At 41.8% G+C, this 144,179-nt stretch overlaps 4 protein-coding genes and 1 long non-coding RNA gene across 7 annotated transcripts; 2 read left to right on the top strand and 3 right to left on the bottom strand.

Annotated features, from left to right (window-relative positions):
- Positions 1-34,310: 34,310 nt before the first annotated feature.
- LOC130678866 (uncharacterized) lies at positions 34,311-86,606 on the top strand. Its single transcript, XM_057490438.1, has 4 exons — positions 34,311-34,580; positions 34,724-34,876; positions 35,675-35,780; positions 85,313-86,606. The coding sequence occupies exons 1-4, from the start codon at positions 34,311-34,313 to the stop codon at positions 85,525-85,527; spliced, it is 744 nt and encodes a 247-aa protein (XP_057346421.1). The 3' UTR covers positions 85,528-86,606.
- Positions 47,700-59,679, bottom strand: LOC118921059 (anthrax toxin receptor-like). Its single transcript, XM_057490891.1, has 11 exons — positions 59,440-59,679; positions 59,288-59,356; positions 58,869-58,946; positions 58,711-58,771; positions 56,433-56,522; positions 55,624-55,693; positions 54,984-55,062; positions 53,071-53,604; positions 50,672-50,737; positions 50,245-50,322; positions 47,700-48,713 (listed from the first exon to the last, which is right to left on the bottom strand). Exons 1-11 carry the CDS (start codon positions 59,653-59,655, stop codon positions 48,510-48,512), a joined length of 1,545 nt encoding a protein of 514 aa, XP_057346874.1. The 5' UTR covers positions 59,656-59,679; the 3' UTR covers positions 47,700-48,509.
- Positions 86,607-92,362: 5,756 nt separating the features above from the next.
- Positions 92,363-96,074, bottom strand: LOC130680417 (alkylated DNA repair protein alkB homolog 8-like). The gene is made up of 4 exons (XM_057490894.1): positions 95,856-96,074; positions 95,116-95,211; positions 93,643-93,747; positions 92,363-92,529 (listed from the first exon to the last, which is right to left on the bottom strand). Exons 1-4 carry the CDS (start codon positions 95,914-95,916, stop codon positions 92,435-92,437), a joined length of 357 nt encoding a protein of 118 aa, XP_057346877.1. The 5' UTR covers positions 95,917-96,074; the 3' UTR covers positions 92,363-92,434.
- A 1,183-nt stretch (positions 96,075-97,257) lies between these two features.
- Positions 97,258-106,695, bottom strand: LOC118921071 (alkylated DNA repair protein alkB homolog 8-like). The gene is made up of 3 exons (XM_057490893.1): positions 106,354-106,695; positions 101,960-102,092; positions 97,258-98,575 (listed from the first exon to the last, which is right to left on the bottom strand). Exons 1-3 carry the CDS (start codon positions 106,407-106,409, stop codon positions 98,276-98,278), a joined length of 489 nt encoding a protein of 162 aa, XP_057346876.1. The 5' UTR covers positions 106,410-106,695; the 3' UTR covers positions 97,258-98,275.
- A 59-nt stretch (positions 106,696-106,754) lies between these two features.
- Positions 106,755-138,436, top strand: LOC118921127 (uncharacterized). 3 transcript variants are annotated; one of them, XR_008993417.1, is made up of 4 exons: positions 106,755-107,326; positions 109,262-109,338; positions 134,766-137,770; positions 138,098-138,436. It is a non-coding gene; the product is annotated as an uncharacterized LOC118921127 (long non-coding RNA). The 3 variants fall into 3 exon arrangements; XR_008993416.1 differs by having other exon boundaries at positions 109,259-109,338; XR_005028207.2 differs by lacking the exon at positions 106,755-107,326 and having other exon boundaries at positions 107,437-109,338.
- Positions 138,437-144,179: the final 5,743 nt, after the last annotated feature.

Below are 144,179 nucleotides of genomic sequence, written 5' to 3'. Positions count from 1 at the left end.
TAAGTTCCTTTTTTTTCATCCCACTACTCAGAGGAACAATATGGTTTGAGACTAACTGCTTATGAATGTTAAGAAGAAAGAAAGTCAAAAATAATATGTCACACAACTTGGGAAATTGAAAGAAGTGGTTGGCAAGCATGATGAAACTGTTTAGTCGTGTATCCTCTGGGTCTGAAATCAAGGGATTTGACCATGCAGACATTTTTAGTAGTGAGCAGGAAATTCAGGCTCCAAGCAGAGGGAAGAGGTCAGAACTTAGATGATATAGGTATCAACATGAAAGAGAAGAATAAAACGATGAGAAAAGCTATGTTCTTCAAAGAGAAAGGAATGAAAGGAAATAAGGAAAGAACAAAGATTGGGCCTCAGGCAATGCCTAGAGTTAGCAGTTGATAGCAGAAAGAGAAAAAACAATGACACAGAAGAAGCCTAAGTACTGCAGACATTGGAAGAGAATCAAAAGAACTAAAACAATGTGTTATCTCAAATGTTATAGCAAGAAAACTTCACTTTAGAGCAGTCTGTAGTATCAGAAGGCCCAGGCAGGTTAAAGATAATTGTCCTAAAAGGTCTGCAAAAGCGTTTGAATTTCTTACCACTTTAGTTTTGCAGTGTTTTGGGAATAAATTCAAGTTTCAAGGTGGTAATAGTGGCAGTAATAGCTTTTCCTAACATTTTTGAGCAGGTAACTAGAAACTCATCTAAATTTGAACTTCAGGTAAATAATGTATAAGTTCTAGTGTATGTTTCATTTCTAATCAATAGTAACTTTTTAAAGTATGCACAATTTCAGGTAAAAAGTCTGAAATACAAATTTAACTGGGTGCCCTGTATTTTTATTTGTTAAATCTAGCAACCCTAGATATATGAGGCACGGTGCCAAGCACTTTACATATGTAACTCAGTCAACCCATGTAACATTCAACTCATTCAGGGGGCATGCTGTGTTCTCTTCCTCTCTTCCACAAGAGAGTCTTGTAGGATCTGTGCTGTTAGGGTTCGGGACTCCGGGGCTTCTCCAGAGAACAAGCCACGCAGGCACGGAGATGTAAATCCAAGCAAAGTCTTTATTCAGCCAGCTAGCTGGGGCCAACAGCACCTCCCCTGACACGCAGGTCGAGTCCGAGCTGTCGACCCCCAAGCAACTTTAGGTATAGATTATATAGGATTTCCACAGCCATTACACCAATGCCCATACATCACCACAACCAATGAAGTTAAAACACACCCCATGCTTTAACCAATAAAGTCGAAACGGGGACCCGCCGCTTGCCTGACCTTTGCACGAGCATCCCTTAACGTCTTGTCACGAGTTTCGTCCCCACGAGTTTCATCCCCCTTAGGGTATGGAAACTGGGTGGCTCTCTCTCTAGGGTGTTTCCTGCATTCCTTTACACTGACAATATGGAATAACTATAATTTTATATATTTACATTGATGACTATAGCTATTTATTAAGGTGTATTGTACTGGGGATGCAACAGGGAACAAAACAAACACTATTTCTTCACTAATGGAGCTTACAATGTAGTCATCCTCTCTGCCCCTCATTAAAAAGAAGCCAATATGGTCACTAAACTCATATGTGTGTCTGAGTATACATGTGTGTATGGGTGTGTGTGTATTGGTGCAGTGATAGCTGAGTTGTCTCCCTGACTAATGAAGCTAAACATCTTTATCCATTGATTTGTCATCCATATATCCTCCATGGTGAAGTGTCTTTTCAAGTCTTTGCCCATTTTCTTTAATAGTGTGTTTATGTTATTATTGAATTTTGAACATTCTTTATATAGTCTAGATACAAGTTGCTTTCACATGTGTGATTCACAAATATTTTATCCCAGTTTGTAACTTGCTTTTTCATCTTCTTAAAAATGTCTTTCCTAGAGCAAAAGTTTCAAATTTGGGTAAAGTTCAATTTGACAATATTTTCTCTCTTATGGATTGTGCTTTTGATTTCATGTGTAAGAATTTTTTTTTTGCAGTCCTAGGTTACAAAGACTTTCTCTTATATTTGTTTCTAAAACTGTTATAGTTCTACATTTTATGTTTAGAGCTATAGTCCATTTAAAGTTCATTTCCTTTTTGGTCAAAGGATTTTTGTTTTTGTTTTTTCTGTTTTTGCTTATGAATTTCCAATTATTCTGATACCATAAGTTGAAAAAAAATCCTTTTGCTCATTGAGCTACTTTTGTACCACTGTCAGAAAAAAACCAATGTCATATTTTTGTGGATCTGTTTATGGGCTTTCTTATGTATTCCACTGATCTATATTTCTATCCCTATGTCAGTACCACACTGTCTTAATTACTGTAGCTTTCTATTAAGATTTAACTTCGCGTACAGTGATTTCCCCAACTCTTCTTTTTAAAAAATAGAATTCACTATTCTAGTTCCATTTCTTTTTTATACAAATGTTGGAGTAAATTTATCTATATCTATGAGATGATTCTAATAATGAAAGATCAGTTTAGGGAGATATGACATCTAAAATACATTGAAACTATCCATTAATATGGTATGTCTCCTCAGTTATTTATGTCTTATTTCTTTCATCAGTGTTTTGTAGTTTTCAGCATATATAGATCCTTCATCTTTTTTTATACCTATTATAAATGGCATAATGTGTAAATTCTTTGTTCAAGGTCTCCACTGCTTTTTTTTTTTTCAGAGAAATGTTAACTGGTTTTTATGTATTGACCTTCTACCTTGCAATATAACTAAACTCACTTGTTAGTTCTAGGAGCATTTTTGTAGATTCAAGATATTCTACATAAACAACCATGCTGTCTGTAAACAGGAACGGTTTTATTTATTTATTTTCCAAACTGGTTTGGTTTTATTTGTTAGTTTGCCTGTTTCTTTGCTTTTTTTTGCTGGCTAGGACTTCTAGCACAATATTGAAAGAGTAGTGAGAGTTAACATCCCTGCTTAATCTGAGTTTTAGGGGGAAAGAATTTAGTCTATCAGCATTAAGTATGATGTCAGCTGTAGGTTTTTGTTAGATGCTCTTCATCAAGCTGAGAAACCTCCCTTCAATTCCTAATATGTTGAGAGTTATTATCAGGAAGCCATGTTAAATTTTGCCAAATTACATTTCTTCATCAACATGATCACGTGGCTTTTCTTCTTTAGATGGTTAACAGAGTGGGTTACACTAACTGAATTATTTCATTAATTCCCTGTAGTGAAAGTTTAGATCATGGAATTTAAAAAATGTTTTTACTAAGGTATTATTGATATACATTTGTCTGAAGGTTTCACATGAAAAGACAATGTGGTTACTACATTTACCTATATTATCAAGTCCCCACCCATTCCCCATTGCAGTCACTGTCCATCAGTGTAGTAAGATGGCACAGATTCACTATTTGCCTTCTCTGTGCTACACTGTTTTCCCTGTGACCCCTCACACCATGTGTACTAAACATAATACCCCTCAATCCTCATCTCCCTCCTGACTGCCCTCCCACACCCCTCCCCTTTGGTAACCACTAGTCCCTTCTTGGAGTCTGTGAGTCTGCTGCTGTTTTGTTCCTTCAGTTTTGCTTCATTGTTATACTCCACAAATGAGGAAGATCATTTGGCACTTGTCTTTCTCCACCTGGCTTACTTAACTGAGCATAATAACCTCCAGCTCCATCCATGTTTTTGCAAATGGTAGGATTTGTTTCTTTCTTATGGCTGAATAGTATTCCACTGTGTATGTTTACCACCTCTTCTTTATCCATTCATCTACTGATGGACACTTAGGTTGCTTCCATTTCTTGGCTGTTGTAAATAGTGCTGCAATAAACATAGGGGTGCATATGTCTTTTTGAATCTGAGAATTTGTATTTTTTGGGTAAATTCCAAGCAACGGGATTACCAGGTCAAATGGTATTTCTATTTTTTGTTTTTTGAGGAACCTCCATATTGCTTTCCTCAATGGTTGAACTAGCTTACATTCCCACCAGCAGTATAGGAGGGTTCCCCTTTCTCCACATCCTCACCAGCATTTTGTTTAGTCTTTTCAATGCTGGCCATCCTAGCTGGTGTGAGGTGATATCTCATTGTGGTTTTAATTTGCATTTCCCTGATGATTAGTGTGATGTGGAGCATCTTTTCATGTCTGCTGGCCATCTGAATTTCTTCTTTGGAGAAGTGTCTGTTCATATCCTCCACCCATTTTTTAATAGGGTTATTTGCTTTTTGGGTGTTGAGGCATGTGAGTTCTTTATATATTTTTGGATGTTAACCCCTTGTCAGATATGTCATTTACAAATATATTCTCCCATACTGTAGGATGCCTTTTTGTTCTGTTGATGATATCCTTTACTGTACAGAAGCTTTTTAGTTTGATGTAGTCCCATGTGTTCAATTTTGCTTCTGTTTCCCTTGCTCGAGGAGATGCGTTCAGGAAGAAGTTACTCATGTTTATATTCAGAAGATTTTTGTCTATGTTGTCTTCTAAGAGTTTTATGGTTTCATTACTTACATTCAGGTCTTTGATCCATTTCAAGTTTACTTTTGTGTATGGGGTTAAGCAATAATCCAGTTTCATTCTCCTGCCTGTAGGTCTCCAGTTTTCAGATCATGGATTTTTGACCCTTATTTCTAATATAAACATTTGAGGACATGCATTTTCACACAGCACAATTTTAGCTGCATCTTAGGAATTTTTGATATATTGTGTTTTCATTTTCATTCCGTGTGAAATATTTTCTGATTTCACTTGTGATTTCTTTTGTGACCTATGGGTTATTTAGCTGGGTATTGTTTAATTTCCAAATATGTGGTGTTATGCAGTTATTTTGCTTTTATGTAATAATTTGTTTTAAGGTAGTCAAGAATATAATCTGTCTGATTTAAGTCTTTTTAAATTTAATGTGTCTTGCTTAATCATCCAGTGTATGTTATATCCTGGTAAATGCTCCATTTGGACTTCAAAAGACTGCAATGCATAGCTTTTGGTTATAGCATTCTACATAATTGTCACTTAGGTTAAGTTGGTTGACTGTGTTGTTCAAGTCTTCTATGTCCCTGCTGGTTGTCTGTATATTTTTTATATCAATTATTAAAAAGGATTATAGAATTTTTCAACTATAATCATCAATTTGTCTGTTTTTCTTTCAATTTTATCAGTTTTTCTTCAGATATTGTAAAATCTGTAGTTTAGTGTTGTTATTTTTTCATAAATTGAACCTTTTTATCATTATAAAATATATCTTTATCTCTGGTAACATGCCTTATTCTGAAGTCTACACAGAATTCTAACATAGCCACCCTACCTGTTCTTATGGTTAAAATTTGCATAGTATATACTTTTCAAACATTTTACTTTTATTTTTAAATGTAAGTTGGGTTGTTTTTTATTCAATCTGATAATCTCTGCCTTTTAATTGAAATATGTAGCCATTTACATTTAAAATCAGATTGAATTGATATTTGCAGATGATATGATATTATACAGAGAAAACCCTAAAGACTCCACCAAAAAATATTGGATCTAATAACTGAATTCAGCAAAGTTGCAACATACAAAATTAATACACAAAAATATGTTACATTCCTATATGCTAACAACAAACTAGCAGAGAGAGAGATCAGGAAATAATTCCATTTACAATTGCATCGAAAAGAATAAAAGACTTAGGCATAAACCTAACCAAGGAGGTAAAAGACCTATACTCTAAAAATTATAAGACACTCATGAGGGAAGTTAAAGAAGACATGGATAAATGGAAATCTATCCCATGCTCATAGAAAGGCAGAATTAATATTGTCAAAATGGTCATTCTGCCCAAAGCAAGTTACAGATTCAATGCAATCCCTATCAAAATAACAACAGCATTCTTCAATGAACTAGAACAATAGTTCTAAAATTCTTAAGGAACCACAAAAGACCCCAAACAGCCAAAGCAAGCCTGAGAAGGAAGAACAAGGCTGGGAAGATTACAGCCCCTGACTTCAAGCTCTATTACAAAGCTACAGTAATCAAAACAATTTGGTACTGGCACAGGAACAGGCCCATAGATCAAAGGAATAGAATAAGAGTCCAGATACAAACCCACAAGTATGGCCAATGAATATACGATAAATGAGCCAGGAATATACAGTGGGGAAAAGACAGCCTCTTCAACAACTGGTATTGCCAAAACTGGACAGCTACATGTAAGAGAATGAAACTGGATTATTGTCTAACCCCATACACAAAAGTAAATTCAAAATGGGTCAAAGACCTGAACATAAGTCATGAAACCATAAAACTCTTAGAAGAAAATATAGGCAAAAATCACTTGAATAGAAGCACAAGGAATTTTTTCCTGGACACATTTCAGGCAAGGGAAACAAAATGAAAAATGAACAAACTAAGAAGCTTCTGTACAGCAAAGGACACCATCAGCTGAACAAAAAGGCAAACTACAGTGTGGGAGAATATATTGGTAAATGGTTTATCCAATAAGGGGTTAACATTCAAAATATATAAAGAACTCATATGATTCAACTTTAAAAAAACAAATAACCCAACTTAAAAAAATGGGCAGAGGACCTAAACAGACATTTTTCTAAAGAAGAAATAAAGATGGCCAACAGGCACATGAAAAGATCCTACACATCACTAATCATCTGGAAAACGCAGATTAAAACCACAATGGGATATGCTCTCACACCAGGTAAGATGGCCACTATCCAAAAGAGAAGAAATAAAAAATGTTGGTGAGGAAGCAGAGTAATTGTATCCCTCTTACACTGTTGGTGGGAATGTAAATAGGTGCAACCATTGTGGAAAGCAATATGGAGGTTCCTCAAAAAACTGAAACCAGAAGTATGATTTGACCCAGTAATTCCACTCATAGAAATTTACCTGAAGAAAACAAAATGCCTGATTCAAAAAGACATGCATCACTGTGTTTATCACTGCACTATTTACAATAGCCAAGATATGGAAGCAACTGAATTGGTCTATCAATAGATGAATGGATAAATAAAATGTGGTATATATGCACAATGGAATATTATTCAGCCATAAAAAGAAAAGAAATTGTCCCATATACAACAACATAGATGGACATAGAGGGTATTATACTCAGTGAAATAAGGTAGAGAAAGACAAATACCATGTGATTTCATTTATTTGTGGAATATAAAATCAAAGAAAAACAGAAAGGACAAAATAGCAGTACACTCATAGACACCAACAACTGACTAGTGGTTATCAAGGGGGAGGAGTTGGGGCGGACAAGGGATAAAGGGTAAAGGGGATAAAGGACACAATAATTCACAATCACAATATAAGTTTGTCTTGGGGATGGTAGTATAGCATGGAGAATATAGTCAATGATTCTGTAACAACTTACTACGTTGATAAATAGTAACCACACTAGAAGGAATGAGGATTTAATAAGGGTAACTGCTGAACCACTGTGCTATATATTTGAAACCAACATAAGATTGTATATCAATCATACTTTAATTAAAAAATTAGATTGAGTTGAAATCTACCATTATATTATTTGGTTTATATTTGTACTGCTATTTTTTATTCCAATTTCTTCTGTTCTGCATTTTATTGGAGTATTTTTATGATTTTATCCTATACCCAATGTGAATTAAACCCTTTGTTTTGATTTTTATTGGTTACTATTAGATTTACAATATGCATCTTTATGTTATAGTCTGCAGTTAAATAATATACCACTTCACACATAATGTATCAACATTAAACACTACTTTCATTTCTCCTCTCCAATTCTTTGTTATTGTTATCAAAAAGTTTCTTCCTACATGCATTGTAGAAGATATTGTCAATATCCCTTTGTCACTTTACTTTGTCTTGATTGCTGTAGCTTTCTGTTAAGACTTAATATTGAGCCCTGTGATTTCTCAGTGTAAGTTGCTAACATGTAACAATGTTAGTGTGCTCTCTGAATAAATATAATATCAATGCACTGTAAATTTCAAAGCTTTTTTATATAATATCTGTTGTGATTGTTCTCTTTGTGTTTTTGTATGTAATGTGTCTTCTTTTCCTCTATTTTTAAGATTTTCTTTCTTGGTGGTTTTTGGAAATGTGTCTACCTGTGATTTGATTTGTGTTTATCCTTCTTGAAGTTTGCTGAGCTTATTAGATCTACGAGTATATAGTTTTCACCAAATTTGGAAGTTTTTATTGTTTCTTCAAATGCTTTTTCTTTCCTGTCTCTTGTATCATTCATGGAGTCCAGTTACATATATTTTTAGACTTCTCATCTTTATGTTTTCCTTTAGATTATTGAAAAGTGTTAGGCTGGAGAAAGGAAAAACAAGGACATGCAAACAGAACAGAGAGATGCCATAGAGGGAGAACAGACCAGACCCCAAAGTCCGTGCTGTATATGGAAAGGGGACAGCTCTCCCTGAATTCCATCCTGATGTGCCAACTAAGACCCAGATGTCAGCCTCCTCCCTCTTGGAAAGAAAAAAGTTTCTAGTTAACTATTATTTCACCTTTAGCCAATCATACCTCTCAACACCCCCTAGGATAGCTTGCCCACTCCTCCCCCTCCTAATCCCTTATAAGCGCCCCACCTCCCTAACCGGGTATGACTTCTCTGGCCTCTGGCAATAAGGCTACAGAACCTCACCTGGGGGTATTTAAATAAATTACCTGGCCCTTTGTTGCCTCTCTTTGCCTGCTTATTTCAGCTAGAATTTATCTTACAAAAAGGTTTATAATTGCTGTTTTAATAGGTTTGTCTAATCATCTCATTGTCTTTATTATTTCTGGGTCTATTTCTAGTAGCTGACTTTTCTCCTGGTTGATCATTTTTTCCCAATATTTTAATATGTCTAATATGTGATTTTTTTATTAGATGTTGGACTAGTAAATTTTGTTACTAGTGCATGGATTGTGTTGTTTTAACTTAAAGAGTTTTGAACTTTTGTGATAATCAATAAAGTTATTGGCAATTTAGCCTGATGTGTTCTAGGAATTTTTAAAGTTTTGTTAGTGGGGTCCTAGAGCATGCTTTACTTTAGGAATACATTATCTCCACTACTGAAGCAGGATTCTCCTGGGGTCTTTATTGAATGCCTGAAAATAATCAACAAAGACTTTTTGATGGAAAATCAAATGATTTCCATTCCTGAATGAGCTCTGGGTATCATTTAGCTCACAATTTCGTCGTCATTCTATTTTTTGAACTTCATGGAGTTTCATCTGATGTATTCATGTCTTCATATTTGGCAAATTTCATAGAAATCCATTTGCAGATTTATGGAGCTCTTTGCCTGTGGAATTGTAACTCTGCGAAGGTTCCTGTGTAACTCCACTCTGAAACTTCCAGCTGCTTTCAACTCTGAACTCTGTATTCCTATTCATCTCAACACTTAAGATGACTGTGATATACTTTGCATGTCCTTTTCTGCTACATGTTCAAGATGCCTCTAGGCAAATAGCCAGTGTATTCATCAGGCTCAACTTATTTGTTTTCCTTCTCTCACGATCCTATGACTCCTATTGTTTAGTGTCTGAAATCAGTTGATTCATATATTTTCTCAAGTTTTCTAATTGTTTAAGACAGTAAATTGAATCCAGACCTTTATTCCTTCATAGACTGTTTATGGACAATTCCACTCTTAGTCAAAGTGTCATGTATTTTTTTAATCTGGAATAATTATCCTGTCTTTCCTTGTTTTACATTACACTGTCATTTTTGAAGAGTACAGGCCAACTGTTTTTAGATCGTTGCTCAGTTTGGTTTGCCTAATAATTTCCCTGCTACTAGATAAATATTATGCACTTTTGTCAGGGAAATGACGAAATGATTCTGTGATTTCTCAGTATATGTATCAGAAGGCATTAAAAAATATGATGAAATGATCATTTTGCAAAATAATTTGAATTTTTTTCATACCATGAAATTATTCATGCCCTCAGGTACAGCTCAGATAATTTTTTTAATAATAAAATCTCATTTTTCCAAAGTGGTTAGACTTTTTCTGGTATCAACACATCTCTACTTAATATAGTAGAGGAAATATAAATATACATGTTTGTTAGATACTTACTGAACAAAAGAAGTAGATACTTATATATTTCTACATAAAACATGATCCTGAAGATAGCATTTTATGTAATATATATACAACATTTTATTAATATTTATTTTATTAGAAAGTGATTTTTTTCTTTTTTTGTGTTTTCCCTCATTAAACAAGAAATATGGCTTTATATCTTTATTTGACATAAGTTGATTTATTTCCCCTGTGGACAAAATGGCAATATTTCCTGAATCTCTTACCTGGCCTTAGTGTATCTCCATACTAATAGGTGTTTCCAAGGGGTGAAGCAATCCATCTCCATATCAATAGGTCATTACAAGGGTGATGAGGGCATATCTGGACCGCAGAGGTTGGGTGAGTCCCTTTTTGCAGCTGGGTCACCAAAGACATGGGCAAGCAGAAGTGGATGACTATTTTTAGGCAGTAAATGGGTTTCTCCCATTTTATTTCTCCCTTTGACTGATATCAGTTTCAAAGGTATTTTGCCACAGGTGGACAGTAAATGGGTTTCTTCCACTTTATTTCTCCCTTTGACAGTTTTCAGTTTCAGAGGTATTTTGCCGTGGGCTGGGAAAGTATTTCCCCCCTCAGAGTTTCAACCCTTCTCTGAATCATAGCACTTAATAGATAAGAGGTTCTTAATAGTTGGTGTACATATTTTCCCATTTACCATGGAAGTTTGCATTAAAAATTATAAATGATGATACAGAGTCTCTTAAAAGCATCACTAAATAATAGAATCAGATAAATTGTTAAGAGATCTGCTGCTACTCTTTTTAAACTATGTAACTCAGAAGGAAAATCCTGGAGCAAAATACCTTTAAAACTGAAATCAGTCAAAAGAAGAAATAAAATGGGAGGAACCCCTTTATTGCTTACAAGCAGTCATCTACTTCTGCTCTCCCATGTCTCTCATGAACAGAAATAGGGTACCCCACCCAACCTCTCTGGATCAGATATGCCCTCACTCGCTCTTGTAAATACCTATTGATCTGGAGATGGTCTACTTCTCTCTACCCCTTAGAAACACTTATTGATATGGAGATTCACTAAGGTCAGGCAAGACATTCTGGAAATATTGCAATTTTACCCACAGCCCACCCCTCCAGAAATCTCCTGTCACAATTTATATGTTCCCCATCTTCTGAATGGCCCCTGGGCAAGAAAACTGGAGTACTGTAACTAAACTAATAACATACAGTAGGAACACCAATAAAACCATAATAATCCTCAAGGTGTAGGATTCAGCTAGGTTTAAAGTCCTATGGAGATAGGGATTCAGGATGGTGGTGTGAGAGGTGAGACAGAGAACTCCTCTCAAAACCACAGACAGTGTGAAAATTTAGTTAATACAACTAACCCTAAAACAGCAACAGGAAAGAAGGCTGCACCAGACTGCACACAGACCTCACAAAAAGAGCAGACCTCACAAAAGAGGGTAACATACAAAAGCCTAGATCCAGCGGGACCCGAGCCCTTCCCCAGCCCCAACTCATCAGCGGGAGGAAGAGAAATAGAGCCAAGGAGGGGGTGAAATCCTGGGCCTGGGCCTGGAGATGTGCTTTGCAAGAAGAAACCTACATTGTGTGGTGCTCTGGAGGATGGGGAGCTGGGACAGGCATGCTTGAGAGACAGATTCCAGCCATTTGTGGAGGACAGGATCCACATCCGGCCGATTTTGGACAAGGGAAAGGCAGGCGGTCTGAGAGGCTCCCTAGCAGCTAGAGGGCTGCTGAAGGGGCAGGGTTTGCACAGAGCTTTGTGCACGGGAGAAGGGACAGAAAGACAAGGCTGTCTGGGTGTGCTGGGCCCAGCTGGTTGGGAACTTTGAGGAGCTTCAGACACTCCATCCCACTGGCTGGCTACTCAGCTCCAAGGCCGCCCCACTGTGACACGCAGCCTGCGATGCCTTCCTCCTGGCATGCTGGCACATGCTTGCAAACCGGCAGTCACTGCTCTAGTGTCAGGCCAGCCAGAGGGAGGCCCCCACCTACAACAGCTAGAGACGCCAAGCACAGAGGTTTCCACCTGTGCACTCAGCCCACTAGCTCTGGTACAGGAGACAGGCAGGGCAGATGGGAAGCAGGAAACAACTCTTTCCTCCACCCAGGCATCAGCTCCACTCCCCTACAACTCCCAACCTCTCTTTAGGGGCTGAGCAGCTCCAGAGACTGGAGCGTCTGGGCAACAGAGAGCACCACACAGAAATATGAAATGTCAAAAGAACATGGTTCAGACCAAAATCTCACAAACCACAGAAAAAGAGCCAAATGAAATGGAACTCACAAGTCTTCCTGGAAGAGAGTTTGGAAAAATCATAAACATGCTCATGGAAGTAGAGAAAAATATTCAAGAACTCAGGAACGAATTTAAGATGGAGATTGAATCATTAAGAAATACCGTATCTGAAATGAAACATACAATGGAGATATTTAAAAGCAAATTAGGTGAAGTAGAAGAGACGGTAAAAGAAATAGAAATTAGAGAAGAGGAATACATAGAAGTTGAGGCACAGAGAGAAAAAAGAATCTCTAAGAATGAAAGAATATTGAGAGAACTGTGTGACCAATCCAAACGGAACAATATTCGCATAATAGGGGTAACAGAAGAAGAAAAAAGAGAAAAGGGATAAAAAGTGTTATTGAGTAAGTAATCGCTGAAAACTTCCCCAATCTGGGGAAGGAGATAGTCTCACAGACCATGGAGGAGCACAGACCACCAAAGACAAGGGACCCAAGGAGGACAACACCAAGACATATAACAATTAAATGCAAGAATGGTACAATTTTCAAAAATCCAACACATCAACAAAAAGAACAAAAATCACATGATCATCTCCATAGATGCTGAAAAAGCATTCGACAAAATTCAACATCCATTCATGATAAAAACTCTCAACAAAATGGGTATAGAGGGCAAGTACCTCAACATAATAAAGGCCATATATGATAAACCCACAGCTAACATCATATGAACAGCGAGAAGCTGAAAGCTTTTCCTCTGAGACTGGGAACAAGACAGGGATGCCCACTCTCCCCACTGTTATTTAACATAGTACTGGAGGTCCTAGCCATGGCAATTAGACAAAAAAAAGAAATAAAAGGAATCCAGATTGGTAAAGAAGAAGTTAAACTGTCACTATTTGCAGATGACATGATATTGCACATAAAAAACCCTAAAGACTCCACTCCAAAACTACTAGAACTGATATCAGAATACAGCAAAGTTGCAGGATACAAAATTAACACACAGAAATCTGTGGCTTTCCTATACACTAACAATGAACCAATAGAAAGAGAAATCAGGAAAACAACTCCATTCACAATTGCATCAAAAAAGAATAAAATACCTAGGAATAAACCTAACCAAAGAAGTGAACGAACTATACCCTGAAAACTGTAAGACACTCTTAAGAGAAATTAAAGAGGAGACTAACAAATGGAAACTCATCTCATGCTCTTGGCTAGAAAGAATTAATATCGTCAAAATGGCCATCCTGCCCAAAGCAATATACAGACTTGATGCAATCCCTATCAAATTACCAACAACATTCTTCAACGAACTGGAACAAATAGTTCAAAAATTCATATGGAAACACCAAAGACCCCGAATAGCCAAAGCAATCCTGAGAAGGAAGAATGAAGGAGGGGGGATCTCACTCCCCAACTTCAAGCTCTACTACAAAGCCATAGTAATCAAGACAATTTGGTACTGGCACAAGAACAGAGCCACAGACCAGTGGAACAGAATAGAGACTCCAGACATTAACCCAAACATATATGGTCCTTTAATATACAATAAAGGAGCCATGGACATACAATGGGGAAATGACAGTCTCTTCAACAGATGGTGATGGCAAAACTGGACAGCTACATGTAAGAGAATGAAACTGGGTGACTGTCTAACCCCATACACAAAAGTAAATTAGAAATGGATCAAAGACCTGAATGTAAGTCATGAAATCATAAAACTCTTAGGAAAAAAAACATAGGCAAAAATCTCTTGGACATAAACATGAGCGACTTCTTCATGAACATATCTCCCCGGGTAACAAAAACAAAAGCAAAAATGAACAAGTGAGACTATATCAAGCTGAAAAGCTTCTGTACAGCAAAGGACACCATCAATAGAACAAAAAGGTACCCTACAGTATGGGAGATATATTCGTAAATGACAGATCCGATAAAGGCTTGACATCCAAAATATATAAAGAGCTCATGCACCTCAACAAGTGAAAAGCAAAGAATCCAATTTAAAAATGGGCAGAGGAGATGAGCAGACAGTTCTTCAAAGAAGAAATTCAGATGGCCAACAGACACATGAAAAGATGCTCCACACTGCTAGTTATCAGAGAAATGCAAATTAAAACCACAATGAGATATCACCTCACACCAGTAAGGATCGCCACCATCCAAAAGACAAACAACAACAAATGTTGGCGAGGTTGTGGAGAAAGGGGAACCCTCCTACACTGCTGGTGGGAATGTAAATTAGTTCAACCATTGTGGAAAGCAGTACGGAGGTTCCTCAAAATGCTCAAAATAGACATACCATTTGACCCAGGAATTCCACTTCTAGGAATTTACCCTAAGAATGCAGCAGCCCAGTTTGAAAAAGACAAAATGCACCCCTGTGTTTATCACAGCACTATTTACAATAGCCAAGAAATGGAAGCAAGCTAAGTGTCCATCAATAGATGAATGGATAAAGAAGACGTGGTACATATACACAATGGAATATTATTCAGCCATAAGAAGAAAACAAATCCTACCATTTGCAACAACATGGATGGAGCTAGAGGGTATTATGCTCAGTGAAATAAGCCAAGCGGAGAAAGACAAGTAACAAATGATTTCACTCATATGTGGAGTATAAGGACAAAGAAAAACTGAAGGAACAAAACAGCAGCAGAATCATAGAACTTAAGAAGGGACTAACAGTTACCAAAGGGAAAGGGACTGGGAAGGATGGGAGGGAAGGGCGGGGAAAAAAAAAGGGGGCATTACAATTAGCATGTATAGTGTGGGGGGCACGGGGAGGACTGTGCAACACAGAGAAGACAAGTAGTGATTCTACATCTTACTATGCTGATGAACAGTGACTGTAATGGGGTTTGTGGGGGGGACTTGGTGAAGGGGGGACCTTAGTAAACATAATGTTCTTCATGTAATTGTAGATTAATGATAACAAAATTTAAAAAAAATAAACAATAAAAATAAGGGCGTTATTGATGCACATTACTTAGAAGTATGACAGGCAGGCAGGCAGGCCTCAGTTTCTGTGTGATCACAGTTCCAGCTCCTGCACTCTGCTCATGTCTTGCCTCTGTCCTCTGGGCCAGTCTCACCTTCAGGCTGGCTTTCCTCATGGTAGCACGACACCTGCAGCAGTTCCAAGCATCACACTTACATACAGCACCACCCCAACCATCACTCCGCCCTTCTGAGCCTCCCCCCGTTTGGATCATCTCTGATCATGTGGCCATCCCAGAACAGGCCCCGTGGCCAGGAGGATGGGTCTGTATCACCACAGCTGGGCTGCTCTTCCACAGCAGGGTGCAGGAAATGAGACTGAGGCAGCACTCTGCCCATCCACCACAAAGAGAAGATGGGAGGTAAAAAAGTAGAAATAATAGGAATAGGTACAGACAATTCTCAGTGAAGTTGGGCTGGGAAGGAAGTAAAGCATTTTTTTTTTGTACTGGAAGACCTGACTCATAGTTTTTATGCATGTCTTTGCTCGTTTGGGAAAAGAAGCTAAACAAGTTTTTATTTATTGAATACTAGTTTTTTGCCTAATCCTCAATGATTTGGTGGCTTACTGGAGAAATACCAACTTTGCAATAGTCATGTAGCAAACAGCACAGTCAGGATTTCATTTCATACCTTCCTGGTTTCAAAGATCATGTTCTTATTTTGTCTAGGGTAACAGATAATAAATCAGCCTGGATGGCCTTATTAGTTTTGACTCTGTTCTGAAGTAGACATTCTACTATGTCATATTGCACCACTGCAAAGGGAGGGGACTAATCTTCCTTAACCCTGAAATTTAAAATCTCCACAGCTCAAGAGCTAGGGTTTTTCTATTTGCATCTGACATCTGGCCTCTCTAAATCCCCCTGTGCTTTCCCAAATTATAATGGGTGATGAGGAATCTCACACCTGCTACTGTTTCCCTCTGTAAATTTCCCTGAGCAATCTCATTCCAGGACTGGAGTGTGTTTGTGTACTGTCAAACCATTCACCCATTTCTTCACACCAACCAGAGGCTAAGCCAGAGACCAGACCTGTAGCCCATGTCAGTGCTACTCCAGCCCTAATGGTGATGTGATGCTGAATCCCAGAATGATGTTCAAGAACAGTTCAGTTCCTCTTTCCTTGGAAGTGTGGAGTATGTTTGTCTTTACAGGGAGTGATCCAGGACACAAGACTGGGTGGGGGCAGGGGGAGAAGGAAAGCAGAACCCGGGATCAGACTGCAACTTGGCAATAAACCAATGGAATGGTGGATTTAACTCAGATGAGAAATAAAAAATAAAGAAGTAATTGAACAGATACATTATAATCCTGGAAGTATTTAAGAAGTTCATCTCCCAAAATCAAGCAACATAGAGATTTGTGATCCCATTGGAAAGAGAAACAGTAGGAAAAGCATCTGAATCTGTTGGGAGCCACACAAAGACAACAAGATGGCCACAGTTCATGAGGTTCCTGCTTCACTTCCTGGAGATTAGCTGCGAGCCCGCGCGCGCCAACAAGAAAGCCCGCGCGCGCCAAGAGATACTCTTCTCCCCCTCCTTCCCCATTATCATATACCAATCAGAATGTAACTCGCTGCGCCATCCCTGCTATGCAGCCAATCCCCTGCTTACAAGTATCCTATGGCCCACTCTGCCCCTGAACACTGGTGTATATCTACCCCCGTCTTACAATAAAATTTGAAGGCTTGATCAGAATACTGTCTTGCCTTCGCTCTTCTCTCGCCCCCATTTTCTTTCAGGTCGGATCCCCCTCGTCCCCGCAAATAACTAGGTCCCGCTGGACGGGACAAGTGGCGCCCAACGTGGGGCTCGAGGCGCGGATCCTTCGCAGGCGGACCCCCGAGTAAGATATCGTCTGGCCAGACCCCTTCTTGATGAAACAATAGGAGACGCCTTTCGCCGCTCACGGAGGTCGTCGTCCCTGGTGAGTACCGGCCGCCTTACAAGAAAATGGGAACTAAATTAAGTAAAGAAGCGGTCTTCATAAGAGACCTAAAAAGTTCACTTAGGGAGAGAGGAGTTCGAGTTAAAAAGAAAGACTTGGTAAAGTTTTTTATTTTTGTTGATGAAGTCTGTCCGTGGTTTATCATTAATGGCCCCGAAATTCATCCTAAAAAATGGCAGAAAGTAGGTAGAGATTTAAATGATTATCTTATCAAAAACGGCCCTGACTCTGTTCCTGTTTTAGTATTTTCCTATTGGGGTCTTATCAGAGATATTGTTGAAAATACTGACCCTGATAAACGTCAACTCTTGTCAGTGGCAGAATATTGCCTCCGCCCCCTATCTCGGGCGGCCTCAAAATCGTCTCTTTCGAGTGATCCCCCTGCCCCAAAATCGGCTAAATCCCCCTCCCCTAGCCCGACACCATCTTTGCTCGGTGCCCTCCATGATACCCCTCCCAAATGTTGCATTTATCCGCCTCTCCCTCGAGATTCGGACTTTGTCGATACACAAAAGGTTTTTCCAGTCGTGACTAAGAGCCAAAATGGCGAGCCTTTAGATCCGGGAGACGCGGCTGAACTAGAAGACGAAGCGGCCAAGTATCACAACCCAGATTGGCCCCTTGCCGCCCCGTCGCTTAACCCCCCTTCTTACACACCCCCAGTTTTGAAAAGAGCCTCTTACACTCCCTCTATTCAGCCTCCCAATGTTTGCGCCCCGGCCTTTTTGCCCCCGTCGGCCCCTCCGCTACCCCCTCCGGCTCCCGGTCCTGTTAGCCCCCCTACCAGCACTGAAGACCTAATAGCACAGATAGTAGAACAAAGAATAACTTGCCATCTCCAAAAATTAGTTGTCTCCCAACCAGTTCGTCCCGCATTATATTCGCAAAGGGGCCTCTCTAAGAAACCGCTTACAGCCACAAAACCTAAAAAACAACCTAAAAAACTGCTCTTTCCTGTTCTTACCCGGGCCTCCGCCCGCTCTGGCCCCACCTCCACAACACATAGCCCGGAAGAGGGCGATCTTGAAAGCGACGGCGAAGACGCCCCTGCTGCTCAGGAAATAGAAAGTGAGGGAGAGGAGCAGGCTGAGCCAGAGCCGGCCGAGCCTGCCGATGGCCCTAGAGAATTTCACAAAATCCATTTCAAAAGCTTAAAAGAGCTGAACGCGGCCGTTAAAGCTTATGGCCCCAATGCCCCTTTTACCCTTTCTGTTCTTGATTCGCTGTCTCGAGGAGGACATTTACTCCCAGGTGAATGGCTGCGTATAGTCCAGGCTGTGCTTACCCGTGGTCAGTTTTTAACTTGGAAGGCAGATTTTGCTGACCGCTGTCAGACCATCGCTGCTGCCAATGTAAAAGACCCTCATTCCCCAACAGCGTCCTGGACTTTTGATAAGCTTACGGGACAGGGCAGATATATCTCTGAAACCAGGCAGCAGCGCCTTCCCCTTGGTCTTTTATCTCAAGTGAAAGATGCCGCTTTAGGCGCTTGGATATCACTCCCTGCTTCCGGGACTGCTAACACTCCTCTAACTAAGATCACTCAAAGCTCGCAAGAAGACTATAGCGAATTTGTTAGCAGACTGTTAGAGGCCGCCGAAAGGACCCTTGGTTCCGCGGCTGCCAATGATAAGATTGTAAAACAGCTAGCCTATGAAAACGCCAATTCGGCATGTCGAGCCGTCCTCCGCGGTAAGACTCGAGACAAAACTCTTGATGAAATGCTGAGAATGTGTAGAGATGTCGATCCTTTTACATCCAAAGTCCAAGCCCTTTTAGCTGTAGGTGCCGCTGTTCAAACTCCCCCGGCTTCTTATCCTCCTTCCTTCCCCAGGGGCGCACCGCCTATGCGTAACTGCTTTAAATGTGGACAGCCAGGCCATTTCGCTCGCCAATGCCCTACCACAGCTCCTCCTCCTAGAGTTGGGTCAGTCCCCGGTATTTGCCCTCGCTGCCATAAGGGGCGGCACTGGGCCAAAGAGTGCCGTAACAATCCAACAAATCCTTTTTACAGTACCACAAATCCTTTCACCCCCCCTTTTCAGGGAAACGGGCTGAGGGGCCAGCCCCGGGCCCCCCAGCCAATTCCATTTCAGCCGGCCTCGGGGAACAGCCTAGCTGTAGCACTCCCGCCCTCTATCGGGCCACACCCGGGAGTGCAGGACTTGACCTCTGTGCCTCCTCCTCAACAATATTAACGCCTGAAGAGGGAATTACAATTATTTCCACAGGAATTTATGGCCCACCTCCCAAAGATACTTATTTTCTAATTTTAGGGCGAGCTTCCACCACAATAAACGGCCTTATTGTCCACCCTTCCTTAGTTGACAATGACTATACTGGAGAAATAAAAATTCTTGCTAGTGCCCCCCAGTGCCCTGTCAGCATTATGAAAGGTCAGCGCCTTGCGCAGGCGCTCCCCCTCCCTTTAAGTACATCTCACCCTGCTATTCATAAGCAGCGAGGCTCCTCTACCCCAGGTTCTTCAGACTTATATTGGATCCAAGCTATTACTAAAGAACGCCCCACTCTTAAACTTAAGATCCAAGGAAAAGTATTTGAAGGAATTTTAGATTCGGGGGCCGACTCTACGGTCATATCTCAGGCTTCATGGCCCTCCAGCTGGCCCTTACACGCTTCCTTGACCCATCTACAAGGAATTGGGCAGTCAAGAAACACCTTACAGAGCTCACAGTTATTAAACTGGGAAGATGAAGAAGGAAATACCGGATTCATTCAACCCTTCGTAGTTCCTGGGTTGCCGGTAAATCTTTGGGGAAGAGATATCCTTTCTCAAATGAAGGTCATCATGTGTAGCCCTAATGAAGTTGTAACACAGCAGATGCTTTCACAGGGTTACCTCCCTGGTCAGGGGTTGGGCAAACTAAAACAGGGGGATCCCAACCCGATACTGGCCACGCCTAAGATAGACCGCTCAGGTTTAGGGTTTGAAAAACATTTTTCGTAAGGGCCGTTGCTCCTCCTGCACTCCAGGCAGACAAGATTACTTGGAAAAGTGATGTTCCTGTCTGGATCGATCAATGGCCCCTTACCACTACAAAATTAAATGCAGCCATAGAGTTAGTGCAGGAACAGCTGGCTGCTGGACATATTGAACCTTCTACATCCCCTTGGAACACCCCAATCTTTGTAATCCAAAAGAAATCAGGCAAGTGGAGGCTCCTACAAGACCTCAGGGCGGTTAATAAGACTATGGTCTCTATGGGCGCATTACAACCGGGAATTCCCTCTCCAATAGCCATCCCTAAAGGGTATGTCAAATTAGTAATTGATCTAAAAGATTGCTTTTTCTCCATACCTTTGCATCCAGATGATTGCAAACGTTTTGCCTTTAGTATACCCATTACCAATTGTGTAGGGCCTTCTCCCCGGTTTCAGTGGAGAGTTCTCCCACAAGGAATGGCCAACAGCCCTACTCTTTGCCAAAAGTTTGTAGCCCAGACTATAGACCCCTTTAGGTTGCTCTTCCCCACTTTGTATATTATCCATTATATGGATGATATTCTTCTTGCCGGTCCTGACCAGCAACAGCTCTATGCGGCCAGTCAACAGCTAGTCACTGCCCTCCGAGATCGAGGACTACAAATTTCCCCAGAAAAGGTCCAGGTCCACCCCCCCCAACTATTTTTAGGCTTTGAATTATTTTCTAATAAAATCCTCACTCAAAAAATTCAGTTAAAGAGAAGCTCCTTAAACACTCTTAATGATTTTCAGCGTCTGCTAGGAGACATCAACTGGCTCAGGCCTTATTTAAAGCTGACCACCGGAGAGTTAAAGCCCTTGTTTGATGTCCTACGTGGAGACCCTGATCCTTCCTCCCCCCGCTCGCTTTCATCAGAAGCACAAAGGGCATTAACCATTGTAGAGCGGGCTATTTCTGAACAGACCATTAGCTACTTCTCTCCACATCTAAGTTTGTGGCTGCTCATTTTCCCTACCCCCTTCTCCCCTACAGGAGTCCTTTGGCAAAACCATCCACTATTTTGGGTTCATTTGCCAGCCTCCCCCCCTAGAGTCTTAGCTACCTATCCTCAATTAGTTGCTGCCCTCTTACGTTTGGGCCGAGAGGCAGCTCTCAAGTTGTTTGGGAGAGACCCTGAAGTTATAACCCTCCCATACAATACATCTCAATTACAATGGCTTATTCAACATGATGATGATTGGGCAATTAGCTGCACCTCCTTCCATGGGACAATAGATAATCATTACCCTGCAGACAGATTAGTCCAGTTCCTTCAAAAGACCCCGGTTGTCTTTCCCAAGAGGACTAAAACCACGCCAATTGCTGGGGCCGTAATGGTGTTCTCTGATGGGTCCTCCTCCGGTATAGCCGCTTTCAGTATTAATGGGCAAGTTACTCGAATACAGACAGACCTCTCTTCTGCACAACTTGTTGAACTAACTGCAATAATCAAAGTTTTTGAGCTTTTAATAGATGCCCCCTTTAACCTTTACACTGACAGTGCCTATGTAGCAACCTCTGTTCCCCTATTAGAGACAGTGCCTTACATACGTCCCTCTACAAATGCTTCCCCCCTATTCGCAAGATTGCAAAAATTAATTCTAAACCGCGATGCCCCTTTTTTCATCGGGCACATACGCGCTCACACTGGCCTTCCAGGGCCGCTTGCCAAAGGCAATGACAGAGTTGATCTGGCGACTCAATTAGTAGCCTCTGTCACGTCAGACTCACCCTTGGCTGCAGCCCAACGGGCTCATGAACTACATCATCTCAATGCTCATACTCTTAGACTCAAATTTTCAATCACCCGAGAACAGGCCCGCCAAATAGTTCGGCAATGTCAAGGATGTCTAACTCTCCTCCCAGAGCCTCATAACGGAATCAACCCCCGGGGGTTAGTTCCAGGAGAGATATGGCAAATGGATGTCACTCATTACCCTCCCTTTGGTAAATTAAAATATATCCATGTGTCTATTGACACATGTAGTGGTTTCCTATGTGCATCCTTGCAAACGGGAGAGGCAACTAAAAATGTTATTACCCATGTTCTCTCATGCCTGGCATATCTACCACCACCTAAAATCTTAAAAACTGACAATGGGCCTGGATACGCCAGCTCTAGCTTTAAACAGTTCTGTGCGCAGTTAGGTATTAAGCACATAACAGGAATTCCCTATAATCCCCAAGGCCAAGGCATTGTTGAAAGAGCCCACTTAACCCTTAAAAACATGTTATTCAAACTTCAGTCGGGGGGAGAAGTACTCTATCCGAAAACAGGTAATGCAAAGACACTCCTAAATCATGCACTGTTTGTTCTTAATTTCCTTACTTATGACTCCGCGGGTAAAACCGCTGCTGATCGCCTTTGGCATCCCTCCACGGCAGATAATTATGCACAGGCTATGTGGAGAGATCCGATGACCAACACATGGCACGGGCCTGACCCTGTGCTCATATGGGGGAAAGGACATGCTTGTATATATGATGCTAAGGCACAAAATGCCCGATGGCTCCCAGATAGGCTCATTAAACTCCTAGACACAAATAGAGGCAAAAACAATAATAATTCCAGTCCAGGGCATATTAACCCCTGAGAAGCCTTCCCTTTCTGTTTATTTTCAGGAGGCAAAAATGAAGATTTCTACACTATTGACCCTCGTCATGACCTTTCGCCCCGTTTGGACCCATCAGATTTTCAATTTCACCTGGACAGTCACCAGTGAAGCAGGAGACGTCGTTTTCAGTTCTTCTACCTTAGCAAGTTCCCCCCCATGGCCTGTTCTTGCCCCTGACCTCTGTGACTTGGCCGCTGGAGCTTCTGCAGCCTGGGGGACCCCAGACATTTACTTTCCTTTTTCCACCTCCCCTGAGACCTACCCTGAGGGACAATCTACCACCTCTCCTGGGTGTAACAACACCCCTAGGAGAACCTACCTCAGAGAAACAGAATTTTATGTTTGCCCGGGAGCTCATAGAGATCGAGCCCTTAACTATAAATGTGGATATAGAGACTCCTATTTCTGTGACTCCTGGGGGTGTGAGACTACAGGAGATGCTAGTTGGAAGCCTAGCTCCACCTGGGATTATATAACTGTAAGTAGGGCTTGGAATCCCAAGCCTAACTCAACTGTTACCCCAGAATGTCAAAGCACCCAATCCACAAGGGGGCGATGTACACCGCTCTCCATTGCCTTTACTGACAAGGGAAAAAGGGCCCCTATTGATAGATGGCTCAGGGGACATGAATGGGGGCTAAGGCTTTATGTTTCAGGAAAGGACCCTGGGCTCACTTTTAAAATCAAATTAATTCGATCCATTCCAAACGCCAACAAGCACGTTGTCCTTGGCCCTATTGCCCCTAAGGCAAGAGACCCAAGACCTTCTAACCCTTCTCCCCTGTCTACTAGTACTGTTTTCCAGGCCTTGCTCCCCCCAGTTTTACCCTCTACAGGCGAAATCCTTAAAGGCCTGGCTAATGTGACTGCAGAATCCCTTAACTCCACTGGATATAGCGAGTGCTGGTTATGTTTCTCCCCCGTTCCCCCGTTTTACGAAGGGATAGCAGTTTTAGTAAACACCTCAGCAGACCTCATACTTACCAATGACTCCAGCAAGACTCGCTGGTCAGACCCCTCCCGTTTTTCAGAGACCTCTCCGGGTCTCACATTGACGCAGCTTTCGGGAATAGGCCTCTGTATACATAGCCCCGTCTTGCGTCTACCCCCTCAGCTAATACCCATTTGTAACAGCTCCTTCTCACCCCCGCTGTCCTATGAATTCCTTGTCGCGCCCAACGGTACTTATTTTGCTTGCTCCTTTGGCATAACGCCCTCTGTTAACCCGCGCTTGCTAATATCTAACAATGAATATTGTGTTTTAGTCATGCTCATGCCCAAGATTTCCATACATCCCACCGAAGACCTCCTTCCATATTACTCGGGCTCTACTCGCACTAAGCGTGAGCCAGTAACCGCCATTACCTTATCTGTGATATTAAGATTAAGAGCAGCTGGGGCTGGAACAGGCATTGCCTCCATAATTACTTCTAAACAACAATATTATGCTCTTAGTCAGGCTATTGATAAAGACATACAAAATCTGCAAGAAGGTTTAGACAGCCTGAAAGAATCTGTTGTCTCTCTCTCTGAGGTAGTGCTCCAAAATCGCCGAGGGTTAGACCTCCTTTTCCTGAAAGAAGGAGGCCTCTGCGCTGCTCTTAAAGAAGAATGTTGCTTCTATAAAGACAAAACAGGGTTAGTGCAAGATAGCATTGATAAAGTTAAGAAAAACCTAGAAGCCAGGCAAAAACAAAGAGAAAAGGATGAGGCCTGGTATAAAAACTAGACCTCTGCCACCCCTTGGTTAACTACTCTGATCCCCACCATCCTTGGACCCTTGGCAGGATTCTTCCTTTTAGTGTCTCTTGGCCCTTGGGCCTTAAGAAAACTGACAGTTTTTATTCGAGAGCAGGTTGACCAGCTCGTCAAGCCAGTGGTTGCTGTTCATTATCACAGACTTACAGCCTGTGATGAAGAGTCTTACACCGAACCAACCAATGCTCCCGGTCTCCGGTTCTCAACTTTACAGGCGCCTCAACCATGGTACCATCGATTCTGGCACCGTACTTAATGTGGCCCATATGCTGGTCAGCCAGAACCAGACATACCCCTAACTATGAGGGTATGGGCATCGAGATGAGTGCGAGACAAAGTACCGCAAGGGAGGGTTCTTCCTAGAACCTCTCTGGTCCTCCCTGAGAATACGCCTGGCTTGCATAGAGGTTGGTATCCATATGTACATAAAGCCTTGATATATTAAGATCAATTTGGCTTTCAGCTCTGCCTCTCCTCCCTAAAAGATACCGAGAGCATTTGCGAAATGTTACCCTGCTGGAGGAGCCAGGCCTCTATTCCCTCACTCGATTAAGGCCCACCTTTCTGAAATAAATAGAAAGGGAGGAGATGTTGGGAGCCACACAAAGACAACAAGATGGCCACAGTTCATGAGGTTCCTGCTTCACTTCCTGGAGATTAGCTGCGAGCCCGCGCGCGCCAACAAGAAAGCCCGCGCGCGCCAAGAGATACTCTTCTCCCCCTCCTTCCCCATTATCATATACCAATCAGAATGTAACTCGCTGCGCCATCCCTGCTATGCAGCCAATCCCCTGCTTACAAGTATCCTATGGCCCACTCTGCCCCTGAACACTGGTGTATATCTACCCCCGTCTTACAATAAAATTTGAAGGCTTGATCAGAATACTGTCTTGCCTTCGCTCTTCTCTCGCCCCCATTTTCTTTCAGGTCGGATCCCCCTCGTCCCCGCAAATAACTAGGTCCCGCTGGACGGGACATGAATCTACTCAAATCCATTAGGAAGAAGTTGTAAAACAATTTTCTATACAATTGATTAATTATGAAAAAGTGTTCGGCTTGCTAACCTGGAATTTGAGTAGAATCATTCAGTCTGCTGCCTCCCTAGTCTTAGTGTTGACATGAATTGATCTATAAGTGCCATAAACAGTAAAAGAAAGCAAAGAAAAGATTGGCAGAGGTAACAGAACAAGATACAGGAAAGAGGAGGAAGGGGTTGGCTCTTTGCAGTGGGTTTAATCAAAAGGTGCAAACTGGAGTGACCTAAGAATGGATATAACTCAAAATTCATAACTCAAAATTCCTTTAGTTGCTGCTTTATATTATTTTTCCATTTAGTTTATGAATGTTGAGTCATGTAATAAAATATTTCATGTGCATCTAAGTGCATAGGAATATGGTCTATATTAATAAATAAAGTAGCCATTTCAGAATTCAAGAATATCTGATGACTTGTCAACTGGGATTAATCCATTAAGAAATAACTGCAAAACTAAAATAAACAAAGAAATAACTGCAAAATCTGATACCACCGGGAAGGACATGGGTGACTCATGGAAGAACAGTGTGGAGAACCTCCACACTCCTGGAACAACATGTGATGTGTGAGACCACAGAGAGATCTTGAAAGGCACAGAAGTGTTTTATAGGTGTCACAGAATACCAAATCAATATCCCTGACAAGTCCTACATCTGAAAATGACAATTTAAATTAAATTTTTCTGTACTTACTTAACCTTGTTTTGGATTTCTTTTCCCACAAGACCTCACAGGTTACCATTTGACTCCGAGGCAGATGAAAAAGTCTTTTTCTCTGTGCTCTCAACCTACATCAGACTTGTGATTAATCATATTCAGTTTACCTCCTGAGTGATTGATAAACTTATGACAAGAGTTGCAACCACAAGACTACAGCTTTCAGAAATTTAAGTCAAAATTCCGCTCTGCTAAGAGCCATTGAAAATCTGTGTGTAACTTTTGACTCCCCAAAAACTAATAGCCTGCTGTAAGTTACCAAGAACATAAACCGTTAATGCATATTTTGTATATATATTTTATAATGTATTCTTACAATAAAGCTAGAGAAAAAATATTTTTGTCAAATTGTCACAGATCTATAAAAAAAATTTCCAATATACTTACTGAAAAAAATCCACATGTAAATGGACCCGAGCAGTACAAAGCCCTGTTGATCAAAGGTCAACTGTACTGCTGAAACAGTGACTTAATAAAGAGACTAATGGATATCTCCTACCCCACTGCCCTTGAGGTTTATCTCCATGTCAGAGGTATCATCGCCAAACTGTGAGCTCCGCATGGGCAGGAATGCTGGTGGTAGGACGGCTTGGGGCAGGAATGTGCAAAGCCTGAGAGATGATCCAATGGTGAGCAGATGATGAGCAGAGAAGTGCTTCAGCAGGTTAGGGATGGAAATCACTGAGTAGCAGGTGAAGAAGGGAAAGGGTTAAGATGACAAAACACAGAATCACATTAGGAACATAATCTAGATTGGTCATGCAGGAAGTGGGTAGAGAACAAAGACAAGAGAGGTGCCTGGGGAGAATTCTCATCCAGATTCCCAGGATTGAGACCAGAGAAGCTGCAGGAGGGCTCACAGGTTAGGGGCCAAGAGAGCTCCAGCTGGTCTACCTCAGAGGCAAAACCACACTTAACCTTCAGGCAAGGAAAGAGGTGCTGCTGTCGTCTGACTTACCTCCTCACTTAAACACTCACTGATTCGTTCCTTAGATGTTTATTGGATGTTTAAGATTGCTGAACCCTCTGCTAGTAACAAAGATGCTGAAATTCTAGTGGAAGAGAGAAAAGTGAACAGGTAATCAGAATGCAGAGTGGGATATGGGCACTGCTCAGAGCAATCACACAGAGCCGGGGAAACGCAGCAGCTCACCCAGTTTGGGGAGGTCAGGAGGGGTGGGTATTTCAGAGGAGGTACATCTAAGCCAAAACCCACAGGGCAAACCCACAGTGAGTGAGGGAAAGGAGGGATGGTGCTCCCTCTAGGCAGCAAGTGCGCCGCACGTAAAGGTCTAAAGGGGCCAGAGTTTGGCATTTCATCTCCTTCACTCCTTGGCGTGCATGGCATCAAGGCCCTTCATCATCCCTACGTGTGCTGAACTCTCTACCTCCTCCACCTCTCATGCTCATGCTGTGGAGGACATATTTGGTACACCAGCTCAGATCATTTTCCCGTCACTAGACATAGCCTCCCAAAGTCCCACTGGATGTGGTGGGCCTACGCACTGTATTTTTACCAGCAGTCCCAAAGTTGTGCCCACAGCTTACTGGATCAGAGAAGAGCACGAGAGTAAGACAGGGTCCATCCTCTCTGGAATTAGAAACAACAGACCCAGAAAACACGGTCAAACCATGTGGGGGCCAAGATCTACAAGATCACCTAAGGCTGGAACTGGAATTAAGACCATAGCATGTCAAAGCCCCTCACAAGCCGATTTATGGGGAAGCATCACCCCTGAAGCAAACTAGTTTACAGAAAGAGAAAACAGCAAATATTCAGGCTAAGGCTGAGAACATGAAGGAGACAGAGACACAGAGAGAGCCTATAGTCTTCTCATATCTCAGGAAGGCTGTCCTGAGACTGGATTCCATGAGATCCCCCAAATTCTTCTTTATAAACCCACTTTAATTAACCTCCCAACAAAATGATACTTGGGAGTGGGTTGGCAAGCTACAGGCCTTAGGAGGATATGTGGAACTGGCTGTGGGGTCCCAGCAGGGTAAAGGAAAATGCCATGTCAAGGTGAAGCCAGTAGTCCATGGAGAGAGGAGAAAAAGCAGCTGGTTCAGTTGCTCTCTGTGTTAACCTGTGTCCCAAAACTCAAGCCACCGGCTCCCTGATGGCTAAGTTCTAGGGTCTTGAAAGGAAAAGTAAATGTGTCTAAAGGTGTTTTCTCCTTGTCAGCTACAGTCTACCAGAAGAGGGACATACTACAGTCCAGGTTTCCTTACTGAAAATAAGGGAAAACAGCAAATAACTCTGTTGGCACACACCATTACTGCCTGTTTTTCACATTCAGACTATGAAAATGCTTCCAGAAATTAATCGTGTACCTGGCTGAACTGCAACAGTTCAATGTTGTGCCCTACTCGGTGCTAACAGGAATGGTGATCTTCTGAGTGGTGAGAAACAGGATAGGGGCAGTTGAGAAAAGTTGGTGGAGGAGGTGGTGGAATCTAACTCTACCTGCCCAACGCATCCCTTCAAACCACTTCTCATTATTGGACTCTGTGAGATTCTTCAGTTTCTTTAAAATAAACTTCTCTTTAACTCAATTTGTCATTCTTTCCAATCAAATGGTTCCTAACAAAAGCAAACAGGCCTTTCTCCCAGTTGAATTTGCTCTCGAAGACTGAACATGGGCTACTTCCTCTGGGACACATTCTTTGACCTCTGCACCCTGCCCCTTGGCTGCATTCAACCTCCCTCTTGTGGGCACCCATTAATATGCAACACGCTGTAACTATCCTTGCAAATATGTCCCACATTGGACTGTCCCCAGTGCCCAGCACTGTGTCTGCCACTTAATCATTGATTAAGCTTTTATTGGATGAGTAAATGAATGAATGAATGAATGAATGGATGGTCTGGGAAGGAAGCAATGCCTGATCCTAGAAGTGAAGGACCAGTATGAGTCTAGCAGGCTCAGGACAGAGAGGAGGGAATAGTACATGGAATGGCATGAAAACACAAGAGAATGTATCATATATGGGGAGGCACAAAGAGTTGATTTGACTACAGTGAAGAAAAGATTTTTTTTCTGAGTTCTATTGTGGTGGGAAGATATTAAGTATTCAGTTTGTTAACTCTATAATGAAGAACCTTAACTTTCATTTAATAAATGTAGCAACTGAGGAAACAATCCCCAAGCATATTCATGAATTCAGTTAGTCCATTAGTAACTCAGCAATAATTCATTTTGGAAGTAGGCAGGTTAAAAACAATACATGAAATGATTAACTTACTCAACTAGCAGGCATTACCTGCTGCACACAAATTTCTTAAACATCTCTGAAGTAGATTAAAAGTGCTTCAGAGAGGGGGAAAGAATATAGAGGATCCAGATCTGTTGTTTAATCCCTGTTGGTCAGTAGAAAAAAGCTGCTTTGGAGGAAAATTCCACCTTGATGTATGGTCCTGGTAAATGACAGGCCACAGAATAACAGCTGATTCTTAACATAACAAAATTTATCAATAAAAGCTCCCAGCATGATTAACAGGAAAATGGGTTCCACTTTCCTAAGATAAAACTAAACATGAGTATGTATGACACATGACTTCTTGGCCATAATTTATACAACTAAGAAATTTGCCACCTTCACATTTATTCTTAGAATCACATTTAGCTCGTGGCAATGAAGGTGATGATGATGACACAACACCTCACTGTGTGGCTGCTTTTTGGACCAGTTTCCAAAATTAATAAAGGAGGTAACTCACTTTGTTGATTCATGATGTGCATTTATCCAAAAATTATATTCACATTGATCTGCTTTGCTTCATCACATAATAACAATTTCCTCAAGAATTATACTTAATTTACCTTATAGGTATTATTTACTGTCAGTATTTAGAATATTGATACATTTTCATCGGGACTCATAATTCCAATAGTTCCAAAAAGTTTGCTTCTAATAAAATAACACAAATGAAAATTTACAGGCTTGATTTCCTCATCTCCAATTTAAGAAGGTTAAAGTAGGTGATTTGGGGTCTTTTCACTCCAAGAGGGATTAATACTCATTGAACAGCTTTTAGGAGGCAAACGTGGTGCATATTGTATTTGGGGATTTAACTATCCCCAAAACTGTCATGGCAGATTTTAATATTATTTTTTCCATTTTACATGTGAGAAAATGAAATATCAGAGGGGTGAACATGCGTAACGTTACAGGTCTAAAAAGTTACAAAATCGAGTTTCGAATCAAAATCTGCTTACACAAAAGTTAGGCTTCTTTCACATCAGAATGCAATTTCTGGTTCTATATTCTGTTTCTTTGTACAAATAATAATTCTACTGTTGCAATCAAGCTTCCTGGAGTATCAATTAATGGATGTAGATTAAATTTGCATGCATGTATACTATTTTGGTTAATATTCTAGGGAAAAATTTATCACTTTCAGAAAATACTAAGTATATACCCAAAAAGATGGGTCTCATGTCTATGAACCCTTGCTTATCTTGTATTTTTATGTAGTTATTGATTATGGAGACAGTCTTAAAGGTCAGGAGGTAATGATAATATGTAGTCATTCAGTTTACAAAGTGCCTGTCAGTTCAATTATATCATAAACAAATAGGCTAGACACTATTATTTCCTCTTTGCAGATGATAACATCCAAGAGTGTGATAACATCTGAGATTGCTCAGCTGTGATTCAAACATACGTCATTTAATTCAGAATTATGGACTTTCTACTATTTCCTTTGGAGGGTACTTGAAAGAAAATTCTCCTACACATCCGCTTCCAAAGTACAAGGCAACCATTCTCACTCACAGCCATTAGAAAAGCCACTGTTTGGGGCTTAAATCTCCACTCTGCCATCTACTGGTGTCTTGGAAAAGGTAATGTCTGAGTTTCCATTTTTCCTCGCCTACACTGCAAAAGGATCCAGCCTCCCTAGGCTCACCTCACAGTCACTCCAGGAACTTCCAAGTCGCTGGAAGTGGAGCATGGGTGCATGTCTGGTGGGAACTGCCCAAATGCTCCTCTTCCCAGTTTAAGAAACTGCTCCTCTCTCATGCTTCCCTCAAATCTTCTTCCTTCCCTCTCTTAGTTTAAGGCACCTAGCATAACCTCCTCAGGTGATCTTAGGTTTTCCCAGGGGTTGGGAAGAAATAAAGCCTTCCATCAAGTAGCTATTGAGTGTAGTCCTGGACACAATTCTGAAACCAGGGAACACAGAGTTCTTGGAAATGTCAGGAGAAATTATGGAGCAAAAAACAGTTTTACATCTCAATAATACTATCCTATGACATATACTTTGAATAGAATTGTATATATATTTTCTTTTACAGGCACTATGTTAAGTATATTTATGTAGTATAGTTACATAGATATGTATATTTACAGATATTGAATCATGAGTGTATCTATCTATATAAAAATAATATGCAATAGACACAGGTGCCTTTTTATACAGAGTCTGTGCTAACCCCTCCGCAAAACCCAGTATATAAATTTGTTCTTACACCTTTGAAGGCAGGGCCCTGAGGGAGATGAGAAACAGAGAACTCTGGGGGATTTGAGGCACTTTATGACCTCAAGGTAAGCTCTAGGGAGGAAAACAGCCCAAACTCTAGTTATACAGCTTTTAGGACAGAGCTCTCTAAGAGGTTCTGGCTCTTATCCTTGGAGATTCCTCTCAAAAATCATTATTTCCAATTTATTCCCTGTGTACACATTCCCCTACTTCTTTTGAAAGTTGTTTGGCTTGGGAATCTGGTTTCCTTTCCTAAACCATGGAGGGAAACCAGGCTTATGCCTAGGGGGAGGGCACTGTCTTTTATGAGCTTCTATACGAAACCCATGCCCAGCACAGGCCTCCATGGAATCTGGAGGGATATGATAGGCTATGGCTCTCTCTGTAATTCACCTTACATTGAATTTAGTTGGTAGAAGGCAAACAAAAATAAAAACAATAAAGTTAACTCTTAACACTTACTCTGTGCTAGAAACTGTTCTAATTCCATGTGATTTATTTAGAAAATAATAATACATATAATAATGATAATAACCCCAACTTCAAAGACCACTCATATGAAATAGGGAAAGATAAGTTGGCTTCCTTTTCAACTGATCTTTAAATTATTTCATGAGGCAATTCAAAGACTTGGTAACTTAGCCCCCTTTCTGCAATGGAATGAATCTCCTGAAGTCTCTACACTGTAACGCATGATTCTGAAATGACTAGCTGCATATCCTTACAACCATGCCAAATCCCTACTAATACACATGGTTTGGTGTACAGAATGGTTTGAGAGACCTTCACTTCCATTGGCTCCTACAACCGAACAAAACACTCGCCAAGGGGGGCTTATTGAAGGACTGTCCAAACAATTGTCCACACAGCTCCTCCAGTCCCTCTCCTCTTACCTCCCCAAGGATGCCCAGCTGATGTCACTCATGCCAATATGACAAGATCTGAACCGGAAATAAAAGAGGCATGCTTATATGAATAGCAAAAAGAGACTTTGATTAAATCTGTTTTGGTCATGAGTAGATTGCTGGATAAATTGGCAGAAAAGTACATACTTGTATTTTGAATCTTATTTTTCCTTCTTGTCTTCTATAATAATTTTGGAAATATGTGCCTCTATAAATATTCATTGATATAATATAAATTATGCCTAAGATTTCAACAGCTACCTGAAGAAATGATAATTTATACAAGAATCAGGCAGCATCCATTTCATGAGAGAATCGTCTTTCAAGAGCAAAACTGGTCTGATTATTTTATTTCCTAGCAATTAGACAGATGCTTTATATATCGTACCTGTAAAGTCTGTGGGAATGAGTTAAGTCTACATGCATTCAACTTTTTATACAAAATTTAGGGGACTTAACTAATATGTCCTTGTCCGTATATACTATGGCAACCTGATCATTTTAATTTCTTTGGGAGGTCACTATGATTCCTTGGGTTTCAGGAATTCAGTGCTCATAGTGGCTATGTTTCCTCTTGTGCTTGCCAATTGAAAGAACTTTCTCTAAAAGAAGAAACATTTACCCTAAAAAATGTGCCACTTTCTCTACTCTACTGAATTTAACCTAATATTTTCAGTATCAAGCAAATTTGTACAAAGCTGGTCAGTCCAGGAATATGGACAGCGACACAACACAAATGAAACATCAGCTCTCCTTCCAACAAATACCTTTCATTAGGAGAGTAAAGTCAAGGTAAAGAAAATATGAAAAGTGCTTTAAGAAAGTGTAATGTTCTATGAAAATTCAGAGTAGAACTTTCTCACATATGGAAGAAAGAGAAAAGTTTGTGAATGAAGTAACATTTAAACTGGACCTTGAAGAATGAGTAGAATTGTATTAAGTAGAAACAGAGAGGATTAAAAAGTATGACAAAGTAGGGGAACACGTGCAAGTCATATTTGGGAAATAATGTAATCTTTGTTTGGAAGGGTAGGCAGTGGAACTTGTAAGTCATATTTAGGCCTGATGAGGCAGTTCTTGAGTGCTACAATTAGTTTATATTTGCTCTGGTGGATAATGGAAAGTACTAAAGGATTTTATTCAGAAAGAAAATTAAAAACATTTTTTGTCTATGCTCCCGTCTCCCAGCCCCGCAGCTTACTGTGCCCGCCTCTTTGTGAGGAGGTGCAGGGTCCTAAGGGGTGATGTCCGCGCGGGTAGCCTAGCCACGCATGCTCTTCTCTCCAGCCGCCTCCCCCGTTTCCACTACCCGCTTCTTTGGGGGCGGGTCTGCGCGTAGACGTCGCCGCCCATGCTCATCCAGCCTGCCCCCTCCCCGCTGATGCAAGTGCCCGCCTCTTTGAGGTGAGGGGCAGCGCCCTAAGGGGGCGGTGTTGGCGAACAGCCGAGTCGCATTCCCACCTGCTACCTCTCGCGTTTCCACTGCCTGACTCTTTGGGGAAAGGGCACGCTCCTAAGGGAGCGGGGTCTACGCGTAGCCTATCGCGCATGTTCGTTCAACGGCCGACACCGCCCACTTCGCATGCCGGCCATCTTTACTTCTAACAGTGCTAAGCCAGCTACGGCAGAGGAAGCTCCCGGCCTGCGCCTGCCCGACAGTGCCTCCCACTCACCTGCTGTCAAGGCTTTCCCCAGTGACGCTGCCCTCCCTCGCCAAAGCCCTGCGCCGCCTGCAGGTGTCTTCCGACAGCGTCTGCCCGCAGTCGCCTCCTGCCGACTCCAGGAGCCCCCCTCGCCAGGGAGCGGGCGCCGTCTTCCTCACGCAGGCCTGTCGTCGCAGCCGCAGCTCACGGTAAGCGGCCACCCCCAAGGGGCGGGCAGCGACGGGTCGGGGAGGGATCGGGCGGGGAAGGCATTTGCTGCGGGAAGCTGCAGGCTGGGGCGCCTCGCCGCTGGGGCTGTGGCCGGGGTCGGAGCCCAGCCCGCCGTCTGCAGGTGCGCCCTGAGAGGCGGCGGCGGAAGGCGGGGAGCGGGGTCTGCGGTGTGCCGCAGCATGGACGGGCTGCATCTGTGGTGGGCTGTCGCGTCCGCAGCGGCGGGAGGCGGGTGTCCGTGCGCAGGGCGGACCTCCAAGGCTGCCGTCGGCAGGTGCGCACCCAGAGAGCGAGGGCAAGGCGGCGGCTTTGAGAGTGGGAGGGCAGGGCAGCATCCAAGGCTGGTGATGGCGTTGGTTGGGGGTGGTAACTGCTGGTGAGCGTCAGTTGGCGATGGCTGGCGGTGTCGTTTCGTGTCTGTTGGGGGTGGGGGCAACGTCGTAAGGGAACGAAGTGCGCCCGCAACGGACGCCCAGCACGGCCCTCCACGTCGGGTGTCTGGTCGGTGGGCACGCAGGCATAGGCGCTGTGAGGGTGCATCCGCGGGGGTGGGGGGCCTCCTGTGCTCCCATACGGGTCAGCGTGGAAGGCCGGAGGTGTGTCAAGGTCCCTGGGGCTGCGTTGCGCGGCCTGGTCTCCTGGTGCGTGCGTCGCTGTGGTGTCGGCTCCCCTCCATGTGGCTGTGTGTGGTAGCTCTTGCACGTGTGGTGTTGTGTGTGTGTGTTAGAGCACTGTGCGGCCTGGGACAGTGTGTGTCTGCGTGCCTGTGCACGGGAGAGCTTGAGGAAGGCAGCTGGCTCGCCACAACCGCCTAGGAGGAGTCAGGTGGGAGACTTTAGGGCGCGGGCTGCTGGGGAGATTGACCTCAGCAGGAAGGCTGAATAATCACAGATGAGAGCATCCTTCCCACCCCCTTGCACGAGGCAGGTTGCCTGCAAATCACGACTTCCCCTGTGACCCACCCTCCTTGCCTCCAAAAAGAAACCATCTGCTAGTGGACTGTCCCTTTTTAGTGGAGAAGCCCAGTGGGTCAGGTTCACCCCCTTAATGACATTTTTGTTTTCCCTACAAGGTCTCCACAGGGAACAACTTCGTCTTAAAGTCAACTCATGAAAGTTCTACTTGGTCCATGTCTGCATATATCTGCTGCTTTCTACCTCCAGGGTCACATGAGGCAGGTAGGTAATTCCTTTTAGCATCCTTGGCAAGTCACCATTCAGTGTCCTTCCCAGTGCTCATCCCATAATATTACAGAGAGCACAGCTGTTCTCTGAGAAACCTCCATCCTGCTTTCCATGGTGGCTGCACCAACTTATAATTTCCTCCCAGAGCTGCAGGTAGTTTTAACAGTAGTACTAACTTTTATTTTAGTGTGAATACCAACCTTTTTATTTCTTGCATTCCATGAGCATGAGATGCTTTGCATTAACTTGCGTCACCTTCGGTTTCTTGCATCAGTAATCTTAGCATCTTCAGAGTACAGCTCTTTCACCTCCTTGGTTAAACATCCTCCAGATCTCTTACTACTTTGGCTAGAATTGCAAGTGGGATTGTTTTATTACATTCTCTTTCTGCAAATTTGTTTTTTTATATATTTTTGCATATTCATTTTGTATCCTGCAGTTTTACTGAATTCATTGCTTAGTTTTAGTAATTTTTGTTGGACTTGTTAGAGTTTTCTAGTTAGAGTGCCATGCCATCTGCAAATAATGGCAATTTTACTTACCACCACTTTGGGGAGCTTTCTTTTTCTTTGATTTCTTTTTCTTTCTGATTGCTGTGGCAGGGACTTGTAGTACTGTGTTGAAGAAGTGTTGAGAGCAGACATCCTTGTCTTGTTCCTGATTTTATAGGAAACATTTTCTGCTTTTCCCATTGTTATTTTGGCTGTGGGTTAGTCCTGTATTTCCTTAAAATATTGAGTCATGTTCCCTCTCAACCCGCTTTGTTTTTAGAGATATTTATCATGAATTGATGTTGAATTTTGCCAAATGCTTTTTTCTGCATGTTTCAAGATGAACATAGTGGGTTTTTTTGTATCGTTCATGTACAATTACTTGAACAACATGATGGTTACTAGACTCCCCCTGTTATCAAGTCCCCACCACATACCCCATTACAGTCACTGTCCATCAGTGTAGTAAGATGCTATAGAATCATTACTTGTCTTCTCTGTGTATACTGCCTCCCGTGTCCCTCCCCACTACATTCTGTGTGCTAATCATAATGCCCCCTTTACCCCCTTATCCCTCCCTTCCCACCCATCCTTCCCAGTTCCTTTCCCTTTGGTAACTGTTAGTCCATTCTTGGGTTCTGTGAGTGCTGCTGTGTTGCTCCTTCAGTTTTTTTCTTTTTTCTTATGCTCCACAGATGAGTGAAATCATTTGATACTTGTCTTTCTCCACCTGGCTTATTTCACTGAGCATAACACCCTCTAGCTCCATCCATGTTGTTGCAAATTGTAGGATTTGTTTTCTTCTCACGGCTGAATAATATTCCATTGTGTATATGTACCACTTCTTTACCCATTCATCTACTGACGGACACTTAGGTTGCTTCCATTTCTTGGCTATTGTAAATAGTGCTGAGATGAACATAGGGGTGCTTATGTCTTTTTCAAACTAGGCTCCTGCATTCTTAGGGTAAATTCCTAGGAGTGGAATTCCATGGTCAAATGGTATTCCTATTTTGAGTTTTTTGAGGAACCTCCATACTGCTTTTCACAATGATTGAACTAGTTTACATTCCCACCAGCAGTGTAGGAGGGTTCCCCTTTCTCCATATCCTCACCAACATTTGTTGTTTGTCGTTTGGATGTTGGCCATCCTAACTGGTGTGAGGTGATACCTCATTGTGGTTTTAATTTGCATTTCTCTAATGACAAATGATGTGGAGCATCTTTTCATGTGCTTGTTGGCCATCTGAATTTCTTCTTCAGAGACGTATCTGTTCAGCTCCTCTGCCCATTTTTTAATACAATTATATGCTTTTTGTTTGTGAAGGTGTGTGAGCTCTTTATATAATATGGATGTCAACCCCTTATCGGATATGTCATTTATGAATATATTCTCCCATACCATAGTATGTCTTTTTTGTTGTACTAATAGTGTCCTTTGCTGTACAGAAGCTTTTAAGTTTGATACAGTCCCACTTGTTCATTTTTACTTTTGTTTCCCTTGCCCGGGGAGATATGTTCATGAAGAAGTTGCTCATGTTTATGTCCAAGAGATTTTTGCCTATATTTTCTTCTAAGAGTTTTATGGTTTCATGACTTACATTCAGGTATTTGATCCATTTTGAGTTTACTTTTCTATATGGGGTTAGACAATAATCCAGTTTCATTCTCTTACATGTAGCTGTCCAGTGTTGCCAACAACAGCTTTTGAAAAGGCTTTCATTTCCCCATTGTATATCTATGGTTCGTTTATCATATATTAATTGACCATATATGCTTGGGTTTATATCTGGGCTATCTATTCCATTCCTCAGGTCTGTGGGTCTGTTCTTGTGCCAGTACCAAATTTTCTTGTAAGAGTTTTATGGTTTCATGATTTACATTCAGGTCTTTGATCCATTTCTAATCTACTTTTGTGTTTGGGGTTAGACAATGGTCCAGTTTCATTCTCTTACATGTAGCTGTCCAGTTTTGCCAGCACCATCTGTTGAAGAGACTGTCATTTCCCCATTGTATGTCCATGGCTCCTTTACCAAATATTAATTGACCATATATGTTTGGGTTAATGTCTGGAGTCTCTGGTCTGTGGCTCTGCTCTTGTGCCAGTACCAAATTGTCTTTATTACTATGGCTTTCTGGTAGAACTTGAAGTTGGGGAGTGAGATTCCCCCCACTTTATTCTTCTTTCTCAGGATTGCTTTGGCTATTCAGGGTCTTTGGTATTTCCATATGAATTTTTGAACTATTTGTTCCAGTTCGTTGAAGAATGTTGCTGGTATTTGATAGGGATTGCATCAAATCTGTATATTGCTTTGGGCAGGATGGCCATTTTGACTATATTAATTCTTCCTAGCCACGAGCATGGGATGAGTTTCCATTTGTTAGTGTCCCCTTTAGTTTCTCTTAAGAGTGACTTGTAGTTTTCAGGGTATAGGTCTTTCACTTCTTTGGTTAGATTTATTCCTAGGTATTTTATTCTTTTTTGATGCAATTGTGAATGGAGTTGTTTTCCTGATTTCTCTTTCTATTGGTTCATTGTTAGTGTATAGGAAAGCCACAGATTTCTGTGTGTTAATTTTGTATCCTGCAACTTTGCTGTGTTCTGATATCAGTTCTAGTAGTTTTGGAGTGGAGTCTTTAGGGTTTTTTATGTACAATATCATGTCCTCTGCAAATAGTGACAGTTCAACTTCTTCTTTACCAATCTGCATTCCTTGTATTTCTTTGTTTTCTCTAAGTGCCGTGGCTAGTAACTCCAGTACTATGTTAAATAACAGTGGGGAGAGTGGGCATCCCTTTCTAGTTCCCGATCTCAGAGGAAAAGCTTTCAGCTTCTCGTATTTCAGTGTGATGTTGGCTGTGGGTTTATCATATATGGCCTTTATTATGTTCAGGTATTTGCCCTCTATACCCATTTTGGTGAGAGTTTTTATTGTGAATGGATGTTGAATTTTGTCAAATGCTTTTTCAGCATCTATGGAGATGATCATGTGGTTTTTGTCCTTCTTTTTGTTGATGTGGTGGATGATGTTGATGGATTTTCAAATGTTGTACCATCCTTTCATCCCTGGGATGAATCCCACTTGGTCATGGTGTATGATCCTTTTGATATATTTTTGAATTCGGTTTGCTAATATTTTATTGAGTATTTTTGCATCTACATTCATCAGGGATATTGGTATGTAATTTTCAATTTTGGTGGGGTCTTTGCCTGGTTTTGGTATTAGGGTGATGTTGGCTTCATAGAATGAGTTTGGGAGTATTCCCTCCTCTTCTATTTTTTGGAAAACTTTAGGGAGAATGGGTATTATGTCTTCTCTGTGTGTCTGATAAAAATTCTGAGGTAAATCTGTCTGGCCTGGGGGTTTTGTTCTTGGGTAGTTTTTTGATTACCATTTCAATTTCTTTGCTCATAACTGGTTTGTTTAACTTTTGTGTTTCTTCCTTGGTCAGTCTTGAAAGGTCGTATTTGTCTAGGAAGTTGTCCATTTCTTCTAGGTTTTCCAGCTTGTTAGCATATAGGTTTTCATAGTAGTCTTTAATAATTCTTTGTATTTCTGTGGAGTCTTTCGTGATTTTTTCCGTTCTCATTTCTGATTCTGTTGATTTGTGTTGATTCTCTTTTTCTCCTAATAAGTTTGGCTAGAGGCTTATTTATTTTCTTTATTTTCTCAAAGAACCAGCTCTTGGTTTCATTGATTTTTTTCTATTTTATTCTTCTCAATTTTGTTTATTTCTTCTCTGATCTTTATTATGTCCCTCCTTCTGCTGACTTTAGGCCTCATTTGTTCTTCTTTTTCCAGTTTCGATAATTGTGATGTTAGACTATTCATTTGGGATTGTTCTTCCTTCTTCAAGTGTGCCTGGGTCGCTATATACTTTCATCTTAAGACTGCTTTTGCTGCTTCCCACAGAAGTTGGGGCTTTGTGTTGTTGTTGTCATTTGTTTCCATATATTCCTTGATCCCTATTTTAATTTGTTCATTGATCCACTGATTATTTAGGAGCATGTTGTTAAGCCTCCATGTGTTTGTGAGCGTTTTTGTTTTCTTTGTAGAATTTATTTCTAGCTTTATACCTTTGTGGTCTGAAAAGTTGGTTGGTAGGATTTCAATATTTTGGAATTTACTGATGCTCTTTTTGTGAGCTAGTATGTTCCATGTGCACTTGAGAAGAATGTATATCCTGTTGCTTTTGGATGTAGAGTTCTATAGATGTCTATTAGGTCCATCTGTTCTACTGTGTTGTTCAGTGCCTCCGTGTCCTTACTTATTTTCTGCCCAATGGATCTATTCTTTGGGGTTAGTGGCATTTTGAAGTCTCCTAAAATGAATGCATTGCATTCTATTTCCCCCTTTAGTTCTGTTAGTATTTGTTTCACATATGCTGGTGCTCCTCTGTTGGATGCATATGTATTTAGAATGGTCATATCCTCTTGTTGGACTGAGCCCTTTATCATTATGTAATGTCCTTCTTTATCTCTTGTTACTTTCTTTGATTTGAAGTCTATTTTGTCTGATATTAGTACTGCAACCCCTGCTTTCTTCTGTCTGTTGTTTGCCTGAAATATGTTTTTCCATCCCTTGACTTTTAGTCTGTGCATGTCTTTGGGTTTGAGGTGAGTTTCTTGTAAGCAGTATATAGATGGGTCTTGCTTTTTCATCCATTCTATTACTCTGTGTCTTTTGATTGGTGTATTCAGTCCATTTACATTTAGGGTGACTATTGAAAGATATGTACTTATTGCCATTACAGGCTTTAGATTCGTGGTTACCAAAGGTTCAAGGTTAGCCTCTTTAGTATCTTACTGCCTAACTTAGCTCGCTTATTGAGCTGTTATATACACTGTCTGGAGATTCTTTTCTTCTCTCCCTTCTTATTCCTCCTCCTACATTCTTTATATGTTGGTTGTTTTATTCTGTGCTCTTTCGTGTTTCCTTTAACTGATTTTAGTGGGTAGTTGGTTTTATTTTTTGCCTTTAGTTAGTATTTGGTTCTGCTTTCTTTGCTGTGATTTTATTTTCTCTAGTGACATCTGTTTAGTCTTAGGAGTGCTCCCGTCTAGAACAGTTCCTCTAAAATACCCTGTGGAGGTGGTTTTTGGGAGGCAAATTCTCTCAACTTTTGCTTGTCTGGAAATTGTTTAATCCCTCCTTCATATTTAAATGATAATCGTGCTGGATACAGTATCCTTGGTTCAAGGCCCTTCTGTTTCATTACATTAAATATATCATGCCATTCTCTTCTGGCCTGTAAGGTTTCTGTTGAGAAGTCTGATGATAACCTGATGGATTTTCCTTTATAGGTGACCTTTTTCTCTCTAGCTGCCTTTAAAACTCTTTCCTTGTCCTTGATCTTTGCCATTTTAATTATCATGTGTCTTGGTGTTGTCCTCCTTGGGTCCTTTCTGTTGGGAGTTCTGTGTATTTCCATGGTCTGTTCGATTATTTCCTCCCCCAGTTTGGGGAAGTTTTCAGCAATTATTTCTTCAAAGACACTTTCTGTCCCTTTTTCCTCTCTCTTCTTCTGGTACCCCTATAGTACGGATATTGTTCCTTTTGGATTGGTCACACAGTTCTCTTAATATTGTTTCATTCCTGGAGATCCTTTTATCTCTATGTCAGCTTCTATGCGTTCCTGTTCTCTGGTTTCTATTCCATCAATGGCCTCTTGCATCTTATCCATTCTGCTTATAAATCCTTCCAGAGTTTGTTTCACTTCTGTAATCTCCTTCCGGACGTCTGTAATCTCCCTCCGGACTTCATCCCTTAACTCTTGTATATTTCTCTGCATCTCCGTCAGCATGTTTATGATTTTTATTTTTAATTCTTTTTCAGGAAGACTGGTTAGGTCTGTCTCCTTCTCAGGTGTTGACTCTGTTATCTTGGTCTGCCTGAAATTTTGCCTTTTCATGGTGATACCGATAGTTTGCAGAGCTGGCATGAGTGACGGCTGGAAGGACTTACCTTCTTGTTGGTTTGTGGCCCTCCTCTCCTGGGAGAACAGTGACCTCTAGTGGCTTGTGCTGGGCAGCTGCGTTCAGACAGGGCTTCTGCTTCCTGCCGGAGTGCTATGGAGTTTATCTCCGCTGTTGCTGTGGGTGTGGCCTGCCTAGGGCTGCTGCTCCGATATGGTGGAGCCGCGTTTGAGGGGGCGCGGCCGGGAGGCTATTTATCTCTGTGAGGGGCCTCCGTGCTCCCTGCTACCCAGGGGCAGAGTTTCCCAGATTCCCTGCCTCTGGTCTAAGTGTCCCAGGGTGCTTCTGTCTGGTGGTGGGGTCCCTGTTCCTTTAAGACTTACAAAAAGCCCTCGCCTTTCTTTGTCCCCAGGGTGCCGTCCTCAGGGACCCACTCACAGGTCTTACTGTCCTGTTTCCCTAGTGTCCAAGGCTCCCCTCATGCACTGTGTCTGCACTCTGGTGCGGATGGCTGGGGCTGGGTGTTTAGCAGTCCTGGGCCCCCTCTCCCTCCCCGCTCCAACTCCTCTCCTCCTGCCTGGAGCTGGGGTGTGGGGTGCTCAAGTCCCACTGGGCTGGGGCTTGTATCTTACCCCCTTCACGAGGCGCTAGGTTCTCATGGGTGTGGATGTGGTCTGGATGGTTGTCATGTGTCTTCTGTTCTCTCTTCTAGGAAGAGTTGTCTTTGTTATATTTTCATAAATATATATGGTTTTGGGAGATTTCCGCTGCTCTACCCACGCTGCCATCTTGGCTCCACCCCCCATTGTGTACTATTTTTAAGCTTATCATAGTTTGTGTCTTCGAATGATCAGCTGAAAAAGTACAAATTGGGCATGATGACATATACAGTAGAGGAATAATGGCTTCTGACTTTTTGTGTAAACTGCATAATTTCCTCATGTATAATAACTGTGACCATGAGTATTTTCTGTTTGCATTAACCTTTTATTATTTACTAATAATTACTGCAGGTACACCCTTTCCCTGTTTCTTTCCTTTCAGTGCAGTCGGTACAGCTTCTGTGGTGATGGCAGTGTTCTTATGTGAACATACCTTGTCCTCTGATGTATTCTTGCTGGGCTATTTCTCTTGTGCAATCAGAAGAGTATGAAAAGTATTAGCTCTTTATATTATATTCTCAATTATATTTTCGGTCTAACCTGATTTCTTAGGTGCATTATATATTCCTTTTGAATTGTAAGCACAGGGGAACAGATCAATTTTTATGTTTACCCACATCATTAGCTATAAGGAATTCTATCAACATGTAAGTTACACTAAATTGGGGAGCTTAACAGCATTTTAGCTTTGAATAATTCTGTGTGATCTCTTAGTATCATGTCTGGCACACAACATAGCAACATCTACCATCACTTGCAGTATAGTCAACCACTTTTAATTCTTTGATTTTGTCATTGCTATCACCTGGGAAATGATGTTTGAGTACTTTTTAGACATTTTCTGCTCAGAAAATACCATGACAAAACATTGAATCTCTTCATGGTCATACCTTCTGTTCTCATAGTTGTAATGTGTATATTTGAGTTAGAGATTTTTATTTTGTTCCATTACTGCTGAAATACACAAATATTCTTGGAATAATGTGAGCCAGTCACACTGAGGCATTTTCTATTTTGTTTCTACAGCAGTCTCTTAAATGTGTTCAACCATGAAGTGAAATAGACACCATAGTATCCGAATCTACATACATTTATGATGCACATGCATTATCTACTCAAAATGAAAACTGTAACATAGTTGTTTAGAAATTATGTATCTTCCTGGGTTATTTATTTCTCAGTGTAATAAATACTACCTTAAGAAACAAAACAGTAGAACTAGGTGAGAATCAAAATTAATAGTAATTTCTAGTAGCTTAGAAATACTATGTGTTAAAATATAAAAAGTTACTTAATACATATTTTTTTTTTAATTTTAAGGTATTATTGATACACACTCTTATGAAGGTTTCACGTGAAAAAAACAATGTGGTTACTACATTTACCCATATTATCAAGCTCCCACCCATACCCCAATGCAGTCACTGTCCATCAGTGTAGTAAGATGCCACAGATTCACTGTTTGCCTTCTCTGTGCTACACTGTTTTCCCCATGACCCCCCACACCATGTGTACTAAACATAATACTCCTCAATCCCTTTCTCCCTGCCTCCTAGCCCGCCCTCCCACTCCCCTCCCCTTTGGTAACCACTAGTCTCTTCTTAGAATCTGAGTATGCTGCTGTTTTGTTCCTTTAGTTTTGCTTCATTGTTATACTCCACAGATGAGGGAAATCATCTGGCACTTGTCTTTCTCCACCTGGCTTATTTCACTGAGCATACTGTCCTCCAGCTCCATCCATGTTATTGCAAATGGTAGGATTTGGTTTTTCTTATGACTGAGTAGTATTCCATTGTGTATATGTAGTGCATCTTCTTTATCCATTCATCTACTGATGGACACTTAGGTTGCTTCCATTTCTTGGCTATTGTAAAAAGTGCTGTGATAAACATAGGGGTGCGTATATCTCTTTGAATCTGAAAAGTTGTATTCGTTGGGTAAATTCCAAGGAGTGGGATTCCTGGGTCAAATGGTATTTCTATTTTTAGTTTTTTGAGGAACCTCCATACTGCTTTCCACAATGGTTGAACTAATTTACATTCCCACCAGCAGTGTAGGAGGGTTACCCTTTCTCCGCATCCTTGCCAGCATTTATTGTTTTTAGTCTTTTCGATGCTGGCCATCCTTATTGGTGTGAGGTGATATCTAATTGTGGTTTTAATTTGCATTTCCCTGATGATTAGTGATGTGGAGCATCTTTTCATGTGTCTGTTGGCCATCTGAATTTCTTCTTTGGAGAATTGTCTCTTCATGTCCTCTGCCCACTTTTTAATTGGGTTCTTTTCTTTTTTGGTGTTGAGGCGTGTGAGTTCTTTATATATTTTGGATGTTAACCCCTTGTCAGATATGTCATTTACAAATATATTCTCCCATACTGTAGGATGTCTTTTTGCTCTGTTAATGGTGTCCTTTGCCGTACAGAAACTTTTTAGTTTGATGTAGTCCCATGAGTTCGTTTTTGCTTTTGTTTCCCTTGCTCGAGGAGATGCATTCAGGAAAAAGTTGCTCATGCTTATATTCAAGAGATCTTTGCCTATGTTGTCTTCTAAGAATTTTATGGTTTCATGACTTAATTCAGGTCTTTGATCCATTTTGAGTGTACTTTTGTGTATGGGGTTAAACAATAATCCAGTTTCATTCTCTTGCATGTAGCTGTCGAGTTTTGCCCACACCAGTTGTTGAAGGGGCTGTCCTTTCCCCATTGTATGTCCATGGCTCCTTTATCATGTATTAATTGGCCATATATGGTTGGGTTTATATCTGGGCTCTCTAGTTTGTTCCATTGGTCTATGGGTCTATTATTGTACCAGTACAAAATTGTTTTGATTACTGTGGCTTTGTAGTAGAGCTTGAAGTCCAGGAGTGTAATCCCCCATGCTTTAGTCTTCCTTCTCAGTATTGTTTTAGCTATTCAGGGTCTTTTGTGGTTCCATATGAATTTAAGAATGATTTGCTCTAGTTTGTTGATGAATGCTATTGGCATTTTGACGGGGATTGCATTGAATTTGTAGATTGCTTTAGGCAGGATGGTCTCATTTTGACAATGTTAATTCTTCCTATCCATGAGCACAAGATGTACTTGCATTTATTGCTATCTTCCTTAATTTCTTTTGAGTGTCTTGTAGTTTTCAGAGTATACGTCTTTCATTTCCTTGGTTAGGTTTATTCCTAGGTATTTTATTCTTTTTGATTGAATGGGTTTGTTTTCCTGATTTCTCTTTCTGTTAGCTCATCTTTAGTGTACAGGAATGCAACAGATTTCTGTGTATTAATTTTGTATCCTACAACTTTGCTGAATTCACATATTATATCTAGTAGTTCTGGAGTGCATTCTTTAGGGTTTTCTATGTACAATGTCCTGTCATCTGCAAGTAGGAACAGTTTAACTTCTTCCTTACCAGTCTGGATGCCTTTTATTTCTTTGTTTTGCCTGATTCCATGGCTAGGACCTCCAGAACTATGTTGAATAATAGTGGGGAGAGTGGGCATCCTTGTCTTGTGCCTGATTTTAAAGGAAAAGCTTTCAGCTTCTCACTGTTAAGTATGATGTTGGCTGTGGGTTTGTCATGTATGGCCTTTATTATGTAGAGGTACTTGCCCTCTATACACATTTTGTTGAGAGATTTTATCATGAATGGATGTTGAATTTTGTTGAATACTTTTTCAGCATCTATGGAGATGATGATGTGGTTTTTGTTCATCATTTTGTTAATGTGAATGATGTTGTTGGATTTTTGAATGTTATATCATGCTTGCATCCCTGGAATAAATCTTACTTGGTCATGATGGATGATCTTTTGATGTATTTTTGAATTCGGTTTGCTAATATTTTGTTGAGTATTTTTGCACCCATATTCATCAGGGTTATTGGTCTGTAATTTTCTTTTTTTGTCGTGTCTTTGCCTGATTTTGCCATTAGAGTGATGCTGGCCTCGTAGAATGAGTTTGGGAGTCCCTCCTCTTCTACTTTTTGGAAAACTTTAAGGAGGGTGAGTATTAGGTCTTCACTAAATGTTTGGTAAAATTCAGCAGTGAATCCATCTGGTTCAGGAGGTTTGTTCTTAGGTAGTTTTTTGATTACCAATTCGATTTTGTTGCTGATACTTGGTCCTTTCAGATTTTCTGTTTCTTCCTGGGCCAGCCTTGGAAGGTTGTATTTTTCTAGAAAGTTGTCCGTTTCTTCTAGGTTATCCTGTGATTTTTTGTTTCTCATTTCTGATTCTGTTTATGTGTGTAGACCCTCTTTTTTTCTTGTTAAGTCTAGCTAGGGGTTTATCTATTTTGTTTATTTTCTCAAAGAACCAGCTCCTGCTTTCAATTAATTTTTCTGTTTCATTCTTCTCGATTTTATTTACTTCTGCTCTAATCTTTATTATGTCCATCCTTTTGTTCACTTTGGGCCTCATGAGTTTAGACTGTTCATATGGGTTTGTTCCTTCCTGAGGTAGGCCTGTATTGCAATATATTTCCCACTTAGCACGGCCTTTGCTGCATCCAACAGATTTTTGCGGTGCTGAATTATTGTTCTCATTGGTCTCCATATGTTGCTTGATCTTCTTTTTTATTTGGTCATTGATCCATTGATTATTTAGGGACATGTTATTAAGCCTTCGTGTGTTTGTGGGCTTTTTCATTTTCTTTGTGTAGTTCATTTCTAGTTTCATACCTTTGTCATCTGAGAAGCTGGTTGGTACAATTTCAATCTTTTTGAATTTACTGAGGCTCTTTTTGTGGCCTAGTATATGGTCTAATCTTGAAATGTTCCATGTGCACTTGAGAAGAATGTGTATCCTGCTGCTTTTGGGTGTAGAGTTCTGTAGATGTCTGTTAGGTCCATCTGTTCTCATGTGTTGTTCAGTGCCTCTGTGTCCTTAGTTATTTTGTCTGGTTGATCTGTCCTTTGGAGTGAGTGGTATGTTGAAGTCTCTCAAAAATGAATGCATTGCATTCAATTTTCCCCTTTAATTCTGTATTTGTTTCACACATGTAGGTGATCCTGTATTGGGAGCATAGATATTTATAATAGTTATATCCTCTTTTTGGGCTGACCCCTTTATCATTATGTAATATCCTTTGTCCACCTATCCCTTCTCCTGTGCAGCAAGCTCCATGTAAGCCCCACCCCTTCAGCAGCCCTCTCACTTCTAGGAAGCCTCTCAGACTGCCCGCCTTTCCATTGTCCCAGAGCAGACGGATGTGGATCCCTGTCCTCCACAAATGGCTGGAATCTCAGTGTCTCCAAATATTACACCTGTCTTAGCTTTCCAACCCCACTAATCTCCAGAGCACCATGCAGTGTAGGTTTGTGCTCCCAAAGCAGATCTCCAGGGCTGGGTGTTCAGCAGTCCTAGGCTTCCACCCCCTCCCTGCTCCATTTCTCTTCCTGCTGGTGAGCTGGGGTGATTTTAGGGCTTGGGTCACACTGAATCAAGGCTTTGGTACATTACCCTGTTTCATGAGGTCTGCTTTGTTCTCCAGATGCATGCACTCTGGTGCAGCTTTCTTTCCTGTTGCTCTTTTAGGATTAGTTATGTGTCGTTTTGAGAGTTCTCTTGTCTCACCTCTCATGCCACCATCTTGAATTGTGTGCTTGCTCAATAAAAGGTTCTTAATGATTTGGGGTTCACTGTGCTGTGGTGTGGGGGTGGAAGTGTCAGTCTTGTTCCACACAGTGCTGAGGAGAGGGAGGGTTTGGTGGTAGCATCCAGATGGGAGGCAGGGAGGGTACAGGACATTGGCACCTTGAGCAGCAGCTGTTTAGGAGGTAGCACTTTTGTCTGTATTGAAGGCAGATGTTTGGGCTGCAGTATAACTGCCCACAGAGGGGATCCACTGGAGTGTAGTTGGTGTACCTTTCCTATAGGGAAGAGAATACAGAGAAGTTCACTGAGATGCCACTGGAATTCGGAGCAGAAGGCTTTGGTTTCCTTGGTTCAAAGGAGTCGAGTTCAGGACCCAGCAGGACTGGCAGGGTGGGCCTTTATGGATGCCCTTCTGTCCCTGGATGCTGGCCTCCAGCCTGGGCTCCTCCTTTGAGACTCTGTCCAGGCATCAGAATCTGCCCTACCTTTCCTAGGCAGCCCCTTGTCCTGGCTCTAGACTCCCTTTCCTCTGGTATTGAACTTGTCTTCCCTGCCCTCAAATGGCAGCAAGGGAAGTCATAACAAGGTCTGACTGCGACTGCAGCCCAAGCCTTGTGCAGGGCCTGTCCATGACTGTGCTGCAGGGATGAGCTGCAGGCCGCTAGTGCAAGGGAAGTGGGGCACCTCCAGATGGGTGACAGGCTGTGGAGGCAGCCACTTCCAAGGACCTCTTGGTATAGAAAGAGAATGATAATGCTCACAGCCTCTAAATGCCCACCTGCTCAGCCCCTGAGAGTTGGGGTTCCCTGAATGTGGCCATGTAGCCCTCAGATAGATGTTGGGAGAGTAATGGCCTCTGGGTCCCCTGGCCTGCTCAGTGAAAGGAGTCTGCACATGAGGAATCTCAGACATGCCTCCTGGGTGAGCCAGGACCACTGCTATCCCTGGCCCCAGGATCTGAGTAGGGCAGTTCTCTGTCGGTTTAGGGGTAAAGCCACTGTAAGTAATGAGTGCTGCCCTGAAAGGGGGGCAGGGCAGTGAGAAGGGAGGAGCCAGGCCTCGAGGTTCCAGTCCAGCTCTGCCTCCTCCAGGCCTTATGACCTAGGGCAAGGCATTTGTCCTGTCTGTGTGTCAAGGCTGTCTTGGTAAACCGGGGTCGGTTTTAGTACCTACATGTGTAGTTACTTGGAGGATCGAAACTGGGAAATATGTACATTTCTAAGGCCAGCATCTGTCCCATGAGGGAGAACTCAGTAAAAATTGTCACTATTAACTGAATTCCCAGGTGACAATTGTATATTTGGGCTGCCCCCCATTTTCACAGACAATGATGTGAGGAGAGAATATTTACTACCTGGAAAAACCAGTCATTGTCATCCAGGCAGTACTGAGGGGGCATCGCCATGCTCCCGCCCACTCCTGACTCCTAAGTCTCAGTGGGTGGGGGGGGGGGGACCCAGCACAGCCCCAGGGTGGGGGGCTCAGAGGAGAGGGATGATACCTGGGAGACCAGAGCCTGGCTGGCCTACCTCCGTGTAGTCCTTTTTAGCTCAGTTTTGAAGAGCTGGGTAATGCTCTAGATAAGGAAGTTTCCTGACACCCATGAGTCCACAGTGCAAGGGACTACATGGTTGCCATGCCCAGGGCCAGCTGGGGGGCTCATGAGCACCATGCCTCCATGTCTTGGGCGTCTTCCTTGGCAGATGCCTAGACAGGACTCTCTGACCATCAGTCCCTGAGTAAAATGGACAGGGGCAAAAAGCAAAGGCCCCTAGTGCAGAGGGAGCATCCCTATGCCCGGCTTACCATGTTCCTGCGCTGACAGCACATCAGTGGGCCCTGCGTGCAGCTGTGGGCGAAGTCACCCAAGGTGTCCTGTTTGCCCTGAAAAGCAGACGTGGCTGTCAGGAAGCCTGCAGCTTGGTTGCTGCCTCCAGAGGAGGGGAGAGAGTCCCATCTGGCTCTTTGCTAGACCCACTGGGTGCAGCCCTAGCTCTTCCTTGGGGGCGGGATTCTTTTAGACCCCTCCACACACCCCGTCAACCCTCCTCTCAGTGGGCCTTAGGGGCCCTGCAGCCAGCTCTGGCTCTCAGTCTGCTGAAGGGACTTCTGCCCAGGTTGTGCCATGTGGGCCTGTGTCTGTGGGGCATGAGGCGGCTGCCCCCGTCCTCCCTCAGTCCCGCCCAGCATCTCAGCTTCTCCCTAGGGCCCTTCTCACCTCTATAGCTCTTACCCTGTCTGGGCACCCACAACATGACACAATCACTGTGGGGCATATCCGGTCACCCAACTGTGGGTCCTAGGAGGACAAAACAGTGTCTGCTTCCTGGCAGGGCAGCTCCTGGGGCAGTGATATGGTATCTGTTGCCCTGCACCAGTCATGTACTGGCCACTCAGCAAATGTTTGCTGGGAGAACTCAAGGACAAAGGAGTAGTGCCCTGTACCTTAGGGGAGAGTCCTCCAGGGGAAAAACCAGCAAGCTCCTTTTAGTTTGCGATATGGCTGTTCCCCAAAAGGACAAGAAACTCTACCATGTCCCTTTTATTCCCTGAGGCAACACTCCTTAGAGAAACCTGGTGCTGGGGCTCTGTAACTTGAAGCAGGGCTGTCAGGGATGTGAGCATTTGCAAGCACAGGGCTGTGTTCACTTGACACTGGCAAATTGGTCTCCCCAGGCTGCACTGCACCCAAGCAGGGTATAGCCCTGGGCAGGGAGGCCTGTCTCCCACTAATCCCAGACACTCGTTCCCTGCCTCGGGATGCTGTGCCCCAGCTATGGGCCCTGGTTGGGGCCCCATGGCAGGTGAACCATGCCTGCTTTGCTGGTCCATGGGCTCTGTGCTCACCTGGACTGGGCCTCCCTCACCTGGGCTGGGCCTCCCTCACAGCCTAGTGCCAGGTAAGATGCCCTCCACCCTCCCCAGCCCTGCTGCCCCTAATGGTCAGCCCTAGCCTAGCCCCTGTCTCAGCCGGGATTCAGGGATGAACACCTGTGAAATGGAGCCCAACATACATCAGAGCCCAGAGTGGGGACCAGGTCCTGAAACCTGATGAGCTTTTTTCCAAAAACTCACCTGAGACCTAGAGAAGAGCCTCCTACAACAGTCCTTTGGGGACTGATCAAAAGCCCCTTTGTTTCGGGGGCATCATACCAGGGCTGAAACAGGCCCCCAGGTTGTTTATTCCATGACAGAGAAAACCCTTAGGCTTTGATGGGAGCACGATAAGAGTGTCATCTGGGTGACATTGTGTGAATCCCACCTCCTCTAGGGGGCCCACCCTGCCCCTCTGTCACCCTCTTCTGTCAGCTCTCTCTGCCCAGGTGCTGAGAGCTGGAGGGTGGGAAGAAATATCCCTAGGCTGCAGGAGGCCTCTGGGAAGGTCAGTGTGCCCATCAGGATCTGACACCATGACAACCAAACAGGACTTTGTCTGGTTTCGGTGGTGGCTTTTGGAAAATAGAAGGATAAAGAGATAAACAGTCAGGAAGGGGTGTGGAGGGCTCTGACTTAGCCATGCAGAAAGGGGGGGGACCCTACGTTGCAGCAGAGGGCCCCCCCGAACAGGGCTTTGAATGTCAGTCTGAGTGCCCACCGCCTGTGGGCCTGTGCCCCGTTTGCTCCACCTGCCTGAGCAGAGTTCACACCTCCCTGGGGGTCCACGGGGAGACAGCCAGGCTCAGGCGGCTGCTCCCGGTAGAGACGTCCCACTCAGGGTGTTCACCGACAGCCCTCACGTCGTATGAACCCAGGAGTCACTCCCCCTTCCCTTCCTGCTCTCCCCTCCGCTCGCCAGCTCATGAGCCCCCATCCCCAGTGCCCCACCCTTGGGGAAGGCCACACCACAGCCTGGCTTGCTGCCCTCGCGGCCCCCTTCACCCACCTGGGACCTGCTGGCTTCTTGCTAGAGCCGCCCTCTCCCACCTCTTCTAGGTCCTCCCTCTCCCAGAGCCCCACACACGTCCTTCTGGGGCCGGCTGACCAGTGCCTTTGCACCCGCCCCGCCCCGGGCCAGCCTCTGGCCTTTGCTGTTGCTCTGTTTAGGCACCCCAGGGACCAACAGCAGTGCAGACATGACCTGGAGCTGCTGTGGCAGGAATGCAGCCGCTCTATTTCTGTCCCGTGCGCAGCACAGGTCCCTGCACAACCTGGCCCAGAGTACTGACTGGGAAGGAATGACAAGTCTCTAGGGATGGACAGAGGCCGCATTAGGTTTGAAAGGCACAGCTGCCCCAGAGGACAGGAATCCTGGGGCACCTGCTTCTCCCTTTGCGGCCAGTTTTGCCCCTTCAGGATCCCTTTTCCCCTCCACAGTAGAGATCTCTCCCCAGACTTTGTCCACCTGAGTCCCGCAGAGCACTGGCTCCTGTGAGGCAGCCCCGTCTCAGAGCCTGGGTCACTTCTCCCCAGTGGCCATGGCATCTCATAGGCCACTTCCTTGAGGCAAGCCTGAGGTGTAGAGCCCCTCAGCATCCGGCTGTGTGGGCCCAGGGATTGGGGGGCAGCATCTGTACCTAAGCATTTGGTCAGGTGATGAACTTAGAACAGGGTCCTGGGGCAGGCAGGTGCCAGGGTACCTGAGAGGGTGCTGGAGAACTTGGGCACAAGGCTGTGTGGGTAGGGCTCCCTCACCTTCTTGCAGCACCAGATGCATAAGATCAGCAACAGTAGCACAAAGAGTGTTGGGACAAGGCACGGTATCAGGTAAGGGCTGACAGGTGTTGGGACAGCCTCAGGCACTGTTGGCTCCGTGGGCTCCTCCTGAGTGGTGGCAGGCTCCGTGGGTGGCTCCTGAGTGGTGGCAGGCTCCGTGGGCTCCTCCTCAGTGGTGGCAGGCTCTGTGGTTGGCTCCTGAGTGGTGGCAGGCTCTGTGGTTGGCTCCTGAGTGGTGGCAGGCTCCGTGGGCTCCTCCTGAGTGGTGGCAGTCTCTGTGGTTGGCTCCTGAGTGGTGGCAGGCTCTGTGGTTGGCTCCTGAGTGGTGGCAGGCTCCGTGGGCTCCTCCTCAGTGGTGGAAGGCTCTGTGGTTGGCTCCTGAGTGGTGGCAGGCTCTGTGGTTGGCTCCTGAGTGGTGGTAGGCTCCGTGGTTGGCTCCTGAGTGGTGGCAGGCTCCGTGGTTGGCTCCTGAGTGGTGGCAGGCTCTGTGGGCTCCTCCTCTGGAGGCTTATCCTGCAAAAGCATATCAGGCAGAGACCTGAGGAGGTTTGGGTGGCCTCTTCCAGGGCACCCCCTACAGGCCATTACACACTGGACCTCCCCTTCTGTCCAAGCACCATGTCCTCAGGTGGCTCCATGTTGAGATGCCACACCTGGACGGGGAGGGTGGGGTTGGTACCCAGGGAGGCCCACTGAAGTCCTGGGCCACAGACCCTGCACAGAGGCTCTACCCCAGAGCCCTGTCAGGGAGTCCAGAATCCTCTCTGCTGGGCCACAGGCAGGCCCACTGCACACCTGGGCTGACAGCGCAGGGGCCTGGTGAGGAGCACAGAAGTTAAGGCAAACAGATGGCTGTGGAAGGGGCTGCTGGGGGACAGAGTGAATGGGGGTGGCAGGAACAGCAGCAGGGCCACTGGTCCATCTCCCCATAGCACCACCCATCCCACACCCTTCCACAAAGCTCACTGGGCTCATTCCCTCTGCGCCTCACGTTCCACATCTGTAGGAGCCAATGAGCAGGTCCCTGTGAGGTTTAGAGTGTTCATAGCAAGTCCCAGGCCCATAAGGAATGGGGCAACTGAGTTGATTCTCATAGCCAACAACAAGTGCACTGCCCCTGTGCACCCAGCTGCTGCAAGCCATGCCCCCGACACCAAGTGAAATGCTTCAGACGTGGGAGAGGGACACGAGGGGAGAGATTCAGTGCCCTGGAAACAGGGCAGTTGAAAGGAGAGGCCAGGACAGGGTTGAGGGAGAAGAAACTGCGCTGGGCCTGCAGCCACAGGCAGCTCCTAAGTTCTACTCTGAATGTGCCTGTAGAAGGGCAGCTGCCACCAGTTGGGACACCTGGTGGGCAAATGGGTCAGTTCAGTTTCAGTCTGCTGATCCGTGAGTGGACATCCAGGGACAAGTATAAACAGACACGCACAGCAGCATCAGCACTGTTGATAGTCTCAGAAGCTGGTACTGGCCACAACGGTGGTGGTGGTAGACCCAGGTGTCCCTCCTCCCTGGCACACTTCTTCTGCCACCTGATGCTCTCAGTTGCCCACATCATGCTGCCCTGGGCTAGACATCTGGATGATGTGGAGCTATGAAAAGCAGTCATCTGAAGAGCAGAGGTCCTGCAGGGCCTGGACAGCTGGCTGCACCCGAGATGATCTCGTGGAGACACTCCCAGGGTACTTCCCAAGCCTGAGCAGGGGCACAGCTCCCTGGTGAAGGGCTAAGGGCCTGGAGCTGGCTCTAAGATGCCTCTCAGCTGCCTGTCTGCCCACACTACATCCTGGGCCTGCCTGGGACATTGTTTTCATCTGTTGCCTCTGAGACCCTCTCTCCCTCCAGTACAGGGACTCTAATATGCATGGAGGCGTCCCCACCCCGGTACTCACACAATTCAGGCCTATGACTTTAAGGCTTCCATTGACAAAGGTGATGCCCTTGTCCAGGCTATACTGGATCTCGACCATCCTAAAGCACAGAAATGGCAGATGGTGACTGCTCGCCCGGAGAGACACAGTTCTTGCACCTACTCCACTTGTACTGCATTGCTGTCCTCAATGTAATAACTGAACATCAGGCATGTGGTCTGCCGAGAGCAGATGGCATGGGACAGGAGAGCTCTCCCCAAGCGAGATGAGGTCAACTTCTGCAATGAAGGCTGACTAGGCCGTGAGGAGCCCTGCATGGGCAGATGCCGTGGTGGCTATGGGCTATGTGACCAGGCTGGCTGCTTGGTGTCACCATCCAAACTCTTCCATATGACTATGTTGGCTTAGCTCTGAGAACACTGCCTGGACCATAGGTACCATCCTTGGGGCCCATCATCTCCTGCATCCTGCCCTCCTTGGTAGAGCCTGGGAGACAGGGCATCACTGAGCCCATCGGGACCACAGGCACAGGTTGGTACAGAGGATGTCCTGAGCCCTCCCAGAACAGGCAAGTGCAGCTCCAGCAGAGGTGGCATCCCGCATGCTGGACACATCGTGGTGCATAAATCTAACCATGTGGCTGCCCACCCGGGGTACTTACTCTCCTTCCTTCTTAAATATATGGGCAGGGCAAATTATGAACTCCGAGTTCACCTCGATGGGTTCTTTTTCTAGGAGAAAACCAGAGAGAATCATGTGAGTGGACATGTCCCCACAGCCATGTCTCCCCTCCTGTCTGCCTTTGGCAAGCAGAGCTGCATCTCTGACAGACATCAGCCTCCGGGGATGGATTACTTCCTGGTATTTCTGTTATTTTGCAGGAAGGCGGGAGGTGACACTCAGGACACTTGAGGTTCCATAACTAGTAGCTGCAGCATCGTCTCACCGCTGAGCACCATTTACATCCTGATCTGTGACCACTGGTCAGGGCTGTTCCCTACAGATGGTTCATTTCCATGAGGACCAGCTTTGGCCCTGACTCGGTTGTCAGACTAGCTATGACCTTTCAAACTATGTTACTCTTTTCCTGGCAGAGACTCAGGAGAACTGGGGCTGCCTCTGCTCCCCTCCAGCAGACACTTGGATTTGGGTCCTTGTCTCTCAAGGGAAGTGAGAGCCCAGGAAAGGCAGGGGGATGGCAGCTCTGAGAGCAGACCCCACCGCACACCTAGCTGGGGCTCAGGGAAGGCTGCTTCCAGGTGCATGGTGGTGCTGGGGATGGATTACTTCCTGGTATGCGTGGCAGGTGTCCAGGCTACCAACCTTCCCTCCTTCTACTTGTCCATGTGGCCTCTACCCTACAGGGGCCACAGTGAACGGTCAGCAAGGGCTTTGAAGGTTTGGCTCCCTGAGGGCCAGTAAGCCTGCTGTGGGGCTGCTGTCACTGGATGCACCAAGGGGGCCACTTACCCACGACACCAGTGTCCCCTGTGATTCGACAGATGATGTCATCTTTCTTATCACTTAAACCCGGCCCATAAAAATCAGCAGTGAAGGGGTCTGCAAAGGGAACATGCAAAGGTCTGTGTGAGGAAGGGCTCAGTGCTGTCTTCCCTCAGATCTCAATTATGGCAGGCCACCCCAAGAACAGAATTCCCAAGGGACCCCTATGAGGAAGCAGCTGTATTTGAACTAACGTCTGTATAACCCTCAGGGCCAGCTGTCCACCTGGTGCCACTGAGGGTCTCCTCTCAGGAGCCTGGGCTGGGCCTTGAGCCCTCGAGGGGCCCCTCCTCACTGCCCATGACCCATGGAACCCATTAAAGGCACCCAGCCTCATCCTGTACATGGGGCAAAGCCCACCATGCGTTTCTGACCTGAAAGACCTAAAGGGGGCAGGCCCAGCCTTATAAATGAGAGCGGAGTCAGACACCCAGACTCTGCCTCAGGCCTACGTGAGGACCCTCGCCCGGTGTGTCCCCTGTGGAACTTCCACCGGGGCACCTGTTCCCTCCTCCCCAGGTTTCTCTGTGTCTGTGGCAGACTGGAGACCTGAGAAGCAAGGCCAGATTGGAGTGAGGCCCTCAAGGGGCCCAGGACCCTGCACTGGAGAAGCCCAAATGGGAGGACATGTCCCATCTTAGTGGTAGTTCCAGAAGTCTGCAGCTGACTGCTCTTCCCCCTGACTCTTCCTGACCCTTTGTGGACCGCATCAACTTAGCTAAGATTCACAATACTTCCTTCAGCCAGGGTGGAAGACACTGCTATGCGAAGGTGCAGTTTGGGGCTCTAGCCCTTCCCCAGGGTGTTCGGACCCAAGTGACTCCTGGTCCCTGAGCAGACACCAGAGGATACAGAAAGGACAACTAGTGGCCCAGCCCCAGGGAGTGAGCCAGGATACTATGCAGGCGTTTCCGCTGCAAAATCAAGGGCCTTAGACTCCACCACTCCCTCTCAGCCCAGGCCTGGCCAGTTTCAACCCGATGCCTGATTGCCCAAGGTTAGTTAACTCAAGGAACAATTCCTCAGGTGCCCATGCAACCTTGGACTGGGCAGACCTAATTCTTCCTGCTTTGGGGCTTCCTCACCCAGCCGTCAGATCAAAGTGAAGCTTGCAAATTCTCTGCAAGGCAGAGATATAAACTAATGAGTCATATTAGTATGGACAGGGAAGGGAAGGTTCAGCTGCCTGCACGTGGAGTGATCAGGCTCTGCGTGAGAAACAAAAACAAGTATGTCTTTGCCACCACAGCCGGGAGTCAGAAGGAACCACAAGCCAATTGCTTCAACTCGTGTGTTCATCTAAAAGGACATTTCCCTCTAACAGACCATCTACTCCGTGCCATTCTGTACACTTTCTCACTTAAACCTACAAACACCTGTGAGCTAGGCATTACTACCCCAACATTACAGAGACGGACTATGGGGTCAGGATGGGGCAGGTAGCTTACACCCAACTCCTGGCAGGCATAGGGCCAGGATCTGATCTCAAGTGCCCAATCCATGACCACATAGGATGCCACCTCTGCTCTACACCCATCTGCATAGCTATCATGCAGCTCCTCTGGGGACAAGCCTCTGTGACACTCTGGCCTCTGGTCTTCAGCTCACGGGGCTGTGAGTCCTGAGCTTGAGAGGCCCGAGAGAGGATCTGGCCAGCCTCAGCCTCATGGGGAAGGTTGGAGGGCTTTTATAATACATTCTGGTTTTTTAAAGACTAATTACACTATACTTACTGTCTTACACTTAATGTCTTTTGCAATACATGTGTGTCAAATCATTATGTGGTATACCTCAGTTTATCCAGAGCTGCATGTCGATTATGTCTTAATAGTATTGGGGAAAAAGTCATTACACACACACACACACACCCCCCACAACCCTTGACATATACCCTGCAAACTAACACATGTTAATATACACCCAAAGCACACCCATTTGCCCTACAAACTTCCATGCAAGTACCCCTCCTATCTACACCACACACATAGACTGCACAGTCCACTCATACCACCCCACATGCAGCCCACACCACATACATGCTTGCAGACCATATGCTCATACCACACATGGGAGCATCCCCGCACTAGCCCTAATAACACCCATATACCACCCCAACACAACACACTTGCACACTTCAACACAAACTTGCCCTGCAAACGTAGACGTAACACATACTCATACACCTTCAAAACACACACACACACACACACCCTCTTCTGTCTAGAACAGTGGCTCCAGCCCTTACCTCCCACACAGTACGTGTAAGCCTCCTCACCCGTAATCTCATTACAGGCATTCAGCACGAGCTGGAAGAGAGAGGGATGGCAGGTTCAGGGATAGTGATTGGCAGGGGCATGGATTAAAGACACCCCTTTCCCCTGCTCAGTTTAGGTGCACACTCACTGGGAAAACAATGTCCTGCAGGGATGCATAGCCTTTGGTTCCGTATACTTGGTTCTTCCTCTCCACGATACTATCCAGCTGCAAGGGAGAGAAGATTTCATGGGCCCACAGCCAGGGAATGGTGACTCAGAGGTGGCCATTCCAGGGGACAGTCTCTTGCCTCATGCCATGTTAGGCACCAAGGGCCAGACCCTGGCATCTGCCAGCAGCCCACCCTCAGAAAATGGAAAGTTCTTCCACCGTAACCTCTGTTGTGTGTGTTTTACATAACGCTTTTATTTTTTCTGCAGGACCGTCTGCTGTGCAGACACTTGGGGTGGGTTACAGGCCCATCTTCTGGGCAACCCTGTGAAAGCCACCTTTGAGACCTTTTGCCAGCTAGACTCACAGATGGCACCTGGTTACTTGTTCAGAATTACCTGGTCTTTAGAATAATCTTTCATTCCGACGAGGTATATCTTGGCCCCATAATTCCGAGCCGCCTTAGCCTAAGAGAAAGAAGACCTTGAGTATAAAATACCCAAACACCAAACACAGGGAGCACAGTGCTGGTAGGACAGACTGGACTCACTTCATTTTTAGTCTCCTGAAGGGCCGTTGGTGACAGCTTCCCAGCTGACAAAGCAACAACCAGGCTGATGATGTTGTAATCTGCAGGAGGAAGAGTGGCCACGCTGGTTGAAGGACCGGGGGTCAGCCGCCACAGGCTGCCAGGGTCCCGGCACTGCTCCCCACACTCACCCTCCTGAGGAGCAGATGCCCAGACCCGAACATCTGCCATCCACATCCCTGGAAGGCTGTGTAGCTTATTCCTGGGACAAGAAGGGGCCCTAGCCCAGGACCCACTTTGCAAATGAGGAGACTGAGCCCAGCTCAGGGTTCTTCCTACAGAACTGTCACTTCTACCAGATGATACAATCTTTGCCCTGAAAGGCAACTCCAGCAATTTCACTGGACGAGCATAGCCTTCCAGATGAGCAAAGGCAGGAGCAGGCACACCACACCCACCATGCAAGATTCCCACAGGTCCGTGCAGGCCCGGCCCAGCTCCAGACCTCAGCTGCGGCACTCCTGCGGCCATCTGCAGACCCAGGTTCAGGGCACGAGGTCAGAGGCACTTGAGCAGCAGACTCCCCACCCAGCTCAATGCCTTTCCTTGGGCCCACACATGTTCCTAGAGCCTACAGTCAAGGGGAAGATGGTTCTGGGCTGGGCACAGCCTTTTCCACTGTGGGAAACACTGAGCAGGAGCATCAGTGAAAGGCAAGGAGGTGAAGAGAGGAGGAGTCAGGGTCAGGGCCAGAATGTGTGGGCGGCAAGGGAGAAGATCAAGCTCTCGTCTTAAACCGGAGCCCCTTTGGGTTTTCCCGTTTCCTCTTCATGCAGCCCTACTCCAGGGCCAGCACCTCATATTTCCTATGAGCCAAGAAGGTGCACACATGACCCCATGTTGTGCCAAGAAACATCACTAGGGGTGTTTTTCAGCCTCACTGCTCAGAGCAGGAAGCTGCAGCTCAGGGAAAGCAACTAGCTCCAGGAGTCAGTGCCTGGGTGTGGCCGGAAAGGGCCAGCCCCATACCTCACTGAGGCCCAGGCCTGGCTCTGTCCCCAGACCTGACTGCAAAGAAGTCACCAGGCAGCTTACCTTCCTGGTAGTAGACCCTCCGCATCTCCTCTCTTGCCTGAAACACAAAGAAGGAAAATGGAGGTGTGGGGTGTGTGAGAAGATCCCATGATCCTCTAAGAGCTTGATAAAGCAGAGCCAGTTCTCTGAGCTCTAGAGTTTATACCTTTCGAAATCCCTTGTGAATATTTGGGACTCCTCCAGGCACTGTAGACTCAAGTTGCCTCAAGCCGGTTTGGATTTTATCGCTGAAAAAGATCAGAGCAGGTGGGAGCTGGAATGAGGACTTGCCTTTTACAGAGAGTCCCGGGCTGTCCTGGCCCACCTGCACCTGCAGACCCACCCAGATGGGAGAGGGCCAAGTAGCCCTGTTCCTGCCCTTCTGCCCTGTGTCTCTGGCATTGGCCAACCTAGTTGCCACCTTCCCAGTGCCCCATCTCATGAGCAGGCTGGGAAGGGGACGCTGCTTTGCTGGTCCCAGGGTTATGGCCAGGCTTTCTCTGTGCCCAGCACTGTCTCACTCGTGGAAATGCCTTGACTGTGCATGGTGAGCATGGGGACATCCCAACTGATCCCATCACAGTGTGACTGGCAGCACGGCTCGGCCCCAAGGGCCCCTGGGGAGGACACTGTCCTCCCACGCGCCAGGCTGAGTTTGGGAAGGTCATCCTTCTCATACCACTGGCCTGTCCCACCCTCCTGTGCCTCTGTCCACTGAGGTGACTCAGTCCCCCCAAGGCACTCCCCTTCTGGATGGGTGCTTAGGAGGTAAGAAGCTGTGGAATTATAGGCCTAAGGCTGCTGGACATCAGCTGCTCCCAAAGAGCAGAGCAGAGGCTGGGGAAGTGGCCCTGTGGGCTGTCCATGCACGTGAAGGCATGGAGACCCCCAGACTGAGCCCTGTTAGTGCACACAGCTCAGGTTGGCACTGGGACTTGGGAGGACGTGGGGGCCTACGTCAGGCTGACCCCGTGTTATGAGGTGCGCTGGCACAGCAAGACTAAGGACAACATGGGCCCTGAAGACTGGGTTCACGCCATGGCAGGAGAGTTGCTGCCCAGCGGTGAGATCTGAGGGCCCCAGGTCCAGCACTGCCCTGTCCAGCCCAATGCAAACACTCTCTCCTCCTCTCCCCACAGTTTGGAAGATCCACAGGGAGATCTTCCACTGGCCACCTGCACTCCCCAATGTGCCGCCCCTCTGAGCCCACCCCAGTCCCTGCCCAGGACCCCCCTCCCCTGGCATCTCTTGTCTGAGCTGGCTCTCCCCTGGGAGAGCTGCCCCTCCAGCCCTGTTCCCAGTGTTGTTCATGAAAAGGACACCAGGATCCTGATGCCCTATTAGGACCACCTCCTCTTAAAATAACACTCTCCCAAAGACATGGGGTTTCACATCGTTCCCATTCCTGGGCCCACTCCTGTCCTGAACACTATCCAGGAAGTGCGCTTCAACCTCACGTCCCAGAGAGGGTCATGGAGGTCCTCCATGAGCCTACCCATAGCTTCTCTAGTTTCATGGGGCCTCGGTGGCAGTGTCCTCCTCCCCCTATCTGGTACTTGCTCCTCTGGAAGCCCAGGCCGAGCACCCTTGCCTCTCTCTGTCTCTCTGTTTCTCTCCCCCCTCTGCCAGAGTCCCTCCAATGGAGCGGATTTCTACTACCTCAAACCCACACAGGTCTGTCTCCCCTACCTGCCAACCATGTGTAAGCATGGTCACCCAGCCCACAGAGTGCGCGTGTGCTCCCTGCTCCTCAGGGTCAGACCTGGGAGTGCTGTCCCCATGCCCTGGTGCCACCAGGCTCCTTCCCCCGCAGGCCGGCCATCCCTGCTCATTCTGCTCCTGGCTTCTTCGCAGTGCCACAGGTCCTGGGACTCTCTTTGGTAATCCACCCACTCTCAGGTGGGTTCTAGTCATTTGTCTCCATGAGAATCTTAACCTCCCGGCACTCAGAAGCTCCACACACTTACCACGTCCCACCTGTGACCCACCTGGAATATGGGCCCATCTTGCCTTTTTCCAGCACCCTGTCCCAGCCTGACATTCAAGATCCAGTCCTTCAGATCAACTGACCACTAGGAACATGCTCCCCTCCAATGAAGCACCAACACTTGGACACCACCCATCCCTTCCTCCCTCGTTCTGATTCTGTCTCCCTCTTTACCCAGTGGCGCAGGGCAGAGAATGACACACAACAGATGGTGCCCAGCAGTGAATATAAAGGACCTCACCTCTGTTCCACCCGATCCCGGGAATCCTCACAGCCTGTTCTAGTGAAAGGGTCGAGCGAGGAGGGAAGGACTGAGGGCAGATGGAGGGCTGGGCTGAGAGGAGGAGAGTGTCTAGCAGGACAGGATTCAGCCAGTGTCAGGCCTGGAAGGGTCCCTGGGAGCCAGGGAACTAGGGCTGTCACTGTGGGCGCTGAGTGTAGCCCAGGCAGCCCAGCTGGGCTCCCCACTGCAGCCTCAGGGAGCCCCTCAGTCCTCTGGCTGTCCTGTGGCCTGGCCTGCTGGCGCTGCCTTAGGGGATTGAAGCATCACTTACTTGTCCGAGGTGAGAGGCATGAGGGTGTTGGCATCTGTTCCAAAGGTTATAAAAGATATCCTCAGTTTTGGGCTGGGGAGGAAGCACAGGCTAGTGTGAGGCCATAGTGACAGGCAAAAAGATGCTAAAGAGTAGCTGGAGAGGAGAGGTGTGCATGCCCATTTCCCTGCTCCTCATGAACTCCTCTGTTTGGGGACCTATTTTCCTCCAAGCTCTGGAACTTCCCATAACTTTAGTGAGAAGTTCTGAGCCTTGTAAGATGTGTTTCCTCCCTAGCAAGTAGTACCAGGATCGCATCCTGCTCCATCCCTATCCTGCTCAAAAGTGATACGCACGCACACCATGCATTCACAAGGAAGTGGATACCTACACACCCCTGCATGAGGTTTCCCACGGACCTCTTTTCTACTGCAAAAGTCTTGACACACTCACCACCCTTCCTTTCTCCCCACCTACTTTTTCTCCTCCCTCTCATCTCCAAGAAATCATTCTTCCTCTTGGTGGCCACTCATATCACATCCCTCCATTTGCTCTCCATGGCCACTCTCCTCTAGTACCCTCACCCTCATTATCCCTTACTTAAATTGCTACCATAGATCCCTAGCTGAGCTTCCTAGGGGTCCTGGCTTTTGTCCCTGTACATTTTACCCTCAACTATGGAGATTTTTTTCTTGAAGCACAGGTTTGACCATGTCAGAACTCTGTTCAAGAATCATCCGTAGCTCTCTGATGCTCACAGAAGATATCCAAACCCCTCAGCCGGGCATTATGAGCCTCTATTGCCTTGGACCCAGGCTCACCTGTGGAGCATCACCTCCCAGCCCTCCAGAGTCAACCCTGTGATCTGGATCATTCACTACACAAGAAGTCTCCTTGATGATGCCTGTTACTCTGTCTTCCCCATCCTTCAAGAACTAGTTCAAGTTTCCACATGCTGTGGGAGGCCATCCTTGATTTCTTTCCCTAGGTATTCTTGCTTTGTCCTTTGTTACCATGGCAAGACTGTCCCTTCATTTTTGCCCTCACCACCATTTAACCAAGTGTTGGGTTACTGAGTTACTGGTCAGCCTGACTTGACTTCCTTTCCCACCCTGTAAGGACCTCATGGGCAGACTGTGTTCCCTGCAAAGTGGCCTAACTCCCAGGCAGGAGCCAAAGAAGCTGCCAAAACCCAATGGGCCCAGTGTGATCTTCCTTATTTCCCACTTAAGGATTCTGTGCTCCTGACCCGAGGGCCTCCCATGTCCATCAAGCCTAAGCAGCTGTGTTGCTGCTTGGCACAGGCAGACCCCCTACAGCATGAAGAGGCCATACTTTTGGAACTTCTGCACCAATTCCTCTGTAAAATGGTGTATAGCCTTCCAATTTCCCTCTGCGTTGTGTGACCTGAAAACAAAGGAGACGTGAGTCCGAGGGGTTGAGAATTCTAAAGCAGGCTCTGCCAAGCTCCTCCCCGTCCACAGAGGTGAAGCTGGTCATGCACACTCAGCAACATTTGGGTCCCCTGGTGGTGACTGATCAGTGTGAGGGGAGGGAGGGTGGCAAATCAGATACTTGTCCTCAGGGATGATGGGCTTTTCGTGGCAAACCAGGATGCTTGGTCATGGGTAGGTGAGACTATTATGCAAGGATTGAGAGAGGATGTATCGGTTGGAAAACTCGTTCTGATTCTGATTCTCTTGGCTCTCCTGGTCTGCGCTTCCCCTTGAACTGTCCATCCCCAGCCGTCTGCTCCAGTCCTGCGCTTTTCAGGGGTTTGAGGGGGGCAGGACATTTGGCACCATCCTCCATTATGAGCCTTTTAGAAACTCAGAAGCCTCAGGCTCAGAGGCTAACCCAGTCCTGTCCAATAATCAATCCCCTGCTGGATCTCAGTTCTTGGGCATCACACTATGTCGGCATGCCCCCTTAGCTTGGGAGTCCATTTGGAAGTCCATATGTGACATGGCAGTACTTCCTCCTGATGCACCCAAATTCTGCTCCCTCCACCATTTTCCCAGCACCCACAGAGGCACTGAGAATCATTCTCCAAAGGTGCCTGCTCCTCAGGCCAGGGAGGATGTGCTACTCAGGCTATTTATTTCCCTTCTTATCAGTCTACAAAGCAGAGCCCTTCTGGACATGGAAGGTTTTTTCAGCAGCACTGCCAGGGACAGGCAAGAGCAGGCAGGGGCCACTGCTCTGCTATCACCATGCGGTGACTGGCAGGGAAGCCACAGGCCCTTCCTGTCCCTACTGTCAGATTTTCCCTCCTATCAGCTCCCACTTGATGGAGAGTGAGGATGCTGAAGGGGGTGGGGGCCTCATGGCCTCTTCTGAGTAGGTGGGAAGTGTGTCCACGAGCCCTACTTGCCCAGGGTTCAGAGGTCTTAGCAAACGCTCCTCTGTGTAGGTCTGCTCTTTCCAGGTTATGGAGGGCAAGCTCCCTGACTGAGGATTCTGGTCAAGATTCCATGGATGGAAAGGGGAGTAACTAAGGGTGGTGTCCTTGGGCTCTTTCCCTGGAGCTGTGATGGTTGATGTCCTTTGTATATCATACGATTTAGAAAAGCCCACAAAGAGGTCCTTCTCTGATGCCCATAAACATTCTGAATGTCACGTATACATGTGAGATTCACATGTGAGATTCACACAGACACAAGGGCATCCTTCTCTTTACCATTCCTTCCGCTTTTCTAGGCTGCATCTAAAACTGTCAACAGAAGGTGAGAAAACTAGGGGTTGAGAATTCTAAAGATGTCAGGATTATCATTCTTAGAGTATGTATAAACCAGGTGCATTCTATGAATGATTGCTATTTCCAGAACAACCCAGTGATAACTGTCCCTGCTTCCCCCTCTCTGAGGCAGGGGTCCCCTTGGGCCACTTCATAGAGCTGTGACCCTGGGATAGGCATACCCTGAGGGGCACCTGGGGCCACGGTGGGAGGGCCACTCACGCGTCGAGGATGATATACATGTCAAAGGCAGCCTCACAGGGTTTCAGCCTCTTCTCCTCCTTGGGCTGCCTTGTGTCCTCATAGACATTCCTCCAGCCTGAGGGGCTGTACAAGGATTGTCCTGTGCTCAGCACATGTGGCAGCAGGAGCAGCAGAAACAGGTGAGGGCCCGGCACCCAGAGGCGCCTGCTCCTCACTTCCATCATCTCCTCTGTCACTCTCCTCTTTCCTGAGGCGGGGAGGGATCAGAGCAGTCAGCACCTGTTCCCCTCTGCCCCAGCCCCTGCCTCCTCTGCCAGTGCCCAGGGGCCTCAGCTCCTCCCGCCCTTTCACTGAGGCTCCCTGCCCTTGCGAACATCCACCTGTACCTGCTGTGGCAGAAGAGGTAAGCGTTTGGCGGGGGGAGAACACTAGCCAAAGGCAAGAAGCTCCACTCCCTGAGTGGTCCTTACCCCAACCTGCAGACACTATTACTTGTGTTGTCCCTTATGATGTATGGGAGGTTGGCATGGTGACTTTGTGACCTGTGGCTCAGCTCAGAGTCCTGCCTATTGGTAACCCTACGGTGGAGTCATAGGGTCCTTTTAGGGGCAGTAAGATAAGGCCTCCATGGGTCCCTTATCTCAAGCCCTCATAGGCAGCCTTTTAAATCAGAGGAACCCTGACTTTTTTGGCAAACTGAAAGAGGGCAGCTCAGGTGGCTTAAATAAGGACATCACTGTGTGAGGAGAGACAGGAAATGGGATACTAGAGTGCTGTAAAGGTCATTCATGTGAACACAAATCACCCAAGGGACAGAAGGATCTAGAAAAAAAGGTTGTGCAAGCCTGCCAGTGTTCTCTCTCAATGAGGGACATTCCAGTTATCTACTGTTGAGTATTGAACCATCCCAAAGTCAGTGACATAAAACAGAACCGTGTTATATGCTCACAGGCTCTATGGAGCAGAAATTAAGAGAGGGTTAAGGTTGGGGGAATGGTTTCCGTCTCCTTCATGGAAAAACATGGGCAACGTGTTTCCAGAATTCAGACTGCCATCCATGTAAAAGTATTTAGAAATGCCTCCAGGAATGTATTTGGTTTTCTTTACTTTTGTATGCACAAAATAAGATGTGATATATGCTCAAAATTTTTCTCTAATAAGTCTAAAATAGATCTTTCTATATATATAACATAAAAATTACAAGCCATAAACACATTGTGTTGGTGGGATTTTGTGTGTGTGTGTGTGTGTGATGTATTTAAAGTAATGGGGTATATTAAATAGAGGTTATTGTGGATTTGATGGAATTATTCATCTCTGATTAGCATATTAGCTTCTCCTGCTTCAAACACTTTCATGACACTTGGTTTTGTCATATTTGGATATTTACCTACTGATTAGACATTGAATTGTCATCTTAATTTGCATTTCTTTAATTACTGATGGTAAAGAACTTCCATTCACATTGATGCCAGGGTTCTTGTTTGCGGAGTCGAAGAATGAACTTAGCAAACAGTCAAGGTAGGAGTGCCAGGGAGAGGCTTTTATTTAGAGATACAGTGAGATAATAGAGCTCCTGGCTCACACCAGGAGGGGTCAAAGAGAGTCCATAGTGGTGCGTTGTCTAGCGGATTTTTAGGCAGTTGAGAGACAAAGGGCTAGGGATGAAGATCCAGCAGATGGTCTCTAAATGTCTAAAGAGACACTAAGTTTCTTATCAGTTTTCCAGACTATTTTGTAGAGTTAATATAAGAAATTTATTGCTTTGATCCTTTCTCAGAGTAGCAGTTTCTTGGTTTAGGAGTATTATCAGCCAAGGCTGCTTGTTTTGCTTTCAAGGTGAGCTGAGTTGACTTGATTAGGGCTGGAGGAGGAAAAGCAGCATCTGAGTAAAGTTAAAGATAAATGGCTTTTTAGCAGGCTAAAGTAAATTTTACAATGGCTTGATTTAATTGATACAAATAAGACATGGGCTATGCTGAGGTATTTGCTTGTCTGGGAGATGTTCGAACATTGTAGGTTAAGTTACTCCTGGCTTTTTAGTTTTAACTAATTTTCACTGAAGAATGCTTATATTCCTAGTTTGATATTTTCACTGAAGAATGCTTATATTCCTAGTTTGGTATTTTACTTTAGAGAATTGATGTGACTCTGTCTTTGTTTAATTGTTTAATATGGAGTTTTTGTAGCAGTCTTTTTCCAGAGGCCTTCACCGTACTCTGATTACACCCACCATCCCTGTCTCAACATGATGTTGGGTCGTTCCTTTTCCCTGGTTTGGAAAGTACTTTTTCTTACCTGTATCCATTGTCTGATTCGGGTTTTTCTCTTTTTCATATTGATCCCTTAGCATTCCTTACATACTCAGGATACTAATCCTTTACCAATTGTTGGAACTGTCTTCTTGCAACACGTGGCTTGTTTTCACTCTGTTTATTGCTTTTGCAATAAAGCAAAAGTTCTTGATTTCGATTAAGTTTACTTAACATACTGAGACAGGGACCGTGGATGTAGTCAGCGTAGGGTGAGGGCCTCCGGAGGGGGCAGGGCAAGATATCTGCAGTCAGAGCAATGTAACTACATGCAAGGAAAACCCCCTGCTAAAACTCTATGTTAAACATTGAGCTCTAGAATCATTCTTCAGTGAAATCAGTTAATGTTCCCCAGATAAAGAAGAGTAGCACACGTTTTATTACGCTAACCATTTATAATAATGTGTAAGGTTCTCTTTAGCATACTAAAAGGCCCAGGCCTATGTGCTGTCTTTCCTCCTTCAGATCTGATGAAGTGATTTTGCAAACTGGGCAACTAATTTAGCAAGTAAGCCCAGGCATAAACAACACAGTAAAAGGCAGGAAGGATTCCACCTTAAAGATAAGATTGCATTTTAATACCCAAGAAGTTAAGACGTTAGAAATTATTAACTTACTCTTTAGCAAACAATACCTCGGCCCACCTTGGGGGCTGAGCAGGTGGCCTTGTTTCATATGCTCCCAGACCAAGATGCTGGTATCTCAGAGAGAAATTATCAGAGGAAGTTACTTATGTTAAGTTAATTCTAAATATTGATTGACCACTTACGTCCACACCCCTAAGTTTTTTCATGTTCTAGAAAAATCTTCAGCTGCCTGTAAAACCCCCTAGACAACGCACCACTACGGACTCTCTTGTCCCCTCCTGGCGTGAGCCGGGAGCTCTGTCCTTTCACTGTTATCTCTAAATAAAAGCCTGTACCTTGCTCTCCTACCTTGACTGTTTGTGAAGCTCATTCTTTGGCTCCACAAACAAGAACCCTGGCATCAATACATTACATTGAACATTCTTGATTTTAATATTTAGTTGATTTGTCAGTTTAACAGTCTTTCAGGACATGTGCTGTTTTGTTTCTGATTCAAGAAATTCTTCCCCATTAAGGTGTAACACATTTCATCTTAAAATGCCTTTTAAAGATTTGCTTCTCACAGTGAAGTCTCTGAATCATCCGTAATTAATTAATGAACATGGCTTATGCCAGGGATTTATTTCATGGCTTCCCATATAGAGTAAAAGCTCCCAGCACCACCCTTTGCTATATGTGGACTAGCCCATCTTCTCTCTGATTTGCAAGTCACCTCTGTTGGGTTCTAGGTTCCATACAGGGAACCACTAAATTTTGGAAATTCAGACTATAATGGAGCCAAATGTCCTGCAACTTCTCCATAGTTAAGGATCTGAAGAGACGGCTATTTTGCCACCCCACAATATGCATCTTTGTTAGTGATTATTCTAAGGTGGTTTAAGAAACTGCAAGCACAAGAGAAGCTCTGAAAACCCACTAGAAATTGACCTTTGTATGAAATGACAGGGTGTCTGCCCCTCTGAAACATGAAGATGGGAATGACTAAATCTAGAAACTCTTAGCACAGGCAAAGGCAAAGACTTAGATCTTAAAACAACCGAACCCTCTTTACAGTGCTTTGCCTGAAAACCTCCCTTAACTAGCCTGCCCCTCACCCAACACTGTAAGAATGAGAATAAGTTAGCATAAGAGTAGCCATCTTAAGGGCCTAGAAGCAGTTTTCTGAAGTTGTGACTTAAAAGAAAAAAAACTGGAACTGGGTAAGGCCTTGGAAAACAAGTTAATCATGAACACCGGGATGGGGGCAGCTGTAGCCTTCAGTCAGCTAACCTTGGTCAGTTAATCCTACATACCAAGCTTATCGTGCAGAACCTCCCTAACAATTGAAGAGTGGCCTTACCTTGCTCTCGCTTAACCCCAGGATGTATGTCTTGCAAAGATAATGTGCAGCTGTGGAAAATTACTAAGAGTTAAGTGTTTTGAAAATGCTATATAAACCCTTGGTTTTGAGTGCTCGAGGTCCTTGTTGAGACCCGCTGCGTCGGGCTGACACTTGGACCCTAGCTAGCTGGTCTCTAAATAAATTCCTCTTGCTTATTGCATCAAGAGACGCCTTTCGTGAGTGATTTGGGGCGGCGTCCTCCTCTGGGGAAATCCAACAACACCTTTCTTCTATTTTTAGATGAAGGTGGCACTTATGATGATGATTTGGGTCATTTGGGGAATTTAGTAAATTTTACTGAGAATCTCCCATATAAACCAGAGAGGTGCATGATACTAAATTTGTTTTCTCATGTTTATCTGTCTTTTATTACTGGGTTTCAGCCACTTACATAGAAAGGTACAGTTGTGGTATAACGAGTCATAAGAAATAACACATTTAGTCACTCAGATGACCTAATGTATATTTCATCTTCACCTCCAGTTCCTGAAAACACTGAGGAGTCCTAAAGCTGAAATGGGTGTTTTGTCATGTTCATGAGAGACTTTTGTGCTGAAACTACTGTATCTGTAATCTGGAATAAAGCAATCAGTGAATTAAATAAATTACGGATGTGGGAGCCTGATTTCTCAGTATTGCAATGGGAGGTTATGTTGTGGGTCTTAGATCGGGCATGCGGGAGCAGGAGTAAGGAAACAGGTCCTCACAGAAAAGTAGATTATAAAAAGGGAGCCTTTATTTTAGCCGGCTGGTGCCTGCCAAGGAGCAAGCTCTCCAAGTGCAGCCCCGAGCCCCTGTTACAACATCCTTTTAAGCATTTTTACCGCATCCTGCTTAGTTTTTGCAACTTTTCCGCCTTCACCTAAATTCAGCAAGCTATATTCCTTGTTTAATGTTCAGTGGGCTTAAGCATCCTGTTTTGCCCACCTGCTGCAGGAAACGGGTGATACTGCTGGTCTCTAACAAAGCAATGTACAGAAGCAAAAATAGTGTGGAGTTAGTTGAACATCCTGTTTCTCATGGGATTTATATCTTTACCTTTAGTTTCTCAGAAGTTGTTACCTGACTAGGGTCTGGGGCTAACTTTACAGAGAGCTTTGTGTCCTATTTTATGTCTGAAACTGCTTCAGCCCCTTACAGTTACAGATAAGCCAGGAGAGTATGTGACGATATCCATGTGATAATAGATCTGGTTGGAGACATTCGTATAAACTCTTCTTTATCTTACTATGTATACAGAAAGCTCTACATAGAAATCTTCCTACTTAAAAAGAGTGTATGCATAGGTTGGAGACTTGATAGATTTCCTGTGGTGTCTTCTGAGCACATATAAGTCCCACATGTAAGTTTTAAATACCATTCCCAAATAAAGGAAACTGTCAGGGAGAGTCTGGTTTGGTGACACAGGGAAGTCAGAGGACAAGGTGAGGAAGGAATTCATTAAAGCAAGAGTGTTAGGGAATGACAGAATGGAATGAAGGAAGTTCATTGAACAGCTACTCCGCATGGGGCACGACCCCTGCTGAGTCCTTAAGCCTGGGTCACCTGGCGCCCAGCGTCTGCTTGGCTGTGCCTGGCGTGGGAACAGAGTCCCTAGGTGGGAGACTTGCAGGTTACTGAAGAGCATGACTGTGAGCTGTAGCCCCGGGTCACCCAGGAGATGGTAATTTGCAAGCCCAGGTCTGAGCTCTCAGCAGCCCCTCCTTACTTGTCTGAGATAGGATAGAGTGAACGTTAAAGCCAGAATTCGGAGGATTAGAATGACAAAGCGAAGTAATAAAACACTACTGGAAAGGCGCAGACACTATGCGTTTAAGTGAGAAGTTTATTTAAGGCAAAAGAAGCACACTTGGAGAAAGGGGAGTGTTGGCTGCCCTAGAGAAGAGGCACCCCTGAAAGTTTGGGAAAAGATTAAAAGGATGCACACCTAGAAAGTGCAGGCGACCCCAGAGAGAGGAATGCCCTGAAAGGTTGGGGGTTCCCCCTTTTAAGGATTCTTTAGGACTGTGACTAAGGGCTGGGGGTGCAGACTTGTTAAGTGGTCTTTGAATACCTTAGATCAGAAGTTCCTTGTGTTGTTAATTCTAATTTCTCCCCAGGATACCGGTGTCTTGGTCTGGGAGCATATCAAACGGACTGCCTGCCCAACCCCCAAGGTGGGCTGAATTATTGTCTGTTTGCCAAAGAGTAAGTTAAGAATATTACTTAACTCTTCCTGCCTTTTACTGTGTTGATTATGGCTGGGCTCGCATGCAAATTAGTTGCCTAGGTTACCAAACTACTTAATTAGGGCCAGAAGGAGAAAAAGCAGCATATAGGTAAAGTTAAAAAAGTAAGCTGGGCCTGAATGATAAACACAATAAAGACATGGGCTATGCTGAGGGTACCCTCCTTTATCTCGGTAATATTCAAACATTCCAGGCCAAATTGCTCCTGGCTTTTTGAGCTTTAATTGATTAATTTTAGGTCTTTTTAGTGGACTTTATGGCCTTTTTCTCTTTCCACTCTGCTCATATCTATTTTCCTGCCTAACAAAATCAAGGCTGTTTGTAGATGAGACTGGGACTGTGGGTGTAGTCAGAGGAGGATGAGGGCCTCTGGAAAAAGAAATGCAGGATATCTGCAGTCAGAGCAATGTAACTACATGCAAGGAGACCCCCTACCAAACTCTGTGTTGAACATTAAGCTCTAGAGTCATTCTTCAGTGAGATCAGTTAAAACTCCCCAGATAAAGAAGAGTAGCACATGTTTTTATTATGCTAATCATTTGTAATCATGTGTAATAAAAGTCCCAGGCCTATGTGCTGTTTTTCCTCCTTCAGACCCAATGAGGTGATTTGCAAACTGGGCAACGAATTTAGCGTGCAGGCCCAGCCATAAACAACATACAGTAAAAGGCAGGAAGGATTCCACCTTGAAGATAAGATTGCATTTTAATACCCAGGAAGTTAAGAAGTAAGGTTCTTAACTTACTCTCTCACAAACAATACCTCAGCCCACCTTGAGGGCTGGGCAGGCGGCCTTGTTTGATATGCTCCCGACCAAGACTCTGGTATATTGGGGAGAAATCAGAGCAGGAAGTTTATGTTAACTCTAAATATTCTAGGAGCACTTAACAAGTCCATACCCCTAAGCCTTTACCCGGTTCCCCAAAATCCTCAACTGCCTATAAAACCCCTAGACAACACCCACTAATGGGCTCTCTAGTCCTCTCCTTGCGTGAGCCAGGAGCTCTGTCCTCTCCCTGAATCTCAATAAAAGCCTCTCCCTGGTTCTACCTTGGTTGTTTGCGAAATTCATTCTTCGACTCCCCAAACCAGAACCCAGGCATCATAGAAGTGACTGATACCAAAAATGAGACAACACATACAGGTCAGAGATGGAGGGACCATATTACCTAATTGCAGGGACACAAACATTCACATCTGCCCTGTCTCTGCCACATTCACCTCCCACTGGCGTGGCCAGGAGCCGAGGAGGGAGACCCACGGGGGAAGGGCCTGGAGCCAGCAGCACACATTACCCCCACTGGACAGACATGGGGACCAGGGCAGCTGCACAGCCCTGGGTGCTCAGGTGAAGACCTGGGCCCACTTGTACCTTTACCTTGAAACCCATGCCAGCCATGGCAGCTTCACCCCCAGCAAGGAGGCTGCTGAAGAGAGGGTTTTGGAGTCCTGCCTGCAGGAAGCAGATGTTGACTTCATCTGGGAACCCGCAGGCAAGTATGCATGGAAGGAGGAGATAAAGCCAGGAGGTGCTGTGTGAGAAGCAGGAAGCAGCCTCTCACCAGACAGCAGATCTGCAAGCACATTGATCTTGGACTCTCAAACTCCACACTGTGAGGAAAAAGATTCCTGTTATTTGCGAGCCACCGAGTCACGAGATATGCTGTTAGAGCAGCCTGAACAGACTAAGACAACTACCGTAGAAGCTGGAGGGGCAGCTCCGTAAGTGTAGGTTTGAGTAACTTAACCGCAATGGAAAGAGGAAAGTGGTCAGATTCCTGGAACTGAGCAGGGTCTAGAAATTCTGAAATAGACGCTTCCGGGAGCCAGCAGGTTGCAGCTGGGGCTCCCCTTGCCATGTTTGTGGTTGGAGCTGATCAAATGCAAGGGTATGGTATTAGTGAATCATGACATTGCTGTATGTGGGGTGGGGTTGGGAGCTCCACAGACATTGAGACCCCTCCGCGGGCCCCAGGGTGAGGGGACATGGAGCCCTAGAAGGAGACGAAGGAGGGATGGAGAGTGGGCAGGCCACTCTATGGAAACCTGGGCTCCCAGGGGTTGGAAGTTAGAGCGTGTCTCTGGGCCAGGGGGCACGGAATGCAGGCTTGCCAAGGAATGTCATAGGCCCCCCCTTCTGAGGAATGTGAGATGCAAATAATCCAATTTAAAAATGGGCAGAGGAGCCCAGTTTGAAAAAGACATCTGCACCCTGTTTATCGCAGCACTATTTACAATAAACAAGAAATGGAAGCAACACTTTGGAAGCAACCTAAGTGTCCATCAGTAGATGAATGGATGAAGAAGATGTGGTACATATACATAATGGAATATTATTCAGCCATAAAAAGAAAACAAATCCTACCATTTGCAACAACATGGATGGAGCTAGAGGGTATTATGCTCAGTGAAATAAGCCAGGCGGAGAAAGACAAATACCAAATGATTTCACTCATATGTGGAGTATAAGAACAAAGAAAAACTGAAAGAACAAAATAGCAGCAGAATCACAGAACCCAAGAATGGACTAACAGTTACCAAAGGGAAAGGGATTGGGGAGGGAGGGGAAGGGAGGGATAAGGGCGGGGAAAAAGAAATGGGGTATTACAATTAGTATGTATAATATGGGGGGGGCATGGGGAGGGCTGTGCAACACAGAGAAGACAAGTAGTGATTCTACAGCATCTTACTATGTTGAAGGACAGTGACTGTGAACTTGGTGACAAGTAGTGATTTTACAGCATCTTACTATGTTGATGGACAGTGACTGTGAACAGGGATGTGGGGGGGACTTGGTGAAGGGGGGAACCTAGTAAACATAATGTCCTTCATGTAATTGTAGATTAATGATACCAAAATAAAAACAATAAAAAATAAAAGGCTAACACAAAAACAAAAAAAACCTACAGATATCCCTGGGACTTTAAACCCAGAAGCCTCAATGTGTAGACATGGAGCATGATTCTGGGAGTGCAGGCAGAAATAAGAACTCTCACAAAGCAAAGAGATCCTGTCATCAAAGTCACTTCAATACATACCCATGGGTCCAAAGGTATCTAGATTCTCCTGTCATCACTATCAAACTCCGACGAGGCAACATAACTGGCACTGTGACACCATCTGGGTGCTTAAAATCCATGACAATCGAAGTATAGACAAAAGCATAAAGATCAACCCAAAATGTCATGTTTTCCAAGGATAAGAATGATTCATTGATTCTGGCTATCTTCCTAGGATAACAGAAATTAAAACATGAGAATGTTTATAGAAGAGCATAGCATAGTGGTCCTTAAATTTTACTGCACATGAAAATCTAGTGATTGACTAAAAACACACTCCATTCATAGAGTCAGACTCAGCAGGCAGGGTAAGTCTCAGGAATCTGCATTTCTAACAATCACCCAGGAAATCACAATGTAGGTGGTCTGAGGATCATATTATGTGAAACACTAGATGATGGTCAGATACAAGGACTTAGAGCTAGAACATTCACATCCTGGCTCTTCCATTTCCTAGGCATCTGACCCAGGACAAGCCATTAATCCTCTTATGCCTGTTTCCTCAACCTTTACAGGACTGTTATATTAATTAAAAATATAGTGGATATAGACCACAGTATCTGGCATATAAGTATAAAAAAGTAGCTATTATTATTCATAGGATATTAATAATAATTAATAATCCAAGGAGAAATAACTATTAGATGCATATTCTCATATAACCCATTCTGCCTTTAACATTTTGGATGCAACATTTTGGATATTAGGGACTGATTTACAGGAGATAAAAACAATCAAAGGAACACAGGAACATTTTTCAGAGTTATGCTCAAATACTATGAATGGCAACCTATAAAGATGCACCACCCAAGAAAGTTTTTTGGTCCTCATGAACGCAAGCACCAAAGAGTTCGGCCTAAATATAGCAGCAACTAACCAATGTGAATTTCAAAGGCATGCCACTGAGGCGAAAAATATTTTTTAAGTGAATAAATCAACCCATTTGAAAAATAAATACGACAACCAATTATCAGTGGGATGAAAAGAATTTAGATTAGAACCTTCATTAAGGATTAACATGCAGCACAGTACCTGGCAGAGTAATAATAATATTGGATCAAATTAGAAAATACACATTAAGATTCTTTATGAATGATAAAGAATTATACAGCTCTAAGCTGTTTTTTTATCCTTCTCATCTATGCTTTCAATCTAAGTATGGAAAAAATAAGATAGAATATAATTTTCCAATAACTATTTGTTCAAAATAAACAATGTAATTTCAAATAGTCATACCCCGAAAGCATTCTGTTTATAAACACTGCAGATAAATTATGAAGTTTGAGGGTAAAGTGTACTGATACTTGTAACTTCCCTGAAGAGCATAAATAAAATAGGGACTGATAGAGAACGGATAGATGAGTATTTGATAAAACAAATATATTAAAATGTTAACTGAAAAATCTAGACGGTGGGCATATGTTTTTACTGTACAATTCTTTTAACTTTCTGTATGAAAATTTTCACACTAAAACATTGGCTAATGGAGAGACAAGGCCACTGTGGCCTTTAAACCAATACATATAGGTTTCAATTTTCTAAAGAGATGATAAGGTCCATATATAGGAAAGTATAATGAGTATATTTATTAATTATTTTATTAGATAAAATCATTTGTGGCTTAAAAGGAATGAGAAATTTCTGGACAAAACCTGTTATGGAAAAATATTCTGAGATACTAGATTACAATTCATTCATTAGACAAATACTTATTAATCACTGTGTGAGACATCAAAGTCTACAACAGTGAATAAGAAATGTGTTCTCTGCCTAACCAGAGGTTATAGTTTCTGGCTAATTAGTATTCAACATATTTTACTAATGCATAATAGTTCATGTATTTGTGAAATTTAGACACAGTCCCTCCTATCAACAGAGAGTAATGATTTTAAAGTAGGGAAATCCCAGTTTAAACTAATGATTGGAACTAATAAGATAAATATGAACATGACACTAATTCGTAAGCACCTGTCTTGAATTACACAACCCAACTTTTAAGGGAAAAAAATATACCACCAAATAAGTCAAACGTTATGAGAATTATGTTAGAATATGTACAGTATACCTATTACTGATTATTATTGATGATCATTATTGATTTGCTGGAGAGGCTCACAGAACTCAGGAAAACAGTTTACTTACTCTTTCCCAGTTTATTATAAAAGGATACGATAAAGGACACAGATGAACATCCAATGGAAGAGACGCATGAGGCAGGGTATGCGGGGAGGGGTGCGGCGATTCCGAGGCCCCTCTCAGCGTGCCGCTGCTGCAGCACCTCCCTGCGCCCCACGACCTAGAAACTCTCTGAACTCTGTACTATTGGGATTCTTATGGCTGCTTCATCATGTAAGCATGATCAATTACAGACCCCATTTCCAGCCTCTCTCCCCTCTCTGGAGAATGGGGGAGAGGGCTGAAAATTCCAAACTTGTAATCACTGCTTGGTGTTTCTGGTGACCAGCCATTATTCAGGGGCCTGACAAGAGTCAGCTCATTAAAACAAAAGACACTGCTACCGCCTGGGAAATTCTAAGGGATTTAGGAACTCCGTGTTGGGAACTAGGATGAGAGAACAAACATTAGAGCAAAGATGCTCCCAGTGCTCTTATCACTTAGGAAATTATACCAGTTTTAGGAGTTCTGTGCCAGAAACTGGGGCAAAGAGACAAATATATATTTTTTCTATTATGTCATAGGTATATAATGTGAGAATACAGTTCTTTTTATTTAAAGAAAACATTTTTATGTTGCTCATGTGAAACCTGAGTGTAAGATTGTATATCAATGACACCTTAATAAAAAAATCTTTTTTTTTTTTTTTTTTTTTTTTAATTGAAGGGTAGTTGACAACAGCATTGCATTACATTAGTTTCAGGTGTACAACACAGCGACTCAACATTTATATACATGATATTTCTAGGTACCAGGTATCACCATACCAAGTTGTTACAATATTTTGACTATATTCCTTATGCTATACATTACAACCCGGTTACTTATTTATTTTACAATTGGAAGTGTGTTTTTATATATATATATTGTGAGGGCATCTCTCATATTTATTGATCAAATAGTTGTTAACCACAACAAATCTCTGTATAGGGGGGTCAATACTCAATGCACAATCATTAATCCACCCCAAGCCCAATTTTCGTCAGTCTCCAATCTTGATGCATAACGAACAAATTCTTACATGGAGTACAAATTCTTACATAGTGAATAAGTTACATGGTGAACAGTGCAAGGGCAGTCATCACAGAAGCTTTCGGTTTTGTTAATGCATTATGAACTATACACAGTCAGTTCAAATATGAATATTCATTTGATTTTTAAACCTGATTTATATGTGGATACCACATTTCTCTATTATTATTATTTTTAATAAAATGCTGAAGTGGTAGGTAGATACGAGATAAAGGTAGAAAACAGAGTTTAGTTTTGTAAGAGAGCAAATGTAGATGATCAGGTGTGTGCCTGTAGACTATGTGTTAATCCGCGCTAGACGAGGGCAATAAACATCCATGTATGCAGAAGATTTCGCTCAGAACATGAGGGGGGAGGTTCTAAGCCTCACCTCTGCTGCTCCCCATTTTCTCACCAGATGGCCCCCTGCGACTGTGCCTGTCTTAGGTTGTTCCTCCCTTGAGGAATCTTACCCGTCTCTGGCTAACCAGTCATCTTCCGGGGCCATACAGGGAAATGTTAAGTTGGTAAGTGAGAGAGAAGCCTTATCGTTTGAAAAGGTTAGCTTTTTACTTATTTGCATGTTTATGCCCTGTGGCTTCTATGCCCAGCATTTGTCTTGAGGTGTCTTTACCACTTGGAAGAATTATGATACTCGGTAAATTCGACATGTGGCACGAGTTCTATTTAAAGGTTGTGATTAGGTAGGAAGAAGAAAAGCTACAGAAGTAGCAGGCAGAAGAAAACCTGGGAAGATTGATTATTTCTTTGACATATCTTCTTGTAGAGTAACTTCAGCATGGATAGGTTTTAAACGACTAATTAAATTGTGCACACACATTAACATAATAGGAATATAGTTACCTAACCAAAGCATACCTGTAATTACCAGCCATCTCCAGTGAAACCAAGAAAACCAGTTAGGCACCTTAGGCATTTGTGAAAACTTATCTATGATGTGGTGGATATTGTCCAACTGAACTTAAACAGTCTGAGAGAATTCAGATAAACTAGAACACCCCATTCCTGGGGACTGTTCATATCCCATATGTTCTTTTAACGATAAATAGTCTGTGGTTGTAAGATTTTGGAGTGCTACAATTTGCACTTCTCCTAATTCTTGGTTGAGTTCCAACAGTATAGATCCAGTCCAATTTTTGTTTTACTGCATGCACAGGCCAGCCTAGATATCTCCTTCATCTTTCCCATGGCAAGTCCAGGAACTGGTGGGATGAGTGCATCTACACCTGTGACAGTGTGTGGATCTTTGTTGAAGTTTTTTTTTTTTTTTTCTGATCATCTTCTGTCATGAGTCTTCCCGAGAGTGCTGATGTTGGAAGTTCTTTTTCATATCTTATCTTAGTTCATTTTCGGGGTAGCCCAATTAGGCTTTGATCCTCTGTATAAACACAAACAGACCCTTTGCCTACACTTTTATATGTCCTTTATATCATTGTGTAGAACTCATTAGAGGTCACCACATAGGAACTGCATTTTTTTTTTTTTTTAATCATTAATCTACACTTACATGACGAATACTTTGTTTACTAGGCTCTCCCCTATACCAGGTCCCCCCTATATACTCCTTTACAGTCACTGTCCATCAGCGTAGCAACCTGTTGTAGAATTACTACTTGTCTTCTCTGTGTTGTACAGCCCTCCCCTTTCTCCCACCCCGCTATGGATGCTAATCTTAATACCCCCCTACTTCTCCCCCCCTTATCCCTCCCTACCCACCCATCCTCCCCAGTCCCTTTCCCTTTGGTACCTGTTAGTCCATTCTTGAGTTCTGTGATTCTGCTGCTGTTTTGTTCCTTCAGTTTTTCCTTTGTTCTTATATTCCACAGATGAGTGAAATCATTTGGTATTTCTCTTTCTCTGCTTGGCTTGTTTCACTGAGCAAAATACCCTCCAGCTCCATCCATGTTGCTGCAAATGGTTGGATTTGCCCTTTTCTTATGGCTGAGTAGTATTCCATTGTGTATATGTACCACATCTTCTTTATCCATTCATCTATCGATGGACATTTAGGTTGCTTCCAATTCTTGGCTATTGTAAATAGTGCTGCGATAAACATAGGGGTGCACTGATCTTTCTCATACTTGATTGCTGCATTCTTAGGGTAAATTCCTAGGAGTGCAATTCCTGGGTCAAATGGTAGGTCTGTTTTGAGCATTTTGATGTACCTCCATACTGCTTTCCACAATGGTTGAACTAACTTACATTCCCACCAGCAGTGTAGGAGGGTTCCCCTTTCTCCACAGCCTCGCCAACATTTGTTGTTGTTTGTCTTTTGGATGGCAGCCATCCTTACTGGTGTGAGGTGATACCTCATTGTAGTTTTAATTTGCATTTCTCTGATAATTAGCGATGTGGAGCATCTTTTCATGTGTCTGTTGGCCATCTGTATTTCTTTTTTGGAGAACCGTCTGTTCACTTCCTTTGCCCATTTTTTAATTGGGTTATTTGTTTTTTGTTTGTTGAGGCATGTGAGCTCTTTATATATTCTGGACGTCAAGCCTTTATCGGATGTGTCATTTTCAAAGATATTCTCCCATACTGTAGGGTTCCTTTTTGTTCTATTGATGGTGTCTTTTGCTGTACAGAAGCTTTTCAGCTTAATATAGTCCCACTTGTTCATTTTTGCTGTTGTTTTCCTTGCCCGGGGAGATATGTTCAAGAAGAGGTCACTCATGTTTATGTCTAAGAGGTTTGTGCCTATGTTTTCTTCCAAGAGTTTAATGGTTTCATGACTTACATTCAGGTCTTTGATCCATTTTGAGTTTACTTTTGTATATGGGGTTAGACGATGGTCCAGTTTCATTCTCCTACATGTAGCTGTCCAGTTTTGCCAGCACCATCTGTTGAAGAGACTGTCATTTCGCCATTGTATGTCCATGGCTCCTTTATCAAATATTAATTGACCATATATGTCTGAGTTAATGTCTGGATTGTCTAGTCTGTTCCATTGGTCTGTGGCTCTGTTCTTGTGCCAGTACCAAATTGTCTTGATTACTATGGCTTTATAATAGAGCTTGAAGTTGGGGAGTGAGATCCCCCCTACTTTATTCTTCTTTCTCAGGATTGCTTTGGCTATTCGGGGTCTTTGGTGGTTCCATATGAATTTTTGAATTATTTGTTCCAGTTCATTGAAGAATGTTGCTGGTAGTTTCATAGGGATTGCATCAAATCTGTATATTGCTTTGGGCAGGATGGCCATTTTGACGATATTAATTCTTCCTAGCCATGAGCATGGGATGCGTTTCCATCTGTTAGTGTCCCCTTTAATTTCTTTTAAGAGTGACTTGTAGTTTTCAGAATATAAGTCTTTCACTTCTTTGGTTAGGTTTATTCCTAGGTATTTTATTTTTTTTGATGCAATTGTGAATGGAGTTGTTTTCCTGATTTCTCTTTCTGTTGGTTCATTGTTGGTATATAGGAAAGCCACAGATTTCTGTGTGTTGATTTTGTATCCTGCAACTTTGCTGTATTCCGATATCAGTTCTAGTAGTTCTGGGGTGGAGTCTTTAGGGTTTTTTATGTACAGTATCATGTCATCTGCAAATAGTGACAGTTTGACTTCTTCTTTGCCAATCTGGATTCCTTGTATTTTTTTGTTTTGTCTGATTGCCGTGGCTAGGACCTCCAGTACTATGTTAAATAACAGTGGGGAGAGTGGGCATCCCTGTCTAGTTCCCGATCTCAGCGGAAATGCTTTCAGCTTCTCGCTATTCAATATAATGTTGGCTGTGGGTTTATCATAGATGGCCTTTATTATGTTGAGGTACTTGCCCTCTATTCACATTTTGCTGAGAGTTTTTATCATGAATGGATGTTGAACTTTGTCAAATGCTTTTTCAGCATCTATGGAGATGATCATGTGGTTTTTGTCTTTCTTTTTGTTGATGTGGTGGATGATATTGATGGACTTTCGAATGTTGTGCCATCCTTGCATCCCTGGGATGAATCCCACTTGGTCATGGTGTACGATGGTTTTGATGTATTTTTGAATTCGGTTTGCTAAAATTTTGTTGAGTATTTTTGCGTCTACGTTCATCAGGGATATTGGTCTGTAGTTTTCTTTTTTGGTGGTGTCTTTCCCTGGTTTTGGTATTAGGGTGATGTTAGCTTCATAGAATGAGTTTGGGAGTATCCCCTCCTCTTCTATTTCTTGGAAAACTTTAAGGAGAATGGGTATTATGTCTTCCCTGTATGTCTGATAAAATTCCGAGGTAAATCCATCTGGCCCGGGGGTTTTGTTCTTTGGTAGTTTTTTGATTACCGCTTCAATTTCGTTGCTGGTAATTGGTCTGTTTAGATTTTCTGTTTCTTTTTGGGTCAGTCTTGGAAGGTTGTATTTTTCTAGGAAGTTGTCCATTTCTCCTAGGTTTCCCAGCTTGTTAGCATATAGGTTTTCATAGTAGTCTCTAATAATTCTTTGTATTTCTGCGGGATCTGTTGTGATTTTTCCTTTCTCATTTCTGATACTGTTGATTTGTGTTGACTCTCTTTTCCTCTTAATAAGTCTGGCTAGAGGCTTATCTATTTTGTTTATTTTCTCGAAGAACCAGCTCTTGGTTTCATTGATTTTTGCTATTGTTTTATTCTTCTCAATTTTATTTATTTCTTCTCTGATCTTTATTATGTCCCTCCTTCTGCTGACCTTAGGCCTCATTTGTTCTTCTTTTTCCAATTTCGATAGTTGTGACATTAGACCATTCATTTGGGATTGCTCTTCCTTTTTTAAATATGCTTGGAGTGCTATATACTTTCCTCTTAAGACTGCTTTTGCTGTGTCCCACAGAAGTTGGGGCTTAGTGTTGTTGTTGTCATTTGTTTCCATATATTGCTGGATCTCCATTTTGATTTGGTCATTGATCCATTGATTATTTAGGAGCGTGTTGTTTAGCCTCCATGTGTTTGTGAGCCTTTTTGCTTTCTTTGAACAGTTTATTTCTAGTTTAATGCCTTTGTGGTCTGAAAAGTTGGTTGGTAGGGTTTCAATCTTTTGGAATTTACTGAGTCTCTTTTTGTGTCCTAGTATGTGGTCTATTCTGGAGAATGTTCCATGTGCACTTGAGAAGAACGTGTATCCTGTTGCTTTTGGATGTAGAGTTGTGTAGATGTCTATTAGGTCCATCTGTTCTAGTGTGTTGTTCAGTGCCTCTGTGTCCTTACTTATTTTCTGTCTGGTGGATCTGTCCTTTGGAGTGAGTGGTGTGTTGAAGTCTCCTAGAATGAATGCATTGCATTCTTTTTCCTCCTTTAGTTCTGTTAATATTTGTTTCAGGTATGTTGGTGCTCCTGTATTGGGTGCATATATATTTATAATGGTTATATCCTCTTGATGGACTGAGCCCTTTATCATTATGTAATGTCCTTCTTTGTCTTTTGTTACTTTCTTTATTTTGAAGTCTGTTTTGTCTGATACCAGAATTGCAACACCTGCTTTCTTCTCTCTGTTGTTTGCTTGAAATATCTTTTTCCATCCCTTGACTTTAAGTCTGTGCGCGTCTTTGGGTTTGAGGTGAGTCTCTTGTAAGCAGCATATGGATGGATCTTGCTTTTTTATCCATTCTATTACTCTGTGTCTTTTGATTGGTGCATTCAGTCCATTTACATTTAGGGTGATTATTGAAAGGTATGAATTTATTGCCATTGCAGGCTTTAAGTTTGTGGTTACCAAAGGTTTAGGGTTAGCTTCTTTACTGTCTTACTGTCTAACTTAACTCGCTTGTTGAGCTATTATAAACACAATCTGATAATTCTTTATTTCTCTCCCTTCTTATTCCTCCTCCTCCCTTCTTCATATGTTGGGTGTTTTGTTGTGTGCTCTTTTTAGGAGTGCTCCCATCTAGAGCAGTCCCTGTAGGATGCCCTGTAGAGGTGGTTTGTGGGAGGCAAATTCCCTCAACTTTTGCTTGTCTGGGAATTGTTTAATCCCTCCTTCATATTTAAATGATATTCGTGCTGGATACAGTAGTCTTGGTTCGAGGCCCTTCTGTTTCATTGCATTAAGTATATCATGCCATTCTCTTCTGGCCTGTAGGGTTTCTGTTGAGAAGTCTGATGATAGCCTGATGGGTTTTCCTTTGTAGGTAACCTTTTTTTTCTCTCTGGCTGCTTGTAATACTTTGTCCTTGTCTTTGATCTTTGCCATTTTAATTATTATGTGTCTTGGTGTTGCCCTCCTTGGATCCCTTGTCATGGGAGTTCTGTGTACCTCTGTGGTCTGAGAGGCCATTTCTTCCCCTAGTTTGGGGAAATTTTCAGCAATTATTTCTTCAAAGACATTTTCTATCCCCTTTTCTCTCTCTACTTCTTCTGGAATGCCTATGATTCTTATATTATTCCTTTTAGATTGATCACTCAGCTCTCTTAAAATTCTTTCATTCCTGGAGATCCTTTTATCTCTCTCTGCATCAGCTTCTCTGCGTTCCTGTTCTCTGTTTTCTAGTCCATTAATGGTCTCTTGCATCTTGTCCATTCTGTTTTGAAGTCCTTCCAGAGCTTGTTTTATTTCTGAATTCTCCTTCCTTAGTTCTTGCATATTTCTCTGCAAGTCCATCAGCATGGTTATGACTTTTGTTTTGAATTCTTTTTCAGGAAGACTGGCTAAATCTATCTCCCCAGATTCCTTCTCAGGGGAAGATGTAGCAGATGCCGAAGCTGTCTGGGTTAGTCTTGTCTGGATCATATTTTTTTGCCTTTTCATGTTGACAGGTGCTATTGACTGTCAGCTGGGAGGGCCAAAATTTTCACTTGCTACTGGCCTTTCTTTACTGGGGCAACTGCGACCCCTAGTGGCTTGTTTTGGGTAATAGCGTGTAGAGTGGGTCTTTGTGTCTTGCCTGGCCGGAAGGGAGAAATTTCCCTTTCTGTGGGCGGAATTTGTCTCAGGCTGCTTCTCTGCTTTCGCAGCGCCCGGTGGGGTAATGGATGGGGGGGCTTCTTGACTGTTTGCCTCCGTGAGGGGTCTCAGAGCTGTTGCCCAGGGGGTTAGTGCACCCGGTTTTCCCTGTAATTTCCAGCTGCTGTACTGTGACCTGGGTTGTTTCCGTCAAGCTGTTAAGTCCCTGTCCCTTTAAGACTTTCAAAAAGCCCCCGCTTTTCTTTGTCACAGGGGCATCAGCTTCAGCACCCGCTCAGACGTCTTACTCCCTGTTCCCCCAGTATCCAGGGCCCCCTGGGCATGTACTGTGTCTGCGCTCTGGCCCGGATGGCTGGGGCTGGGTGTTCGGCAGTCCTGGGCTCCGTCTCCCTCCCGCTCTGCCTATTCTTCTCCCGCCGGGAGCTGGGGGGGAGGGGCGCTCGGGTCCCGCCGGGCCGGGGCTTGTATCTTACCCCTTTCACCAGTCGCTGGGTTCTCGCTGGTGTAGCTGCAGTCTGGCCACTGTCCTGCGTCTTCTGGTCTCTCTTTTAGGGCTAGTTGTGTTTGTTGTATTTTCAAAAGTATATATGTTTTTGGGAGGAGATTCCCACTGTCCTACTCACGCCGCCATGTTGGCTCCGCCCTTCCAGAAGTGACTCTTAAGATAATATCTTCATGGCAGGGATTTCTTCAAGCAATCGTCGTGCTCATCTCTGGCTTTTTAACAGTGCATCTTCAGTACCCTTTTTGGACTCCAGTCTGCTCACACTCCTGACAAGTTTTCAGATAAAAACTCGGATTCTCTTCACTTCTTTTCTCATCTCGTTACTGAGGCTCAGAGTCCCCGGCCGGGCCACTACGGGTCAGGAGGGGCCGTCGCCGTCGGCACGTGAACCAAAAAAAAATCTTTATTTAAAAAATTATATGTACATTTTCTATGAAGAATAAATTAATCTTAAAACATTCCATCATAAACTGTTATCAGTGTTTTATTTAAATCATCTCTCTTAACTAAATCATCTTTGTTAAAAGACCAGAAAAAAATATTTAAAAAAAAATTCACTGAGGGTTCACAATCAGTAATGCTCCTCTGCAACTGCTGAATCATTGTGCCATGTGACAGCTTTGCTCCACGGGAGCTTTCTCCAATTATTCTTTCTGGTTTTTACCTATTTTCTTTATTTTCTAAGATGGCAGAGTCAATAAAGATCAAGTTCCCAGCAGGCTCCTGGGGCATGACAGAGGATAATGTTCAGTTCAAAGCAAGCAAACAAAAAACCCAGACATTCTCATCTTATAAAATCTTTACACATCCAAAATACAACAGAATGAAAACTCCAGACACAGCTATCACTATCACTTAGGTAAAGATACATGACAAGCAAGTACATGAAAGAATGAAGAGATCTCCTCCACGTTGGCTAAATATGAAAATGAAGAATATACTGCTACTGGGAACACTTCTGAGAAAGAAGACAAATTTAATCCTAATCTTTATTGGTCAGAAATAGGCTGCAATCATTAACCTTTTAAAACCCTGAAGGGCAAACAGGCAGGAAACAATATGATGTGAAGAATGTGATTCCTACAGAATGATGAAAACTGAGAGGATAGAAGTCACTACATTTAACTGAAGCAAATGTATCACAGCTGAGGATTTAGCAGAAGAGAGAGAAGTCTGCCTGTTTCCCACAGCCAGACAAATATAAACCCTCTGTAGCTAACTAATGTTTTCATTGGACTCAAATGAAATAAAGGATTGCCTTTTATTTTAAACAGCACACACGTGGTTTCCACATACTTCCTCATGGCCATGTCTACCATGTTTAAGTAAGTGGGAAAGGAGGGCCAGAAAGGGCAGACAGACGTAACTGCAAGGACACGAGATTGAAGCTACAAACTATTTACAAAGAGGTACAGCCATGTCAAAAATGTCTGTTTACATGCCTCCCCTGGATTTACAAATATAGAATCCCACTTATCATGAAATATTTGGTCCATTGTGGACAAGAAGAAATTGGAATATTTTTAGTGAAACAAACAGTTTTCTCTCTACAAAAGATGATACTCCCAGAAGTATATTTTGCTAGGCTAGAAAGTAGCTGGAAAAGCAGCTTGCTGATATACCACATTTTTCCAGGGCAGAGGAATTAATAGGAATTTTGCCTTGGAGACCAGTGGCTAATGTCAATGACCTTTAAATCTCTTACCTAAGCCATATTCACCTGCTTAATTTCCATCCTTTAAGACAAGTTAAAATCAAGGACCTCAACAAACCCATTTCCCTTCCCTGACTCCTACTGGCAAGGTATGTTTTAAGAAAACAAAACAAACTAAAGATTAGGAGCCTTGAATCCATTTGCTAAATTTCATAAAAACAAGGATCCAAGATTACCAAGTCTTGTGAAACTCAAAGGAAGGAGACATGACAGCAACACATCCTGGAACTGACGTACAGGACATAGGATCTCCCATCCGACATGAGTAAACGAAATAAGCTCTGCTCCCTTGTCGTGCAGTCAGAGCAATTATATAAAGCATTGGCTTCAATATTCTCGTCATAAGGTGAAAAATACCTTGCATATCAGCACACGGAGATGAGATGGTGCTTGTGGTTGCTCAAGTGGCATCTGCAGCAGAAAATACCACTTTAGCCCAAACACACTTTTTCTCATTGTTCTGTGGGATATGAGAAGCAAAGGTTTGATGTTTCTGGTGCGAAAACTTTCCTACTTGATCAAATACTATGTATATACCTTTAGGGTACACACCTGGGAACTTGTCTGCAGTATTGCATATAGGAAACAAGCAAAATTAGATCAGGCTCAATTTTTAAAATAAAACATCACAAACAAATCTACTTTAGAGCACATTCAGCAAATGCCACCTTTCAAACACAGCTCTGCTTTAAAAAACTAGGTCTCAGCTGCTAAGAACATAGATTCTGCCATCTCTTCCTTTTCACTCCCAAATAAAAATGATTTTGAACTGTCTTATCTGACTGTCTCAGTGGAATATAAAATAAAAAGAAGGCATCTTGGAGTTTCGTGGTACATTAAATACATTGCCAAGCAGCACAATAGAAAGCAAAATAAACACGGCACAAGAGAAAAATAAGCTTGAAAAAGAAAAGATGCTAAGCTGGAGATGCTTTAGCCCCCACAGAATATTCAATACTATAAATGCTTAGTGTAAAGGCCCATGATGATCACGCTTATGTGTTTGCAATGAGACCACCTGCTATAAGCTCTCGTGTATCACACTGCAGCTTCCTTTGTTTGCAGGAACTCTGAAGTGAATCCACTGCCACCAAAAACCGATTCTCAAAAGAAAAGTCAATCACAAACCACTTCAATAAAATTGTTTTACTTTGTATATGATAAGGCTACAGAGATAATGAGATATTTTAGCTTAAAAATTTTTTTGCATTTTATCATTGTTTACTTGCTAGATTGTCTAGCAAATTATACTCAAATATTTTGAATGAATAAATGAATTTGTCATAAATAATTTATTTGAAAATTTAAAAATTGCTTATGAGTGGTGCATCTTAGATTTTTTTACAGAAGGCTTCCTAAATTCCATCTGTTTATTTTCTAGACTTTCCTCCTCAAACAAAATTAACCAACAGACATATATATAGATAACCAAAATGAGAGTAACAAGAACCACAGGAGTCATGAGTATATCTATTCCTGAGGCCACAGACTGTTTCCTATAATGCAAAACATACAATAGGGGTTGCTACACAATGAGATATCACCTCACACCTGTTACAGTGGCTACTATTAAAAATAAAAAATAGCAAGTGTTGACAAGGATCTGGAGAAAAAGGGACCCTTGTGTACTGTTCGTGGGAACATAAATTGGTGCAGCCACAATAGAAAACATTACGGAGGTTCCTCAAAAACTTAACAATAGAATTATTATACGATTCAGCAATTCCACTTCTGGTATTTATCTGAAGTAAACAAAGAAACTAACCTGAAAAGATATCTGAACCTCCATATGCAACATTATTTACAATAAGCATGATATGGAAGCAACCTAAGCATCCACCAATAGATGAGTGGGTAAAGATGTGCAACACACACACACTGTGGAGTATTAGCCATAAAAAAGAATGAAATCTTACCATTTGGGACAATATAGGTGAACACTGAGGGTATTATGCTAAGTAAAATAAGTCAGAGAAAGACAAATACTATGATTTCACTTCCATGTGGAATCTAAAAAACAAAACAAAACCAGACTCATAGGTACAGAGAACAGACTGAAGGTTGCTGCTGAGAGAGGGCTGTGCAGTAGGCAAAAATGGGCAAAGATTGGGATCAAGAGGTACAAGCTTAGTTATAAAATAAATGACATGGAAATGTAATGAATAGACAATATAAAATAATATATTAACTTGCATGGTGACAGATGGTAACTAGATTTACTATGCGATCATTTTATAATGTATATACATTTCAATTTACTACGTCATAAACCTGAAATCAATGTAATCATGTATGTCAATTATGCTTAATAAAAAAATTTAAAGATCTTAGAAATTTTCTGGGAAAAGGAAGAAAGTAAAGAATTAGACATAATCTCAGCCCAGGAGAAACAAACACTAAAAACCAAAACAGTGGTGCACTGACAAATTAGTACAATGAAAAGGAAGCTGGAATAGACATTACAATAAATTTATTACAAAATTAAGAATGTCAAGGATGGGAAGATAAAGAAAAAGGGACAAAAGTATGGGACCCAGACTCTACGTCTGTTGCAAGGAGTTAGGAGAGAATTCAGTCCCACAGTACCAAGAAAACCCAGAACAGCACAGGGTGCAATGGAGGGTGAATGCAAGAAAAGATGAAAGCCATCTTTCTCGTGACCACTTGAAACCCTATTGTGAGGCCATGGGAATAAGAACTTCCTTTATTACAGAAGTGAAGCTTCAAAATAAGTAGCCCAAGAAGCAGCATACCTTAACACCCTTTACCTGTAAGGATGGCTCTAAATTTGAAAAACATTCCACATACATTAACTCATTATATGCTCATCACAATCCTTCAGCCAGGCATGAGGATTATGCCATTTTACAGATGAAATAAAGGACCCCAAATATACTAGACTATTTAAATAGCATGATAAACTTAAATACTTAGTAAATTATTTTCAAAGTTACCCCCAAATATACTAGACTATTTAAATAGCAATGATAAACTTAAATACTTAGTAAATTGTTTTCAAAGTTACAAAAAGATTCACTTCCCCTCAAAAGCTGTATTTTAAAAGAAAATCTATTGTTCTTGTCATAATTTAGAACATGAATGCTTTCCTGCTATTATAAAGATGACTTTAACCAAAAACTCCACTCAAATTGGCAGATAAAAATGATATGCCTCCAGAGACACGGAATGAAGATAACAATAACAGCAGATTTTCAGTGCAACTAAAGGGCAAGATTTCCCTTTTTTACAACTTTAGTGACTATGCAGTGTTGGAAAACACTTAGTCCCCATTCCTCTTATTTCCCTAGGAGGGGAGGGCATTTCCATAGGAAAGGATGTACAGGAGGAACACACCATGCTTTTCTCCACTCCTTCACTTTCAGCTTCTAGAAGGAATGTCTCAGCTGACTGGTTAGCCGGAGCCAAGCCTGTTTGGCTGAGCCTCCTTCAGACCCAGCTGCTCTGCAGAATCTAGTATATGCTCCTTCATGCCTCTATGACAGGGAAGCCTCTGCCTCTATAGGGGAGATCTCTAGCTGCCCGGCTGCGTCAGTGACAAGGGCAGTATGTCTTCTCTACTTCACAGGTGAAGTATTAACAAGCCCGCTGGCGAGGGCTCTAAAGCCATGCTCTTCCGTGTTTCTCAGTGATCTAGTTGCCACTCTCTTCTCCATTTATCTTTTGTCTCATTTTTCAATTGGTTATACAGTTGAGGGGAAAAAACAAGGATGATCTTTAGTGGTCCCTAGAGCTAGCTACAAGATCGAATAAGAGGTAAAAATAAACCGGACAAAGAGCTCTTTTCCTACCCATCCTCATTACTTTTGAAAGCATTTAATAAAAATCTACACACAGTTGATAAAATGGTTTTGTCTTATCAAATAATGCTAAGTCTCTAGTCACAGTATCAACATGATCATATAAGCTCAGCAAAAATTAAAAAGCCAAAACCCTAAAGACCTAGCGACAGCAACTACACAAACACAAAAAAAATACTAGTAAATAGTATTTGCTTCCAAGAATAGATCATATTTTGAAGCAACCTGTAGTTAGACGAGATGCCCTCATATTTTAAGGATTCTTCTAGATTTAAAACTCTTTATTTCTAATTAAAATTCTGTCTGCATCTTGTATGGATCAGTTTAAATCAGGTGTTCTATATCTTCTTTAGCAGTTCAAGTGAAGTGCAGCTACAGAAATAAATCAGTGCATAGATATGGACCTCTTATTATTCACATGTAAAAATCAGGACATTATCCTCTATTGCTTAGAGTTTTTGAGGGGATTGAATCAGGTAATATAAATGAAAAAATTAATCAAAATTCTGGACACATACACTTTCTTCTTTTTCTTTTTCTATAGCCTGCAGCTACCATACTTTGCCACTAGATGGCAATGCTGCATAAGTAAGATGTTGCACCAAGGGAAGTCTGGATTTTATTTAACTGCAAAAGTTAAATTAAATTCTAGCTATCCAATGAGCTAATAGATATAACCTGGGAAACCTAATAAGAGAGACTATGATAATTTCTCATTTTGTAAGAAATTAAAAGTGTCAATGGTGCCTTTCTCATCTTTAAATCTTAATTCACTTGAATTAAGAAATGGCATTTTTTAAGGTAAGATACTTGTTGATAGCTAATAAAAATGTTGAACATTTACCTCTGACCCCAGACTGAGAGAAATGATTTCATCCTCAAAAGCAGAATGTGTGTCAACGTGAGCAGGAATTCCTGGGATGGAAAATAAGATTAACACATCACTTCATTTTTCTCTTTGGTAGATTTAAGATGACTTTAAATACAGCCTCACACTATTATAGTGAAAACACTGATAATCAGAAGTGTACCATAATTTTAGTTAAAAAGAAACATTTAGGGTGAATATGACTAAACAGAATCAAAATAAATATAAATTAAAATTATCTTATCTTCAACTTCAACTACCACTGGGACTCAGTTCTAAACCAGGACTCAAGACTCACTGCCTAACTAGGACATTTACTGAAATCCAGCCTAAGAGGAAGATGTTAAAGAGAGATACTGAAGTCATTTTTTCCCTTAAACACTATATCCCAAAGTACTTACAGAACAAAAGCAATAGTCAGGTGTGAAAACAGCGTATCAGTAATTAAAACATGGCTGACTACCTATCTTTCAATCTATGTTAACTGAACACCTCTTAAGAAAAAGGCACTTTGCTACACAGTGAAAGTACACGTTGTCATAAGACAAAGTCCCTGTTCTCAGGAAGCATACAGACCAGCAGAAAGACTGATAGGTAACTATGCAATTATAAGACATTATGATAAATGCAGAAAAACCCAAAACCTCCATGATGCCTCCATTAATAAAACATTTAAGACCATTTGATTACTATAAATATGAGATGCAGATCTTGCTAACAGGTACAAAAAAAATCAATAACCTGAAGATTTTTTACTAACAGGTCATCCTAGAGTTGTCTTCCACATTCTCACAGGAGAAGAGCAAGACTACCTAACCAATTAGCCTTCATCTCTGCATCTGTAAACTGATTTGGTTTCTTCCATTATACATGCCTCCTATGGCTTTAAAACCATCTTCCCCACTCTAAATAAAACACTGAGAGGGGATCAAAAAAACAAAATCACAAATAGCAACTGTGTCAGTCTGTTTACCCTTTGAGAAGCAAATTCCTCAAGGGACTAACATGTAGATTTGGAAGGGATTCAAGTCAATGAAGGTAACAAATATAAGCAAACCAGGAGTTAGTATGAGCTAAAACATATGTTTGATCTTAGAGAGTTACACAATCTACTTAGTTATGAAATACATGACTGGAATTTTAAAAGAAGAAATACTCACCATGCCCAGGCTCATACTGGTTGATGGTCAACTGATCAGGTTTATGTTTAATGAAACCTTCATTCAACCACTTTTCCAAAATGCTATCCCAAATGTCAGGAAGACCTGAAGTCAGTAATCATAAAGATGAAACATTAAAATATTTACTTTGCATGTTTTATTCAAAAATAAAAATAATTATTCACTGTGATAATAATCACACAGCTTTTAATTTAGCAGTCAGATCTAAATAGAACAAAAAACCCACAAGCAAACAAAATTTTCTAAAGAATCTTCTCTTTTACTGATTTTTATCAAATAAAACACCCAAAAGAACAATTTTGCTGACAATTTTAGTACTCTGTAAAATAATAAAATTATAAAATTGACTATTACATACTGGTAATTAGCCTGACCACTTTGTTTTTTGTTATTTTAAATTATTCCACTTATTTTAAATTAAATTTTAATTTATTTTAATTATTTCAAAGTGGCACTAACTTACTTTCTTTGGAGTCATAAATGTTACTTCACGAGGGAAGGAAAATTTTTAAATAAGACCAAAGTCATAAAAATACAGATAAATTTAATTCCAACAAAGAATTCTACCAAAGGATTCATAATCAGATTATATAGTAAATTCTTATTAATCAATTACACACACAAAATTGATAAAGATTATGAAAAGTAAGTCACAGAAATGGCCAACCTCACTAGTCATCTAGTGATGTAACTCATGTAACTAATTACAGAGTTAAAAGTTTACAATACAACATGTTGGTAGGAATGAAGGGAAACGGGTCCACACTTGGTCTGAGTATGCTGGTATAGCTGTTTGGGGGGCACTTCATCAGCACCGACATTTTAAAATGAACAAAACTTTGACACAATTCTCAGTTGTCTCCCTAGAGAAACTTTTGCTTACTGCATAAAAAGGTGTATACAAGGATATTCACTGCAGCACTACTTGTAAAAGTCAAAAGCTAGAGATAACCTAAATGTCTATTAAAAGGGAACTGAGTAAGCCATTACTGAATAATCAATAAAATGAAAAACTTTAAGATCTCCAAGACATACCATAAAGGGAAAAGAGTAAGTTGGAATGATATATGTAATATGTGAATATACAGCACATACAATATATTACATGTTAACAACTATATACTTTTATAGGTACCTCTATTTGGATATAAACTCATTTTTTCATTTTTTTAAAGGATTGGGAAAATATATACTAATGAGTTAATAGTACTACTCCTGGGAAAAAGTATAGAACTAAGGATAGTGTTCAAGAGGAACTGGAACTTTATCTGCATGATATGATGTTTCCACATCAAAACTGCACTATGCATCTAACTTGTTTTAAATTTATTCAATGTTTCAAAAGCTTACCAAAAGATGACAAATGAAACATTATCCTTAACTAGGATAGACTTATAATATATTAAATCTTTTTTCAGAACCAGCAATTATTTTTTGTTAACAATTACTTACCCCCAGGTAATGGCTTATCTTTATCTACATTGTTGTTCTCATAGTGGAATTCATAACCAAAATGCTTTACTCTTCTGTGTTTTAAGGACTTTTGAACTATATGAAAAGAAAAAAAAGTGAACTACTTGAAAGAAAATAATTGCAATCTTTTATATATTTCAAAGTTGACACTGTGAATAAGGTTTGTTTAGTAACGGTAACCTGTTAACTGCAAAATTATTGTCTTTAATAAAATTAAACATTTTATCTAATATCTGCTGTTCTTTTAAGGCTAAAATTATAACAAATGCTTAGAGTTTCTCCCAATCAATCTGAAAGAGTTAAACATGCACACAGGCACATATAAGACTGCTAGCTGATCTGGAAAGAGTCAGAGTAACTCTAATTTGCAAGTATCTCCAGGATCACTTTATATTACAGTGGTATGTACTGAACTTCCAATTCCTCATAGGAAATTTGCCTTAGGGCGGACAGGATCAAATAATATATGTGAAAGGGCTTATCAATGTTAGCTCTACAAATGTTGCCTAATGTTAATTAGCTTGGAGTTTTAAATTGGTAGCTATATATTATTTATTATTAGTGCTCGTATGAATTGTGTAAAATTAGATCCAGGCTACTTTCAGTAATTTTGAGGAAATACTAAGAGTTTTAATACACCACGGAAGAAGGAGAGAAGTGGCAGTAATATGGCATTTTGCAGAAACTTTTAAATAAAGATTTTTATAAGTCTTACTCACCATTTTGATACTCTGTATCTTCTGACCAGTTAATGCTTTCCAAAAGCATTTTTTTCATCATCAGAAGAAACAATTTCTTCTACTACCATGAGGCCTGGAGGTAAGGCTTGATGACCCAACTCTTTCCACTGTACTGTGGGAAACCAGATTAGATAGTCACATACAAAACTTAGTTCCTACATACAAATAACTCAGTTTTAATGTAGGCAGTGGGGGGACACGAGGAAGGCAGTATAACACAGAGAGGACAAGTAGTGATTCTACAGCATCTTACTACATGATGGACAGTGACTGTAATGGGGTATGTGGTGGGGACTTGATAATGGGGGAAGTCTAGTAACCATAATGTTGCTCATGTAATTGGTACATTAATGATACCAAAATTTCACAAAAAATTATTCATAGGAGGTTACTTAAAAAATAATAATAATAATTACTCAGTCCAGTAGCCAGTTATCATTTCAGAAGAATCCCAATTCTCATCTTCAGAAATAAGAATGCTAAAGGCACACAACATATTAAAGTATAAAAATAAAGATGAAGATAAAAATTTTGGTAAATTTTATCCACTACAATTACCAACAGCAAATAAAATAGTATTTACCTAAATATTATTTGAACATGATTAAGCCACTTTTTAAATCTCATAAGAAACAAGGTTTCTCATAATATCTACAGTATACCTGTAAAAAAGTCAGACTGTCTTTACTGAATACAAAAATTTTAATGCTCAGTTTTGCCCTTAGGTTCTTGATACTAGCTATGGTAAAGTAACAGAAAAATGGACAACATAATACTTTTTAAAGAAATAAAAATACCATTTTATGAAGACTTATTTGGTATATTTAAAGTAATTTAAGTCCCCGTGTCCTTCAAAATTTTAGATATAGCTCTAAAACAAAAAGAAAAAGAATCTGACTAAAGGGAATAGTGGAATTCACATTTGCTGTTAAGCTATCTGACCATTCATGTTATAGATGTGATTTCTGAACCTTCTCTGCTGAACAACTTTCATCTCTGAATCATTTAATATAAAAATTCATAAAAACAGTAATAAAAATACTAGATTTTATTAATATTTCAGAAATATAAATAGTGAATGATCTCATAAGTATTTACCAACTGCTTACTATATGCCAGGCATTACATTATTTATTCAAATTATATAAGGAAAACTTTGGGAAGAATTCCTTAAGACAGGTAATTTATAGTACAGGTGATTCACATTTAATTTTCTAAGTAGTTTTTAAAAAAAATTTTAATAATCTCTTGTACTTGCTATTTAGCAACTATCTGGTGGTAGATACCAAAACAAGTATCAAAACATTTCAGACACAGTTCTATTCTATTCATTCTATTAAAAATGATTTCCAAGGATATAAATGATTAAAACAGTCTTAGAAATACATATGGATCTAATGTAGGATTTCAAATAAAGAACACTCCAAAACTCACTATGTACACTTTCTTAAAGTGTTCAACATACTACCTAAGGGAATACCCAAGGACAGTATTTTATGATCAAAACTATTCAATTTTTCAGAAACTCATGAGCACATAAAATACAATCTAGTTCTAAAAATCTGTGAAGTCAGATTTAAAGTCAAATACATAGGCAGTGAGAATTATAACTTTTAAAATATACCTTTAAAGGAATTTCTTTAAGTTTCCTTTAAGTCTTATTTTACAAAAACATAAATTTGATCAGATTATACTCACCTACCCACCCCCAGGATATCTAAACAAAATTCTTTAATTGCTTAAATAGGTGGCAAATAAATATAACAGAAGGAGATTAGATGTTTAAACCAAAGTTCATCTTAACACATCTCCTATCCATGGGAGAGTAGTGAAACAATGTAATAATCCCTGTAGTAATTCCATAAATCAGCCTATAAAGCTTTTATATTAAATAAATTAACTTAATTAATTTAAATAAAATTAAAATTTAGAAATTTAGAAATTTAAAAATCAGTTCCTCAATCAAACAGGCATGTTAGCACAGATATGAACATATGAATATTTCCATCATCACAGAAAGTTTTATTGGACAGTGCTACTATAAACTTTGGGGATCTTTTGTGAATAACAATGTTCTTCCATAAATATGAAGCTTGGTACATAAACATTTGGATCAATCAATTCTTAAGTAATTAAATGAAAACTTCTGGGAAAACACTGAAAAATAAATTAGTGATCTGAATCCTCAACATTAAATAAATAAAACACAATTAGGTAGCAGCATTCCAAAACAAGTAACATGCATAATAAATACATTGCTGGGTTGGTGGGACCAGCTCCTTAGAAGTAGGCAATGTCTAAATCACCTCCCTTCAACTACCGGTCACAAAAGGCAAAACCACACGCTTAGAATGTCTGTCAAACAAAAAGGGGCTGGGTCCGATTTTGAACCTCCCAACTTAAGAAAACTCATATAAAAGAAAAGCGGCATTTTTAAAAAGATGTCTGTATGATAATATACCTTTTTCCACAAAATTCAAGCACAGAATGATCTTTTGTCCTAAATCTTTCATTATTTCTTTTCCATTGAGGGTAACACAGGCTTTCTCAGATTCTTCTGTAGTTTTGTATCTTACAAATGAGTAGGGCTTCGTAGGCGGCATCAGGAGAGCGTCCACCGCTCCGCACGCCTCTAAGACCAGGAGCAGCCGGGTCCTGCTCACACCGTTACCCAGACCACCATTGGCAACAACCAGGCTCTTAAAGAAACAAAAAGAAAGGACCATCATGTTTATTTTTTGACCTGTTTATTTTTAAATAAGATAAACTTTTTAAATAAAATTAATATTTTTAAATAAGATAAAATAAGATTTTTTTAAGTACAATCTCTACAAAGGTATAGCTAAGAAAACTAAAAAGGTGTAACTAAGCATTCCATGTAGTGATTACTTGCTTTTCTAATTTCATAAAGTACATAAATTAATTTACTAAATAATGGGAATTAAAAAGTACACCTATGTTGTAAATATTACTAATTTTTTAAATAGCCTTTTCAGTAAAATATTCCTTTTTTAATAACCATACAAACAAATTAAAAGATAACTCCTTCACTGTTCAAACATAAATTTAACATAATGAAAGAGAAATAGAAGAAAGGAGAAGGAATAAGGAGTTACATGAGACTTGCATTTTGCCAGACACTGTGCGCGACATGCTTTTACCTACTTAATCCTCATTAACACAATCTTCACAACAGTCCTACACAGTGAGTACTACGGGCCCCACCTCACAGAGGACGAAACTGAAAATCAGAAAATTAGGTTAAGGGAGTGACTAGGGGGAGCTGGATTTCAAGCCTATTTCTGTTAAGTTTCCAGAATCCACACTTTTGATATAACAAGGTAATACAATGTTTCCTAAAAACTAAAGTAAAGGTACTGGCTCAAAGAAAAACCAATTATAGGTTCTACTGAACACAAAATAGGAAAATTTTCCTCTGTGCCTGAATAATTCAGTCATTTTGCAATTAAAATTCTTTCCTTTGTAAATTCATGCTTACTTCCTACTATTTGCAGTGTGGCACCAAGCTTTATTCAAGGGATTTTGTGGGGAGGGAAGAGCTCTTCTATTTTTCATTTAAATGGTTAAGGCCTAGTACCCTTATCATCTTTCTACTTATAAAGCATTCTATACAGTGTTAAGATCTTTAATTTATGAGCTACGACTCCCCAAAACTGCAGTACAACAAAAGTAAACAAATGATGGCTTGCTCTCCCTCTCTCATCACATACCCGGCACTGGCAAACTGATTCTGAAAAGGGACAGATGGTGAGTAGTTTAGGCTTCACAGGTCCTGTAAGTCTCTGTCCATATTCTTGTTCTTATTTTTTAACCATTTAAAAATGTAAAACTCATTCTTAGCTCACAAGTCAGACTTGACCCAAGCACAACAGCTTGCCAAACCGATTCACGCTATGCTGGAGATTAAGAACATAATGTATTACTGTCATACACACAAAGTAGGAATATCTATAACCTTGTTTTAAAAGAATGTAATAATTCTTATAAAAATTCGTTATTAAGAAAAGTAAAGCTCTGTTCTGCCATGGACAGCCAATACATTATATGTATACAGGCATACATGTACACATAATAAACAGTAATACAATAATATAAAATACGGTATAAAAGTTAGTTTCAGATGGCTGGCCCTGCACCTTATCCAAGGAGGTTTATAAAGTACCAAAATAATCTGGTTATATGCAGCCACAGTTACAAAAACATTTCCATTATTACCAAATTTAAGGAAATGCAAAGGTCTTATAAATATCAAGGGTCCAGTGCCCCATCCAGGAAATGAGAAAGATGGTGACATGTGACTTGAGGAATCCTAGTAGTCATCAAAGATGCAGTCTAAGTGATTTGTGGGCAATTTTAAAGGCAAGCCAAACAAAAACAAGTGCAGTAGGGGAAGGAAAGGAGGCACTTGTTTCCTATTACGTATGAATTGTACAATAAAATTAAATGCAATAATTCTTTCATTTATAATTGTTCAGTCAAGCAACTTTCCCAGTAATACGAAATAGAGAACTCAGAATTTTTTTTATCTTCAATCATGACAATTTGAAGATCATAGCTCTAGAAAAATTTCACCATGGCTATAAATTTGAAGTAAGTCATCTACACTTGTGCGACGTCATGAAAAGTGCATTTGTTCTCCTCTGGATGGGTAATATATAATTGGAGGTCCTTATACAATTTCATTCTTTTCCTTTAAAAATACTGTGGAGAAAAAAATCAACAAGCCCAAAAAAGATGACAATTTGGAAGCCAAGAAGTTGAGATTTAAGCTTCCAGAGACCATGAAGAAAAGACAGATTAAACCAGAAACAAGCTTCAGAGGCAGTAAAGAAACTTAACCTATTTCTTTTTCTACCATTTCTCTTCACAACCCCTGTAAGGAAAAGAAAGCAAGTTACGTTTGGGAAGAGATGAGAGTAGGTTATGTCAGTGTAAGCCTCTGAGAACCTCACAGCTTCAGTGGCTCTTGGCAGAAATAGCCAAGTGAGTGCAGACATATTAATTCTAATCTATTACCTATTCCATCATTTTCATAGGGATTGTTTTAAAATCTCTGAAGTCACTGATATTTAACAAAATCTAAGTATGGGCCTCTAACCTGCTAAATTTAAATCTCCCTCAACAGACTACTCATTCCTAAACTCTGATGCGGCACAGAAGGCACCGTAAGCACACACGAGGGAATGGCACTGGCCTGAGAGTCTATAGAGACCTAAATTTTAATCCCAGCTTCACCTTCTCATTTGTATCTCTTTGGCCCTCAGTTAGACGATGACTAAGCTTCCTTGCTATTCATATCATTTATCTTTAGAATCAGAAAGAAAATTCCTACAGCATTTTAATGACTAGTAAGCACTGTCACATACACATTCTTTTTAGAATCTAACAATCTAATGGGATAAAATGTTATGCAATACTATGTCCTTATGATGAAGAAAGCTGAGGTCAAAGGGCATTACTCTTGCCCAAAGAAGTGGAGAAGCTAAGAATTAAACTAAGTTCTAATTCATAGCCCAGGAAGTCTCATAATCATATATAAATTTAATTATTGCCATCAGATAATAAAAAGGCTTTGTAAATAAAGTCCAATAAATAAAAAATGTTCTATAGCATATAATCAAAATACTTTATAATACAGGTGAAGTCAAGAATAGAAAAAAGATTGCATTAAGATACAAAAGATCTAGCTTCAGTTTTCTATTCAGCCACTTTGTATCAATGGACACACCTTAACCTCTCAGCACCTTAGATTTCTCACCTATCTCATAAGGATTTTTAGGGAGTTAAATAAAATAATGAATATAAGTATGCTTGGTAAATTGTAAACAGTTGTACAATGTTACTGTTATTAACACATACCCACAACTTCTAGTTCAATCAACACAAATGAAAATTCAAACTATGCTAAGTCCCAAAATAGAAAGTTCACAAGTCTTATTAAATATTGATGTAATACATGACTAATTACAGCCTTTTTCTCTTAGCAATTACTAGTAAATATGACTAACACATTAAAATGGCAATATATTTACATTCAGATGATAGTAATAATTTCAGGTCACCTCAGTGGCACAGGATACTGTCTCAATGCCTTCATGTCTCAGCAACGTATGCCTGGCTTTAATCTGCTTTCTTAAGAACTTCTCACTTTTACTGAGTTTGTAATTACTCTGATGGCTGCTGTCCATGGCAATACTGCAAAAATAACACAGTGTCAACCTTAAGAGTCCTAAAGGGACAGTTACAATGATGCTATTCATATATTCCAGAGTTTATAAATATTTCTACAAAATAGTTTTTTTAAATGCTAACTTTACCTTTCACCAACCAAGAGAAGTGAAAACAAACAGCTGCATGGAGAATAAAGGAATATTTAAGAAAGTAGCAAGCAAGAACATCTACCAGCTTCTCTGGTAGTTCTACAAAACGTTCCCATGCTTCAGCTCTATTATGTGAGCTATTTTACCCACAGGTGATACATCACCTTGCTTATTAAGTCCTAGGTAAAATATGCCAAGGACAAATTTCAAAAACAGTGTTAGGAAATTTAAAAACCACAAAACAAAAAATTCACAGAATATACAGTATAATACCACTTACATAAGTTCAGAACCCAAAAGTAAGCCATGTATTGTTTAGAAATACATATATAGTAAAAGAAAAGCAAGGAAACAACAGACAAAATTCATTCAGAAGAGAAGTTATTTCGTGGGGGAAGGAGAGGAATGTATTATGAAAGAGACACATAAAATCACCAGGTATTTCTTAAGATAGACAGTGTTTAGGTGTTTATTATTTTTTAAGCTATACATGTTACCTATTTGTGTATCTATAATTTCTTAAAAACAGATATAAGAACACCATAAAATCATTTTCCTTTTATTGAAATACGTCAATCAGTAAGTAGTGACTGAGTGCTTTGCCAAAGAGGCCTTCACATTATCAGGACCCTACATCATGCTTTATTATAGTAGCCTATTTTATTTTGTTCACAGAATTTAACACAATTTGTGATGATTCATTTGTTACCCTAATTCCCCCATCAGGATGTAAACTACAAGATAGAAGGAATGCTACCACACAGTAGGTGCCCAATATACATTTGTTGAAGGGATAAACAAATGATAATGGTGAGTGCACACCTGCCTGTTTAGGGTCTCAGCACTCTGCAGCATGCAACTACAATACACAGCTTACACCTTCAACATGTTTACAAGTTAGATGAAGAAAGCAAATACTAAACAATGAAAGAATATGACACACCTTCATGTAATAAGTGGTAATGATGCAGTCCTCAGGTGTGACATGAATTAAAGACAAACAAAATTAGAACAATGTTAACTGGTGAAGTCTGGGAGAACTTCAGAACATAAGGAGACTTGAGCTGAGTATTTAAGGATAGTAAGAATAAAAAATCCTGTGGAAGGGAGTGTATCCAGTGAGGCAATGAAGAGAAGCTGAAACAGAAATGCATGTGATCTGCAAAGACAGTGAGAGGCAGGCATAATTTTTTTAGAGCAGGAAACGTTGGCTGGTCCACCAATCCCATTCTTCACCCACTTGAAAATCTCCAAAGTTAGCAAACAAAATAAATTTAGGAAGTAAAATCATATTCCAAAACAGCTCATAAACAAAATTCTAATTACTAATCTTTATGTATAAAGGAAAAATGCTAAATCTATTGAAAGCACAGCCAGGAGTCCAGCCTAACTAACACACAGGACACATGTGATAGAGGAGGCAAGGCCAGCAAAGCAGGCTAGAGGGAAAGCGTAACAGGGAAGCGACAGGCAAGAGGGTCTGCAAGAATCCAGCTTGGCAAACAGAAATGCTGGCCTGACCTAGGGTGGAGGCTACAGGAAGAAAGGAAAAAGGAAAAGAGGGCGAGAGCAAAAGAAAAATTCTAGTACTATCAATAGGCCTTGATGACTACACAGATGTGAGGGGAGAAAGAAAGCACACATCACTTACTAACAGGACGGAGCCTGAGTGACTGAGAGACTCACGATGTCATTTCAAACAGAGAAAGTCAAAAGGTCAGGAGGAGCTGCTCAGTAAGAGAGGTAATGAGTCAGATTTAGGATATAATACACTTGAGGTACTGGTGAGATAGCGTTCCAACATCTGGCTGGCAGATGACAACATGAAAAGAAGAGGAGAAGAGGTTAGAGAAAGTTTTAGGTATCATCATTTGACAGAAAGGGGATAGCTGAATGGACATTTTTTTATACTGAACTAATTACAATTATTTGCTCTAATATTCATACCTTTTCAATGGACTATGTGTTGAGAACAAGGATTAAATTAGATTTTTCTTTGTTTATCCAGAACCTCCTTCATTGCTATGAGACAGTATAACACAGTATTTAAGGGTCCGGGTTCTAGGTTCAAATCTCAGCTCTACCACTTACTGGCTGTATGATCCTGTGTGAATTACTTATTTAGTTAACTTAGTTAATTACTTATTTCTCTGCTTAGGTTTCCTCACCTATAAAATAGGAATAGTGTCTATTCTTGGCACATTAACTCCATCCAAACCCTGCACTAAAAAGTCTTGACCGAAGTCTAGCATGGCTTCTGGGAGCATAAAGCTATGCCCCTAGAATGACTCCAGCTCATTATTAAAATGCCTGCCTGAGAAAACTCAAAATGCTGCCAGGAAATTTTACTACTGTTGTTTACTACTATTGTTCTAGCAGCACCTAACTATAGGCCCCTGATCTCCTTTCCTTGGAGTAGTACCAAAAGGGGCTCACAGTTGTGAACAGGTATCTCTTGCAACTCAGAAGTATCTCTCGCAAGGATTTCAGAGCCATTCCCTTGAAATGTAATAATCAGGAAGGATCCAGCCTGTTTCCATGGCAGGATAGAAACTTCGGAAACTTTTTAACTCTGGTAACTGCCAGCTAGCAGCTAGTATGCGCTGACCAATCCTTTGTAATTTTCACCCCTGACTCAACGGAGCCCCCCTCTAGCCACCTCCCCACTCTCCCTTTAAAACACCCAAATCACTTCTGCACAAATCAGAATAAAGCTCAGTTCTTTCCCCTACTGTCAGTAGTTACTAAATAAAATCTGTTTTTACACTTTAATGACTGGCTGTGTTAATCTTGGGCACTACATCATAACGCTGTTATGAGGATTAAATATGCCTATTATTACATTACTGCTAATTTCCAGAAGAGCAAAGTCAGAATGGTTTATGAAGACAAAGAAAAGCTGAGGGCTCTCAAAGGAACTATCTTACGCCATTCCATCCAAGATCGTCATCTTTGGAATAGCATTTTTGCAGTATGCAATGGAGATTAAGGGGGAAATGCACTAAGAATTTTTATCTAAAACATCACATGAGGAAAGACTAAGTGGAAGAAATGAGAAAGAAAAGATGCTGAACATGTCTTCTTAAAAGTCTAACACTAAGAGTCCAGCACCAGCAGATGGAGCCTCATGATCACACTTCATCCTCTTTCCTTTCTCCTTCCTTCAGTCATGCAGTAATATTACAGGTGTAGCTTTGGAGGCTCGTTTATTCCCCATTCCAGTGACTTGGCAATGCACTGGCCCAGCAGCTGAGGTCTGGAGGTGCCCCCTTCCTAACAAAGCCACTCCTTTTGCCAAGGAATTTACACTGTTGCACAATGGCTTTGGATGGTCCTTGCCAGTTACGGGATGTTACAGGAATGAGGTCACTATTTACTACAATATTAGCCATAGAGAATCCAGTCTAATTCCATCCAGCCTAAGCACACTTTGTAGGATAACAAGATTTAGAAATCACACATGCTCTGCTGCTAAGTTCAACCCCAATGTAGCCTACCGGATACTGCCCTACAGTAATGGCAGTATGTGTTCTCCCTGCCCTCCTTGAACAACAAAGTTCCTACAACCAACCAAGCAGATAAACAAATATTCCTTTTCTTGTGTGTAAATTATACTTACTTAATAGCAAAGATCAGAAAGAACTCAAATTCCTATCAAATGAGCCCTGATCATAAAGTATCACACAGGTATACAGGATATACATACAAATCTCTAGGACATACAAGAAATTAGTGATAGAGGTTGCCACCAGGAAGGGGAAATGGGTAGATGGGTACAGGAATGAGAGGGAACGTTCCTGCTTTTTAACTTTTGAATCTAGTAACTATTGAAATTTCATTACCTATGAAAGGAAATGAAAATTTTAAATGATTAGAAAAAACTGACCCCATCAGTTGTCATACCACCCCATTTTAATTCTTTGAGGAATACCTACTCCATATTTTTGTATGCCATCATTAATTTGCTTATTCTGTTTGCCTCCTCTAATTTAATAGAAAGTAAAATATTAAAGTATTTAGTCAGTATTGCTCACCATGGAGCACTCAGCACCTAGAACAGGATCTAGCACCTAGCAGGCATTCAATAAACGTTTATCGACATATACTTACTAAACCTACTAACCTTGCCATCTTACCTCCTCAACCTCTTCTTCAGAATTCTGAGTTTGGTGTCTCTCTTCAATGTTTTCATTAATATTTGGTGTATCCCTATCTCTGCAGTTTTCACACTGTATTATAATTGATTGTGTGCTGGGCTCACCCAGGGGGGGCCTTTTCCTCACTGGACTGGCATGGGTCAAAAAAGCCCCAGAAAGGCCAGCCTAATACTTCCTAGTTGCAACCGTCAGTGCCCAACCCCAAAAGGAACAACAGATCCGCAACAAACACGAACAGGGGCAAGTCAAATACCGACGGGACAGCCCAGGGCACGCACACTCTACCGCGCTCGCACCGCAACACAGCACCGCCCGAGCCAACCCTCTATGCACGCTCTCAGCCCGTACACGACAGAGGAGGTCGACAAGAGAAAGCAGAAGCAGACAAGAGAAAGCGGCGATTTGCAGGCATCAAGCCGGCCAGTAAGGAGTGCCACAAACTGCCTCGGCTCAGGATGGCTTCTAGCCACGTGAGTATTCGCTCCGTCAGCCAGCCACTCCAATTTACCCCTGAACTCTGCGGCGAGTACACCCACAGCATCTCACCTGGGCGCAGCCATGTTGGATAAAAGTGGACTACATTTCCCATGAGCCTGCAGGGCGATGACCGGAATTCCCACAATTCCTTTCGCCCCAGTCGCATTACGGAAGGCTTTTCAGCCAGTAGACCGCTGTTCCGATACTGTGAAAATTCAGTTGTTTTATTTTGGGTTATAATAAGGTTTGTGAGTGCAGCATATTTGGGGTAACTCCCCCAGATGGATACAGTCAAACAGGTGTATCCCTCGGCGTCAGTAATCCTCCCCACCCACCCCCACCCGCCCTCCGCTCTTTGCGCATCTTTCCTCCTGACCCTTATTAGAAGGATGGGAGAGGTCTCTGGGGTGTGAACGATGACGTCGCATGGGCGAAAGAGAAAAAGGTGAATATACGTGAGCTTACCAGGGGAATGGTGAGTACCACAGAGTGGTAGGAAGGTGTGTGGAAGAATGTTGGGGGAGGTTGGACAGGAAAGGGGTTGCGTCAGATTTTGGAGGACTATGCCATTCTGTTGCCGGGGTGCTATGGGCAGAGCTTCTGGTGGAACGTGGGAAGAGAGACTAAAAGTAAGAACACAGTGAAAACTAAACTATTAACTAGAACACAGCAGTGGCAGACGGAAAGGGCAAAGATGTACTAACAGATCAGAAATAACAGAAATTGTATTAGGAGCTGTGTGCATGTAGGGAGGGAAACTTGGGAGTGGGTCGGAAATCCCTTCCCTGCAGTGCTGGTACAATGCCCCTATCCGAATCCAACCACAGTGGACTATCAGTAAACGTTAAGGCTGGCCAGCTAGGAAAAGTGGCACTGAAAGAGTGCTATTAAGTGAAGAAATGGTTAATAGGAATGGAAAATAGGTTAGAAAGAGGAAAGAACAGAAGCTGACAGGCAGATAGACAGAGATTGCAATAGTCCAGGAGAGAGTGAAGCTAAAACTGAACAGCAGAAGTGAAGAGGCATGTGCAAGCTAGAAAGGCACATCAGCGAGACATTGTAAAGTACTGAAGGGTATAAGGGAAAGCATGTTCCATCTCCCCACTGTAGTTTTGCTCCTGCACTACCAGATGCTTTGAAAAACATTCCAGTAGAACTTTAATGATAGAAATGTTTTTTGAGTTGTCCAGTGTGATAACCACTAGCCACGTGTGGCTTTTGAGCATTTCAAATTTGGCTAGGCAATTAAGGAACTGAATTTTGAATTTTTAAAAATTTTAGTTTTAACTAATTTAAAGTTAAATAACTACATGTGGCTAGTGGCTACCAAACTGGACAACAATGTAACATATCCCCTTACCTCCTATTAACCAAATTCAGTTCTTTCATCTGCATATCCACTCTGCTTGAAGGTACTGAACCTTTTAAAACTTTGAATTGCCTAGCCTCTGTGCAACTCCTCTCCCCTATTTGTCATCACATACTGATGACATGTTTTCAGAGTTTTTTTACTAGCTTCCCTCCCTCTTTTCACAATTAAATGCAGGCACTCTTTCAGGTTTTGTTTCACCCTGTTCTCTTATTTTAGCCTTTCCCTGTCTGCTTCTCCAGAGTTTTAGAGCTTTGTGAATAATTCTCAAATCATATCATCAACCCTGGCTTCCCTTTAGAAGGCAGTTTAGTTTAGTGAAAACAATGATGGGCATTAGAGCTAATGAACTGAAGTAGAAACTGCAAAATAGAATTTACCTTTTAGGATTGGTATAATAGTTAACTGCCATACATAAAGTAGCTGTTAAACGATTGTTCATTCCTTTTCTACTCTTTTGTTCCTGAGTTACAGGCCCAAATTTCCAACCACCTGCTGTCCACCCTTGCCTCCATATCCTTAGAAAAAATGTGGATACATTTAAAATTTCAGATGCAATCTTTTTTATACAGGCTCTTATCTTTTGCTGTTTCTCCCAGAGAAGATGATACCGTGAGGCAATTTTCAGCTACTTAAGGTTCTGTTGTATTTGTTATGTAACTCCAGTATCTTCCATAGCCTTATAATAATAAAATTATAATAAGTGTTGAATTAAAAAGAAATTTAATTTTATGATAGAATTCATTTTCACCTGTACCAAAAGCTTTACATGTTGATCTGTATAATTTTTTAAAGGTATTAAATGCTGACCTAATGACTCTTTCCTTAGTAAAAGCCTGTTCTCAGCTTCACGATACATGAGTTCTGCATGTCACTAGAGCAGGGGTTAGCAAAATTTTTCCATAAAGGAACAGATAATAAATATTTTCAGCTTGGCGGCCACATATGGTCTCTGGTCATGGTTTTTTGTTTTGTTTTGTTTTTTTTAACAACCTTTAAAAATGTAAGAACCTTTCTTAACTCCCTGGCTTATCCCAGCAGGATCTGGCTCATGTGCTGTAGTTTGCTGACCCCTGGACCCTCTTCCTGGACTCTTTAATCCTGAGCACAGTCTCAAGGTAAAGCTAAGATTAGTGCCACTATGGAAGGCATTTACAGTGAAATACAGTATAAATGACTTTAATCAGATTAGCCAACACTACATTTTAAAGCATGGAATAGTAGAGGTCTGTCCTACAGTAGAGTTCCAAAATTAGGGTGATGAGCAACATATTTAGAATTGCCTTTAGTTGCCAGTGACAGAAAACTGGGCTGATTGCTTAAACAAACAGTTATTTTTCTTCAGTTGACAAGCCATCCATACAAAAGCAGTCATTGGCACTGATTGTGCTTTTCAAAACTGTCATCAAGAAACCAGGTGCTTTCATCTCCTGCTCCACCATGTATGTTGACTTTATCCTCATTCTTGATGTCTCCTGATTACAGAGTCACTGCTTCCTCTCCAGACATCTTGTTCCCAAACTACCTTCTCTAGCTGGATAAAAGGAGCAGAGTCTCCTCTTATCATCCAAGACATGAAGCTCCCAATGGACTTCCCTTGTTTCTTTGGCCACATGGGTTGCATGCTATGGTAAGCACAATAATGGACTCCCAAAGATATCCATACTCTAATCTTTGGAACCTGTGAAAAATGCAGATATAATTACGTTTGCAGACTTTAAAATAGATTATCTAGGAGTCAATATAACCAGACAGATTCCCTAAGAGCAGAACATTTACTCTGGCTGAGCAAGAGAGATGGAGCAGAAGAAATCAGAATACAAGTGTGAAGGATTCAGCATACCATTGCTGGCTCTGAGTTGTAAGTGTCCACGTGCAAGGACCAGAAAGGGGCTTCTATAAGCTAGAGATAACCCCTAACTAACAGCCAGTAAGAAAATGGGGACCTCAGTTCCACAACCACAAGGAACTGGATTCTGCCAGCAACTGGGATAAGCTTGGAAGCAGATCCTTCCCAGAGCATCTTAATAAGAGCCCAGCGAGCCAACACCTTGGTACTTTCCTTAAGAAATGGAACAGAGAAACCACATGACCAACCCAAACTTATGGCCTGCAGAACTGTGAAATAATACATTTGCTAATTTGTTACAGCAACAATGGAAAACTATTACACATGCTTCACCCAGACAAATCACTAGTTAAAGGGAGTGGCATTGCCTTGACTGCTTTGGGCCAGTCATGGTGAATTCCACAGGCTGCAATGAGGCCCATTGTTCCTGAGATCAAGAGATCTTGAGAAACTCTGCTCTGTCTCTAATTAATATTAGTTCTGTTAGCAAGAAAAGTGGGAGAACAGCTATTGGGTAGACAACAGCATATTCCACAAGGGTCCTGAATACATCATCTGGCTGGATTATCATAATATGGTTTACTTCAAAACCTAAGAAAAAGGGATATCAGAAGAGTGAGCACTCTCATCAACTAATAAAGCATTCAAAGGTAGACGTCTAATAGCTTTACATTCCTGCTTCAAGATTCCTCATCAGAAAAAAATGGAAATGTTGCCAACAGTCCTTGAAAATTGTTCCATTTTTGCTATGGTTCCAAAATGTGATACGGTTTTACTGCAGTTTCAAATTCAACTCCTATACATAATGAGGTTCCTGATTACCCTCTTGAAAGGAAGGAGCGACACACAGCAGCAATTCACCGGAGAGTTCTGCTTTATTGGGGAAAAGTACTAGGTTATATAGGGAGGGACATAAGCTGATTGAGGTGTCACTTCAACGGGACTGGTGGCTATTGGCCAGGTGCTGGGATTGGGGGCGGGGCAAGAGGTGATTGGGCCTTGGGTGGTGCCGGCGGGAACCGAAGACCCAGAAGAGAAGCAGGAAGTTCGTCTTACGGGTGGGGGCCCTTCACCTTTCCTTTTTCCCTCGCCTAGACCATTTGTCTTTTGCTACCTTTTGACTTTTTTCCCACTTGTACCCAATGGTAAGTATATAGGTTTTGATTTTTTTCCTATTTATAGTTAAAAAACACTTTTGTCTCTCAGTGTTTCTTCCCCATGTATTCTTCAGCTACTTATTTTATCCCTCCTGAGTAAATGACAAAGTTCCTTTCCAAACTTTTGTTTTCTCTTCTGCTTCCCTGGATTTCTGGTTTCTTAAAACTCCCAACAAGAATGCATAATTGTTATGTAAAACCATTTGATGTTCACTATGACATTTCAGGACTGAATACATTATTCATGCTCTGCTGATAAAAATTAAATGCAAAGTTTGCAGTTTTATAAGTCATATGGTGAAAGAATTCCTGTGCAGTAATTAGCAGCAAAAGTAACCCCCCAAAAAGAAGAAGAAGATGATGAAAAAAAAGGCACCAGCCTTTAATTTCTAATACAAAACCATAAAAGTCCACTTGGAAGATTGTTATTTGGTCAGTTGCAAAACATAGGATTTTAACTCTAAAGCATTATCACCACAATCATCCTCCACCCCACAAAAACATGGTTTATTATTGAGGCCGAAAACCTGCCTACTTGACAAAGTAATTCTTTTTCAGCAAAATACTTTTCAATTAGAAAAGAATAAACTGATAACAGGATGCAAGAAAGTCTTTGGGATAGCCAGAAGAGTGGGATTTGTGGATTTTTAAAGGTTATGATAAATGAATGATTTTTAAGTATTTTCCTTAACTAACTCTACAAGAAAAAATTTCTCTTAATTTGTAAACAATTTAAAAATATGTAACTACTTTGATAGCTCCATTCTATCATTAATCTCTCAAAGACCCAAAAATACAGAGATATTTTCAAAAGAGGGCAAGCTTCATCATTAACTATACTGGATATAAATCCATATTTCATATAGTCATGATCATTTCTGAATTTGTAGGTTTTTTGTTAGATCCAATTAGACAGTCTTAGCTTGTATTTACATTATGGCTGACTAAGACCTCATACTAGGAGAAATTGTGCCTTTTCTATTTTGCTTGAATTATCTTCATCTTCAGTGTAGAGAATTTAGCATTTTCTAGCCCACTTGTCCATTTTGCAAAAGTCGTTTTTGGGTTATATAAGCATTTACCAAGCACAAAAATCATGTCTTGGTTAAAGCAAAGGAAGGGAGGGGGCCAGGGTCAGCTCCCCTGCCTGCAAATTCCCACTCCACTCTTTGTAGAGCACCTCTCAAAGTCTATGACATGTGACACTCAGACATGCAGACCTAATAAAGCCTCCAGTATACTAAATGTGAGTGACATTAATTTGCTTTAGATAAAACTAGTAGAATTTCCATCGGATTTTTTCAGATAACCTGAATTGTCCCTACTGCATGTTAGATACCACTGCACCTCGGGCATGTTGTTCAGAGGGTGACCCTTAGACTGACTGCCTCAGAATCACTGGAGTGCTTGTTAAAAACAGAGTTCCAGATCTCACTAAACATAATGAGTCAACTAAAAGCAAATGCTAAGTTTAAGTGGTTTCTCTGAACCCAGTGTATTATAGTGTGTTTCAAAAATCTCAGGGGCCAGAACCCAGCAATATGCATGCTTAAGCAATCCTGCTGTTCTTCCAAGTGTTCAACCATCAAAGAAAAATAGTGTATATTAGTCATCAATATAGAGCTCTTTATAAATCTGTCCGAGAATAACAAACTGTCAAGGTACTGTCAAAGTTCTGATGTATTTGGATTTTTAATTTTATGTAAAATGCTTTATATTAGTGGCAAGGGACCAAGAAACCCAAGTGATACAGTGCTCATATTATGAAATTATTAAAGAACACATAAAACTATGTCTCATATGAGTTCTAATCATTGGCATCTCCGTATCCTATTTTACAGATGCAGCAACTGAGACTTAAAGCATATAAACTGTTTGAATGGGAAGTACTTAAGGAAGTGAGTTATATTCATGTCGGTGTTCTCACATGAATTAAAGGACTTCGTTTTATAAAACATAAATGTAATTAGGTCTTAGGTATAAGTACTAAACATTAACATACATTGGTGTTTAATCCTAACACAAACAATAGGAGTTTTATCCTCTCAGTTTTATAGATGTAGAATCTGAGGTTCAGAGAGGTTAAGCGGATTTCCAAAGATCACACAGTTAGTGGCGACACAGGCAATAGTCCAACCCCAAGTCCCTCCTCTTTTCCAATTGCATACATTTTCCTTAGGAACACCATTGCAGAGAAAATGTCCTGTGACATTTTGAAGTCTATCCGAGCACCATCAGACAAATACAGATGTGACCAACATGAAGAATGTTTTATTTCAATAGTTGCATCTTTTAAGCACATGCAAGAATAATTTACACAGTATAATTTTTTAACCTTCAATAATAGTTTGTCCAGAATCTTAAGTTTGTATTAGACACTATATTATTAATTCTTAAAAAGACAAACAGTATTAACTATCTTGTTTCCTGTTGTTCTAGCTTGCCAGTGTCAGAAATAAGATTAGATGTCATCATTTTCTCACCTATTTGAAATGGTTTATGGTACCATGTGGTTAATAGGAAGTTAACTAGACCTAAAATTTACTTTCAGCATCTCTAGGAAGCCTGTTGACAGTCTCAGGGTGAATAATTAATAATTAATTAGCATTGATTATGGAACTCCTCATGAATTTCAAAACACCCTAATGGAAATAGCTTTAAAAAAATCATTTGAAATAAGAAACTTACTGAAGTTGAATTACTAAAGCAGTGATATATGTAGATCATGATCTCAAGTTAAATATCTTCCATGACCCTCAAAATAACTGGGGTTTACAAGTCCCTGACACTTCTTATGTCATCCCCTCTATTACAAATTCCTCCATAGTTCTAAATGCCCTTTCAGTCCAATGAATATAAGTGGTATCGTGACAGTAGCTTTGTTTTGTTTCTAATCTAACCCAAGGAGATTGGAGTTGAGGTACTTAGATAAACCTTGGCTGAGAATTCAGGAAACAAAAGGAATTAGAGACAAAATGTTAAAGAAATAGGGGTCCAGGACCTAAAGAAATACAGTAAACTCTGAGCCATAATTCCTTTCAGTGTTAAAGGCAAGTTCAGCCATTAGATGGCAGCAATGGAAGCAGGAACTTCTAGAATATAAGAAGCCCTGGATGAATGCACATACTTGGACATCTGGATCCTGCTTCAAGAGCTCTGGAATCTCCAAAGGCTCTATCCGGAATGGAGTTCTTTAGGAGGTGCCACATCACTGAAGTGATCCTTGGTCTCCTGTTCACAGTCCAGATAGAAGTCTGAGTGCTAAAACCAAGACTTAGGAGTATTAAGCAGATGTTACCAAGCCATGGTAACAAAGGGTCTCTCAGAAGTCAGCTCAGTTTAGACCAAGAAAATCAACTAGAAGTAAGAGAGACACCATAGCACTTCAATAAGAAGCAGGATGATGAACAAGGGCTTAGGCTACATATCAGAATAGAGCAAAAAGCAGACCTGACTGAGAACCAGAAATGTTGACACAGAAACAGTAACCAAAGACCTAGGCTGGGTCCCAGGCTCTTCTAGTTATTAAGTAGTGGTGGTGGACATAGGGGCAGGCTAGGAGGGATCTTGGCAATGGAGAGTCATCATGTACTTGGGAGTAGTTCAGTTTCTTGGGCTATACTGAAGGTATCTGTGACAGCTAAAATCAAATGGTATAGATCATTCTTCCTTTTCATTAGCTGTTAAAGCAAATACAGTGATGAGAAATGAAACAAGGGTGTCAGTTAAAAAAAGAAGGCTGGTCAATGATTTTTCCAGTTTCTTGAAAAGAAAATAGGGGTGGGGGGTGGAGGAACAGACCTCATCACAAAGAATTGCAGTAAAGAGTTTACTGCTAGTACAATGCCTTGCATTCTTGGTTGTGCCGTTTTATAAAGCATGACTTGGTCTCAAGATGATCTAGAACTTTCCTTAGTTCTTCTAGACAAGTCTAAAGCAGAGATGGTGGTTGGAACAGGAAGTACCTAGGGACAGTGAAAGTAGAAAAACGGTCAAATTACTAACTGAAGAAGAGCTGAGAACTTCTGGTGTTCTAAACAAATACACTTAGATTTGAGCCATCATTTGCATTTCCTGAGGGAAAATGTGCTCAGGAAATCTATTCCCCTGGCATACTTTTTGGTTAAATCAGACTTAAGATTGCTTGTATTGGGTTGTCTGTTTGATCCAAGCCCCATAATTAAGCAAGAATCAGTCACCCATCCTTTAAGTCAAAGGATCTAGTGCTAGCACAACTTCAGGAAAGCTCCTACTAGGTCCAAAACAGTCCTCCTCTTTCACATCAGGATCCAAGCTCATACTCTTGGTTAGTCAGGTTTGGAACAGAGCAGAAATGGTCCTGAGGTTAAAGGATAGGAGGTAAATAAAACCAGATACTCCTCAGCCAAAGAACCCTGGGTTTGTTTCTTACACAAACGAGGCAGGAGAGCCCACAGGAAGTCTCACATGTAGAGATCCCTGAACATTTTGAGTTTCAGATTTTGATCACCATGAATCTAGGCCCTCGGGCCATGAAAACAAGCTGAGAACAGCCCTTGCTCCCAGAACAGTGAGGGGGAGACTGAGAATATTGTCCGTTAGCTACAGAATGCTGGTCCCCATGCTGCAAGGCCACATTTAGGTGTGTCACGTTAGTCAGTAGAAGCACTGAGAGAATCCCACAAGCGCTAGAAGGAAGTGCCCACAGCTGAGGTCCTGTGTGGACCTGGAGACAGGCTCCAGCCAGTTGTCTGTCATTAAAGATGTAGCCCAGGTTGGCAAAGATTTAGTCTTATTAGAAGGGGTATGAAAAAATACAACCCCCATCCCTCCAGACAAGGCAGTTTCCAGAGCAAGCATTGGCCAGGAAGCCAGAGTTCCAAGTCATGTGCGGGTACTGAAGTGGACAGCATGAAGCAGGCCAGACAGGGCTGTCAGGCCTTTCATATGGAGCTGAGCCACCTCCACCTGTGGTGTACACTGGACACAGGCCTGGACACACTGATAGAGGTCTGCTGTAAACAGCTGGGGCTTAAGCCCCTCTGTGCTGTGACGCACTTCAATTTCCATTGGAGAAAAACCTGTAGCCTAGAATTAAAAGGCTGGTTTACTGCTTCTTTCTCATACCATCGCTGTTTCCCTCCCCTGAGATTTGTTGGGGCTTGTCCACAAATGCTGTCATGGGGGCTGTTACTCACCTAACAGGTTTTTTATCCATTGAGAAATGGACGTTAGCCTGATTTTCATGTGATCAGTAGAAGAGTCCCTGACGAGGCTCAAGATCCTAGAAAACTAGAAAAAGGTAAGTCAACACTAAATAACTAGGCAGGACTCTCACTCCTCCACACACATCAAACCATTGGTAAAGTCAGCCACACTGTTGAGATGTCCCATGTGCTGGGCCTTCAAAAGTTGCTGCTCCTCACTGAGGAAGAAGATGTAACCCTCAAAGCAGCATTCTCTTCCAGTAACTGATGGTCTGAACACCACAGAGCCACAGCTTTACCAGAGTTAAGGCAAGGCCCGGAAGGCACAAGTGAGGCTGCTAGTCCACTCCAGTTTTACTTTGCAAGTTAGGTTGTCAAAAACAAGCCTCCAACTCCCTGTTGGACATAGAGACCTAAACAATACATATTCACTCAGGTAAGGTCAGAACACATTCAGTTAGTCCAGCAGCAGCTGAGAGGAGGAGAAGCCACCAGCAGGAGGAGTCAGGACCTCCGCGGCTGCCCTTGGCAAGGCCTGGTTAAACCCAAAGAAAAGACACAGAACTACACTTAGAATGAGACATGTATCCCTCAGTGCTGCCAGAAAACAGAACATCCAGAAAGCAAGACAGAATTTTAAGTGATGTACAAGCAACACAAGGTAGCAGAGTCTTCACAAAATAATAACAAAAAAGGAGATCCAACAACAGGCAATTCTTGGAATTCCTAGCAAAGGCCTCAAGCACCAGAGTTTAAGGGCAAAGTTCACTCCTTAGGAGAACTAAAAAAGCAAAGCAGGGTCTCAGTTCTCAGGGAAAGCATGTTCAGGATATGGGTCTGGAAGCAGTGGAGAGGAAGAACATCTGAAGAACTCACACACTAACCCTGAAACTGAGCGGCAGGGAGGAGCCCTGTGGGGGCCCTAAATCTTTCCCGGGGAAAACTACTGGGACACATTAGCCTACAGATGAGAGGTCAAGGGACTCCAAGTGTGTTGAAAAGGCGCTCTTAATGAGAGCAAACCAAGCCTTGGAAACAGATTGGGCTGGCAGGGGGTGCAGGTAGGTCTAATTTATACTCCTACAGTGGTCAGGAAGGTCACAGGGCGTAGTCTCTTCAACTTTTTATTAAGGCATTTTCCCCTAGTTAATCTATAAGTTCTTTGAAGGTCACAGCTTTTACTTTTGTATTAAACTATAGCACCCAGGAATGAGTACTCCTCATAAATAGTGCCAATATATGTTTGCTGATTTAGTCTGTTCACTGGTTTAAAGGAACCACAGTACAGCAGAGGAGCACAACCGAGAAGGATTTCATTACAGCAAGTCTTGTCACCTTTCTGCACCTCAATTGCTTCTCTGTAAAAGGGGGCAGTTGGACCAAACTATTAATTTTCAAGTGTAATCTTGAGCTTTAGGGTTTCTATAGGATGCCTCAGGGGATCATCTATAAATTAGTGTGGAGAATCTAAGACTTAGAATCAGAAGAAATCTCAGAGCTCATCAAGTCTGCAGATACACATTAGAAGGGACAATAAAACATCTGGTACAGGATTATCTTGCATATGCACAACGATTCATGCACATTTTCAGGTGAAAAATTTATCAGAACTGATATCTTTGGAATAATCCTGTATATTGAAGAATAGATAAACAGGACTTTCTGATTCTTGCTGTGATTTCTCTGAGTTGGGGATTTGTTGCATATTTGAAAGTATGTTTTCAAAGAGGAACCATCCTTTTTTTATGAAAATGTCAAAACCAAGAGAAATGCTTTACTATATCATTTTAATTCCAGTCACATTTATGTACTGAAAGTATTTGCCTGAAAGTGTTCAACTTCTGTAAAATGCCTGCAGTTTATTAATTAGTCCTACCTGAGCAGATTTTTAGGTTGATTTAGGCAATCATATATCACTTAATATCTTATGTCCTAGGTTCTGAACTAGACCCTGGGAGGCTACATCAAGGGAGATTAGATGCACTTATTCTCAGGAGACTGAAGGGGATGACGAAGAGTAAAGGTAACTATAACTCAAAACAGGAAAAAAAGGAGTATCATACAAGTGATGCCAGTGACACACTTAAGCTTTCTAAGTAAATACCACATGAGGAGAGGGAATGGTAGAAATGTTTATAAATTAGGTTTTTAAGTTGGACTTTGCAGAATGCATAGGACTGTGACTCACTGAGATGGGGAAGAATTCATTCATTCATTCATTCATGCAGTAAGCATTTATTGAGCACTAGTAAGCAGTAGGAACTAAGGCTGTGGTGATAAACACGACACACAGCTCCCTGTCCTAATAAAGTGAATGGACAAAAAATAATGAATGTGTAATTATGTAAAATGGGATAGTGAAATAAATGGCGTATTGGGAAAATGTGGAGGGAGGAGGGCCAAATCTATTTCAGAGTGTCAGGCAAGGCCTGCTTGACTACCTAACAATTAAGCTAAAACCCAAAGATTAAGTAGAAGTCAGCCAGGTGAGGCGAAGTAAGCAAAGTTGTCCAGACAGAAGAAACAGTGCACGCAAAGACCGGAAGGGAAAGGGAACGTGTGACTCCCAGGAACTGAGTTAAACTCAGACCGTTAGCCTAAGAGCAGAGAGTACCGAGACGTGAGCAGAGACTGACCTTGGATGGACTTGTCTGCTGTAGCCAGAGAGTAATAGAGCCTTTGAAGGAATATGAGTGGAGATGTAACGTGATCAGATGTGTATTTGGGAAGGAGCATTCCAACTCTAGGAAGCTAGCAGACCATGGAAGAAGTTCATGGAGCAACCCAGGAGTCTGGCTGACAGTTAATGGTGGCTCAGACCAAGGTGATAGCAACAGTGGTGGAGAGAGGTGGGCAGGTTCAGGAAATGCTAGTAGCAGTAAAATTAACAGAATGTGATAATCAATAGAATGTGAAGGTGTGAGGGATGGGGAAGTGTTGAGAATAACTCAGGTTTTTCAGTTTCCTGACCAAGATGATGAAGACTGGGAAAGACACAGATTGGGGGGAATCCCTGGTTGGTTTTGTCTTGAATATGTTAACTTTGATGTTTCTGAGAAACATTCTATTGAAGCAGGTTTCCTCTGAGAGGAGAATCAGAACAGGACAGAGGCATGGGAGACACGGAGACCTCCCTGGAAAGAGTCTGGCTGGGGAACAGGGACCAAAGGGGAGATGTGTGAGGAAGGCCAGTGCCAGGCCAGAGGGCTCGGACAGCCAGGCGGAAGCGGAGCGTGCACTCATTCTGGTTAAAGCATTATTACAACTGGAGGCGGAGCCAACATGGCGGCGTGAGTAGGACAGTGGGAATCTCCTCCCAAAAACATATATACTTTTGAAAATACAACAAACACAACTAGCCCTAAAAGAGAGACCAGAAGACGCAGGACAGTGGCCAGACTGCAGCTACACCAGCGAGAACCCAGCAACTGGTGAAACGGGGTAAGATACAAGCCCCGGCCCGGTGGGACCCGAGCGCCCCTCCCCCCCAGCTCCCGGCGGGAGAAGAATAGGCAGAGCGGGAGGGAGACGGAGCCCAGGACTGCCGAACACCCAGCCCCAGCCATCCGGGCCAGAGCGCAGACACAGTACGTGCCCAGGGGGCCCTGGATACTGGGGAAACAGGGAGTAAGACCTCTGAGCGGGTGCCGAAGCTGATGCCCCTGTGACAAAGAAAAGCAGGGGCTTTTTGAGAGTCTTAAAGGGACAGGGACGTAACAGCTTGACGGAAACAACCCAGGTCACAGTACAGCAGCTGGAAATTACAGGGAAAACCGGGCGCACTAACCCCCTGGGCAACAGCTCTGGGACCCCTCACGGAGGCAAACAGTCAAGCAGCCCCCCCATCCATTACCCCACCGGGCGCTGCGAAAGCAGAGAAGCAGCCTGAGACAAATTCCGCCCACAGAAAGGGAAATTTCTCCCTTCCAGCCAGGCAAGACACAAAGACCCAGTCTACACGCAATTACCCAACACAAGCCACTAGGGGTCGCAGTTGTCCCAGTAAAGAAAGGCCAGTGGCAAGTGAAAATTCTGGCCCTCCCAGCTGACAGTCAATAGCACCTGTCAACATGAAAAGGCAAAAAAATATGATCCAGACAAGACTAACCCAGACAGCTTCGGCATCTGCTACATCTTCCCCTGAGAAGGAATCTGGGGAGATAGATTTAGCCAGTCTTCCTGAAAAAGAATTCAAAACAAAAGTCATAACCATGCTGATGGACTTGCAGAGAAATATGCAAGAACTAAGGAAGGAGAATTCAGAAATAAAACAAGCTCTGGAAGGACTTCAAAACAGAATGGACAAGATGCAAGAGACCATTAATGGACTAGAAAACAGAGAACAGGAACGCAGAGAAGCTGATGCAGAGAGAGATAAAAGGATCTCCAGGAATGAAAGAATTTTAAGAGAGCTGAGTGACCAATCGAAAAGGAACAATATAAGAATCATAGGTATTCCAGAAGAAGTAGAGAGAGAAAAGGGGATAGAAAATGTCTTTGAAGAAATAATTGCTGAAAATTTCACCAAACTAGGGGAAGAAATGGCCTCTCAGACCACAGAGGTACACAGAACTCCCATGACAAGGGATCCAAGGAGGGCAACACCAAGACACATAATAATTAAAATGGCAAAGATCAAAGACAAGGACAAAGTATTACAGGCAGCCAGAGAGAAAAAAAAGGTCACCTACAAAGGAAAACCCATCAGGCTATCATCAGACTTCTCAACAGAAACCCTACAGGCCAGAAGAGAATGGCATGATATACTTAATGCAATGAAACAGAAGGGCCTCAAACCAAGACTACTGTATCCAGCACGAATATCATTTAAATATGAAGGAGGGATTAAACAATTCCCAGACAAGCAAAAGTTGAGGGAATTTGCCTCCCACAAACCACCTCTACAGGGCATCCTACAGGGACTGCTCTAGGTGGGAGCACTCCTAAAAAGAGCACACAACAAAACACCCAACATATGAAGAAGGGAGGAGGAGGAATAAGAAGGGAGAGAAATAAAGAATCATCAGACTGTGTTTATAATAGCTCAACAAGCGAGTTAAGTTAGACAGTAAGATAGTAAAGAACCTAACCCTAAACCTTTGGTAACCACAAACTTAAAGCCTGCAATGGCAATAAATTCATACCTTTCAATAATCACCCTAAATGTAAATGGACTGAATGCACCAATCAAAAGACACAGAGTAATAGGATGGATAAAAAAGCAAGATCCATCCATATGCTGCTTACAAGAGACTCACCTCAAACCCAAGACACGCACAGACTTAAAGTCAAGGGATGGAAAAAGATATTTCAAGCAAACAACAGAGAGAAGAAAGCAGGTGTTGCAATTCTGGTACCAGACAAAACAGACTTCAAAATAAAGAAAGTAACAAAAGACAAAGAAGGACACTACATAATGATAAAGGGCTCAGTCCATCAAGAGGATACAACCATTATAAATATATATGCACCCAATACAGGAGCACCAACATACCTGAAACAAATATTAATAGAACTAAAGGAGAAAATAGAATGCAATGCATTCATTCTAGGAGACTTCAACACACCACTCACTCCAAAGGACAGATCCACCAGACAGAAAATAAGTAAGGACACAGAGGCACTGAACAACACACTAGAACAGATGGACCTAATAGACATCTACAGAACTCTACATCCAAAAGCAACAGGGTACACATTCTTCTTAAGTGCACATGGAACATTCTCCAGAATAGACCACATACTAGGACACAAAAAGAGACTCAGTAAATTCCAAAAGATTGAAACCCTACCAACCAACTTTTCAGACCACAAAGGCATTAAACTAGAAATAAACTGTTCAAAGAAAGCAAAAAGGCTCACAAACACATGGAGGCTAAACAACACGCTCCTAAATAATCAATGGATCAATGACCAAATCAAAATGGAGATCCAGCAATATATGGAAACAAATGACAACAACAACACTAAGCCCCAACTTCTGTGGGACACAGCAAAAGCAGTCTTAAGAGGAAAGTATATAGCAATCCAAGCATATTTAAAAAAGGAAGAGCAATCCCAAATGAATGGTCTAATGTCACAACTATCGAAATTGGAAAAAGAAGAACAAATGAGGCCTAAGGTCAGCAGAAGGAGGGACATAATAAAGATCAGAGAAGAAATAAATAAAATTGAGAAGAATAAAACAATAGCAAAAATCAATGAAACCAAGAGCTGGTTCTTCGAGAAAATAAACAAAATAGATAAGCCTCTAGCCAGACTTATTAAGAAGAAAAGAGAGTCAACACAATTCAACAGTATCAGAAACGAGAAAGGAAAAATCACAACGGACCCCGCAGAAATACAAAGAATTATTAGAGACTACTATGAAAACCTATATGCTAACAAGCTGGGAAACCTAGGAGAAATGGACAACTTCCTAGAAAAATACAACCTTCCAAGACTGACCCAAAAAGAAACAGAAAATCTAAACAGACCAATTACCAGCAACGAAATTGAAGCAGTAATCAAAAAACTGCCAAAGAACAAAACACCCGGGCCAGATGGATTTACCTCGGAATTTTATCAGACATACAGGGAAGACATAATACCCATTCTCCTTAAAGTTTTCCAAGAAATAGAAGAGGAGGGGATACTCCCAAACTCATTCTATGAAGCTAACATCACCCTAATACCAAAACCAGGGAAAGACACCACCAAAAAAGAAAACTACAGACCAATATCCCTGATGAACGTAGACGCAAAAATACTCAACAAAATTTTAGCAAACCGAATTCAAAAATACATCAAAACCATCGTACACCATGACCAAGTGGGATTCATCCCAGGGATGCAAGGATGGCACAACATTCGAAAGTCCATCAATATCATCCACCACATCAACAAAAAGAAAGACAAAAACCACATGATCATCTCCATAGATGCTGAAAAAGCATTTGACAAAGTTCAACATCCATTCATGATAAAAACTCTCAGCAAAATGTGAATAGAGGGCAAGTACCTCAACATAATAAAGGCCATCTATGATAAACCCACAGCCAACATTATATTGAACAGTGAGAAGCTGAAAGCATTTCCTCTGAGATCGGGAACTAGACAGGTTTGCCCACTCTCCCCACTGTTATTTAACATAGTATTGGAGGTCCTAGCCACGGCAATCAGACAAAACAAAAAAATACAAGGAATCCAGATTGACAAAGAAGAAGTCAAACTGTCACTATTTGCAGATGACATGATACTGTACATAAAAAACCCCAAAGACTCCACCTCAGAACTACTAGAACTGATATCGGAATACAGCAAAGTTGCAGGATACAAAATCAACACACAGAAATCTGTGGCTTTCCTATATACCAACAATGAACCAACAGAAAGAGAAATCAGGAAAACAACTCCATTCAAAATTGCATCAAAAAAAATAAAATACCTAGGAATAAACCTAACCAAAGAAGTGAAAGACTTATATTCTGAAAACTACAAGTCACTCTTAAAAGAAAATAAAGGGGACACTAACAGATGGAAATGCATCCCATGCTCATGGCTATGAAGAATTAATATCGTCAAAATGGCCATCCTGCCCAAAGCAATATACAGACTTGATGCAATCCCTATGAAACTACCAGCAACATTCTTCAATGAACTGGAACAAATAATTCAAAAATTCATATGGAACCACCAAAGACCCCAAATAGCCAAAGCAATCCTGAGAAAGAAGAATAAAGTAGGGGGGATCTCACTCCCCAACTTCAAGCTCTATTATAAAGCCATAGTAATCAAGACAATTTGGTACTGGCACAAGGACAGAGCCACAGACCAATGGAACAGACTAGACAATCCAGACATTAACCCAGACATATATGGTCAATTCATATTTGATAAAGGAGCCATGGACATACAATGGCGAAATGACAGTCTCTTCAACAGATGGTGCTGGTAAAACTGGACAGCTACATGTAGGAGAATGAAACTGGACCATTGTCTAACCCCATATACAGAAGTAAACTCAAAATGGATCAAAGACCTGAATGTAAGTCACGAAACCATTACACTCTTGGAAGAAAACATAGGCACAAACCTCTTAGACATAAACATGAGTGACCTCTTCTTGAACATATCTCCCCGGGCAAGGAAACCAACAGCAAAAATGAACAAGTGGGACTATATTAAGCTGAAAAGCTTCTGTACAGCAAAAGACACCACCAATAGAACAAAAAGGAACCCTACAGTATGGGAGAATATCTTTGAAAATGACACATCCGATAAAGGCTTGATGTCCAGAATATATAAAGAGCTCACACACCTCAACAAACAAAAAACAAATAACCCAATTAAAAAATGGACAAAGGAACTGAACAGACGGTTCTCCAAAAAAGAAATACAGATGGCCAACAGACACATGAAAAGATGCTCCACATCGCTAATTATCAGAGAAATGCAAATTAAAACTACAATGAGGTATCACCTCACACCAGTAAGGATGGCTGCCATCCAAAAGACAAACAACAACAAATGTTGGCGAGGCTGTGGAGAAAGGGGAACCCTCCTACACTGCTGGTGGGAATGTAAACTTGTTCAACCATTGTGGAAAGCAGTATGGAGGTACATCAAAATGCTCAAAACAGACATACCATTTGACCCAGGAATTGTACTCCTAGGAACTTACCCTAAGAATGCAGCAATCAAGTATGAGAAAGACCAATGTACCCCTATGTTTATCGCAGCACTATTTACAATAGCCAAGAATTGGAAGCAACCTAAATGTCCATCAATAGATGAATGGATAAAGAAGATGTGGTACATATACACAATGGAATACTACTCAGCCATAAGAAAAGGGCAAATCCAACCATTTGCAGCAACATGGATGGAGCTGGAGGGTATTTTGCTCAGTGAAACAAGCCAAGCAGAGAAAGAGAAATACCAAATGATTTCACTCATCTGTGGAATATAAGAACAAAGGAAAAACTGAAGGAACAAAATAGCAGCAGAATCACAGAACTCAAGAATGTACTAACAGGTACCAAAGGGAAACGGACTGGGGAGGATGGGTGGGTAGGGAGGGATAAGTGGGGGCAGAAAAAAGGGGTATTAAGATTAGCATCCATAGCGGGGTGGAAGAAAGGGGAGGGCTGTACAACACAGAGAAGACAAGTAGTGATTCTACAACAGTTTGCTACGCTGATGGACAGTGACTGTAAAGGAGTATATAGGGGGGACCTGGTATAGGGGAGAGCCTAGTAAACAAAGTATTCGTCATGTAAGTGTAGATTAATGATTAAAAAAAAAAAAAAGCAGTTCCTATGTGGTGACCTCTAATGAGTTCTACACAATGATATAAAGGGCATATAAAAGTGTAGGCAAAGGGTCTGTTTGTGTTTATACAGAGGATCAAAGCCTAATTTGGCTACCCCGAAAATGAACTAAGATACGATATGAAAAAGAACTTCCAACATCAGCACTCTCGGGAAGACTCATGACAGAAGATGATCAGCAAAAAAAAAAACTCCAACAAAGATCCACGCACTGTCACAGATGTAGATGCACTCATCCCACCAGTTCCTGGACTTGCCATGGGAATGATGAAGGAGATATCTAAGCTGGCCTGTGCATACAGTAAAACAAAAATTGGACTGGATCTATACTGTTGGAACTCAACCAAGAATTAGGAGAAGTGCAAATTGTAGCACTCCAAAATCTTACAACCACAGACTATTTATCGTTAAAAGAACATATGGGATATGAACAGTCCCCAGGAATGGGTTGTTCTAGTTTATCTGAATTCTGTCAGACTGTTTAAGTTCAGTCGGACAATATCCACCATATCATAGATAAGTTTTCACAAATGCCTAAGGTGCCTAACTGGTTTTCTTGGTTTCACTGGAGATGGCTGTTAATTACAGGTATGCTTTGGTTAGGTAACTATATTCCTATTATGTTAATGTGTGTGCACAATTTAATTAGTAGTTTAAAACCTATCCATGCTGAAGTTACTCTACAAGAAGATATGTCAAAGAAATAATCAATTTTCCCAGGTTTTCTTCTGCCTGCTACTTCTATAGCTTTTCTTCTTCCTACCTAATCACAACCTTTAAATAGAACTCGTGCCACATGTCGAATTTACCGAGTATCATAATTCTTCCAAGTGGTAAAGACACCTCAAGACAAATGCTGGGCATAGAAGCCACAGGACATAAATATGCAAAGAAATAAAAAGCTAACCTTTTCAAACAATAAGGCTTCTCTCTCACTTACCAACTTAACATTTCCCTGTATGGCCCCGGAAGATGACTGGTTAGCCAGAGACGGGTAAGATTCCTCAAGGGAGGAACAACCTAAGACAGGCACAGTCGCAGGGGGCCATCTGGTGAGAAAATGGGGAGCAGCAGAGGTGAGACTTAGAACCTCCCCCCTCATGTTCTGAGAGAAATCTTCTGCATACATGGATGTTTATTGCCCTGGTCTAGCTCGGATTAACACATAGTCTACAGGCACACACCTGATCATCCACATTTGCTCTCTTACAACACTAAACTCTGTTTCCTACCTTTATCTCTTATCTACCTACCACTTCAGCATTTTATTAAAAATAATAATAATGATAGAGAAATGTGGTATCCACATATAAATCAAGTTTAAAAATCAAATGAGTATTCATATTTGAACTGACTGTGTATAGTTCATAATGCATGAACAAAACCGAAAGCTTCTGTGATGACTGCCCTTGCACTGTTCACCATGTAACTTATTCACTATGTAAGAATTTGTTCTCCATGTAAGAATTTGTTCGTTATGCATCAGAAGATTGGAGACTGACGAAAATTAGGCTTGGGGTGGATTAATGATTGTGCATTGAGTATTGACCCCCCTATACAGAAATTTATTGTGGTTAACAACTATTTGATCAATAAATATGAGAGATGCCCTCACAAAATATATATATATATATATATATAAACACACTTCCAATTGTAAAATAAATAAGTAACCGGATGTAATGTATAGCATAAGGAATATAGTCAAAATATTGTAACAACTTGGTATGGTGATACCTGGTACCTAGAATTATCATGTATATAAATGTTGAATCACTGTGTTGTACACCTGAAACTAATGTAATGCAATACTGTTGTCAACTACCCTTCAATTAAAAAAAAAAAAAAGCATTATTACAGAGAATTCCAGCCACACCACCCTTGGTGTGGGAAAAGAGTAAAAATGTCAGTTTCCTGAGGAAATTAGGGTCTCTACTGAAAAGAACCCCAGGAACCTGAAAGGTTAATAAAGCCTCTCCAAAAGCCCCATTTTTTCCACTGTTTGATCAGATCAAGCTCAGAGGGTGCTCAGCAGGGCTGAAATCTTCACTCTAATGCCAAAAAATGACTTGTCCCTTCTTGGAGAAACTTGCACTTCAGGTAGATTCTGGCAACATAACTAGCTCCAAAGAGAATGACAGTAATACCTTCCTGCCTTCAATTTGACCTACTTTTCTCTCCTCTGTGGGCCTGGTAATTTCTTGGCCCTCAACTATGAAGAGTAGTTCCTATTTACAACATATGTCCTCAAGTTCTACCTATTTTTAATTGCGGATATCATATGAGGTAGGTGAAGCAGCTATAATTAATCCTTTTAGTAAATATCAGGAAACTAAGGTTTAGGGACACTGAGTGATTCACCCAAGGATGCAGCTCAGTCAGGACCTGAGAGCAGGTGTTCTGACGCTAGGGCTAGCCTTTCCCCTTCCGCTGATAAGGAATCAGGGTGCTTTTCATATCTTAAACCAGACGTGTATTACATAGTACATGTGCTAGTAAAGTCCACTTCCTGTAGGTAAAGCGAACAGCAGCGAAGAATGATGGCACTTTTTCCCACTGATTCTTAGGAGCAGCCTCTGATTTTGTCAACATAATAATTCAGACAGCTACTCCCTGTGACTCTGAGCTGGCAGACGACGAAATCTACTGTCAATGCTTACCTTAGGATCTTGAATTTTTAAGCAGGACCCTGAAAAACCTTAAAGTTGTATACGCATTAAGCCATGACTTTTTGTTTGTGCACTAAGTAGTTTTGAGATCTTGGGATGTCCCTTTGCAAATCAGAGTCTAGCTTCCTCACTTTAAAAAAATGGATGATATCTAAGGTTTCTTCTAGTTCTGACAGTCAGTAATTTTATGAAAGTCCCAGGCATGGTGACAGGATGGGTTACTGTGAAGCAAGAGTGACCTTCCCCTTGTTACTCAGGTTTCATCATGAGTAACATTTGCCTTATTTTCTCCTTAGTTCAGCCTTGCTAACCACTGTTTATGTTTCACAGCTCATCCTGGCCCATATAGTGCTGAAGAAGACTAATTGAGTCTTTAAAATGTAATACAGGAAATTATCTCTAGCATCCCTTTTGGTCTCTTAATTGGTTGGAATTACACATATTTCATACAGATTAGAAAAGTCAGAGTGGTTTAGTATTTAAAAGGCAGAGAGTTTTGAGTCAGAGAGAACTGGGTTCAACTCCTGAATTTATCTTTGATGGGTGACAAGCAACTTTGGTGAAGGTAACATCCCTAAGCCTTGGGTTCCTCATCTTTTAAATAGATATAATATATCTGACTTGTGGTGTACTGCTATCTGAATTAGAAATATGTGTGTAAACAGTTTCTATTAGGGTGCGGCATATTGAAGATAATGCTAAATATGATTACTTAGGGATCTTAAAGGCCAGTTGAAGGCATTACACATCTTCTTATGTATGTACCTACCTTGTAAACTTAAAGTGGTACCTTTTGGTTCCAAATATACCCCTCAGATGACTTGTGAAGATTTAATATTAGCAGAGCCTATCCATTCCCATAGCCTCTTCTATGAAAATAAAGCTTTATGGTATGTAGTGCTGTGACTACAGTCTTTGACATTAACTCAAGGGCTGTGATACCTAAACAAAACACACACCCTACCATAGTCACAGATACAGGAATGTAACACAACATTTCTCAAGACAACCAGCCTGGTCTGATCTGAGCCCAGATGGTTGACAGGGTAGCACAGTGCCTGTTCATTCCGACTGTGTGTTCCTACTACCAGATAAATGATTATGTTTTAATCCCACATCGTCATGATCAAAGGAAGCTTTGTCTGAGACTAAATAAAGGAGAAGAGTTTAGATTGGATGCAATATTTATCCACTAAAGAGTCACTGTAGGTTTGCAAGCAAATATCATTACTGGGAACACAACCTCTTCAGATCCTATCGAAGCATGCTGATCCTGTATAAAGCAGAGGGACAAGAAAGACTGTTTGTGGCAGAGGAGGAAGAACAGCAGGGTAGCTCTGTGGGCTAAGGAGCAGGGAGGGGCTGCTGTGGGGCTGCAGGCCGCCACCATTCATCCCAGCTCTGCTGCATACATCCGAGAGACTTAAAGCACGTCATCGTTCCTACATGCCTTTGGTCTCTATAGCTATAAAACGTGGACAACTATGAAGAGTCATCCTGAGCCATACAAAAGCAAGGGAATGCACGAGTTGGGAGGGTCAATGAATGTGAGGTACTAAAATATGTTAATGTATTTTATACAGTCAGGACTGGCCCTGACCTGGTGACTCATGCTGAAGAGGTTTTTACCAAAATACCCCATGTCCCACAAGCTAGCCTCCCCTGGTACTCTAAATTCCTATGATTTGGGATTTTTCTCTTGGGATTAAGACATTGTGTCTCTAAGAATCCCATTTTCATAACCCAATTAGCCCACAGGAGGAATAAGTATCATTTATCTTTTCATATATTTGTGTGTGACACAAAGACCTAATAATGAGAGATATAAAATAGATTGCTTTTGATGAAGATGAGATGGGGGGAAGGAAAAGTCAGCAACATGAGGCACAGGACATAAGGCAGGCTCAGGTGGCCAAAGCAGGTGACAGGGGAAAAGGCAAAGAAGTTCCAGACCGCTGGATGCAAGAAGTATAGAAAGCTGAGAAAGCTACCTTCAAAGGGACTATGAAGGGGGCAGAATATGGCCTCCTTGTAGAGTTGCTAGCACTTTCTGCATGAAGTCAAGGCATCAAACTTGAATATTAGGTCAAAATTATTGTGCTTTGCCTTCAAGTGGCACCGTGCCAGTGCAGGGAGATTGAAATGAGGCTCACTTCCCTATGTCTTGGTTCCCTAATTTGTGAAATGAGGAGATTGGAACAAATGATCTCTGGGAGCCATTCTAAGGCTAATCTGCCATGTCCGTATCTGTGAAGAATGACAGCTCCACTGCAGGAATCTTACTGCTTCCTCCACACAGAGGTCATGTAGACATAAATGATGAATCATGATCTGTTTCTACTGAGCTTGTAGATGATCTTAGCGTCCTTTTCGAGGAGGTGGCCACTAGTAATTATCTGAGATGGCCTGGAGTTAAAATCCATTTGCCATCACTGACAAATGTATTTAAGTTCCCAAACTGCCTCAAAGACTTGCACCAATGACGACAGTGGCTCCAAATTGTGGATCAAATTCTGCCTCCATAACTGAGTAAATCTTATGGAGAGTAAGTGGGCAAAGCCAGCTGCAGGAAGTGGAGGACAGGGTGGTCAGCTGACGCCTGAAGCCATTTGAAGAGGTGTGCTGGCTTGTTCCTCACTTTTCCAAAGCTACCACCTTATTCTGAGGCTTAGTGTCGCCTCTAAAATGAAAACTACCCTCAAAGTAGTCCAAAGAGGGAGATGACACACTGTGCTCAGAATTTAAATTCATGACAGGGTGATCTGGTGTAAATAATCTTATGAGCAATAGTTTCCACATCTTTAGAGATAAAAATAGTTCATAGGGTTGTTGCAAAAGGTGAATAAGATAAAGTGAAAGTGCTCTGAAAAAAATACAAAGACATACACACAAATCTGATTCTAGCACAAGCCCCTCATCAGTAGCACCTTTCGAGGATTTATTTGACAACCAATTAAGATTCAAAAATGAGCCACAGGGCAGACATTCTGGCCCCAAGGAAAGAAAAGAACGGTGACACGGGAAGCACAGGGACACGAAACCCACATTTTATCAAGGTGACTTTCTCCTCCCGTCCTCAATGGATTAGTACTTCTTCAACAAAGTGCCTCTGAAATAACTACCAAGACTCTGATGTGCTCTTCTCAAACTCAGCATTTTTAATTAATTCTGCTGTACTTGCTGTCCATTCATCTTTACCTCAGGATGCTCTTCCAGCTGATAGAAAACACACAAACTCCAGACCACCTGCCACTGGTTGAAAAGCTCAGCGGCCAGGGTCAATGAAGCATGTTTGGAATTTTAGGGCATTAATAAACTCCCTGGGGGAATTCTGTGGGGGTCTTAAAAGTTCTGTTCCTTTTGCTGTTCAGCAACATGTTGTCTGGGAAGCAATTCCTCAGTCTTCCCTTCCGTGTATCTAAGGCATCTGGCTCAACACGCTGCAAGCAGTAGAGAGCGTGAAATCATGTTCCTCTCAGATCTAGAATTATCCCCTACAACCATACAGGAGTCAGAAAAGAGACTATTAAACAGAATTTTGCCACTGCTTCCTTTGCTATGTCTTCAATACGCCTGATATGAGAGCAGTGTTCTGGGAAACTTCAAGGAAAAACAAAAAACATCCTGAAAAGGGGCAAGGAAAATCAGTGAGAAAGACACAGAGGCAGATCTAGGCCGTTGTTTGCCTACTTGTATGTCAGCACATTGAACAGAGCTGAAATATAGCAGAGACCTAAGCACATGATCCTTAAGAATGGTTTATGGATTAGAGATTGAAATAGGGAAAAAAAATCAGAAGCTAAGGGGTCTTGCATCCAAAATATTCATCTCCTTTGAATGCCAAGCATCTTTGAATAGGAAGGTTTCCAGATCACTTGACCCTAAATCTTATTTTGGTTAAGTATATGATTCTCCTTTTTGTAATTGAGACTAATGAATCCCAGAGCAGTAAAGTGGCTAATTGATGATGGATGACATAATTTTTCCTACATTTCTTGCCACTATATCACAAAGAGAGGAGACCAGCAGGTTGCATGGCTTCAGAGAAAGTTGAAAGAGAGAAGTAGGAAATGAAAAAAAGTTCTACCTACCTACTAGTCATAGGGCCACCAATATAGTTTTTTTAAAAGAGGTAGTGTTGAAATGAACATATACTCAATTCTCTTTAGAAAATTGTGGAGGACTTAATGCATAGTGAGTTATTAGTTCCTACCATGTGTTTTCATTGTTGACAACAAAATTTGTATGGCAAAGTTTTCATGGTAATCCTTAAACAATTCACTGGAGTCTGTCTATTGGCAACAGTCATGTTTGGTCATTTTCCATCCTGCCACCAAGTGGGTGGAACTCAGTGAGAGATTCTCAGTAACACATTCAAGGTCATAATCAGAGTTAGTGGCAGGTCTGAAAAAAGAGAAGTGGATTTTTACTAAAATAGAACTTATGAGAATATATATACTAAAAATGTGAACAGAACCAAGAGAACTAAGGTAAGGGAGAGGGTGGAAAGATAATCTCGAAGAGGAGTTGGAGCTAATTCATCTCTGTAATTCCTGTGCCTAGCACACAGGGTTTAGCCCATAGTAGACTCACAAAAATTAAAGTTTTTAATTGACCTGCATCTGATCAACTAAGATCATGGGCTGTTTTCTGATGGCCCTGCCATAGCCATGAAGAAATAAAAACAGGCTGCCAATAGAAAATATTAGCCAGCCTCCACAAGGGGATTCCAGAAAAACCATAAGACTTTCAGAAGCATAGTAATCCAATAAATTTTCTAGAAGAAACAAAAATAAAAATGAGAATAGTGGATAAAGACCCTATGTGATCATAAACAAGGAAGTTAACCTTTTTGGAACTCAGTTTGACTTTAGATTGACAAGGTCATGATCATGTCTCTTCCAGACTGAACACTACAATTCCAAATAATTTGTATGTGTATGTGTGAGTGGACAGCTTAAGAAACTGACAACAGAATATTTCCTGCACCTCTATATTTTGGAGACTTGGAGAACAGCTAGCTCTATTTTAAGAAAATAGCACATTGATAACCCTGAACTCTTTTGGATGTAGAATTCAGGGAATGTTAAATATGAGATAATTTCAGCTTTACAGAGAGAGAGTTCAACTGCAGCCTGGCCATGACTTAGTTATCGCTTCTCAGAGTGTCTATGAGAAAAGTATTCAGAACACCATTTCAGCACCATGACCTCTTAACCATCAATTCAGTTTCCAAACAGTGGCTCCTGGTGGTTCATATCTGTGTAACAAATAGGAATAGGTCACCATCCTTCACCTCTAGAAAATTAAAATTCAAGTGGGGTATTTGAACTGTGAGTAATGATAACAAAATAGGCTAAATGTCATAATAAGTTGATTTTATAAAAAGTGCTCAGTGGCACAGAAGAAGATACGCATCTCTCCGCCTCTAGGAGCCAGTGTCGTCTCACTCACTGAAGTGTTGGGCATGGACACCTAAAACCAAAGAAAAGGAAAGGGAGAAAGAGGTTAAGATTGGTTCCACTCTGTTAATACAGTTTATAACACCTGTTTGATCTGAACATAAAATTGAGAAGCCAAAGGAAAGAGTGCAATACAATGAAGAAGATCTTAGCATATGGTGCAAAACCTGAGTTGGATTTGAATCTGCTCTGTTATATTCTGGATGTGGATTAGGGTGGTTAATTAGTCCCAAGCTCTGTTGCCTGTCTGCCTCAAGAAAAGAGAAATATCTGTTTCACTTGGTGACATTGGGGTCGAATGAGATAATTCTTTGCATTATCTAGCATGATCCTCACTCAATAACTGCTAAGTAGACTAGTTACATCTAAAATATAACTTTTTGGGACATGTTAATGAGAATTAGAACTCAGATCCTATTTTTTCACCCTCATATTGTTGATGGTTTCCATGTAAACCATCCCTTAGTTTTGTGTACTGAATGTACCAGCGTAGTCCTTTGGAAAATGCTTCTCTCCTCCAAGAGGGACAGACCCTATGGAAAATAACCAATTCTGAAATTTGTCATGGAGATTAAAGACCTAGGGAATGTAGTCAATAATACTGTACTTCCTTTGTATAATGACATACAGTAATTACACTTACTATGGTAAGCATTTAGTAATGTGTTATAATGCCAGATCACTATGTTGTACAGCTGAAACCAATATAATATGGTATAGCAACTATATTTCAATAAGAAAATACTAAAAATAAATATTTTACCTTGTTAAAAAAAAAACAATCTTATTGCACACAATCATTTAGAACTTTAATTGCAACAGTTAGAGGAGTTAAGCATTGATTGTCTCATGGCTACATGTGTGTCCAGAGAACCTAAAAGGAAAACTAACTAGGAAAATATATGTTACAGGTGTCTGATCATCATCTTTAATGAATGAACAATGATCAAGAAAGGTCACCTTGGGGATGATATGTGTAAGATGCTATTCTGCGATACTTTATGGGGAAGAAATATGAATGAGGACCAATTTTCTGTTTAGAATATGACACTATATTGTATTTTAAAAACTACAAACACACATAAAAAATGTTTTCGAATATCCTGACACTCAGATAAAAGTAGTCTTGCATGGAACACAGTCTCTGCAGTGACAACATAGTTCCAGGCGATGGCATCAGGCTGCATGCAGCCCACCAAGCGTGGGATACCCTTGACCCATAAAATGCTAGTTTCCTAAAATAAATCTAAAAGCCTTAATGAGCACCCAAAGGACTGCACTACAAGTGATAGGGCTCGGGTCTTTGCTCTTGCTCTAGGATTTAAAATCCCAATAGCTAAATCTAATGAAACTTGTAAAGTGCAGAGTCTAGGATAAAAGTCAAGCCTCAGAACTGGGAGAATTCTGTATTTAGCTCATTTGAAGTAAAGATTTGAAGACTATAGATCTCATGTGCTCTCTCTCAGTCCCCTTTCAGAATATGCTTCAACATATCATTTGACTTTGGATATTACATAACCTAGAACACAAACCTTTTTGTGAATAAGGACTAATAGGGCTTTCAATTGAATTTGCTGTTAAATTCATGGCCTAGCTATCAGTGGGGAGCTGGCTATTTTTTATCACAAACACACAGAAAATATTTTGACAAATATGAAAGAGAATCTTTAAATAAACAGACCTCACACTGTTTAATGTTTATGAAGGTTTTTTTGCTTTTTTTTTTACATGAGAATATCTAACGCTAACTTTAGAAACTGTCTTGGGAGAAGAAACAGAAAAAACCATCTGTGGATAATTAAACAACTTTTGTCCATGAAGCATGATATTCAACCAGCAAGTTGGCCTGAAGTAGGTCCCTTTCCTCTCTTCCTTATAGTCCTCATTTTTAAATGTGAAGGTGTCCTTGAAAGATTCCAAGTGGCTCCTAATCAAACTGCCACTTATGGTATTGGAAACCCTAATTATTTTATCTCCCTATGAGGACATTGGCCTGTTCATTTTTTGTTTTACATCTTTACAGCTATTAAATATTTCACAAACACTTATTGAGCATCTAACATGCACCAGGCAGATGGTTACCAGGGATATGACAATGAAAAACCCAAACAGCAAAAATGTCCACTGCCCTGAAATTGACATTCTATGGGGGGAAAATAAATAAAGGTAAGCAGGCAAGTGATAAACTCAGTAGAGAAATTCAAAACAGGAAAGGAAGCATAATGCCTTCAGTCTAGTAAGAGGTGGCAATAGAAACCCTCACTGAAAAGGTCACATTTAACCAAAGTTCTGAAGGAGATAAGGAAGTGAGGCATGTGGAAATTTGGGACTAGAACACGATAGTAAAAGGCAACTGCAAATGCAAATGACCTGAGGAAGGAGCAAGTGTGTTTATGTTCCAGGAATGCCTAAAAAAGCCCAGTAGGAGTGGAGTGGAATGAGCAAGGAGATCAGTAGAAAGTGAGGTTAGAGAGGTAAGAGGAGAGCTGAGAGTTCTAAGTCTTGTAGGTCACAATGTGGATGTTGTCTTTTGCTCCCAGTGAGATGGGGAGCCATGGGAGGACTTTGGGCAGAACGTGTAAGATGATCTGCCTCTCCGTGTCTGCTTTGTTGAGACAGAGGCAGATCAATGAGAGGATTATTTATAAGAACCCAGGCAAGTGGTGATCATGGCTGCGCCAAGGCTGTGGCAGTGTCACTAGCAAGTGGTCAGATTCTGGATATATCTGAAAGTATTGCCAATGGGATTCACTGCTGGATTGGATGTGGATGTAAAAGAAAGAAAGAAGCTATAGATGATTTCAATTTATTTTGAACAGTAAATCATTTGAAAGAGATGTCAGGAATTGGAAAGATGATAGAATACAGACTGAAATCAGGCAGCCTGGTTTTGAAGTCCAGCTCTGCCCCAGGGTGTTTAATACTTCTCTCCATTTTTCACTGTAAGATGGGATAATATTGCTATTCACCTCTTATTAGTTTTTGAGGATTATGCAATATTCATAAAGTTCTCAAACTACTACCTGGCACATAGTAAGACCTATATAAATGTTTGCTATTGCTATTGTTTTTATGTTGAGAAAGACTGTGGGGGCCAGGTTTGGGGGAAGATGTTTGGGATTTAAATTTGGGACATGTTAAATTTGAGGCTAGTTTTAGATTTCTATCAGCAGTCCAACTGTAGAAGTTTGGGTCAGTTTCATATATATATATATATATGTATGTGTGTAGTTATGTATATATATCCTCAGATACCTACATGAATCTAAAGTTTAAATTAAAATGTCGTAAATGTATAGGTGGTGCTTAAAGCTTAATACTGGATGAGATCAGCAAGAATGGAGATGAATTCGAAGCATATAGGCCTGGAGCACTCCAGCATTAAGGGAAGGGAGACATAAGACTGTTCTAGAAACCAAATGAATCATTTTAAGGACGAAGGAGTGATCAACTCAATTAAATCTCTAGTTCATCAAGCAAGAAAAAGACAGAATTTACTACTGGATTTAGCTATGTGAAGGTCATCAATCAAGAACTTTTTGATAGTGTGGTAGGGGTGAGAGTTTGATAGGAGTGCATGGGAGAAAAAGGAAAAGAAGAATTGGAGATAACCAATGTATAAAGTTGAGTAAAAAAGTTTTGCTGTGAAAAGCAATAAAGAAGTATGGTGGCAACTGAAAGAGAAAGTGAGAACAAGAGACATTATATTAATAGGGGAAATCAGAGCATATTTGTGTCCTGATAGGACTGATACAGTAGAAAGGAGAAAACTAAAGATAGGTGAGGAGAGACAAAGATAAATCATTTCCATCCCACCACTGCAACTGGAGAGAAAGGAGAGCTGATCCAGGAGAAACCTCAGCGTGATCTGGGGTGCTCAAGGCTGGGAATCCCCACACTACCTAGAAGTGTCAAGGTGAGTACATATTGTCCTGCCACTTCAGGAAGAACTCTTCAGACTTTCGCTTCCTAGGGAATAGGGAAAATGTCAGAGAACATCACCAATCTAGCCCATTACTCTCCAGGTCCTAAGAAATCCAGCAGAGAACTAAAGCCTCAGGCCTCTAAACATCTCACTCCAAATTGTACCAGCCCCTACCTTCCTTTGGCAGGAATATTGGCCCTTACCTTTGCAGGACCTCAATAAACAGTCCCTGCCAATTTCTAGCAACTCCACTAGGATTAGTTTGTTGAACCCTCAAGAGTACTAGTGAGAGGAGTATTACCATTATTTCTATTTTAGAAATGAGGGAACTGAGGCTCTTTGTGGATCAACTGCTCTGGAGATTTTACCTGAGATCCAGCAGACCTAAGAACCCGAGTGCTTCCTCTAAGGACCACCCACTTTACACCCACCCCATTCCAAGCCTGTCTTATTGAAGAATGAACAGCAGTGGTAAAAAAGGGACTGAATCTCAGACTCGCCTCTTTTCACCTGAAAGAAAATAATATGCACAGAGTTCCTTGAATGGGAAGGATGATGGCTGAAATGGACTGATGTGTTTATGTAAAACTGGGACATAATTTTGCTCTGTAACTCATTAGTCTGCAAACACTGACAAATGTAAAGTTCATGACACCTTTAAAAAGATTTGTGTTCCTTATTCACTGTCATCTCAGAAGTTTGAGAGTCCAATATTTAATTAATCTGAAAATCATCACTGAGCCTGGGAACTACCTGCTCTTGTTTAGAAAGGAAGGCTCACAAAGCCTAGGTTTGCCGCTGGTATCAGGAACTTTGACATCAGCCTGGGTGGGAGTGTGATAGGGAAAGTCACATACTCTCAGAGAACTTAGAGGCCTGGGTCCCTGAATTCTTCCTCTGAAAGCAGCTCCAGATGCTTCTCCCAGAGCTCTCCACTAAGGGGAACATACAGCATGATCAATCACTTAAGACATATTTATTGAGTCCCTACTATATGCCATGTACTATTCTAGATGTGACAGGTGCACATTCTGCCTTTTTTTGTGTAATTTTAGCTAAGAGACACAATCTCTCAGATTTCTGTTTCTCCCTCCACAACACAAAGACCACGGGGTTTGACTTGAATGGTCAAGTAATTCCAGGTGAAGGATATTTGGCACTCCTATGTAACCCACATTAGTGAGCTCAGAGTAAGCAAGACATCCCCCTCACTCACTGGTGACCATAAATGAGCTGACCCCAGACACAGAAGAGTGAGTGGCCTCAGGTGAGTTGTTTCCTTTCTTACCTATCATTTCCTTGTAATATTGATAACAATGATAATGTACCCACCTCAAATGGTTAGTGAGGATTAAAGGGCATGGATAATGTAAATCACCCAGTGTAAGGTCTAGCATCCTCAATAAATTGGGCTATTACTATAAAGTGCTTTGAGCTCTTCAAATTAAAGGTATGTGAAATCCAAGTTACTTTCAGATCCTTCCCAGTTTCCTGGAATTCACCGTGTTCTAATGGGCCTGATAAGGAAAACACTCAACACAGCCGTCAAGGTCAGCAAACCGCTTTTTCCCTCTGGTTGGCAGAGCCCCACCCAGTTCCCTCCTGCCCTCCTCCAGGCTCCTGCTTTGCCCTGCGCATGCCGAAATGCCACATATCAAAAGAATATAAATGTCCCCCTTGCTTGTGCTCAGGGCTCAGACCTTGGGAAATGACTCCTCTCTGAGCCCACAGGTTTAAGAATAAAACCTCAACATTCCAAGACCTTCAAGTGCTGCTTGGTTCTTCCATCAGTGATCCAGTCCAGGTTTCCCAGTATTTTCTGTAAGAGGGCCAAGGGAAGTAGATTTTTCCCACTCACACCTAACTTCTTGCGAATTCCCAGATCCCCTTTGTCAGCCCCTATCACAAAGCAATGTTTGTTAAGAATTCTGTTATAGTTTCTTCATCTCAGATGGGCTAACAGAGAGCTCCATACATTTATATTGTCTGTTTGAGGACTAGCCTAGAACTAGGATTTGGTATGAAAAGGATTTCTGTTAGAAACAAAATCCAAAAAATTCACTATTTCAAACACTTCCTCAGTTTTTACTTTCTTACTGTAGGGCCCTTCCAAAGTTGAGAAATATTACACTCTGAGTCTGTGCTTCTTCATGCTTCACCTTGAAGGATGTGGTAGTTTGTCATGACCATATCATTGCTTATATGGCAGCTTTCAGGGATAATTACTTGTTTAGTTTTCAGGTAATCTGAATTAAAGATAATCTCCTTTAGTTTTCAGATAAGAGAATTATTATTTTCTCCATTTACCACCCTTTAAATAGAAAATTTAGATAATGATAATAACATGTTCAAGGTCACACAACTAGCTTATTGTGGAGTGGGGATTCCAACCCTTGATGTCAAACTCTGCTATTCCTTTTTTTTTTTGAGAGGGCATCTCTCATATTTATTGATCAAATGGTTGTTAACAACAATAAAATTCTGTATAGGGGACTCAATGCACAATCATTAATCCACCCCAAGCCTAATTCTCATCAGTCTCCGATCTTCTGAAGCATAACGAACAAGTTCTTACATGGTGAACAAATTCTTACATAGTGAATAAGTTCTTACATGGTGAACAATACAAGGGCAGTCATCACAGAAACCTTCGGTTTTGATCATGCATTATGAACTACAAACAATCAGGTCAAATATGAATATTCGTTTGATTTTTATACTAGATTTATATGTGAATCCCACATTTCTCCCTTATTATTATTATTATTATTTTTTTTAATAAAATGTTGAAGTGGTAGGTAGATGCAAGATAAAGGTAGAAAACATAGTTTAGTGGTGTAAGAGAGCAAATGTAGATGATCAGGTGTGTGCCTGTAGACTAAGTATTAATCCAGGCTAGACAAGGGCAACAAAACATCCACGGATGCAGGAGATTTCTCTCAAAACAGGGGGGGTGAGGTTCTAAGCCTCACCTCTGTTGATCCCCAATTTCTCACCTGATGGCCCCCCTGCGACTGTGCCTGTCTTAGGTTGTTCCTCCCTTGAGGAATCTTACCCGTCTCTGGCTAACCAGTCATCTTCCGGGGCCATACAGGGAAATGTAAAGTTAGTAAGTGAGAGAGAAGCAATATTCTTTGAAAAGGTTAGCTTTTTATTTCTTTGCAGATTTATGCCCTGTGGCTTTTATGCCCAGCATTTGTCTTGAGGTATCTTTACCACTTGGAAGAATTATGATACTCGGTAAATTCGATATGAGGCACGAATTCTATTTAAGGGTTGTAATTAGGAAGGAAGAAGAAAAGCTATAGAAGTAGCAGACGGAAGAAAACATGGGAAGATTGATTATTTCTTTGACATATCTTCTTGTAGAGTAACTTCAGCAAATATAGGTTTTAAACTACTAATTAAATTGCGCACACACATTAACATAATAGGTGCTATTCCTTTTTTTTTTTTTACCACACTTGATAACTGATTTCTGAAGACTTTTGGTGTTCTGACCACCTCATTGCATGTCCATGGCATATTTTATCTGGCAGCATTACTTTAAAAATTATTCATTCATTAAATAAACTATTTCCTTTCTTAATAGGTACCATGCTAAGATTGGGACTTCAATGATAATCATCCACAGACATATTCGCAAAAATAAATGTAAAATTAGAACTGGGATGAGTTTTTTAAAGAAGTGTATGATGCTCTTAGAACATATAATGGGGGGGGTTGTATCTGGTCTGGGAAGTGAGGTCAGGAAATGCTTCCTGAAGAAGTAACAACTAAGCTGAAATCTGAAAGGTAAGTGGCAGCTACCCAGGCCAAAGGAGGAGTATTCTAGGCAGAGGAAATGGCACGTGCAAAGGACAATGGAACAGGAAGGAAGAGAGTGTGTCACAAAGAAGTGAGAAAAGATCAGGGAACCCAGAGCAGAACCAAAGGGGGATGGGTATAGTGTGCAGTAAGATTTTCATCACTATCCTTTGAAAAAATATTTATTTATTTCTCTTACCGACTCAACACATTGGCAGAGCACTCGCCATAAATGAGGCACCAGAGTCAGTGCTCGGGGAGTGAGTGACAGCAGATGCTGGCCTCTGCACAGGGACTCTTAGAGTCCTCACCAGAACCCAAAAAATAGGTAACTCAGATTCAATTCTACGATAAAGTGCAAAATGCTAGAGATAGACCCAAGAGGGACACCGAACCCAAGCAAGGAGATCAGGAAAGCATCAGCTGGGGCCTAAAGATGGGTGAACGTTAGCCAGCTGAAGAGGTGAGGATGAGCTTTACTGTCAAGATAATAGATTAGGGTAGGGGAAGGTCCAACATAAAAGGGAGGACAACTAAACTATGGGGTAGAACAGGGGCTTAGAGATGAGTGTGGGGATTCAGGCAGAGCTGGCATGGGTCTCCTCAGATATGTTAGAGAATGTGTGATTCATCCTCAGTCACTGGAAACTTTTAACAGGGAAGAAATCACAGATTTTTGTGTTGAAAAGTTCTCTCTGCAGAATTGAAGACTGAAGAAGGTGGAGGTGTATATTTAAAAAGCTATTGCTATAATCAAGAAGGAGGTGATAGTGATCTGAACTATAGCAATTACAGTGGGGATAGAGAGAGGAAGAGGGATTCATGTCATATCTGGAAAGCAGATTCAATCAGGTGTGCTCTTTTACATAAATGGCCTTTGTCTTAGGCATGCCTGCATTGTCTGCCATGCCTACAAGCTCCTTCTAATGGAAATGATTCTGCTCATGGCCTCTGCTAAAGAGACAGCCATACTTTTCACCATGTGATGTTATCACCCAGCAAGTCCAGGCACCTGGGGAAGGAGCATCTTATTGGATGAGGTCTGAGTATCTGAACCAAAGCTGGGATATAGTCTGTCAAAAAAATTCATACTGACTTTCATGGGAGTGAAAGTCATGAGACACAAACAGAATAAGGCAAGTAGCAAAGAGAAATTTAAAATTATGAAGAAGCCAAGGTAATGGACAGTAACATTACGTTGGAATCCGAGAATGATTCCAAGCCACAGATTCCAAGCTGCTGAAGTCACTAAAGCCACCTTGAACCCTGAACCACCCTTTAGTGCCTGCTTTTCTGAGTCCGGCTTTTTCTGAAGTTCCATGCCTATATTCTTTTTTTTTTTTTTTTTTTTTTTTAGATAATTATTTTTTATTGAAGGGTAGTTGACACACAGTATTACATTACATTAGTTTCAGGTGTACAACACAGTGATTCAACATTTATATACATGATAATTCTAGGTACCAGCTATCACCATACCAAGTTGTTACAATATTTTGACTATATTCCTTATGCTATACATTACATCCCGGTTACTTATTTATTTTACAATTGGAAGTGTGTACTTTTTTTTGGTTGTTGTTGTTAGGGCATCTCTCATATTTATTGATCAAATGGTTGTTAACAACAATAAAATTCTGTATAGGGGAGTCAATGCTCAATGCACAATCATTAATCCACCCCAAGCCTAATTTTCGTCAGTCTCCAATCTTCTGAAGCATAATGAACAAGTTCTTACATGGAGAACAAATTCTTACATAGTGAATAAGTTACATGGTGAACAGTACAAGGGCAGTCATCACAGAAACTTTTGGTTTTGCTCATGCATTATGAACTATAAAGAGTCAGTTCAAATATGAATACACATTTGATTTTTATACTTGATTTATATGTGGATACCACATTTCTCTCTTTATTATTTTTAATAAAATGCTGAAGTGGTAGGTAGACACAACATAAAGGTAGAAAACATAGTTTAGTGTTGTAAGAGAGCAAATGTAGATGATCAGGTGTGTGCCTGTAGACTATGTGTTAATCCAAGCTAGACAAGGGCAATAAAACATCCACATATGCAGAAGATTTCTCTCAGAACAGGGAGGGTGAGGTTCTAAGCCTCACCTCTGTTGATCCCCAATTTCTCACCTGATGGCCCCCCTGCGACTGTGCCTGTCTTAGGTTGTTCCTCCCTTGAGGAATCTTACCCGTCTCTGGCTAACCAGTCATCTTCCGGGGCCATACAGGGAAATGTTAAGTTGGTAAGTGAGAGAGAAGCCTTATTGTTTGAAATGGTTAGCTTTTTATTTCTTTGCATATTTATGCCCTGTGGCTTCTATGCCCAGCATTTGTCTTGAGATATCTTTACCACTTGGAGGAGTTATGATACTCGGTAAATTTGATATGAGGCACGAATTCTATTTAAGAATTCGTTGTAATTAGGAAGGAAGAAGAAAAGCTATAGAAGTAGCAGGCGGGAGAAAACATGGGAAGATTGATTATTTCTTTGACATATCTTCTTGTAGAGTAACTTCAGCATGTATAGATTTTAAGCTACTACTTAAATTGCGCACACACATTAACATAATAGGAGTATAGT

This window comes from Manis pentadactyla, chromosome 13, assembly GCF_030020395.1.
Source record: "Manis pentadactyla isolate mManPen7 chromosome 13, mManPen7.hap1, whole genome shotgun sequence".
Classification (NCBI taxonomy): domain Eukaryota; kingdom Metazoa; phylum Chordata; class Mammalia; order Pholidota; family Manidae; genus Manis; species Manis pentadactyla.
This window is presented reverse-complemented; position numbering and strand designations above follow the sequence as displayed.

What these genes read in the sequence shown, in the direction of transcription:
- LOC130680417 (XM_057490894.1), bottom strand. Translation starts at nt 95,916, where the DNA reads ATGATGAAAAAAATGCTTTTGGAAAGCATTAACTGGTCAGAAGATACA. An exon ending in AGATACAGAGTATCAAAATG is followed by an intron (nt 95,212 to 95,855) that starts GTGAGTAAGACT and finishes CTTTTCATATAG; the next exon opens with TTCAAAAGTCCTTAAAACAC. An exon ending in AGATAAGCCATTACCTGGGG is followed by an intron (nt 93,748 to 95,115) that starts GTAAGTAATTGT and finishes TACTGACTTCAG; the next exon opens with GTCTTCCTGACATTTGGGAT.
- LOC118921059 (XM_057490891.1), bottom strand. Translation starts at nt 59,655, where the DNA reads ATGTGGATGGCAGATGTTCGGGTCTGGGCATCTGCTCCTCAGGAGGGT. An exon ending in TTCAGGAGACTAAAAATGAA is followed by an intron (nt 59,357 to 59,439) that starts GTGAGTCCAGTC and finishes TCTTTCTCTTAG; the next exon opens with GCTAAGGCGGCTCGGAATTA. An exon ending in AGGGGACACTGGTGTCGTGG is followed by an intron (nt 55,694 to 56,432) that starts GTAAGTGGCCCC and finishes GTTTTCTCCTAG; the next exon opens with AAAAAGAACCCATCGAGGTG.
- LOC118921071 (XM_057490893.1), bottom strand. Translation starts at nt 106,409, where the DNA reads ATGAAAACATTGAAGAGAGACACCAAACTCAGAATTCTGAAGAAGAGG. An exon ending in CTGAAGAAGAGGTTGAGGAG is followed by an intron (nt 102,093 to 106,353) that starts GTAAGATGGCAA and finishes TTATTTTTGCAG; the next exon opens with TATTGCCATGGACAGCAGCC. An exon ending in CAGTATCCTGTGCCACTGAG is followed by an intron (nt 98,576 to 101,959) that starts GTGACCTGAAAT and finishes TGTTTCTTTAAG; the next exon opens with AGCCTGGTTGTTGCCAATGG.
- LOC130678866 (XM_057490438.1), top strand. Translation starts at nt 34,311, where the DNA reads ATGCCGGCCATCTTTACTTCTAACAGTGCTAAGCCAGCTACGGCAGAG. An exon ending in CGTCGCAGCCGCAGCTCACG is followed by an intron (nt 34,581 to 34,723) that starts GTAAGCGGCCAC and finishes CGCCGTCTGCAG; the next exon opens with GTGCGCCCTGAGAGGCGGCG. An exon ending in TCCAAGGCTGCCGTCGGCAG is followed by an intron (nt 34,877 to 35,674) that starts GTGCGCACCCAG and finishes TTTCCCTACAAG; the next exon opens with GTCTCCACAGGGAACAACTT.